Source organism: Notolabrus celidotus, chromosome 12, assembly GCF_009762535.1.
Source record: "Notolabrus celidotus isolate fNotCel1 chromosome 12, fNotCel1.pri, whole genome shotgun sequence".
NCBI classification, from domain to species: domain Eukaryota; kingdom Metazoa; phylum Chordata; class Actinopteri; order Labriformes; family Labridae; genus Notolabrus; species Notolabrus celidotus.
Genome location: NC_048283.1, coordinates 5341482 through 5485660, shown reverse-complemented (window position 1 = coordinate 5485660; position 144179 = coordinate 5341482). Strand labels below are relative to the sequence as shown.

At 41.6% G+C, this 144179-nt stretch overlaps 1 protein-coding gene across 8 annotated transcripts; it reads right to left on the bottom strand.

Annotated features, from left to right (window-relative positions):
- Positions 1 to 43708: 43708 nt before the first annotated feature.
- Positions 43709 to 128605, bottom strand: LOC117823564 (DNA-binding protein SATB1). 8 transcript variants are annotated; one of them, XM_034698793.1, is made up of 15 exons: positions 128475 to 128605; positions 113632 to 114148; positions 110265 to 110364; positions 96462 to 96700; positions 93478 to 93654; positions 91300 to 91426; positions 87183 to 87306; positions 79851 to 79962; positions 78705 to 78782; positions 74077 to 74594; positions 71336 to 71548; positions 68102 to 68173; positions 67408 to 67563; positions 49481 to 49687; positions 43709 to 46398 (listed from the first exon to the last, which is right to left on the bottom strand). In XM_034698793.1, exons 4-15 carry the CDS (start codon positions 96673 to 96675, stop codon positions 45775 to 45777), a joined length of 2622 nt encoding a protein of 873 aa, XP_034554684.1. In that variant the 5' UTR covers positions 96676 to 96700; positions 110265 to 110364; positions 113632 to 114148; positions 128475 to 128605; the 3' UTR covers positions 43709 to 45774. The 8 variants fall into 8 exon arrangements, with proteins under 8 accessions (XP_034554684.1, XP_034554687.1, XP_034554683.1 ...); XM_034698796.1 differs by lacking the exons at positions 113632 to 114148; positions 128475 to 128605 and having other exon boundaries at positions 87258 to 87306; positions 110265 to 110591; XM_034698792.1 differs by lacking the exons at positions 113632 to 114148; positions 128475 to 128605 and having other exon boundaries at positions 67976 to 68173; positions 87258 to 87306; positions 110265 to 110581.
- Between the last annotated feature and the right edge of the window lie 15574 nt (positions 128606 to 144179).

Here is a 144179-nt window from a genome sequence, read left to right as displayed (position 1 = left end):
AACACCTAGTTCATCATGATGCTGGACCGATACTCGGTGTGTTATTTGTGGTCAAATCGTCCTCAGGTGGAAGCAGACACTGAGGGTTGGGGAGAAAGTGGAGTGGAGGTTTGAGAATTTAGTTTCTCAGGTTTGACCCTGTTTCCTAAAATTATTGCCTCTGAGGAAACAAACAAACTAAAAAAACCATTACATTGTTGCTGAGAACTATGCAAACTGTATTCGCACACAAGACCAAGGCACCTTTCCTGAGTGTTGACCAATGTGTCACAGGGCGGCAAATTTTCAAGGGTTTGAGTGTTTCTAAATCCTGAGTGTGTGTGTAAAGGAAGGGTCTTTCACCAGGAAACTTTACAAAGAAAATTTTCTCTGTTTGGTGTTTAAGAAGTGACACATTTTAGGTTTGTATATTAGGAAGGAGTAGAAGTAAAAAACTGAATTTTATTAACACCAGGACTGTCAAAAAAGAAAGCACCACCTGCGGGACACTTCCAAAATCCAGGCTGAAAAGACATCCGAATCCCGCCCACTGTGCTTGATTGACAGGTAAAGTTTTTAAAGTGCAGCAGCGAGTGACACACCAGAGACGAGTGAAAATAAAAACAAGACTCTCACAGATTACCACTTTAATATTTGATAGCGTGTGTGGGCTTCCTACCACTTAGTGTAATTAAATCAGTCGAGACCTCACTTATAAAGACTGAATTTGGACGCCATTTATGTCGTATCAGGTTTCATTCACTCAAACAAGTGGGACGCTGGTTTCACCATGACAGGCAGACAAAAAAGAAATAAAAAAATCATGCCCCGTGTTTGATGCATTTACACAACAGACGCACAGATAATGCAGTTAATGGCCAGACGTCTAGCCAGACAGTGTCCTGTGTGTTGACGGGTAGACAGAAGGCTGCGGAGCTGCACACAGATCAACACATATTGACTCAATCTATTGACAAATGAATTTGGGGGCAAAGTCCTTCTGCGAGTTGTTGATTTAGGTGTCACAGTTCATTCCTGTTAGTGCCAACACTCACAACACATATCTCTGCCTTGATCTGACGGCAAGCTGTGAGTTAAAACATCCTTTTATTAAAGCGTAATATATTTGAGAGTTTTTTGCACAATTACCATAATGCAGCATGTTTCCAAAGCTCTGCTTATTAAGAGACTATGGTAAACTGCAACAGAGACGCCTGCAAATATGAGGCATATCATAGTGAGCCATTAAAAATTCTGAAATAATTCAAAATGGAAATGAAATGAATGCAGCACAAAGTTTGTTTTCCGCAATATTACCGACTACATTAAAAAGCAATTAAAACTAACTATTGCATTACAAGGAGATGAATTAGCTCTCAGCACATTGAAATGCATGTTTTCTCTATAAGCGTGGTGTAAATGAAACTCTTCATTAAGGATTAAGAAATAATAAAGAAAATTAGTCTGTAGTATGAGCCTTTAAAATGTTCATTATTAGCTATATTTGCTTTAATGAGCTGTCTGAAGAGGAAAAATAAGGCTAGAAAAAAATCTGCTGTAGACTTTAATGCCACGATAACTTGATCAAGTTTCCAAGTTCATATTGGGAGGGGGGGAAGTTAATGAAATCTTCAGCAGAGATCAGGCGGTTTCATTTCAGCAAGTTCTCGACTTTGTACAAAGATGCAGCAGGTGTTGGCTCTGGAGGAGAATTTTGGGTAAATATTGATCCTGTAAATATGTGTGCTGTTCACACCCGCCCCTGTTCCTCCCTCCCCTCCCCTCCCCCCTCCTCTCAGAGACACGCACCCTCCCTGCAGCCAACACGGGAGCTAGTTAAGTGAGGTATCATCTTCAGTCCGCAGCTAGCCCGGCGTCTCCCACAAGGCCACTGTAGGTAGGGTACAACTGTTGCGAGTGGGCGGCACATCTGTTCCCTGAGACAGGCGAGGCCCCCCGGGTCATCACACGCCTCGGCTAGCGTTTCACGCGCATCACTAATAACCACTCTGGTATCTGTGCCGAGGTGCAGACAAAGGGCCGTGATGGGTGCCGATCGCCTTCAGATCCGAGCCGCAACATTTTTAATATAAAGAGCAATAAGAGTCGTGTTTACCTTATTCTCAGCCTCCCATCCATCTGGTGCATGAAACACACTTAGCAGGTTAAGTACATTCAAGGTATACATGGAATAAATTTGCAGGCGATGGTGCAGCTCTCGATTGAAGCACCATATGTACGGTTCTGTTTGCTGCATGATATATTTGCCAACTTTCAGAGGCACGCGAGTTCATGAGAAATATGCAAAGACGCCATGAGGACAATTTATGGAATTAGAACTGTATCACTGCCTCAGCTTACCCCACGAACTTTAGCGTACAAATACTCAGAATCAGAACTGTACAGCTTTTGTGAAAGTCAGGAGTACTCCCTCCTACAATAGCCAGGGATATTCACACCCCCGCACCAAACTCTAAAAGTTTAAATCCAACTCAAGCTCTGAAAGAGGGAGCGGACACAGAGAGTGAGATTGTGTGTGCATGTGTACAATCCCTGTGCACGGGGAAAAGAGCCGGAGGGGGGGATGAGGGTGGGACAGAGATGGAGAGAGAGTCAGGTGAGTTTGTGTGTTGGAGGTAGAGGAAGAGTACTTTGTGTGCATGTCCACGGGGCTGGTTCACAGTGATGGCTCTGGTAGGAGAGGGCGAGCAGAGAGCGTGGAGGATGAAAGATGGGGCCTAATCCTCCACATGTGGCGTCTTTCCCCCCCTCGTTTTTTTTTTTTTTTTTTTTTTTTTTTAAAAGGAAAGCCAACTGGAGCCGTTCTTTGGACTTTGGGCCAGGGGCTCCAGGAAAGCATTGCCTCCAGCCAAAGCACATAGTGTGAAATGAGAAGCTAAAGCTTGAATGTGCTTTTGTTTATCAGAAAACTGCACTCTAAGTGGGATTGGCAATGGAGAGGCCCAAACTCCATAAGTCATATAGACTGGCTTGGGCCGAAGTGGGGATGGCACGACCAAGGTTTCAGGCTTGAGCGGCCCAGGAAAGGCAGCGCGTCAGTCAGCCACTTGGCAGCCTCTCTCCTCCCTTCATCGCCCGGCTCCTATAATCTTGGTTCCAACACAAAGGAGGGGATCAAAGAGGTCAATCTAAAGTAGGAAAATATGGTCACAAGTTAAGAAAACAGAGGGGAGGAAACATTTGATATCCACTGGTCTGTTTGGAGCAGCGTTGACAGAACTTTAACGTTGAACCTAAGCTGGAGGAATTGGGGACGGAGATTTCTGGGTGAGAAGGGGCCAGTGGGGAGCCAAAGACCGATCAATTTTAGAGATGGATTGTATGAGGAGATCCATGACCACAAGGCTGTTGGCTGCAAAGCCGAACAAAGATAACTTCAAAGTAGGCAGAAAGTTATGAAGGGGCTCAGGGCTTCGGATGAGACGGGCTGGAGGATTCGGGGGAAATCAGACTTCCACCGTTTAACTCCGGAGTCCATTTGTGTGGGTGAATTCAGTGACACTCTCAGCCATTTGTTGAAAACGTAAAAGAGGATTTCAATAAAAGTTGATGCGTAACATCACCATAAGTGTCCTGAAAGTTCTTTAACAGGAGGGTACCACCAATCAGATGATGATAGAGGACCACAAGCAGCAAAAAGTTCCTTTTGTTGATTTTATTTTTCAACATTTTGAGCTTTTCACAAAGACAATATCTGATTTCAAGATAGTAGAAGCTCTACAGACCGCAACAAATATAATCTAAACTATCCTTTTGGAAGGATTCAGTGTTTAAGATAAATAAGCAGCAGAGCATGCAAACTTTTTTCCTTTAAAATCCCTGTCACAGTGTTTTTGATGTTGGCTGTGAATGTTCTTGTGATCTTAAAGTTACTATTAAGCATCCCAGAGGAGGGGTGGGTTAGTAAGAAAGTAGGCTCATTCAGGTGTGAATCCCTTATACTCTTTTAACCAAGTCGTATTCAATCCCAAGCTGACATACTGAGCGACGACAGCGTGGTATCAAGAGCCGATCAAGTGGAAACGTCCCCCTGGCACCAAAGTCAGGTTACATTTCTGCAGTTATGAAGGATTGCATGAAGAACTGAAAGCTTTGGAGTGTTTTGGCAGAGTAATAGAGCAGCAGAAGGGTCGAGTGTGGAGTTCAGAGGGCAGATGGGTGTTGGTAAACTCTGGTTCCAGTCCCAACTGTAATGAAGTTTGTATGTTTGATGTGACTAAACCTTCTCCTCTATCCCGACGTAGCTGGAAGTTCGAGCTGAAAGTTTTAAAGCAAACAGTTTTTAGATTGGTGGCAGGGTGTTCTTAAATTAATGGTTCCAGGTTATTTGAACATTATGTCGTAGTCTTAACAGAGAGGTGCAAGAAATATAGAGTGCTGTGTTAAATTCACTGTAAGAACATTTTATTGCAAAAAAATAAAGAATCAGAGCTGAGTTCAATTTGTAAGGAAAACGTTGCCTGGAAAAAAGCAGGGCGGCAGTGTGATGACATTCTTCGAGTTACTGTAACTATCACTGTGTGGTAGCCAACTGTGAACTCTGTATATGTTGGCTGCAGAACTTAAAAGGTCAAAGGTCGTTATGGTATGACAGTTTTTGTTTGAAAAAAATCCTTGAATCCCTGAAATTATGCACGAAAAATTCATAAAATGTATGCAAAGGTGCTAGAAGTGCAACCTAACATTTTTGAATCCTCAAAACTTAACTAAATTTTAAGTTAAGATCTGAAACACTCTTAGAATATATCTGTGTCTGAGTTTGGAGAAAACTGCTGAATTACCTTCATTGGAGTTCAAACTTGAGATGCATTCATTTTGGGTTTGTCAAACAATTATTTTCTAAAATTGTGATTAATCTCTGAATTCAAAAGTTAATGTGTAATGTATCACATGTTTTAATCCCATGTTTAAAATGTCATTATTTTGCATTTTAAAAACACTTTCTAAATCCATGTTAACGATCGAAAGCAGTTCTTATCGGTGTCCTGATTTGGGAATCAGATGAAGTCCTGCACAGTGTTGACTGGCTTGTAACCAGTTGCCAAACATTTAGAAGGTGCTGTAGTTACCCTCTTTGATTTAGCAGGTCTGTTGTGATTCACTGCCAGTTTTTGTGATGTGGTTGTCCACTGACATCAGTTTTATTAGCTGCACCTGTATGCTTAGCTCGTAGGTGGTCGCTTAAACTCAAAGAACTTTGTTGATATTTTAATCCTGTTTGACACAAAGTGCAGATTACTTTTGACTTATCAACTGAGCTGTGAGGGAGCTTTTTATTCAGCAGCTCAGTGGTGTTGTAGTTTTCCATCACAGCAGCAGGAAGCAGGAAGACACTGCGTCCGCTTAACTACAGTGTGCCGAAAAGGACAAAACACGGGCAATTGAAAAAATACCCTTGGTAATTTTGGAAATAAATCGCATCACATTTAATGCATTAAAGCTGACAGCCCTAATGAATACTCAAGGTTAAGAGGTCAATTCACACTTTTACTGATGGGTCTGTTGATATTTTTGTCTGTATTGTTTCTAGTAACATCTATGAAAACCACCAAAACAAGAAAAAACAATTAAAGCTACCATGAGTCAAAACAGCTTTAATATACAGTAGCCTATGTTATTCCTCTGTGTATAGAGCTCTATTGATGAAAACTGAAAACATAAGTAACATAAATACATCCAGATACATGTTCCTACATTACAATCATTGATCTCCTGTGGCCATAAGTACTCACTAGAACACTATACTGTGAAAAGGGGAAATAATCCCCTTTAAAACCTGTTTCATTCCTGTTTGAGCATCATTTTCTAACAAAATCATATTGTCCTTTTCTTTTCATAAATGTTTAAATTTTTGACCAATAGAATAAATTATAGGTCGGTAGGAACTAAGAAGCTAAACTAAAGAGGGTCTTTACTTTGGTAATTTTTCTGCTTTCACAGACTTTAATTTCAATAAAAATCACAGCTTATCTCACTGAAAGATATTGCTAGAAAATAACCTGCTTCAAAACAAGATAAAGGAACATATGTTTACAGTGGCACGCCAGGTCTCATATAAAGTTGTTTTATTGTGTAAGGTGGGAGATCTGTAAGGGTTTCCATTGTTGGCTGTCTCTCGTCATACATTCAAAAAATGCAACCATTCAGAATCATTACAGTCTTGTGACTAAAACCGTAAAAAAAAAAACCTTCGGATGTATCTGTTCCTTTTTTTAGACGTGTTATTTGTGCCCACGGGATGTAATCTTTGTTTGATCTTGTTCATCCTTTCATAAAAGCCTGTGTTACTTTTTCAACTAATCGGGGGTTAAATGTGTCATTCAAGCACAATCCACAATATCCACTGTATTAGCTGATTTAGAAATAAGACTTTCTAAGTCAATCCTCGGATTTCAACAGGCAAACATCCAATCTCAACAAATCTGCTGCTGCAGACTGTGCTGTGAAACCCCGCTCATTGATATCCAATACACTTGAGAGGCCGGGATACTTTGCGGCTGGTCCTGTTAAACAACACAAAGCCTGCACATCATCGCCGTGCATTTACTCCACCGCTGCAGCCCCGCGTTGCTCTCTCGTTTAAAAGGCTGTACCACTTTCAGTCACTCGAGGACAGACACAAAGAGCAGGCGCTTTTCAAAGGGCCTATTGTGGAGCCCAGTGAAATTATTCAATTAGTGAATTTAGCACCTGATCTGGTTAGCCAGTAGCCCCGAGGACGCTACAGCTGCACGAGAGAGAGAGGGAGAGAGAGAGAGAGAGAGACATTAAAAAAGAGGAGGGGGGGCTGGACAGAGCAGACGGTGTAATATTCATTACCTCCCACTCCCCCCTGTTTTATGACAGCAAAATTACCCAGTATTCATATCACACACTGTAAAACTCGGCTTCTAATAACACACAAAAATCAGTCTTTACAGTGCATGAATTCATCACAAACTGTACGCACACATGCATTCAGTTGAACAGATTGTTGGGTTTTTTATATCTTCAGGGTCAATCAGTTACACTCAGCCTGATGTCCTTACACTCATCACATGACCCAGGAAGACAAGCAGATGTATGCGGACAGGATCTGAATCACTCCATGGATTTCAGGCAATCATTATTTTCTGTGGGGGGAGCTGGGGGTAAGAGGGTACTCTGCACATGATGCACATTGCAGGAGTGGGCCATCCCTTGTGCAAAAAAACCCCACCAATACATGCCAGGTCATACAGAGAATATTAAGACAACAGATAAACAAAAATAATCATACAACAGTGTCGTGCAAGTGCTACCAGTGTGGAGTGTACAGGCTGTGGTTTGAGAGCTGCTGCAAAAGAACGATCCATTTATTGGAATGAATACACACGTGACAAACTCAACCAGCATTGTAAGGAGTAGAAGTCAATGCACTAGTAGTGCTGGTGTGTATGCATGACTCAGAGTGTGGTGAGGAAAAAGAAACACAGATAAAGTTGTGGAGTGTTGCACTTTGAGAGCAGTCTGGTCTAAGAGAAATAAGTGGTGTAATTTTGGGGGGATTGGAACACTCAGCCCAGATCCCAATCGATGCAAGCCTTACCTAGCGCATCTGGAGCACAAAAAGACAAACAGACTAACAGCCAAAGTGCCAAAAAGACAGAGTCGTCACAGTGCCCCTCAACACATCGATGGCTTCAGAAGGAATAAGCATTGCTCAGATGTTTGGACTGATAGTTATGGGCAGAAAAGATGTCCAATGATGGAGGCTTTTCTATTCTATTATTTGTTTTTAAAAAAAAACTAAAGTAAGGAAATTCAAAAAGAAATCACAAATCAAAACCTTTCAGTGAAATTCTCCGGCAGCTCTTGTAGCTCCTATCTCAGGAAGGAAGTGGTCTCCAATGCCCAAGTCCTCCAGATGATCCTGTGTCTTGTCCAACACACTCTCACTCACAGTTACAGTCAATTTGGACCACATATATTTTATTATGACAGCTTTTACACTGCTTATTATCCTGGAGATTTATTTTCTATTTGGTGATCCTGCAGACCATCATTTACCTCTTATATTCAGTGATAATACAAGAAGTTATGTGCCCTCACTGAGTAGGGGAGTTTATGTGGCACATCTTGTTCAAAAATATGTTTCTTTTTGCTGACGATAGCTATTTTCTTTTTACTAACATTTACCTCTGTCATGCACACATCATGCAAAAGGTGGGAATTTAAGAAATGTTGGAATTGTTTTTTTTAAGTAAAGTTGTTATTGAAAGTTGACGTTTTGCAGAATCATCTCAGATATAGTTGAATTAAAAACACTGTCCTTTTTTACATATAGAATGGAATACAATTTTATTAGTGCAAAAGGTGTGTAAATGAGCAGTATTAAATAATATAAATCACAAAAACAGTAGACAAACATACATTTTGAATAAAAACACACGAAGCGTTCAACATTCAAATTAGTGCACTTGCATTATTTTGTGTTAAGTCCATTTATTGCTTTTAAGGTAAAAACTGTTACCCAAAATTATGCTTGATTCAATGTCGAAGGTCTTTTCCTTGCACAGTTCACCTGACATTAGCAAGCATGGTAGCTAACTTTGCTCAAATGTAAATGGTAATTTACATTTACACTACTTGTCACCTTCACCACATTGATACAGTGAAGGCAGAGGATGCTATAATAGAGGGCCATCAGCATTAACTGATACCGTTCATACACATTTACACACATTCACACATCACAGCGGGAGCAGTTTGGGTTCAGCATCTTGCCCAAGGACACTTCAGCCTCTGGTTGCAGGAGCTGAGATCAAACCTTGAATCTTCTCATTGAGAGGCAAGAGATGATTGACTCTAACACTGAACTTTTTTTAATTTATTTTTTTATAGTTACATTCGTTTTATAATATTTTAATATGTATAGCACATGAGTTTGTTCTGTCTTGTAATTCTGTAAATACCTAAAATCTCACTGGCTGCAAAACAAGTTTACCTACAGGTACAAATAAAGTAACCTGACCTGAGACACAGCCACCCCCTAAAGAAAACTATTCGGGTGTAATAATGATCGCTTTCAGTTTCCATGACAGGACATGTGAGTTTAAGAAAAAAGATAATATTTAAGATTTTCTTTCTAATGCACTAACACTTCAGCATGCATCTCCTATAGATTTTACTTAAACATGATTAAGTCAACACTCACTTGAGTACAAACTAACATATTGAGTTAAAACCTGTTCACTGTGTTCACATCAAGTTTTGGTGCTTGACTTTTGTCTTTTCTCTCAAAGAAAACCCATAGTTTGGATCCTGATCAGTATTATTTTACACAATATGAGTCTGAACCACCCTTGAATCAGGTTATATTCTGCAGTGTATTTTCTAGATGTTGTGAAAGCATGAAGAATTTTAGTTTAGAAAAACAAAATGACTCAGGGAGTTGCTGAAAAAAATAATTTTTCAACTGAATTTGTTTTGCAAATTTGCTTTGCTTCAACCTGGAAATCACCAAATCAACTCTCACTTGAAAAACAAAAAATCAGACATTAAAAAAACAACAACACCACAGACTGATTCCCTGGTTTGAACTTCCTCCATCATAACAACTATTTCATCAGAAACCTTGATGAAACATAATACACAAATACTTTCTTCTCAAAATGAACCGAGCATGCCGGTTCAAAATGTGTGTTCACTTCATTTCTGTGATTCTGAGGTTCACAGAGATACAATTAACTAACTAACTACAATTAAATAACTGAGCATAAATCGCTTCCAGCTCTTTTCTGTAGAAAGAACTGATTTTTTTTTTTAATCTGGTGAGGAGAATAAAGTGTAAAGGTGCTGAACCTGAGCATCACACAGTTTGGCCATGGTGTACGGTCATTATATGCTGTCCACCTCGGGGTTACTAAAACAAACTGTTATCATATTTTCATCAGAAATCACAAGTGTTGCAACCTCAGCAGCCATCTGGATCCTGGACGCTCTGTGTTCAGACTTCAGAACGGACGATTTTGTGAAAAAAAGGAGAGAAGAAGAAGAAGGGGAGAGAAATTTGAGCCTGATGAAGCCAGATGGCTCACAAGGTTAGAGATGTTCAACACAGCCTTTTAAAGAGACGAGCACCGGTGTCTCCATGCATCACAGTAACACAACATGCATGAGCCTCAGAGCACTGTGATCACTCTGTCAAAATGAATCTAATAAACCACCGTGGAGAAAGATGTTTTTTTTTCTCTTTCTGATATGTATGGAAGATTCTTGATCACTATAATTAGGAGAACTCTAATGAGGCAATTATAGACAACTGATGAAAGCTGTTTGATGAGTTGTACACAAAAAAAAGAGGGAATATCTGCGAAAAGGCAGCAATGAATGTAAGTTTGAAATGACCCGAGTGATTAAAGGCCGTGGAAATACTCACTTCCAAATCAGCTACATTAAATATTAATCATGCAGGTGCTGGACGAATGTTTCGCTGAAGTTGTGGGCAAACTTGAGAACAAAAAAAGAGACAAAGAGCAGTGTTTTAAATCACAAATGTAATTTTAGAAAAAGAAAAACAGCTCATTCAGCAGCCAGTTTCTTCACTGTGAGCCTTTTTCTCATCTCAGTCCACACACTCCTCGCTGTGTGCAGAAACAGGAGCTGTAATCCACTCTGAAACGCAGCGACTGAGAGCACGGCTCCGCTAAAACTGTTTAGGCTCAAATACCTGAGTCGCACTTTGAGCTGTGCAGCGAGAGCTCAGGACAGAAAGAGAGAGAGAGAGAGAGAGAGAGAGAGAGAGAGAGAGAGAGAGAGAGAAAGGGAGAGGATGGTTTATGGTTAGAGATCTGACTGAAGGACAGACGAGTTGTGACTGACATGAAACCGCATGAAAAGCTTTCACGGCACAGAATAAACAGGAGTAACACAGATCTCCTCAGAACATACAAAAAAAATCTCATCCTTTATTATCTTGGCTCTAACGAAGCTCTTGACATTTCACTGACCTGTGACCCAAAACATCCTCCGTCTTCATCGCTGTCATTCTTTGACGTTTTCCCTTTATAAAGGTTGCAAGTGTGGTTCTGCATTCATCATCTATCCTGTCGTCTGACTCTGTATCTGTAAGTTTGGATAAAATCACTGGTTTCTTGAAACTCTCTTGAGCTCTGTGAAAGTTTCATAACTGCTGTCTGATTTATCGAAGCTGTTGGTGTTAATGCTTTTATCCCAAAAGCGATTAAGGTCTGAAATTAACACCTTCTTTTAAAATCACAAGCTATTTTGTTCCTTCCAGGACACCATAGATAAGTAAAGGCTGTGTCCTCTTGCTTCCTGCTGCCACTGTGATGAAAAATAACAACTCTGCTGAACTTTTGAACAACATATTTCATTTGAAAAAATACTAGACAAGTAAAAAGTAAGATTCATTTTCTGTCAAACAGAATTATAATATCACTAAGGTAGTTTTAGCTGAGCTAAACATTCAGGTTTCTTTAAAATGTTAAGTTTAAGTTTGTAATGTTTGCTCTTTTCATGGTGTATGGTCACAGATAAATAAAAAATAAAACCAGACTCAGGCCTTATTTTGCTTCTCTTGTGTTCTTGTTTTAATGTAGGGACCCTTAAATCTGTAATTTTTGGGAAAATGTTGATTTGAGCTGAGGAAATGTTAAAATGTGCTGAGCACAGATGCATTTTTCCCCCCTTGTTTTATAAAAATAAGATTTTATTTTAACTTTTTAACAAGCCTTTTTAGCGTATGACTTTATTTCCTGGATTCTTCATAAATCCTCACATCTCTAAATCTGTGTCCCATCAGCTCCCCCAAAGAAACCATCTCTGAACCTGTCTGCATGAAGACCAGATGAAGACGCGGTTCTTCCTCCTCCTCATCTGCCAGATGACCCCGATGACACTGTCACCTGATGCTGCTGACGCCGACCCGCTCCGGACCCACGGCCTCTTCAGACCGGTGTCTGCCTGTCTGTGTGGGCTCGCCGTGCCAGCTCAGCTCAGCAGGAGTGTGGCCGAGGAGAAAGGAGGCGGCCCGGGGGCAGACTCTGTGTCAGCTGATAGTGCAGAGGGTGGGCAGGGCCGGGGGGAGGGTGGCGTGCCTGGGCGCGAGAGGCTCGCCAAGACCCACACTCTTTTGGCATTTTGGCAAGGGCAGGCGGTGAAATAAAATGATCCAATTTAAGCTGGTTTAGGAGTGCCGGAGAATATTCAAATATTTATTTTTGCAGGGCATTCGGGGAGGCTGTGCTTGCTCCGCAGATCAGAGGGAGAACCAAGTTTTTCGTGGGTAAGCCCCGGCGACGGCGGCGCCATCTTGATAGCCAGTTGGCCTCCAGTGGTGGAAAATGGATCTGACGGTGGAGTTGTGCATCCCGCTGCTCTTCCCGTCTCCTCAATCCTCTTTCTGCCCTCTCCTGCTTACCTCGCTTTCAAGATTACACCACCTCCACTTTAATGTGTCGTTTCCAGGCCTTTTATTTCACTCCAGTATCTCTCTTCCTCTTATCAGGACTAAACTCTCTGAGTCAAAATAAAACAAGAGAGAGAACTCATCATGCAGCCGAACATAAAAAATATTTTGTTTTTAATGCAGCTTTTATAGTTGCAGATTACTTTGTCTGATTCATCTGTGTGTGCTATGATAATAAAACATTTGCTAAATTATCTCTCATAAATACCAAAAAATAACGTCCAGCGTCCGACTATATTTTCTCTTTGAGGCTGACATTGACGGCAGGATCTTTCAAATGATTGCTTTTTAATGCCATTATTGTTATTATGGTTATTATTACTGCTAATGAGGGAAATACAGCCCTGCTTTTCCTCAGCATGAATTTCACCATGGAAATAAATGAGTAAAAAAGCCTTTATTGAATTACACTAAAAGCAATCTCAAATAAATGGGCCTTGAATCTGCCTCCATGAGACGATGCTCGCTCTGCTGTAATTTCATTGTGCGGGGGGGACGGGAACAGCGGGGCCAAAGACACAGACAGACCCCTGATACTGAGGCTTCAGCATCGTCTTGGAAAACGTGCACGTGTGTGTGTGCGTGCGTGAGTGTGTGTGTGTGAGCGCGGAGAGAGAAGTAAACATCTTGTTTTTTTCCTCCTTTCGTGTGTCATCCCCCGCTTTGAAAGATGTGAAACAAAGGGGCTCTGCCATCACTGAGGTCCTTCATATTCCGCTTATAAATAGAACAATTAAGCAATTATCAGAGCTGTTACTCTGACCCTTTGCTGCTTTTATGCAGCAACAAATGATTCACGCAGCAGCAGTACACTGAAACAGCCTCTGCAGAGAGCCTACATGTGTCCTGCATCATGCACAGCTGCTTCTATGTTTAACTTCTTTAATAAAATGTAACTTCTTTTTAAATCACTGTGAAAATCTGCATTTTTTTTTCCATGAATCCAAATAGAAAGGGGATTTCCAGGAAAGCTACATCAGCGTTATTTCTCTTCTCTTCACACCAGTTTATCATAAAGTTACATCAGAAGCCACTGTGCGTTGAATGCAAGCAGCTGAAGTCTCATGGGATGTTTATTGTGAGCCCCTCAATAGTCTTTGTTGTTGTTTTAGAGGTCACGGCCTCCGTCACATAAACCCTCTATTGTGTGCATGAACACACAGGTCACTGCAGCTCCAAAATAACATGATTGTCAGTGCAACGTATCGCACTGATAATCATGTTTGCTTAATCGTGTTTTTTAAAGGAGAGTCCCTGCAGCAGAGAATGGAACAGCTGAGTGACTCTGATCCAAAGACAGATCATTCAAATGAAGTCAGATACATGAAATAACATTTGCCTTTTCAATCACTGCACACTGGAAACCTTTTTAGGCTTTTTCTTTTTTTAGACAAAGAGACAAAAAACTAAAAATTGAAGTTCAGTTTCTTCTATTGCAAAGGTTGAGCTGATTTTAAGAGTTGATTTTTCTGAACTCTGTCTTTGTTCTTCTTTCTTGAGGGAAGTCCTTTTAAAGATTTATAATTCTTAATTTCTTTGATTGAACAAACAGCTCTGAGATTGTTGGGAGCGAGAGGTCAAAGTGTTCTCGTCATTAAGTTAGTAACAGTGAAACTTCACTTAAGATCAATTTAAGGTATTAAAATCTCAGTTTTATAAGACTACTTCAACATGACTAGAGGAATTTTGCAAGTTTTAACACACAGTTTGACTACAGTTAGATTGTTACTCCTCAGATTAAAATTCAAGACAAAAAATAGCATGAAATGTGGAATCCATCAGACAATAATCCAGCCATGGTTCCTCTTTAAGAAGTCTGAGCTTGTCACAGTTTCAGCAAAGATATAGACGGTTTCTTTTAAAGAACTGGAGCGACAGAGGTTCAGTCTGTAGGGGCCATAGACTGTATAAATAATGGACGTAGTATCCGTGACGTCACCCATCTGTTTCTGAAGCGCTGTTTTGAAGCCAATCGTCGGTGGGAGCCATATTGGAAATGCTAAACACAAGAGGTGGGCTTTGAGACTCCTCGCCGACAGCTACAGTGTTCCCGCCTGTCAATCAAGGCAGCTGTGCCTCTCATTGGAAGACTCATAATAGTTTTTAAAATTGCTGCTTTATGAAAAACTTCACCCCCGTATAGTGTGTGCCGATTGAGAAATGAGCTATACAGACTACACTCGTTTTTTCTACCAGACTGTAAACATGTTTATTTCTGCTGTAAAGATCGGCTTTTTTGAATGGGTGTGTATGTGGTTTCTGGTACTTCCGGAGCCAGCCTCTAGTGGACACTCGAGGAACTGCAGCTTTTAACACTTCCCCCGCTTGCTTGGCACGGGTACCGAAGAGCCACTTGGGTCAAGTCCTGCTGCAGACCAAGTATGGAAGTTGAGCTCATCACCGTAGAGGTGTCATGTGTTAAAACAACACATTATCTGACAATCTTTAGACGGATGCTACAATACATAAAGTAGCTTAGGCTAGTTTATTCCACATGAGGCGTTTTTCAACCAGAGGAGCTTTACCCTGGAACTAGGCAGTTAACATGGTCGCTGTTTTAACCAAAACACCGGCCAAACTCTCTGCCACAGCTCTTTGAGTTCAAAAGGATTTTAAAGCCGTGTTGAAACGTCTTTGTTACTCGCGCTTATCTCCTCTCACGTGTTGATTCAGTGAATCCATCTGTGATGAAATATAGCACCATCTAAAACAGCACCAGCTGAGTCTCTTCATGCTAACAGGCTAACTGTTGTGTTGCTCATAATGATACCTGCCTGTCCGTCTGCTTCTATGGTGTCATCTGTGATGAATGACCTTCGTCTTTGTTTTACTGCCCTCTACTGGTCTGGTGGTGTAGTGCATTTACTTTTTCCCCCCCTCCATACGTCACTGACCTGATTTGCACAATCTACCTGGGACTTCAGCCCGCGGTCGAAACGCAGACAACAATGAGGGGCACAGGAACCTTTTAGTTCCAGGTAAAGTAGTTCTGGGGGCTAAAAGACCCTGGAACTCTTGGTCGAAATGCATCTATTGGACTTAGCTATCAGGATCATTAACACTCACAGACTGGACCAACTATCTTACTGAAAACCTGCAATGTCAACCTCTCTTTATTTTTTACTGGCATACTGTGAGGAAATATTGTCTAATGGTGTTGGATTAACAGGTTAGTGAACAAAACTGAACAAATGTTGTGATATTGTATGGCCCATGCCAGTCATGGGCCTTCAGGATCTTCCTCACGTATCATCACCCCATGCAGCCCCCCTGGGAATTGGTACTAACACTATGATGGCGTTTTGAATGAAGGGCTTTTACATGTAGTGGAGCGTCTTTAGATCAGATGAACCACTAAAGAGACATCTCTCTTATTTCATTTAGAAATAAATTACACGAATGTCACAGCATCAAGACACTATAAAAGCATACAAGCTTCTTGTTTCAAGCACAGTCTATATGTTCATTAATAGCTATTATTGATGTGTGTAGGTGTGTGTCACAGTGAAAAGTGAATATGTTCAACAATATGACAAGCCAAATTAAAAAAACATCTCGTTCACACTGAATCTTAACTTTGTGCCCTTTCAACACAAAGACATGTGAGCTCTCACTGCACTGTAAACACACATATGCACACACACACACACACACGCACGCCTTCATTGTGTGCATGTTCAGACACTGATGAAGTCATACCGAACCATTAGAGAGTAGTCAAAACTTCATCAGCAGACGAGCAGCCGCAGCAGTAAAGCAGCATCCTCTCCCAACCTGAAGTCAAGGCGATTAATTGAAATTATCTCCAGGAAACAGAGAAACAGACAGAGGTCACAACATCGCATTAAAAATAGTAAAACACGACTGAAAGGCTCCTGATGAGAGGAGAGTTATTTTCTGTTTTGAGCCCATCAGGCACGTAGGCACATCAACCCATTTACTCTCTGCTGACTTTATAAACTCAGAGTGCACACACCCCGCTTATTAATCCAGCACAGCTCAGAGAAATCAAACCAGTGTTATTAATAAGTTAACAAGTGTTGGCATGTCTTATTTAGCTGTGAGATTTAATCATCAACATCGGAGTTAACAGTGTAATCCTGGCACACATGTTAATCTTACTGTCACCTCTGTTATTGTTCTTGTAAAAGCTCCAACATGAGCTTTCTTGTATTTTTCACAGACTTTTCTTTGCAGCCTGTCCAAGCACATTATCAGACATTCTTCTCTCAGTTTCTGTTTATTGTAAGAAAGTTAAAGTTTGGACATCTGTGCATGTTGTGGAAATAATATTTAATGTATTCTAGAGCAGATTATACAAAGTTCAGTGATCTGTGTTTGGTGCTTGTGAACTTAAAGGCATGTTTTCCAGCATGGTGAGAGCTTCCAGCCTCTTCAGGTTTCATGTAAATCCCCCATTAAGAACTTTTGGTTTGTGTTGATTTTGGCGCCCCCTGTGGACAGAGCAGTACACTTCCTCTCTTTGCTTAACTGGAAGGAGCGAAAGCCAGCATGCTTCATGAAGGACTCTTGGCTGGAGGATTACCTTGACTTGCTAAATATGGAGAGAGCTGCGGGTCTCTCAAAAGACTTTGACCGAGGTCTGAGTGGGCTCTGGGACATTGTCAGGAGAGGTCTGGGTTAAGAGCTTTGTACTGTATTTATCTGTGTTCATGGTCCTCTGCAAGGATACTCTTTCATATTGTCGTCTACCTGCTGCTGTTATAACGGCTATTCAGCCTCCTAGATGTTTCGTTATTGTATATTTTCTCAAACATATTACTTAGTGGAAATCTTTGGCATGGAAATTTAAAAAAGAAAACGCCTGTTTAAGTAGCATGTGGTTGATAACTACGACGGACGCCTATCCTCCTGCAAATGATCACAGACCACAATACAAACTACTGTATATAGAAATCGTCAGTCTTTCCACTAATGCTCTAGTTTGCCCTTGTAGCTCATAAAGATGCAGCATTATTCATTTCAATCTGTTTTCTAACCATCTAAAACTCCTCACAGGAGCTTTAAATCCCTGTCACAGGGAAATGTCTGAGCCATGTGATCAGCACCTATGGATGTTAGGTGACCTGTGGGTGCCTTTAAAAGACTAAACTCTGCCATCATGTAGTTTGTTTTTTGATGAATCTTTGGTGATTGGCATGAATTTGATCTTTTATTAACTTTACAAACATTTCTCCTCCAGGCAAAGACAATCAGCTGAGTCCTTCAATTAATCTTATTCATCTGTCTTGTATGGTAGAGGCATCTACTCCTCCCCCAGGCAGAGGAAGCACGATGAAGATGATGATGATTGTGTGTCATGCACACAAAGTGCCCATCCATCGTGGGCTTACATGACACAGAAGTAGAAATGGTCCAACATTCATGACAAAGTCATCTCAGAGTTGCATGTTGTCCTTCATGGCTCCATCTCAAATGTTATATTCTGTACAACTCAAGTTTTTCAAATCATCCAACCAGAAGAAATCAGGATTAATGGTATCAGAAGCATGAATGAACCCAGCTCTTAAATGTGTTTTACTGAGACAAATATCTTACATTTGCATGTTCTAGATCAACTCAAAAACATCCCTAAAATGTCCTACAAAGGCCTCAATAATAATAGTTCTTGAAGATGGAGACAGAGTTTGTTCTAAAGTTTTGTTTTCAGGTATTTTTGACTTAATTGGATAGGAAAGCTGGAGTCGGACAGGAAATGTCGGGAGTAGGGAGTGGGGGAAGACATGCAGAAAATGGTAGAGGCCAATAATCGAACCTGCGAGCTGCTGCGACAAGGACTGTAGCCTCTGTATATGGAACGTGCGCTTAGACCGCCTGGCCAACGGCTCCCCATGGAGACAGAGTTTGACAAAATCTCTCCACATGGTCAGTTACGAGCTCCTCTGAACTTCCTGATTATGTTACCATGATCTAAAAGATGAACTGTAATAATCCCAAAGTGTGGACTTTTAAATGGAGCTTACTCAAAAGTTACTCAAATGTATTATGGTTCAGATTTGTATCCATTTTTTGTTTTGATCACTTGAAGCAGAAGACAGACAGTTCTTGCTCTCTCCTCATTCACTTATTGGCGTGTGCATTGTGTGGTCAGTATGAGAAAATCATGAGTGTTATGTTCTAAATTTCTAAAGTTCATAAAAGACATCACAAGGTAGTGCTGATTTTCACAGCATACACTCATTAAAAAACTGCTTCAGCGTGTCTCACAAACAAAGAACTTCTACACTATCAGTCAAAAGTTTGGACACACTTTCTCATTCAATGGTTTTTATTTATAATACTGAAGACATCAAAACTATGAAATAATCTGGTTTTGCCAGGATAGGACTATCCATTGTGTACTAACACTACCTCTGAACAACACAACTGATGGTCTCAAACACATTAAGAAGGCAAGTCATTCTACAAATGAACTCTTGACAAGGCTCATGTTAATTAGAAACCATTCCAGGAGACCACTTCATGAAGCAGACTGAGAGAATACCAAGAGTGTGCAAAGCTGTCATGAAGGAAAAAGGGGGCTGCTTTACAGAATCTAAAATATAAAACATATTCTGCTTTATTTAACACTTTTTTGTTCATTCAATAATTCCATATATGTTCTTTCATAGTTTCAATGTATTTGGTATTAATCTACAGTGTTTCAAATAATTAAAATAAATACAAACCCTTGAATGAGAAGGTGTTTCCAAACTTTTGACTGGTAGTGTATATGACCGTGCCCCGGTTCTGTGGCCCTTTTGGAGCAAGGACAACATCACTGTCCTTTCCTTTATGACTCTGATTTTCCTCATCTATCCAACACAGTAGAGACTTATGAGTTTGAGTTGATTTCACATTACTCTCCAGTGAAAATACTCAATATTACAATATTCCACATCTGAGAGTGAGTACAACACAGGCTGATTTACACAAGAGAGGAACAACATGAGGAAGTGCCACAAACTGCTCTGAGTACAATCACAGACAGGTGCTGTCATGCAGTGCTGGAGGCGTTCACAGGGAGTGTAGAAGCTTTTTTTTATTTCTTATTTTTTGATTATTATCTATTGTTTAAATCATAATTACCACAGCAACTACGCAACATAGCATCATTATCATGAAACCTCAATATCATCATCTTCGGTGCTATTATCATCAACATCATCTTTGGCATGAAACTACCAGGTACAGAGTTTTTCTCAAAGACATGGGTGATGTATTTTAGGTGCTTTGGTGAACTGCTAAGAGTCTGGAGAGGACAGGAAAGGCCAGCGTTTGCCCAAAATGGTCCAAAAATTGCGTACCAGATGATAGCTGCCTACGAAAAGCACTCACTTTCTAAACTAAAACTCACTAACTAAAAAGGTTGAGACTTAAAGTTGAATGTTGAATCTTTGGGCACAAGAATGAACAAAACAAACTGACTGTAAGGTCTCATTTTAAGTGTCTGGTATAGAGAAACAGAGTGAGATAACCTGATGCTTAGGTGGGCCTGAGGTTGCAACAGGGATGATGCATATGAGTGTTTTGTCTCATGTCGTTGAGTTCACACATAAAAATCAATAAAGCTCACACAAAAAAACTCTGTCCAGCCATCACTTCTGGCCCTTCCACTCTGACTCACCTCCTGTTTTCATCGTCTACGTCTCTATAAAAAGCCTCCCATCAGAACGTGTGATTGGTTGAACCTGCAGACTTGTTGTGCTTAAGTTGCTCCGAGAGCTGCAGCTCTGAATCAAAAACCGCCGCGATCGGAGAGAACGATACCTAACATTCAGATCTAAGGGCTCATAGCGGCAGCTCTCGGTGATAACACTTATTGCCCGAGGGCGAAGCCATGAATGAAACATCAGATTTCTCTTTCAGACAGTCTTTTCTAAACAGCCAGCGAAAAGTGAAAAAACACATCTCCATTAATGGTGCTCTTAGCATCCATTTGCTACCTGCAAATGAGACACACTGAGACACCTGCGTGTTCTAGTGAAACAAGAGGCCTCGGCGCCCTCTTCCCATTTACACTGGCAAAGATAACAGCAAGTAGTGAGTCGTCGGCGAATAGGGGAGGTGAGACCGTTAACTATGAGGGATGATGTCGATTTATCATGATATTACAGCTCTGACAGGGAAACACACCTGTACTTTTTGATGTAATTTATTGACTGGTTTGTGGATGCTGAGCGAGAGAGGGAAAAAATTAGTGCGGCTTTAATTACTGCTGCTGCTGGTTAAAATATTAATGGGGCACAGAGTGTTGCATGCTCATTTCTGTTGATTTTTAATTAGCAGTAATTCATTTCGCACAAAGCATGTTGATGCCTGTGCCGCAGACATTAGCGAAGAAGCTGAATAAAGATGTTTTTCAGGAGGGGGAGAGAGAGAAAAGGAGAGGCAGCGTGCATACTGAGAGGCGCTGGGCACACATCTCAGACGCTCTCCAGGCCAGAGAGACGAGGCAAGGACAGGCGTCTGTGAGGAGAGGAAGAAAAAAAAAAAAACCCTCCATCAAGTCTGACAAATCCAAATCAGCAGCTTCAACTGCTGCTTTGGGGAAGAGAGCCGAGAGAGGAGGGGATGAACTGCACAGAGAAAAGAAATGGATATAAGCTGACTCGGAGCAGTGTTTCTGTGAATGGCTGCCGTTTTATCAGAGCGCGATCATTAGACGGCTTAATACATGTTGTCTTCACATGCAGAACAATCAAATTAAATCACAGTGACCTCAGAGTCCGCACTCCCCCTGCTTTTGTGTAAACAATCTTTTGCATTATTGGATACTTCTGTGTGCAGGTTTTTAGTCTTTGAATGAAGCAATTTGCCTCTAAGTGACAGATGTGTGCAGGTCTATTAGTACACCAGCGATTAGGATCCTTCCGAGGATGCAGAAGAGAGAAAAAAACACCCACATCAGGTGTATTTTAGATTTGCTTTCACATTTGTTGCTTCGCACGCAACTCAAGCTCCCCTCAAACATTTTCTGACAAAGCAACGTTTCACCTCGTGACCCTTTTACAAGGAACAACACATCACAGCCGACATCTCTACGGCAGCCTGCTCTATTACCCAGAGTTCCCTCCTCCTCCTCCTCCTCCCCCCTCCTCCCCCCTCCACCCCTCCCCTCCCTCTGGGTGTGCGTGCCACGCCAGAGTCCGGGCTGGCATCTGGGAGGCTGTGATTGAGAAGTGTAAATAAATAATAATCCCTGGAAAGGAGACCGGCACATCAGCATCTGTCGACTCCCCAGCTAATAGTTTTTATTGTGGTGCCATCAATTTAGCACTCTTTGTTTCCTCCATTCCCCCGCCCGCACCGGAGCAGATAGCTCGCTGTTTTTTAATTGAACTGAACAGATTTTTGTTTAAGGATCTCTTCCTCCTGTTTGTGGTGTTTCTGAGTAAAACCCAGGCGATATACTGTTGATGATTTTTACACAGAAGCTGTTGCAGAGGAAATCATGGGCAGTTTGTTTGTTGTTCTGGCATGAATGCTTGCTTGTGCACGTGCAGAACATCAATGCATGTGTGCAGAGGTGCATGCACTTTAATGTAGAGTGCATGTGTTAGCTTTAGGACGTGATTCAGATTAAATACTAAAGAAAGCACCATTTTTAAGGTTACTTCAATACCGTGCAGAGTGTATTTTAGCAGCAGTCATCTTGCAAAAAGAATGAGGAACTGTGAATCTGTTTCCATCTCGTTAAACTTCAACCAGAGTTGATTACGTCCAAACTGGGAATGTTCACTGATTGTCCCACAATTCCAGACGACAGAAACAGCACGCGCACTGAGAAAAAGGCAGCGCTCTCCCTGTCTTTCAGGGTGTGCTGAGTGTGAGTTTAAAAGGTAGAAATATGCTGGTGTTTTGTGGACATGGGAAGCAGGCTGATGGGTGCATAAATAAGGCATGTTGGAACATCTGGTCTTTGTTGTGCGTTCAGCTTTTTAATGTCTTCAAAGAGCAACTCTGACGCATCGCTGACTACCACTCCTTGCTCCTGCTTCATTTTAGCATGGAATAATAAACCATCTTTGGGGAATTGAGTCCCTCAGTCTCTCTCTCTTCATTTGGATATGCCATTGCAACCCCCCCCCCCTCTTCCTCCTCCACCCCATTTAAGGCAACTTTCTTTTTTACTCAGTTGATTTTAAATTTTTATACCTTGGGGAACGCTGGTGTATGTCACTGCAGTCGCCGGCTGTGTTGCTGCGAGCACAATTAAAATTCACGCACACTTTCCTCGTCCTCGTTCTCCAGCATGCTCAGACGCTTCGTCTTTGGACGGAGATGGAAAAGTTGTAAATTTCTGATTATATGCAGAATAGATTTAGTCTGGAAGGCCCCTCTCAACACAATTAAGCACCCAACGCCCATAAATTAAACACATATAGGACTTCACATCTGAATGATTTTCCTGTTGACCAAGAGAGCCTGTTCAGCTTGTACTTTCATTACAAGCGTAGTCGCACTCTGTGTTCAACCACAGCTCGGCTACTTTGCTTAAATCAACCGGCGACATGACACATTAGGAAATGTTCCTAGCAGCCCAACACAGAAAAAGTTGCTCCAAAGAGACGGAAACATTCTCACAGTGTGTCATGCTGCTATTTTAACTAATCCACTTTAGCTGACGGTAATTGAAAGATGACGGCAGACTGTAGTCCCTGAGAAAATGATAATTCATGGCTGGTTTCAATGGGAGGAAGTGTTGAGGAACAAAAGCCATTTTTTATGACCAGTGCAGTGGTGTTTTGGGATCTGAATGCTGTGAAAACTGACGTGCAGGCAGAGGTCAGGCCTGTTTTAGTACTCGATTGCTCTCAGGGGGGACTCACATCTACCGCAGACTGAATGAAGGAGTCAAAAGAGCTGAAGAGTAAAATCTGAGCTGCTGATTGATTAAAGCTCCTGAGAGGAACTTTAGGGTTGTGTTGGTTCTGGCGCCCCCTGTAGACAAAGCAATGTCTCTTATGACTCAGCTGATCTTCTAGTATACATGCGTAGGTACGATACCCCGACAAAAATATACATCCTGCTTTCTTTGAAGAGTCAAACAGATCAATCACTGAGAGGATTTTCTGTTTTTTCAGCGCACTGTTCATCGTCTAATCTCACATCTTCCTTTTGTCACAAGCATCAAAAATGATACGTGTGTCAGGGACGATGTAAAGGTGCTTATGTGGAATAGAATCCCTACATGAAGCCGACCCTAAACGGATTCTACTTCCCCCTCTGACCTGCTCACCATTCATTATCACGCCTTTAATCAGCTACTAGCCAAAGATACAAACAAGTCCCCACCGAGTGTTGATTTAATGATGATTTCAGTTATTTAAAAGTGATTTATTTATACAGCTAAAACAAAAGGTGACTCAGATTTGACAGATGGTAGCACTTCTATGGCAACAGTACTCTCACCAGTCAACTCACAGGTCAAATAAACAATGAACTGAACATTTTTCTTCATGATAATGTCACAATGTTGGTGATTTTCTATCAGCAATCATAACAGATGCTGAAAATAGCAGCAGCGCCTGTTTAAGAGCCTCTTCCTCATGACTTTTCTGTCAGCACCTTCTTCTCAAACAGTCCTTTAACATTACTAAAGCTCATACTGTGTTGTAGAGTGCTGTTTTTGACCTGTTCATCTGCAAGTGCAAGAAAGACAACAGCTCTGTCCTGCAGTGTGAGCTTTGTTTTATGCATTTTTTTTAATTTAAAATAATGTGTGCCCTATTCGATTATTTGAAGCAATTACAAACTGTTCATGCTTAAAAATGTAAAAAGAAAAACATGGTTTCAAATTCACAGAATCAGCCTTTAAAGTGCTTCCATCCTGAAGACATACAGAATGTTTCTTATGACCTAAAAGCGGGGACATTTGATGGCTTTACTTCTCTATCAAACATTTGGCAGCGTGTACGCAGCCTCAGGCTTTCTTCAAGCTGCTGCGTTGTGTTAAGGTTTTTATTGCTGACCCCTCCCATCAGCCACAGCTGCAGGTCCTCAGTCATCAGGTGATTCAATTAGATGATCAGGAAGATAAGGCCATCCAGTAAAACCTACCAAATCAGACAAGTACTCATGAATGAAGCACAAGTAACAATCTGCTTGTTTATTCTGTGATGTAAGACCATCAAACGAAAATAGAAATTAAATTACAGTTTGACCTATGATGTTGTTTAACCCAAACAGAGAGAGAAGGTTAGCTTGTCTAGTCAAAATTATACAATCAGATCAGAGCCGTCACAATTACAAGATGTTGTTGTGATAAAAAAAACTTTGCAAAATGCTTGAAAGATAATAACAAAGAAATCTTGTGTTTCTAGATTTCACACAAAGGAACCATCACATGTTTCAGAATTTAATCAAGAAAAATAAAATCTAAGAGGTAGGTGTGCTGGGTCCTGTGGCCTTTTATAAGCTCACAAACATTTCATGGATGTCAGCTTTTTTTTTCCCTCCCATGTCAAAGATTTAAGACTCAGTAGTGGATGACTTCTTGCTCTGAAACAAACGGACCGAGATCTAAGACAAGGAAAAAATGTAGAAGGGCTATTCTGAGGTTTCCCCCTTTTTATTGTGTGTATGACTCTTAGTTTAGATGAAAACATACAAATACACACATGTGGCAAACTATTGGCACATGAACCCAGAGTTTAAGATTGCATCAGGGCCACAATCTCTACATTCATTACATTGTGCAATATTCCTGCCACTTTAACACTATTCTGCACTTCTTTATATACTTTATTATTTTATTTTATTTTATTTTATTGTAAATTGTATACTTTCTCGTGCGCACAAGAAAGTTTCAAGTGCTCATGAGAAAGTATCTCGTGCGCACGAGATACCAAGTTAGCACTGGGGATCAATCAGTTTTGATCTAAAAATGACAGTACAGCAGTTAGTTGAGCTTTATTTCAACCTTGGGCTGCCTTCTATCTTGTTACATTTATATACGGACTGTTCAGTCTGCATTTACGAACTGTTTGTAATTTGTGAACCTCACTGCATTTGTGAATGGAATTTTTGAGACTGCAGGGCAATGTCTGTAACCAATCAGATGTCTCACTGCTATGCAGCCAATCATAGTGTAGATTCCAGGGTATGTGGTTGTGAAGCAATCCCTTTAGCCATGCCCAAGACCAGAGCGCACCGAGACCGGACCGCACCGAGACCGAGACTAGTCGATATCATCCCGCATTTAGGCAGTAATTTAATGAGGACTATGTTTGACCCTTTGTGACTAGTCTTGGTCTCGGTGCGCTCTGGGCTCTGGTCTCGGTGCGCTCTGGTCGTCTCGGTGCGCTCTGGTGGTCTCGGTGCGCTCTGGTGGTCTCGGTGCGCTCTGGTCTCGGGCATGGCTAAAGGGATCGCTTCACAACCACATACCCTGGAATCTTCACTATGATTGGCTGCATAGGAGTGAGACATCTGATTGGTTACAGACATTGCCCTGCAGTCTCAAAAATTCCATTCACAAATGCAGTGAGGTTCACAAATTACAAACAGTTCGTAAATGCAGACTGAACAGTCCGTATATAAATGTAACAAGATACAAGGCAGCCCAAGGTTGAAATAAAGCTCAACTAACTGCTGTACTGTCATTTTTAGATCGAAACTGGTTGATCTCCAGTGCTAACTTGGTATCTCGTGCTCACGAGATACTTTCTCATGAGCACGTGAAACTTTCTCATGCGCACGAGAAAGTATCTGGTGCTCACGAAAAAGTATCTTGTGCGCACGAGATACTTTCCAAAAAAAAATTTCTGCACATGTCACTTTAGGGGCTCCGTAGTATCTTATTTTATTCCTTCTTCTATTAATATCTAACTTTCTTACATACTGTTTATAAGAGCTCTATAATGCCCTAATTTCCCTCCCCGGGATAAATAAAGTATTTTATTCTGATTCTTATTCATCATTGATTTACAGCTAAGCTTCCTGGATGCACATTCAGACAGGAAAAGCATAGGCAGGTCATCATTCTGTGTATTTATGTCACTATTATCATTTAAACAGACTGTGAAGTGATGTGATCAAACTTTTTCTCAACTGAACTTTTTACCCTTATGAGTTTTGGCTTTTTGAGATATTGCAATACCCTCAATGGCCACAAGGGGCTCTTATGCAACTACATCTGGGGTCCACAAGAGTTCACAAATCAACAGGAAGACCTCATCTTGTCCAACTTTCTGCAACTCTTCCCCTCACATTGCTGCAATATTTTCTTCTTGTTTATATTTCATCTTCATTTTTAATTTTCATAGGGTGACTCTTTGAAAAAATAATAAATAATACAACATAAGCTTCCCCCCATGAGACAATCTCTTTTCTAAAGCTTTAACATAAACTTGTATTGATAGTAATTCAATTGTATTTGTTAAAAAAAAAAAAAATCATTAAATGACATTTGAACTGTAAGAGCTGGCCTTCAGCACAATTTATATAAGTCCTGCATTAATTAAATAATGAATTCCCTTGTATGTAGGATATTGCATCCATGTCTGCATTGCATTTTATTTTTGGGGCTGATGTGATTCATGGCAGTGGAAGAGCCTAACATGATGTTTACATGGGGGGCCAAAAATCCCCAGCAGCTCAGTTTGCCCCATCCTTTCTCTTTTTTTCAGCTTGAGCTTCATATCTTGGTTTTACATGATAACAGCGCCTCACTTATTAAAAAATTTAGTACGATTAAAAAGTAACTTTCCCCATGTTTTCCTCATTATGTTAAAACATTGCTTAATTTTCTACATTTGCTTGACCAATCCTTTAATTCAAGCCACAATGATGGGAACTTTACAATCTGTCAGATTTAAGGCTGCAGATGTAGATCAAAAGACAAAGACGAAATGCTTCATTCATCTTTCTGAACGCATTCCTCAAAAATCTAATTAAACATATTTAATTTAGATTAAATTATTGGGATCTCCTTAGAATTTAAAATCAAAGGCCTGTGGTTTGACCAATGCTTGGTGCTCTATATTTTTGGGTTCAAACGGTCTTCCTGCAAGAAGATTTCAATCATTCAGCAAAATCCACAACAAGCAGTGTCTTCACAGCTGTGGAGCTCTTTGTAGTATCATGTGTTTCCAATATGTGGAGTTTGCAATCCTGCTAGCTACCAGTACAGTAGATGAGTTCAGCCAATCGTAACTTTCAGACCCTCTGTACAAACCAGTTTACCAAGACTCAGCCCAACCCCTCTTTGGTCATTTGTTGTCTTAAATTGAAGAGTCTTGTCAATCAAACAATGAGATTCATTCACTTAGTATGCCAATATTTTCTTTGAATGCTCAATTATGATCAAATAAAGAATAAAGCTGTTTAGAAATGGTTCAGACAGCGTGTTACACGTTATCATGGACTGTATAATACATAGACCTAGTCACAGTGACATCACCAATTATTTTTTAAAGCAGAGTTTTGAAGCCTATTGTTGGCAGGCACCATATTGGAAATGCTGACTCAACCTATATTTTGGACGATAGCATGAGACGAAAAGGTGGAGTTGAGGCAGGCCTTCAGCCTCCTCGCCAACAGCTATAGTGTGCCCATCTGTCAGTCAAGTCAATCAATCAATCAATCAATCAATCTTTATTTGTATAGCGCCAAATCACAACAAACGTTATCTCGAGACGCTTTTACAAACATAGGAGGTCTAGACCGCTCTATGTCAAATTATGAACAGAGACCCAACTTCAAGACAGGGTAAGACTCAGTCTGACCCCACCTAAATCCATCATGAGCATTGCACATCGCAGTGTTTAGCTAGTTACAGTGGCGAGGAAAAACTTCCTGTTAACAGGCAGAAACCTCAGGCAGAACCAGACTCGTGTTAGACAGCCATCATGCCTCGACCGAGTTGGGTCTGGAAAGCTGGTCCAAGCCTGAGCCAGCTTTAATTATAAGCTTTATCAAAAAGGAAAGTTTTAAGCCTACTCTTAAAAGTGGAGAGGGTGTCTGCCTCCCGGACCCTGACTGGTAGATGATTCCAAAGGAGAGGGGCCTGGTAATTGAAGGTTCTACCTCCCATACTACTTTTAGAGATTTTAGGTACAACTAGCAAGCCTGCATGTTGGGAGCGTAGAGTTCTAGAGGGGTAATAGGGCACTATGAGCTCTGTAAGATAGACTGCCGCCATGTATCTAGTATGCAAAACTTGTAATTTTAATATCTTCAAATCTAATGAGTCATTACAAAATTTGCCCCGAACAGTATATGAAATTTGCTACTCAGACAAAAACGTTTCCTGAACCAGGCTGTAAACAAGTTTGTTTCTGCTTTAAAGATTGGCTTTTTTGAATGGGTGTGTATGTGGTTTCCTCTGCCTCTGCAGCCAGCCTCAAGTGGACACTTGAGGAACTGCAATTTCTGGCACTTCCACATCAGCTTCATTTCTTAAAGGTGACACATCATGCTTTTTTCATCAATATATATTGGTCTAAGAGGTCTCCAAAACATGTCTTTAAAGTTTATGCTCAAAAAAACACTTTGAAATCAGATTTTGGTAAGCCTGAAAAGCCCTCTTCTTCAGTCCTCCTCAGAACACTCTGTTTTCCCTCTGACCACGCCCCCTCAGGAAGTGGATGTGCCTCGGCTGTCCAGCACGTTGATCTAATGTTTACATGTTGGCTGAATATACGCGGCTGCTCGGAGATCACGTTACTTCAACCCTCTGAATCTGATCCTGACGGAGAGGCGCCTGCAGCAGGACCTTTCTGAAGGATTGGTCACAGATTTAGTGTTTCTTGTTGTTTTATTTGCCAGTATGTCGACGTGTGTCTTGGTACACAGCTACAGCTATGAACATGTAGCTATGTGGCTATGCTAATTAGCGCTAGCACTTAAAAATCATCCACTAGATCTTCAAATCTGCAGACGTGGGCAGTAAAACCGACCTCTGCCAGAAAGGCAGCGGGACCTTTTCTGAAGGATTGGTCACAGATTCTGTGTTCCTTGTTGTTTTATTTATCAGTATGTCGACGTGTGTCTTGGTACACAGCTACAGCTACGACATGTAGCTATGCTAACTAGCGCTAGCACATATCCATGATAAATAAAAATCATCCACTAGATCTTCAAATCTGCAGACGTGGGGAGTAAAACCGACCTTTGTGTTTATTAAGACAGCCTACAACTAGCATGCCTCCCTCCTAAGCTCCTTGTTAGCACACATGTGTGCAGGTAATGAAAAACGGAGGAGGGATTCAGTATTAGTTTATACAGTCTATGCGCTGAACAAGCTCCGAGCTCTGACTCCGTGACAGACCGGATATTGTTGTTACGTAACAAAAACACGGAAGTCTGAAACGGCTCGTTTCACACATTTACAGAAAGGTGGAGAAATCAAAACAGGGGCAGAATGGATTTTTTTTCATTCTCGGGGGGTTTGTAGACATGCCAGGGAAACATATTTCAGGTTGAGAACCATTAAAAAGTCCATTTTGCATGATATGTCACCTTTAAGACCAGAGGTTGCCGCTTCCTTACTCTGTGTGCAGAATGCTTTTGTGCAGGCTGCTTTCTTATTTTAGCGCCATATATTGGGTAAAATACTGCTACACAATGAAATACTTCTGCATTTTTTACAGGTACATTTATGTATATGACCCAGCTCTCTTTACAGATGATAAAAATGTATTAAAAGTGCATCTTATACATTGAATGTTATGCTTAGGGATTTATTTGTTTCAATGTGTAAAGAATGAGAATAAGTAAACAATTCTAGTTCAGGATTAATTCTTTTTTTTATTCCAGCACAACAATCCATACAAATAGTAAATATCCACCCAGTGTAAACAACAGAGAAACAGCTACCACCAGCCTCTCTTCACCTTTGCACCTCTATAAATATATATTTTGTATATTTTTCGGTAAAGGCTGCCCCAATAAAACCCCCAAACTTGCAGCTGATTCTATCTGCTCATCCAGCAATAAGTCGAGCTGTAATGCAGAGTCAGAGGTAGAGGCTTATTTCTGCTCTGTAACAGTTCAAATAAAAGGTAAGGTACCAGAGGATTAAACTTCTTTTCCCCTGAAATCAGCCATTAATTAGCAATAAACAATTTCTCCTCACTATCTAATTGGCATCACATTTGTCAAGATACAGTTAAAGAGACTGCTTAATTAATTAAACATGAAATAACACCTTCCCCGAGTGTTTGAGAATACAGATGTAACCCTGGATTTTTTTCCTCCTAAGACACCAACACCTCCACCACCCCACCTCGTAAAAAAACTCCAGCTCAGGATTTGATAAGATTTGTTCTCTTTATCACTTTAATTAGCACCTCCCTCCTGTCCCCCTTTGCAAATGAGGGGTAGGTGTGTGTGTTTGTGAGGAGGGGGTCTCAGGATTTGATGACTTAAAATGCACACGGCTAACGAGTTATTCATACCCCGCACAGCTGTTAAAGCAATTTAACTGCTTCTTCTCCGTTCTCCCTTTTTTCTCTTGATGCTTACTTGTCGAGGTGGCAAGAGGCCTCGAGACTGCTCCATTATCTCTGCAAAGAAGCTCTCTGATTCAAAAAATGGCCACAATTTCCATCATTCACCTGTAACAAAGAAGATTTACAACTATTCATACCTGAAACTTGCATCTTTCCAAGAACTTATGACCATTTTTATGCAACTCTGTCCTGCCAGAGAATAAGTATAGGTGTTTCATAGGCAAGCAAGGTGTCAAAATAATACCCCACACCTGACTGCTTTAAAGCTGTTTCTCTTCTGAGCTATGAGCACATTTCTATGCACGCTGTATACTTGCGCGCTCCACCATTGCCCATCTGTCGCTGTGCAATTATGATCAGAGGAAAGAAGTGCCTGAATGAAATATCCACACCTCAGCTCCCCGTGCAGATTGGCGACCAGGACGTGTCAACTTCTCCTGGATCAGCATCCCCATGATTGGAAGATCACAACTCACATCTACAAACACTGACACAGATGCAAGAGCGCTTTACTTTAAGCCGGAGAATTAAGTTCAATAAGGTTCAAATATTGCAAAGGTTCTACTTGGTTTAAGGACATTTAGGAATATCAAAGACAAAGACTGAATAGGATTTTTCGCCTTCTTGTTTGGGAGTTTTATTGGAAAAGACTCAGCGTGCAAACCTCAGAGGACAGGTTTGTGTGGAAGTCGAAAGCTGCAGAAGTTTGCAAAAAAGGCATACACCTTAAATCCACCAGTTTACCCACTGAGATGCTTTCAGCTCTCTGCTTTTAAAAACAGCATAAAAACTGAATATATTAAACACAATTGAGACTGATAAGTGGTGAAGCACTTTGACGAACCAGCGGCCTGAAAAATGTGTGATGCAACTTTCACTGTTGAGTCTGTTTTGGTCAATGCATAAGTGGAACCATCGTGACAAGTGGCGTCCGCTGAGTGGTGTTGTTCATCGATGAGTTATTGCTTTAAAATGAAAGTGGTAAGACAGGTTTGGAAAAGGAAAATGGGTTCAATTAGTACTTGAAATAACAAGAGGCCACTTCAGCTAAATTCCTCGAAAATGAACAACAGGCCGCAGACTCAATAAATAGAGATGAGTTGATTTTCTCTCTGCCTCTCTCTCTGCTGGCTGAACTGTATGTTTTAGTTCTTACCATGAGACACACAAGGCTACAAAACAAAGCTTCTAATGTTTCAGCTCAGGTTGGACTCATTTTACTTTCTGCAAATACGCAAATCAAAGATTGTATTGAATTAATGTTAAATCCTTTTTTTAAAGTTATGATTTTGGGCGTTTTAGCTTTATTGATTGGATAGCTGAAGAGAGACAGGAAATGTGGGGAGTGGAGAGTGGGGGACGACATGCAGCAAATGGTCGCGCCTGGGAGTGGAACCGGCGACCTCTGCAACCTCTGCGACCTCTGCGACGAGGACTATAGCCCCTGTATGTGGGGCGCTTAGACTGCTAGGCCACCAGTGCCCCTTTAAATTCTTTTTTAAGGTTCATTTATCATTTTGGTGTTGAAATGACCAAAACTTCTTATCACCCCTTTATTTTGTGTTACTCTTAGCGCCCCTGTGGACAAAGCAGTCCCACTATCTTCCTAGCTTGGCCAACTGTACACGCGTTAGCTTTCTGTAATGATAAATCTCTTCCCTCTGTCTTTTAGTAGTGAACTGTGGTGCTCTTTGTGTATCTTTAGTGTGATAAATGTAAGCAACATTCTGTCAAAGGGTGAGTTGTTTTTTCTTAATACCTGGCTTTCTTAAGGAATCAACTGTCTTCAAAATACTTGATTCTGATTGGTCAAAACTCAAAGGCGACGGCAATTAACTCTGAATAGCAAAGTCGACGCTAACCCCCAATTTACACAGGATGTGCAGCGTCTTGTTACAGCTGCGCCAGGCATGTCGCAGCCAATACGTTTCCATTCTAGTCAATGCTCGTGGACACCGGGCGCGGCGTGTCTCAGCTCCGTCTTGGGAGTGTGCCCCCGCGCCCCTCCGCCAGAAATACAAGTCTATTTTCTACGGAGCCAGCGCCCAGCACGCGTCAATCTGCACAGAAAAGAACGACATGGACAGGAAGTCAGGCCCAAGGATTGCATGCAACATCAGCCAATTTCAAAATAAAACACCATATACGGACTCCCGACCGTTTAAAGATCGTTTAGATCAGAAATCATCGATTATGGATGTAAGCTACAAACAACCACAGATCAGTGATCCATGTCGACAACAACAGGACTTTAAGATGATAACTGTGTCAGAAGGTAACAGGACAACAAAGCGTAGCAGGGCGCAAGCCGTCGGACGGAGTAAACAAGCTGCGCAGCCATAACGCAACATGGCGCATCCTGTGTAAATTTGGGGTAAGGATGACCTAATCACTAGTGATGTGTCGGTCGCGAACGATCCGGCTCTAAGAGCCAACTCTTTCAATTGAACAACTGGAGCCGGCTCCTGACTGGGAGGCGTTTTTTGTTTTTTTTCTCGTCTTTTTCTGTTAAAGCCTCACGTGATTGGTCAAGACATGGTGGCGTCTTGACCAATCACGTGTCTACATTGAGCAGAACGGGGAGGGGAGAGGTTACAGACACACACAGCACCGTGAGCACACTAACAGGAGGGAGACGAGAGGGAGAACGTGCGCGACAAACATTGAACGCATTGGAAACAAGCGTGCCGGATATGGCCCTGGTGGTGAGGCTTTCAGCAGTGTGACTGCCCCCTGGTGGCTGGCTGCAGTATAGGTCAAAAAATCCGTCTCATTCAAATGAATGGGGGAGCAGTCAAACTTTAAAAAATAAATACACGTCGTACGAATGTTTCTCACATCCGTATGCTGTGGTTATATGTAGTTAGTATTTGACTGTTTTGTGTCCAAGGCCTCTTTTTTCTGAAAAGTTTCTTTTTCGTTAGTTATTAGAGTTTAAAAAACGGGGTTTTACTTCCTGTTTCCTTTGATTCACAGCCGCCGTAGAACGAAACTTCAAAGGGCACACAGCGTCTTGTGACGTCACGCTGTAGGGCGGAGCTTATTACAAAGGCTTCACAGGCTTTGGCTGCACAATGGCTGCACCCAGGAGAGGGATTTTTTGGCTTCAGAACTGTACAACGGGAAGAGGCGGAGCAACGCTGTCCATTTTTATTTACAGTCTATGGTTGGAAAGGTGAGAAAATGAGTGACTGCAGGAAACAGTAAACTTTAGACACATTGAAACGGCATAGAGTCTTAATAGGCAGAGTTTAGACTGTGCAAGGTGAAAATGTAATCAATCTGGGTCCACAAAAAAACTGAAAAGGCACATTAGAAGTGTCTGTGAAGGATCTCAGTCATCCAGGTCATGGACATTAGAACTGTTTCTCTATCAGTGCAGTTGGAAGAATAAAGACAGTGAAGGGAATCTGCTATTAATGAAGGTGTTTCAAAGTTTATAAATAATATACAGACATCAGAGATTTGACCTTTTGTCTAATTGTGATGAGTCTTTTTTAGAATACTGCTCCGTGTTGAGTATATAAATAAAGCCTTATGAATAATAAACATTTGATATAATGTATGTTTCTTACATTAGTTACTCATTTTACATTATTTTAGGTCATACATTAATTTAAACAAGAAAAAATCAGAGGAGCCACTCAGGAGCCGAAAGAGCTCTTTGTAGTGAGCCGAGCCAAAAGAACCGGCTCTCTAAAATGAGCCGGAATTCCCATCACTACTAATCACACGTCAAACATCAAATAAACATACAGAAAGGAGTTCAACACAAGTGGGATACTTTTTATTCCACCTCTGCCTGTTGACAATGTGGCAAAACATCACTTTTCAATAGCAGCGGTAGACATTACGGAGAAATGCTTTTATATTTCAGTCCCTCCAGGATTTCGCGGGATTTTTTTGTGATTGTTGCGGCCCAAAAAGCCTGAATTTGCGACAGCTTTTGCGGTGAAAGTTGCGATTTTTTTTTGTGCTTTTTTCCCCCCAATAACATCTCAGGGGCAAGTAAATATGCTAAATTACAGATGTGTTTAGAAAACATTCTTGATGTGGCCACTGTGACTGTGTTTTGATTCTCTTGATTCACAGAAAAATGCCATGAAAGGTCTGTATTGCACATTTACGACGGTCCCTGAATGCACCTCGCAGTGACAGAGGCACTTGACAGTCAGTTCACGGCACTCTGAAATGAATCTGCATCTTTGATGACTAGGAGTTGATCAAAACTTACTGAATGTGTCTGATGTTTCACCAAACTGGATTAAATCAAGCTGTAGACGCAGAGCTTTTTACGGTGATGGCGGCAACAACGTCAAACCTCAAATATTAAACAGACGTCCCCCGGTTGTGTCTTTGTCACTAACGCACACCGGGGGTAAAAATCATCAATGAAGATGAGACAGATGCATGGAGGTGAGGAGAGCTGGTTCATGAAGTACACCTGCTGCAGGTAGAGACCAAGCGAACACTGAGCCCCTCAATCTATAAATAACAACGTTGTCATCGTCACTTGTCCTGCCTGCTGTCCTCTCTTTTCACCCGTTCTCTGTGCGTGTTTTGCTGTTGAAAAGTGCCGATCAAGTGAGGACTTCTGTTTATGTTCCTAGGAAGTTAAATTGATGACAAAACTGATGACGTACAGGGGCTGAGATTAAGGCCCAAGGATGTTAAAACACAGATGGAGCTGTGCGAAAGAGACGTCGACCAAATTGAAGAAAACACACACAAATCTAAAACCAAAAAATAGTATGGGCTTTGGCAGAGTTATAGGATTGGCTAAGCTAAAAAATGCCATGTCAACGGAAGAGTTACAGGAAGAAGACCTTATACAGGAGCTGCTGTTTGTTTCTGCATCTGTTAGAAAATCAATGGAAAGACACTAAAGCTTTGACATCATCCTGAACACTCCCATCTTTCCCTTATCTGATATCTAGGAATCAGCATGTCAAAAACACTACACACATAGAATACTTCTCATTCTTTGCACTATAAAACAAAATAATGAAACCTCCTGAACTTTCCATGGATTTGGTTTGATGTTGCCTGCATGTCATTTAAACTCATGAAGTTCCTCAAACACTGTGTTATCTGTAGTTTAAGGTCTATTGTCACACTTCTGTTGTGTCAGGTCGTCTCTTTCCTCAATAACACGTCAAATAAAAGATGACTTTTGATAAGGACATCTATCCCTGTGGCTTCAAGCACACAGCTGACTGTGAATGGACCGGAGGCTTTGGCACAAACTTTGTAGATAACAGAATTCTTGGAGGCTCAGTAGATCCATCTGCCCGTTTCACAACATTATGCTCGAGAAGCTCGAGCCGTAAACAGAGGTGGAAGCTCTGAGCGCTGTGGAGCCATGGCTGAGATGTTGTGTCTGCCTCCAAACTTCAAACAAAAGCTGTTATGTCTAAGAGAGAATAAAAGGGCAGCAAGAGGTGTCGGCCCAAAACATACATACATACAAGCGCTGGAATGTGATACGTAACCATTCACAATGCTTTAAACCAGCCTGAGGCTCCACAAACAAATGGGATGCCTACAAACTTTTGGCAAGACTAGTCCCAGGACTCACATGACTGAAATGTTGGCCATCATACCAGGAGTTAGGACGTGCTAATAATTAGAATAAGACAAGGGCATGTGCCAGTTTTATCAGAAATCAGTATGCATATTCATGTGAGCGAGATGTTGCTGAATTAATGTGATCAGAAGGACGGTTTGGGTCCCCTCTGAGTTGGTTCATGTTTAATCTCGTCTTCTTGAAACCAGAAGGCAAAGAGCAGGCGAGGAGGCTGGAAAGCAACACGCTGATTAATGTTATTAATTTCCACACCTCCAACCTTCTGTTTCCGCTTCCACACATTCAGAGGTCTGGAAATGGTGTTCTCCCTTTTGTAGAAATGTTTGGATTTCAGCGTCTCAGAAGACGAGAGGGTGGGAGGGGCGAGGGAGAAGTTGGATTTACGTTGACGGTGATTCAGCAGAGAATAAAATCATTAGAATAACTTTATTATGCTTTCTGCTGCATTTCCTGTTTGATTTACTGCGCAGTCCCAAGGGCTCATGGGTAGCCACTGAGGACTCCCCTCTACCAGCCACACCTGCCGATGTCTCGTCCCTATTAATCTGGAGCTAAACGAGACAGAAACATAACCAGGGTGCTGTCCGATTAATCTCTTACAGGCCTTAATTGCAGCTTTGTTTCGTGTGCCAGTGTTTGTGCTGACAGAGAACAACCATGAGTTTCCTGATTATGAAGATGATGAAGACGGCCCTGCACCGCCATGTTTGTATGATTCTACCTTCAAAATGCTTTTTGAGTGTTTTAGGATTAAACTGCATTCTCAGGTCTTCAAAGATGAAGCCAATATGAAATTGCAGTTCCAAGAGTGTCCACTTGAGGCTGGCTCAAAAGTCCAGGAATCCCCATTGAGACTATAGACTGTATAAAATATGGACGTAGTATCTGTGACGTCACCCATCTGTTCCTGAGAGCTGTCTTAAAGCCAATCGACGGCGGCAGCCATACTGGAAATGCGGAACACAGCCAGGCAGAGTGTGACGTAGTGTGAGCCTCTTAGCCAACAGCTATGTGTTCCCGACCGGGAGTCACGTCAGTCATGTCCTTATTTGGGCAAAAACTCAAAATCTTAATATCTTCTGAACCGTCATGTTAGAATAAATTCACCCCCCGTACAGTGTGTGCCGATAGAGAGATTAGCTTCGTAGGGCCAAGCTGTTTTTTGAACCAGGCTGTAAAAATGTTTATTAATGCTGCAAAGATAGTCTTTTTCCCATTCATGTCTATGTGGTTTCCAGTGTTTCTGCAGTCAGCCTCAAGCTCGATGTATTGCAGTTTATAACACTTCCGCATGGGCTTCATCGTTTGAGACCGGAGGTTGCCGCTTGATTGAGACCCATGTTAAAATGCGTACTCCATGAGCTAAATCAGTCACATTTGCACGGTGATGCAGAGATGCAAAGCTTCTTTGTTTGTGTGACACTGAAATAGTTCTTTCAATAAATGCTTATAAATAAATGCTAAAGTAATACTAGTGTGTTTCTGATACTGGCCACATGACAAACACACCAACATGTGACTCAGAGGAGAACCGGCACCATGCAGCTGATCTTCTTTTTGTTTTTAAAAAAAGGTCTTGAAAGATTTCTCTTGTATCTTCTTCTAATGTACCATAATATTTGAGTGAATATGTAACAGTTTTGTAAAAGTATTGATTGATTGTAAAAAGTCTTCTCTTCCTGCATTTAAACGTTTTATGAACACCTGGATCTGCTTCCATTCAGTGACAGATGCTTTAGTTTTAATGTGAGGTGGGCTCTCTTTACAAGCCTCGAGGGGTTTCTTTCATCCCACCTGTGCGATTTGTTTGTTGATGTCTATTTCTGTCTTCTTTTGATCTAATTTTTCTTTTGCACAAATAAAGAATAAAGAACAAAGGCCACACCCCAGCAGAGACGATGATTCAATGACTAGATTTAAAAATGCAATCACAGCTTGTTTGGGAGACCGATCTCGATCTGGTCAAAGTTAAAGGGGTTCTTCTTCACTGGTCCGTGCAAGAACTTCTACTAAGCATAGTATTTTATCTCACCCTATCAACAAAGAAACAGATCCAAAAATGTTCCTGATGGTCATATTATCAATTTTAAGCAGACTACAGATCAGGTATGTTTATTTAAATGAGTCACTCACAATTTAAAGTCACTAAAGTCCATCTTGAGCTGTCACTTTAAGACACATCAGTACAAAAATACTTCTACTGGAACGCAAAGCCTTTATGTTTCTGCTGACCACTTTTTAAAACAGTGAGGAACAATCCCCCTCAGACACCAGAATTCAAATCACAACTGTAAAGTTAACTATTCTTTGTGCATCAGGCCGGTGAGTGCTTACACTTGCTCAACAATCAATAACAGAAAACTGAGAGGGTCTGAGCAAAGTTAAGCTCCGCTCCTCTCCTGGTTTACCAAACACAAAGACCGTCTGGCAGAGCTCCGAGTTTCAGACGGTCTTTCTCAGACGCTGTTGACTGATGTACAAAACACGCTGGTATACGGAAAAACACCAAATATGATGCTTTCTTGAAATGTGCATTCATGAAACCCCAACTGCTGTCTCTCCAGGACTCCTCCAAGTCCTCTATGAAATGTTAATGTGTGCTGTTGATTGACATCTTGATGAGGACCCTGGGGCTTTGTGTTCAATGGAGCATGTATACGTTATTTAAATGTGTCCATCCTGCAGATGTGCATCTTTGCAATATGAAATGTGTGTTATTGGAATAACTTAAACCTACTTTAAGTGATAAAAGTTTGACTTGGCTGTGTCATCAGTGTTGTTTTGCTCTCAAAGTGTCATTGTTGCATTGTCTGTTGAGCCTTTTTGGTAGTGATGGAGTAATATCAATATCAATATAAGAATATATAAATGAACTGATGTGCTTTTGAGGGTATTTTCATCATATTCTACAAAATACTCCACAAACTTTTAAATGTCGTAAGTTTGTGTAGTTCCTGTACCTCTGCAGAAGCATACATGCAAGGCCTGAAATGCACCTCCTCAAAACATGAAGTAAGCATTGAAACAACTGAATGCAGACTCTTGTTTCTTACCTCTGCTATAAGTGCAGTATGATCAACTGTTGCTCTGCATTTATCATCTCTAACACCAGCATCATATGCTCAGATTCAACCATGGTTTCCTCTGCACAAACTCCATCAGGACTGGAACCTGGTGATATGACTAGCATAGCAATCTCACTTCCAACTTACGGTTAGGCGAAGTGTAGAGCGATGAGGACACTTAAATGCACAAGTATGTGCTGCTCATGACGGTGTAGGCCTCCATGGTGCAGCTACAGTACAGAGTCGACACAGAAGTATACACCAGGCCTAAGGATGTGAGCAACTCTCAGAGCATCTCCAATTCTGCAGCTCTTGGTGGGATGTACCCAGCATGCAGAGGTCAATGCCAACAGAACATGGTCCAAAAACCAGTGAACCAGAGACAGACTCATGAGTGGTCATGGCTCACTGATGAAGCAAAAACTGTCCCGTCTGGTTCAATCCAGCAGAAGAGTGACTGGAGCTCAAATTGCTAAAAAAGTTGATGATAGTTCTGATAGAGAGAGAGAGAGAGAGAGAGAGAGAGAGAGAGAGAGAGAGAGAGAGGTGTCAGAACACACAGAGAACAACACAGTTTGCTGCAGACTCATGTAATGTTGCATTTTGTGGAACACTGGGTGCAGCATGGTGCTTTATGTTCTGCTGGGAAACTCGGGTCCTGCCATTCATGAGCATTTTACTTTATCATGTACCTTCACCTTCAACAAACACATTGTTACAGACAAAGTACACTCTTTCATGAAAATCATATTTACCAATCACGGTTGCTTCTATCAGCAGGATAAAGTGCCTTGCCACACTACACTGGTTCAGTAGTGGTTTAAGGACAGGACAAGTACAAGGTGTTGACTTGGCCTCCAAACTCCCAAGATCTCGACCCAATCGAGCCTCTGTGCCAGACGACCGACAGTTTAGACATACTATTCGATAGCCTCAGCGTCGTTTGATACTATATGTGCCATTATGTTTAAAGCTCAGTCCTGACAAATCTGAAGTTATCATTGTGTTCATTCTCACTCCCCCGGCTTTATCCACAACAAACCCAGTTCACTAAGCTAAAAATCTGGGAGTGACGTCTGACTCAGATCTTTGTTTTGACACTTTTAAAAGATGCTGTTTAATCCTGCTTTTTTCATATCCAGTAGGTCACTACACTAAGATCATTCCTTTCTCTGTCTGATTTGAAAAGAGTCATTCATGCTTTTATTTGTTCTCCTTTAGATTATTGTGATGTACTTTTAAATGGTGAGTCAGAGCCACCTCCATGGACTTCAGCTGATTCAAAACACCACTGCTTGTATTTCAACAGTAAACACCAACACACCACTCCTGTCAGAGCTGATTTTAAGATTTTATTCAGTACTTTTAAACCTTTATATGGTCTTGCTTCTAAATATTTAAGAGTGCCTGGGCGGTCCCTCAGATCAGTTGATGCAGCTCTGTTGGAGGTTTTAAGATCTCAACTTGTAACCAAAGGTGACCGGGCCTTTGCAGTCTGATGGTTTATTCACTGCAGTCCCTTGGTTGAAACCACATGGGTCAAAGAAGACGAGGTCATGTCCCGGCCATAGCAAAGACTAAGTTAACATCTCTCTTAAATACTGTTTGAAGAGAATAAGGAAACACCTTCAACTTTTAAGATTAAAAATACATTTTTAACTTTATCTTTAAGAGCAAACCTTTAACTTGAAAAGGTCAATTCATTCATAACAGGAGGTGGTCAGTAATACATGTTACATGTTTCTAAACTTAGCTACAGGTCAAAGTCGCTCTCTGGTCTGCTGTGCAAATTTCTTTACCCCAACGTCTAAGTCTACAGCTAGGTCAAATGCCTTTCTTTCTATGTCACAGGCACTTGTTTGCTTCCTGATGAAAATGCATACAGGACTGAAAAGTTAGACGTAGAACATGAAAGTATGTAGAAAGACATAAAATTCACAAGACAGTGAGCATCGTTAGCTTCTTTAAAATTTCCCTAAAACCTTCTTATAAAGACAGCTTTTCTACATCCTTCATAGTTTGATCTGCTTTCTTCATATTGCTGCATTTTGTTGTGAAGAACTTTGTAAACTTTGTTAAGAAAAGTGCAATACAAATAAAGTTTACTGTTATTAACCAAGTCTGATCGTTGGAGGCCTCATCTTATAACTTCCAGGACTTGAAGGATCAACAGCTCACGTCTTGGTGCCAGATACCACAGCACCCCTTCAGAGGTCTATGTGCATCGTCAGGTCATGGCTGTTCTTGGCGGTAGAATGGAGCTCTACACAAAATTAGGCAGGTGGTCATAAAGTAATGGCCGAATACTCTAGTTAAAAAACTATTTTAATGACTACAAATAATGCATGCTGAGTCATTGAATTTGTACAATGAATGAAACAATGCACATGTATATGAAAGCCACAAGGACCTGCTTGGACCTGCTAATCCTGGATGTATTTTGCAACACTAGTTTTGCTCCATTATGCAAGATTTTATTGCATGTTTTTGTTATTTCTTATATGCTTTACCTCAGTAACATTGCAAATGAAATAATAAACCTATGATGAAGTATGTTGCTTGCAGTACTGCTGAACAACACATGTAAGACCTGTAATAATATGCAACATGTCAATATGAAGAGGTCCTTAACCTTAACTTTTTTATGTTTCTTTGCAGAGTTTCCTTATTTTGTTTTTGTATCATCCCAAAACTTTCAAACTGAAACTCTGAATTGTATTCAGTGCAGCTGTGTTTCGTATGTGCTCTTCTGTCTTCTGGCTAGAACAACATGAGAAATGTCAGATGATGTCAGACAGTGAGGAAGTTGGTGAACTTTGTAACGTTTCTTTGTGCATTAGAAATCAGATTATAAACTGTCACTAGACCCTACGAGAATCAAACTTTGAAACACTTTCTTGTCCTTGAGGGTTATTTCTGCCTCTCTTCAGACACTTTTTCGATCAGTGAAAACAACTCTGACTTGTTCGTTTTGACTGACCAACAGAAATGATATGAACATAAATTTGAACAAAATATTAGTTTGCTTATAGCTGACAGCTGAGAACTTTCAGAATAGCGATCTGTGATCTCATTTAGAAGTTAAAATGAGTCTTTATTTGACCGTCTGACCTCAGAAACTTTACCATGTGCAAGCAAGCCATGTGCATCCACTGACTCTTAAATGTGGTGGCTGTTTATTTGCCTAAACTTTCTACAAATATCACAAAAAAGATACTGTATCTGCTTTGGCTCCTTTTCCCACAAGTGGCGCACCACAGCGTGATGTGGCATCATCTATGAATGCTTCCTGGAAAACTCGTCTAATGTAGCCTGCTAATTTTTAAAATAAGCACCAGCATGAGCAGCCCGCGGTAACAGACTCAGTGATTCATCAGTCACCATTCTTGTCGTAATTATGATTTCTATTTTGACATCTGGGGAAAGTCTTTGAAGTGTGTTTGATGCCGTGGAGAGCCAGCCTAACAGCCTAATGGAGACACAGTTTAAAAACTGTTCTGTGCTTGCCAGTCTTCTCCGAGCAATCACCCGTGATACCCACCCGTGGCGAAACTCCAACGTTTCACACAAAATATAGTTCTCTGGTTGAAAAAAGTGGTTGTGTGCTCCTTTTCAGCTCCTGATCCTCTCTTAGAAAGTCACATATCTCTCTAAAACTCTCTACAGCTGTGTGGACAGCTTTTTTTTTTTTGTATTCCTGAAACCTTTCTCAGGATGTTTTACCAAATTACTGAAGTACAAACTTTTCCTTTTCCACTGAAATCATGTCATTAATATTCCTGTGACCACCTCCAAGTTTGAGAACCACTGATCGAGGAAAGTATTAGCCATCTGTGTGGAAAACCTTTTCTAATGCTGGAGTAAATACGGCTGATCCTTATGAAAACAGTGATAATGAGGAGGAGTATTACAGCACAGTTCCTGTTGTTTGTTGGTGCCTTCACCTCAGTTTGTCAGTGAATAAGTCACTTGTAAAGTCAAAATGAGGAAATAATGAAGCTTAATGAAGCCTCTTGACTTTGTCATGTAGTTTTTTTTTCCACCTCCTGACACGTGTCGGTGCACCTTTAAATCCCCCCGCAGAGCATGTGACACTTCTGTATGATCTGTTTTCAGTGATTTTCTTCCCCTCTGAACACACACAACGTTACACTCTGGCTTTTTATTCATGAAAAAAGAGCAGAACATCAAGGGAACACCAGCCAACACAGGCTGGCACATATCTCAGGGTGTTAACAGGTGAGGGTAATTTCCTAAAGGTGCAGACACCTGGCCTCACCTGGGGTTCAAAGTGAGGTCAGGACACCTGTGCTGTTTTTATATCTTCGAGCTCCCTGCAGAGGGCTTTGCTATTACAGGTGTTCACACCTTACATTTATTTATTTCAGATTTCACAGGTGCTTCAGATACACTCAGCAGGAAGAGCTCCGGTACAGTCGCTTTAAGAGGAAGAGGCACGACAGAACGTTGATTTGTACGGTGAGCTCTTGCACAAAGTTCAAATATATTTACAATAATAAACAATCAATGATTCATAAGATGTGATATTTACAGTTATTACAAATAATGTGTTCAGTGGCTGCAGCTGAATGACTCAGGACTGGAGTTGATCTCTCTTAGCAGTAGATTCAGAACAATTCACATTGTTTCATCTTTTTGTTTTGCAGAGGAGGTCGGTCCTCGCTCTGGCTGTCAAAAGATCCGGTCAAGTTAATGCCAAGAAATCTGTGGTACAATACAAACAGTTTAATTGTGTAATTAACAATCAATAACCACTTCTAGTTAGAACACTTTTCTGCAGAAAGGAACCGAGAAACACTTATAAAACAGTCAGTCGTAACAAAATAACTGGTGTTCTCATTGAAATCAACTCATAAAAAAGAAACACTTTTATACAGGATATTTATACAGGAATAGCTTTTTGAATTGGATTGTTAACCAAAGGAAGACACATCGCAGACATCGATTTTCACACAGATTGCATATGTTTTTCTTTCTAAGGTGTTCTATAGGTTAGTCATTTTACCTAAGCTTATTTGCATGATAGTAAAAATTGCATACAACATTAATTGTGAAGCTTGTAGCATGAGTTGGTTGACATACAGCACTTTTTATAGGCAACCTTTAAAGCACATTTCTCCATTTAAAACGTTTAAGACACTTTTTGTTTTTACTGCCCATCGAAATTACATTTATAAATAGAAAACAGAACCGGTGGAATTTTTAAAAAAGCTCTACGGAACATAAACTTTAAAAAAAAAAAAAAAAAGTAATTACATCAGAAACACTGCATGAACTGCAAATAAATAATGTCAGACAACATAAACATGGTGGAAATTCACATTTCTAACTGTGTGGCAAATTCAGAAAGTTACAGTGACAAAGGTTTGCAAAATAATCTAACATCGGCAGTGCCGTATAGTACAAGGCATTTGTTGGCATAGTTTCTTTAAGACTGTATTTTTTTACAGTTACAATATAATGTCTATATATATATATTTATATCTCCTCCCTAACAAATAATATGTAAAGACTGAGCTGTTCTCAGAGATTCACCTGGGCTGGGTGATCGCGTTCCAGAGTTTGGAGTGATCCATAATCACATTATGCGCTTTTTAAAAGAAGAACTAATCCGCCAGCAGGCTCCAGACTCGATACCTCATAATTAAGGCCTTGTCAACCACTTGGTCCTCGATTTCATTTGCTATTTTTTAAAAAATCCAGTTAAACATCACATACGTAAACACCTATCAAAGTCCTGACAAACTCCAGGGGGACTTTTTTTCTTTTTAAATATAATCAGTAGCTCAAAAAAGATAAAGTAAGTCAGTGTAAAACAACAGACATAGAGTGCAGTCAGCAAATATCCACGGCAACATACTTAGAATAATTTTTTGTGCAGATTATTTAAATGGTGCATCAGTCTTTACAGTGAATAATACAAGTTTTACAAAATCCAAAAAGTAGTACTTGAGTCTGAAATGGGCTCTCCAGTGTGTGTGTGAACACTCTTCACATGGCCTGTCAGTCTGTTACAGATATATATAAACACTCCTCCAACAGTCCAGGCGCTGCTCTGATTAAAAACACTACTTTTCTTTATTTGCGGTGTGGTGGTTCTGTGTGGGCCGGAGCGTTACATTTAGCACAGTCACCAGTCTGTGTGTGTGTGCACATGAAACCTCTCAGTACGTGTTAAGACGGAGGAGAGTCCTACTCCTTGGCCTCGTGTTCAATCTCTGCTTGGGCCGCGGCGCCTTGGCTCAGGTGCTCCTCGATCTTGATGGAGAAGATGGTGTTGGTCTGCGTGCTCTCGTCCAGCTCCTTCAGCAGCTCCCCGCTCTCCCTGAAGTCCGTCAGCTCCTCCTCGAAGGCCGAGCTGCTGCTGCTGCTGGTGTTGTTGATGGTGGTCGCTGCAGAGCTGTTGTTGTTGTTGTTGTTATTGGGCTCTTTGAGCGCCTTGGCTGGGTGATTGACATAGAAGCGCTGGTTCTGGAAGAACTTGATGATGGTGAGCTTGGGCAGGTCCAGCTGAGCTGACAGGGTGTGGATGGCCTCCTCGTCCGGGTACAGACCCACGTCCTGGATGAAGCTCTGCAGGATTCCCAGAGCCTCCAGGGAGATCTTCCCTCCTCCAGTGCGGGACTTGATGCTTCCTCCGCGGCTGCCCTCGTCCTCCGTCTCAGCTGGTGAGGCGGTGGAGGGCTGGCGAGGCGGCAATCGAGGGCCCATGGTAGGCTGCTGCTGCTGCAAAGGCTGCTGGGACAAAAGGGGTTGGGAGGGGTGCTGGAGGGACAGGGAGGGCTGGTGCTGCTGCTGAGACTGGGGCGGCTGAGCCTGCAGTGGGAAAAAAAAAAAAACAGGGAAGAGAAAGGAGACGGGGATGTTATCAGATGTTAACACTTATCGGCGCCTTAATAAGGCCTTTCATTAAAATCAATTGAGTTGTGAGGAAAAATGGGCCCACTGTGTATAGAACAGGCACTTGGTTGAAGGAATTTTCCATGTAATATCTCATTGAATGTAATCAGCTCTGCAGATACGACTTTTTTTTTTTGGTAGTGTGAGATTGTGTCTCTCATTGTGGGGGTAGACACGAGTGCAGACACACACTCACACATGAACTGAAGAGACACAATCAGCCCTACACACAGTGGGAAACTGGCCTCTCTATTATAGCCTCTGCTGCTTATCAGGCTCTATTGCCAGGCACTGATAAACAAGCTCCCTGTGCACAATTCTGGTAGCGATGGTCTGGCTGATTTGCCGCAGTGTGAGAATGCTATCGATGGCTTTCACTGGGCCGTCAGAGTCCCGTTAGTGTAAACACATGACACATTACTTGTAAAATGTCTCATTGTGTGGTTAGAGAGGGAGTGAGTGGGCAACTCGTGGTCCCTATTGACCCCACAAAATGGGTGCTCTTTTATTTTCATTTCTGAGTCACACACTGTAGAATAGGTGTTTCATAATGAAGTTTCGCAAAACAGCACTTTGCAGGGACTCTGTTTGCCAGCTGCATAAATGCACCCAAAGAAGTGATTTTACTGTACCAATATACCGAGCTATGATACTTCTGGTTGAGCAAATGTGAGATCATTTGGCTAATGTGTCGTGTTAGTGAAGGAGCAGCACAAAATATTTTAACTCTGGTTTAATATGAACAGTGTAAAGCTGTCCATTAAACCAGACATTATCTCCTTTTATCAATCTACTAGCAGCTCTGTTTGCTCACAGAGTGCTCTGAAAATTTCCCTCATTCCATATCTGCTGCTGGAATTTATTTGTATGAGAAATCCTATTATCTTATTTATATATCCAGTAAATGGTCGTCTTTGTGAATTACTGGATGTAACCAAATAACTAATCAAGCACTCAACTGCGGTTCAGACTCTGAACAGAATTATTATTGTACCTCATTAAGACATTTGGACTTTTAACCCTCTCTCTGAGTCTTCCTGTTTGTCTTCCAACATTTTTTTTATGAAGCATTCTTTTAAGTAAGTTTGGATTAATAACATCTACAAACACAGCTCTCACAGAAAAGTCGGATCATCTAATTAAAAACAATTCACAAAAACCCCGAAGTGTTGTTTACTCAAAATTCCTGTAAAATCAGCCGAGATTAAATTAATGTTTGAGCGTTTTTAAATCAAGTTTTGTTCAGAACTTCATAAAAAGAGGAAGAAATAATAGTTTGTGAGGGAGCAGGGAGTGTTTGTTTCTGTGCCCTAAAACCATTACGATTAAAACAAGTTGCAACAAACAAATGTGTACTTTTAACAATTTATCAACAGATTACAGGCTCATAATATTGTTTGTAAAATCTAAGAAAATCAGTGAAAAAAGGTTGATTAAAATCAGTCCAAAGTCCACATATTGAAGTTTTTACTTGATGAGAAAAAAAAGGATCAAATTCAGATGTAGAGCAGTGATTGATTGTTAAAACTGTTTCAGATTTGCTTTCTTTTGATTCGTTAATCATTTAAGTGCTTCATCTTTTCAGATCTAACAGCAGAACAAAGATTTTGTCTGTCTGTACAGTACTCCATACGTCTACACAATATCTTTTAATTTCTGGTGGAAGTATCAATACATTAATCTTCCTACACTGTAAAAATGTAAGGTCAGATTTACAGTCAGTCCCTTGTTTTATGTCATTACTAAAGACACATTTTACAGGAAAGCTTTTATTGTGTGATTTTATTTAATTTCAGCTCTGATTTTAAGTCTTTTTATAAGTTTGTATGTTTTTAAATTTGTATTTCATTTTATTTTCATTGCTTAATTTTGCTTTGCTTTTTTTTTTTTATTGCCTACTGTGAAGCACATTGTTACCTGTATTGAAAACTGCTATATAAATAAAGCATTATTATTATTATATATGTATTTTTTAATGTTGTTTTGTATGTGTGTGTTTTTTGTATTTTAGTGTTATTGTAAATCAGGTTTACTGTCCTTGTCATCGTCTTTCTTGTTATTTGGAAAATTAAATTCAAATTAAATATTAAAAAAAAATATATATATATGAGACTAAATATAAGCTGTTTTGAGATAGTGTAATCCCAAAATAATGCTTGAATTGTTTGTAAAAAGTTTAAATATCTGCAGATAGTTAAGCAAAATTAACTCATTAACTTTCTCATTTCAAGTGACTTAATAAATAAACTTTACTCACTGCATTTTATCCAGTGATCTGAGATATTTTTGAGCAGAAATAACAGATACATTTTCTGAGATTTGAGTTTTTGCAGTGTATTTATCAACTTGTGGGAAAAGAACAACTTCATTAACATGCATGTTTGTTAGTCTCCAGTTTAACATTTGTTGGTTATGTTTGCATGTTTTTATATGTTTTGTAAGACGTGTTCTTAAGTTATGTTATTAACTTGTCACCAATGTTTGTCAGAAAAAGTGTGCAATCAGAGGCGTGGATTTAGCCTTATGGTTAAGTTGTGTGCTCATATAGCGGGAGGCCAGGGTTCGAGTCCAGGCTGCTGCCCTTTCCTGCATGTCAGTCCCCCACTCTCTCCCAGTTTCCTATTCTATCCACTTTCCTCTCCTCTGTCAATAAAGGTGTAAAAGCCCAAAAATATACCTTTAAAAAAGAAGAAAATCTGTGTAATCTAATAAAACACACACACACACGTGCACTCCTATATCACCTACCAAGAGTGGATCTCTGTTTGTGGCCTTTACAAAAAAAATCTAATCTATAATTTTTGTTTTTGAGAATCTGCACAGAGAGACTCACATCCCTGAGCTGCCTCTACATGTCAAACCCACACATGAGTTAGCTTTGAGTTTGTTAAAACTGTAGAAACATTCACTGATGGTGCAGAGATGTGTGAAGCCTGAGCTAGCTGATGTTGAGTGCCTTGCCCACGGGCACAGTCAGGGCTTGTGGAGTCCTCCTCACCTGTAGCTGGTCAGCAGTGATGTGCATTAAGTGAGACGGCCTCTCGTTGTGGTGCTGCTGCCCGGCGCTGCTCTCCTGCTCGTAAATGGCGTCGCGTTCACACTGGGAGAGGCTCAGGAAGCGGCGGATCATGGAAAGGTTCTCCCAGAGAGTCCGGTTCTCTGGAGAGGGATCCTCCTTCCAACGCAGCAGCTCGCAAAGCCAGCCCTGAGGGGAGGATTAAAGAGGGAGGGAGAGAGAGAGAGAGAGAGAAAGGGAAGGTCAGACATGCAAGGTTTCTGCACTCAAATAAAGCACAGGCCAAAAGTGAGTATCTGGACTTCTGTCTGCGAGGGGTTGTCCTGGTGTTGAGACTTGTTTGAGGCCGAAGAGTAAGGGAACTGTAGACCATGAACAAGCAGATAAATGTGCTCTACAATCAAAGCTAACCACATGATCTGCTCCAGTATGAAAAAGTAAGAGACAAACTTCATCAAAGTCAGAGAGTTTGATGAAGAGGACGGATGTGAAACAGTTTCATATCATTTCAGTCGGATTCATTAAAAAGAAGAAGATGTTCTTCAGAAACATTTTCCACGACTCACTTTAGAAACACACAAACACACTCGATTGTTTTACTGTCGCTGCACCTGCACTGAGTATATTTTTTCTGTCACAGCTGAAGATGAAGATGTGAATTATCCAAGGTCATGGAACACAGCGCGAAGAAACAATTTAACGTGACGAGAAACACACACTCGCATACTGAGCAGCACCCTTGGGAGGAAGCAGGTGACTCTCATGTTTGAGACACTCCAGCAGAGGGCCATGAAAGACAGAGCTGAGGAAGTGTGTGGGACATTAACAATCCCCAAATGTTTTATTCCAGCAATAAAAATAGGCCCGCACTGAGTTTGGCCTCCATGACCAGAAGATTCAACAGGGTGCGTTAATTCATTTGTAATGGACTCGTTTATAGTTTGGCTGCAGAACTGAACGAAATCTGAAATGTGCAGAGTACATGTTGGTGAAGAGAGATCCTTCCAGAGGCTTTGAGTATGTTTTAGACTGAGTGAAATAAACTTTAGAGAATGTGAGAAACAAAGAGAGTTAAGATACAATTAAAAATGTGTTTTGTTTTTTATGTGCAACAAAAAGTGATTATGAAGTTGACTCACTTTGACATAAATAAAACATCTATATTTGCAGCTGGGCTTCTACTTTTTTCTCATTTAAATACATAAATATGATAACATTTTTGCATATATTATACACTACCAGTCAAAAGTTTGGACACACCTTCTCCTGCAATGTTTTTTATTTATTCTAATTATTTTCAACATTGTAGATTATTACTGAAGACATCAAAACTATGAAATAATCTGGTTTTGCCATAATCTTGATTACAATAGAGGTGAAACAGGGCTATCCATTGTGTACTCTGAACAACACAACTGATGGTCTCAAACACATTAAGAAGGCAAGTCATTCTACAAATGAACTCTTGACAAGGCTCATGTTAATTAGAAACCATTCCAGGAGACCACTTCATGAAGCAGACTGAGAGAATACCAAGAGTGTGCAAAGCTGTCATGAAGGAAAAAGGGGGCTACTTTAGAGAATGTAAAATATCAAACATATTCTGCTTTGTTTAACACTTTTTTGTTAATCAAAAAATTCCATATATGTTCTTTCATAGTTTTGATGTCTTCAGTATTAATCTACAGTGTTTCAAATAATTAAAATAAATAAAAAACATTGCATGAGAAGGTGTTTCCAAACTTTTGACCGTTAATGTATATTATATATGGTATTATAATACAAATAATTCAGTTAAAAGAGTCAGTGGACCTCCAAATAATTTTGACCAGATCCAGTTTTTGATCACTTGCTTAAAAAATAAAAGCAAAAATCTGAACTGTATCTATTTTAAGCTTCTAATGTTTAAGGATGTCCTGCTGGTAGTGGCCAAAGGATTGGGGAACAATGATTAGTAATCAATTTTGGAGAGAAAACACTTCTAGGAATGAACCAAAAAGCTGAATTATACATTTAAAAATAATAATAATTGTGTTTTAAAAGTAAACTCAAGGATGATTTCTCATTTCAGCTTTTCTCAGGACTGAATCAACTACTTAAAGATCTCACTTTAGGCTCTTTGAAACAGTTGTTTATTTTTTAACAATTTGTTGTACTTTATAAAGTAAATAATAATTCATCGATCAATAAAAAAGAACAATTGGTTCGAATTGGCCTTGTTTTTATTATTTCTTAATCTGAAGTGAATATTAAAAGTGTAGTTTAGTTGCTTGAGGTCAAGATCAGAGCATCAGGTAAATATTTCAGCCAAAGTTTCTGAAACATCTGAGCAGAGAATAAGGAGAGGAGTTAAATGTGTTGGAGTTTACAGAAACGGGAACTCCTCACAGCGGCTGTGACTCAAATGTGTGTTTGTGTTTGCTCATCGAGCTGAGTGACAAACTGAGGACTGCACAGACAGAAGGGCTCTGCAGGGGTTGAGTGACGTGGTCTCCCGGGCTCAGAGATGATGACCTATTCCTCAGCAGGCCTGTGTGTGTGCGTGTGTGTGTTAATGTGTGAGAGTGTGTGAGTAAGGGAGAAAGGGACAGAACACAGTGTAGTGCTGTGTGGGTGAAAGAGTGAAGAGAGAGGAGGGGGAGAGCTGAGGCTGGAGCTGTGGTGAATCTACAGGAGAGTTGTAAAGGGACAAGAGTGGATGAAGAAGGAAGGACGGCCTGAGAGTGAAACCAGCGAGGAGGAAACACAGCGAGGTGTGAGTGTGTGTGTGAGTGAGTGTGTGTGTGTGTTACGGAGGGCTACTCTTTCAGCCGGGTAGTCTGTCCTGGCAGCGTGACAGAGCAGCGCTGTAATCTCCCGGCCAGTGCGCGGCAGCACCTTTCATTTCCACAGGATTACACCGCGCTGCTGGTCCGCACACAGACACACACACATGCACACACACGGAGGGCAGAGCCACGCCGCCACACTGCATGCAAGAGATAACTCAGCAGTTTGGTTGTCCCCTGTTCCAACTCCTCCCATAAGCCACATCAAACCCAGGAGGGGTTTTGGAGGAAGCCGAGAGGGGGGGAGAAAAAGAGAGAGAGAGAGACATAAAGAGAGAGAAAGAGAGAGAGAGGGAGAGGGAGGCCATAAAGCCTGCGTGCCCACCTTGTTCCTTTGCCACGTTTATTGTTGCGTTTTTAATTTGCATGCAGAGGGATTTGGACGGCGCTCCAGTTGGGCTGTCTGTGGTTTCAGCTGATTCGGTGGTGAGGGAGAACACACACACACACACACACACACACGCACACACACACACACACCACAAAACAAAAACACACAAACAGACGCACACAAACCACCACACACCATCTTGTCAAAGCCAGAGAAACAGTACCCCGGCCCAACGATGGAGTAATCCAACTCAAACACTCCCCAAACCAGCAGGATTAAACCCAAAGTAGCAGAGCCAATCAAACAAAAGCACGACGTGAACTCCATTTCAATGCCAGGAAGTCCATTTGATGAAATAAAGTACAGAGAGTTTATTAGTTCACAAGTGGGAATGTTCGTTTGTGTGGCTGTTTCACTTTGCCGCCTTCGTTTGGACAGTTTTGAGCCGACAATGAGCTTTCAGAGAAGAAGTACGGAGGAAGAAACGAACATTCGCTAAAGGGGTTTTTGTGTGTGTGTGTGTGTGTGTGAGTGTGTGTGTGTGCGTGTGTGTGTGATGCACGTCAAACAGTCAGCATTTTCCGTGGCAGTTTCAAGAGCTCTGTTTGTGTTTGTCTAATTGCATTGCTTCCACAGGCCAGGCAGAGGCAGCGGGGATAAAGGGAGGAGAGGGGGGGAAGAGATGGAGACAAATAGAGAGAGAGAGTGAGATAAGTTAGCTATTTGACTCCTTAGTAAACTTTAGTTGGGGGGGGCGTAAAGAATGAGCAATTTAAAGCAGCATGGAATTAATTTAATGTAAAACTTACTTATCTATCAATATCCTTTAGTAGGAATTACTTAATCAACGAGGTAATATGTTCAACCTTCCCGTTCAACATTACCATACTGCTGCAAATCTGTTTTTCCCCCCCTTTATTGTTTAATGTAATTTGTTGAGCCTCTCCACCGCAGCTGACAAGCACCAACTGCTCTTGATTGGATCATGGAACTTGCTGCCCCTGCCGCTAAAGTGCTCCAACACGGTGCAGAAAACAAAAATCTAGGGCTCTTCAATGCAGTGTACTCTGTGTTGTGTTGAAGATCATTAAGGGCTCTCTATAAATAAATAGAACAGGTAGTGCAGTGCAGTGCAGGCCTGGTGACAGGCCAAACACAGAATACAGTGTACACGGCGCCGTGTTTCACAACTGCTTGTGTTCTTGCAAGAAAAGACTGGTTCGCTCTCAGAGGCATATTCTGGAAAGATAGGATGAAGCCTGAGTGGATTGGTGTCTCACTCTCCCAAAAAAAAAAAATCACGTTCAAGGTATATTTGGTGCTTTAGAAAGAAAAAAATCAGATAATTTACTGTCTCAAGCTTCTTTCTTGGTTTAACACGACTGTAAATTCAGTGCTTTTGATTTGAACATGTTTCTTTAAGATTAAGGAAGCTCTGATCATCCTTTTGTGTGCTTTTTATCTATAAAAATATCATCATGTAGTCATGAAGATAAGAAGCAGATGAACTGCAAATGAACATGACTGTGGAGTTTTTTTTTTTTTTTACACAACACACTTAACAGATATATTTAAAAAAAAATAACCACCAGATTAAGTGATGATGACTTTATTTGCAGCCCAGATTAAGATTATTTAGGAGAAAAGCTTCTTTAAAATATTTTCACAGGGCGCAGACTTGGCCTCATGGTTAAGATAAGATAAAATAAGATAAACTTTATTGTCCCCGGGGGGAAATTTGTTGTGGACATAAGTGCAGTGCTGCTCACAAACAATACATTCATTCAACATACCAACATACAATAACATGCCCACTGTCAAGATAAGAAACCATGATACAATAAATAACAATAAGATACCAATGCGGCAGTAAAAAAGCAATATCATATGAACATTAGTGCAGAGTAAGTGAACCCTCATACTCGTACAAGAGCGTTATGTTGTGCGCCCATGTGGCGGGTGGCCCGGGTTCGAGTCCAGCCTGCGGCCTCTTTACTGCATGTCATTCCCACACTCTCTCCCAGTTTCCTACACTATCCAGTGTCCTCTCCTCTATAAAATAAAGGTGTAAAAGCCCCAAAAATATAACTTTAAAAAATATATATATTGTCAAAACTCACAGCTAAGAAAAGTGAATTATGATCAAATATGAACACTTTAAAACGACAGCCTTTTAAGGGTCAGGAAAAGTGCCACCACTACCTGGTGAAAATACCTCAATGACACCAGAGCTCACAGATCACGTGTGTTTTTAAAAAACCAGAGTGTGTCACAGATATCACATTCCCTGCGCATTTCAGGATATTCAAACCGAAGACTGATAACCTTTATAACTGAACCACTGAGTTAAATTCGATGCATTTTCCCAGCCTACCTTAAAAACACATCTTTTGTGCTAAATTCGATATCTCTCAGTTAAGCTCACAGATGCTGCAAACAGGTTCATCGAAGCAATAAATACGACAGGCATAGGATTATCTTGCTGTGTTGGCACACACCTGCGACAATATTGCACAATAATCCGCTGCCTCCAGGTCATCATTTCTTAATTATTAATTAGTTTCAGACAACAGGGCTGGCAATCAAGAACCAACAGCCTTTTCTTGTTTTACAACAGGCGCAGATCTGACCAGAGGCTCATGGGGCTCTGGGGTCATAAGGTGCCAAATTAAAAGGGTAATAAACTCTTCAGCAGGCTATTGTATAACCTTGGTATAAATAGCAACTGGGTGTTGTGATAAAAATATTTTCCTCCCCGACACAATAGTTGAATTCATGCGCGAGATTCATCCAGCTATGCAGTGTGGTATACTGTGTATGTGAGTGCTGCAGTCACAAGCTGCCAATAAGAGCATAGGCCTGCTCTGTCAGAGAACAGCATGGTATTCACTGCCCAAAACACCCAGCTGTTCACCCTTACACCACCAAACTACCACTGCAAACACCCCCAACATGGAGGCTCAGAGGTACATAAATCAACAACTGGCTCTGCCCTGAGACAGACTAAAAAACAGACAGACAGACAGACAGAGGTCTGTCCCACGGCCTGGCCAACACCTTCCCTCTAATCTCATTTGCTTGTTATCAGCCCCATCAGGCTGACCTCGGCCACTGCAAAAATAAATTAATAAAATAAGCCAACAGATGTCCATCAATTTGCCATCCCTGTTTTTTTTCCTCATCCCTTCCTCGGATTACTGTCTGAACAAAAAAGGCCTCAGTTTCAACCACAGAGGCAGAATATGCAAGTATACTGAGAACCGTTTGGATTAGGACCATTTGGACACAAAAGGCCAAGATGACACATCAAAAAAATGAGAGAGAGAGAAAAAAAAATCTCAGATGGAGAAATGATTGTGGCCATTGTTGTGGCTGGCTGTTTCGGAGGCAGCCAGACAAACCTCTTCTGTGTCTGAACAAGGGAGAGAGCGAAAAGTGAAGGAAGACAATGCATTATTGTCTTCCCTCCTCCTTGAACCTGGCGGAGGCCCAGCGCTGGCAGACAACACTATGCAGATAAATGCAGCCGATAACGTGTTCCTCCCCTCCCGAGCACGCCAAACTGGCGGCTGCACGTGCGCGTTCACTCCCGCGTGGTAACGTGTGCTGTGTTGTAAAAACATTAGCCGTGGTAGACGCCCATCTGCTGACGACAGAGGAGTGTTGAAACCGTCCGGATGCTCGGGCATATGCAAACCTCCCGCAACAATAAGCAATAATTGAGTGCACAATTCAAGGCAAGGTTTTTTGATTTTTTTTGGAAAGGGGGGTGTAAGTCTTTCAAGAGGAACAGAACTGCTCTGAGTGACTGTTCAAATAATGTTTGGTGAGGAAGATAGACGGATGGAAATGGGGTCAGTGGCCTTATTTGAACTGTAATGACATGTTGGAAACACAGCAATGATGTGCCAAAACTGTAGTGAAAAACACACTGAATCCTCATGGCCAACTCTATTACCACAAAGTCCTGTCTGTTTCTCTTTTAGTGTCTTCATTCAATTTCTTTCTTAACATCCACAGTCAGTGGAAGTCATTTAATCATCATGCTGGGCTGCTTACTTTACACACTGTATTTTACTGGGATAAAACAAGCACCGGTGTGAACTAAGAACAAAGTAAAGAGATTATTTTGGTGCCATTCGTCTCATCAGATATAATATTTAATGAAGGAACACGTGTTAATCCAAATGTATGCTCCTCTGTGGAGGTGTTCTGCTGGTTTCATCTTAAATGCTTAAAGCAAAGGAAATAATTTATGTTTCATGGTTGGATTTTAACCCTTTGATTATCTTAGCCCCACTGCAACTTAGCATGAATAAAGGTGGTGGTGTTGTGTTTTCATTATATACCAAGAGTAATCATGTTTTTATTCCTTTATTGACTCTTTGATAGGGAAACGATCACAGTGAGGGCAGGGTTTACACACAAAAAAATGACTGCTAGCAAGATCTTAACATACTAATGTGTCTTGCAACAGGAGAGGCAAAGATTACTGACGTGTGCATTCATTATGTCGCCTAAGTAATCGTGTTTGCGTTCTTTTATTCACTCAGAGCGCAGTGAGGGGAAGGTTTCTGCTGGAAATGGCTTAGCTAGGAAATACTAATTTATCTAGCATCGCTGAAAAGACGAATACGGTGCCTTTTTCTGAAATGTTGGATTCACAATGTGGCCTGGGGCGAAAAAACCCTCTTGACAGGGGCTCGTTTTAACATTTACACCTACATCAACTTTAAACTTTAGACTTTCTTTCCTTAAAATGGATAGATCCAACAACCTATGTCAAGAAACCTGACATAGAAACAAGCTAAGCTCCTAAAAACAAGCTGAGCTGATGTTAGCTGCAGCTCAGGTCGTGGCCCCGATTGCAGCCACTCATTTCCAGTACAGAGTCATGTCTGTTTTTAATGCAGCGCTGCCTGAGGGCCTGAAGGTCCAACCATCCAGTATTGGTTTTCAGACTTGTCCCTCTTGTACAGAGATTTCTCGGTAGAGATATGATGTACTGCAGACGATGAAATCACCAAATTATTTGCGATTTTTGCATTAAGGAACATTATTCTGACATTGTTGAACTATTCGCTCACGCAGTCTCTCACTGAGTGGTAAACCTCTTCCCACCTTTACTTAACCCTCCTGTTATGTTTGTTTCTCAGGAACAGCAATAATGTTCCTGGGTCAACTTGACCCAGGGGGCATATTTAATTGTCCAAAAGTGTCAGAAACCAAAAAATCCCATAACATTTTTTAAAATCTTATTATAAACTCCATTACTAACTATGTAAATCAATATTTAGTGCAATGGTGTTCTTTAATTCTCACAGATCATGGTTCAATGAGGATAACTCACTAGTTTTTCCTGTGTGTGTTCGTGATTGGGGTGGAATATGTCACAGTTGCAAAGAAACAATTAGTATTTGACACTTCTGACCCCTTTAGCCTCCACTTTGACTACCGGGTCAAGTTTTATATGTTGATTACACTAATTAAGCCAAGCAGAAGAAGTTTCATTCCAAAAAAATACTTTTAACAATATATGTATATTTTTTAAAACTTTGAAATGGGTCAATCTGACCCGGAACATAATAAGAGGGTTAAGAGGGACTTATTAATGTTACTGACCTGTAGCAAGTTAACCAAACCAGATGGGAGACGATCCTCCAAGTGAAACATAACATTTCAGTGTTCTGTTTTCCCAACTTTTTTGGAATGAGTTGCTGTCATCACATTTAAAATGAGCCTACATTTGATATTTGATATGTTGTCTTTGCATTATTTTCAATTAAATAAAGAGTTTAAATGATTTGCAAGCCATTAAAATATTTTTTGGAATTGGGGTTGTTGACTTCCTGTGATTTATTTTTCTATACTTTGGATGCCCTGATGTATCGTTAGTCCCTGAGGAGTATTATTTAAATGCAACAGCTGACTGCAGAAGCTGTGCTCACTTAAAAAAAATCCTCACATTTCTTAGCATGTCACACAGCAGCACAGAGAGTATGGGACGATTATGTATTTCATGTGATGGTAAGGGGAAAAATGATTAGTTACAGATGGAGTATATTAAAATCTTTCTAAAAATAGACTACTTAATTCGTAGTGTATGGTGTGCCTGCTCACCATACGTTGATCAAAGAGCATTGTTAAGACACTAAGACACTTTTTTTTTATATACCTCTGCATCTTTTTTTTCCAACCTTTCTTTCTGATTCCAATTCACACGCTGGTCCTGAGCAATCACAAGTATTCCTTCTACAAAACAGATGGATCAAACGGACTTCTCTTTGAAATGACAGATAGGCCCTGAGGATGCCTGGATTTACGACCATAGTAATGGATGATGAAATTTCCACTTCTCATATGTACCAATTGTGAAGCTGCTTCTCTCTTAAGGAAGGCTTTTGAAGATTAAAAACTGAGTCATCTAAATCATTTGAAACTTGCCTCTAAAAAAGAAATCTTTTTTCGTTATTAAATCAGGTTGATAAGACTCTGATGTCTTGTCAAAGTGGATGCTTTCCAGATTGCGGTTGCCAGATTGTGTCACTATTCCTCTTTTGTGAGGATGTCAGTGGCTGAGCTTTAGGAGAGAAATTTGCCAGTCTGAATCATACATGCCAAACAACTCATTTTCTATTGGAGCTGGGACATGCAGAAGTCTTCGCCAAACAGGGAACGTTTTCTGAAGAGGGGTCGCGACCTCTCCAGATACAATAAGCGAGTCGACAACAATAACAGACTGACAGCTAACACGACACACATTGTGGACGCAAGGCATGACTATGCAGGAAATGGCCCTCTCTCTGTGTCAGCACTTGCTCCCAGAAACAATACCGACCAGTTCTGTGTGACAGTTTACGTCATGGTTCCCAAACCAATAAAGTGTGCTGGGAATTTTCGAACAACCAAATAGAGGCAGATGGAGCATAAAGAATAGCCAAAGGCAAATGACCAGTCCATCTAAAATGGAGCACATTAAACATCTGTGTGGATACAGTGTTATTTTTTACTGCACGTTTTGTTCTTTTTCAGGAAAGTTCTTCATAACACACAAGTTCACATAGCTTACTAACAATTACAGAACCTGGAGTTCCCACACGCAGCCGTACTAAAGGATAAGTGCCTTGCTCAAAACCAGCAGTAGAGACAAATAGACCATATCTTATTTCAACTGTCTACAAACCAGACAGCAAGGACTTTTTAAAATTGCACACAGCACAAACACAGCCAGGGATGTAGCTAGGGAGAAATACTTTATCCATCTATCTAACGATTATTTTTCACAACAGATCAATAAATGATGAAAACCTCTAATGTCAAAATAATAATAATAAAACAGTAAAATTGTGGAAAAATCCTCATTGCAGTTTCCCTCCGTCTCCTGTGACATTTTCAAATTGCTTCTTTGTCCAACTGTCAGTCTCAAACTCAGAGCCTCTTTGTTTACTTTCAAATGACAAATAAAAAAAATCTTTCTACATTTTAGAATCCGGGGGAAAAAAAGCAAATCTTCAAATAAATGATCAGAATATTTGCCACTAATTTTCCTTTGATAGATTAAACGCTGCAGCTCTGAACAAAACATTTCTATTTGATCTTATAGGAAGACGAAATTTCACCTCAAATATCATGCACATCACACTTTGGAGACATGATGTTCTCTTTCTGCACTAAAGCACTTCAGATTGTTTATGTGTACAAAATGGCTGAAAATCGAGTCACTGATGCTGCTCCAGAACATGTGCCTCTTTGTATCAAATATTAGTATTGTCTAAATTGCACCATAATCTAGTTTAGCCTGGTGGTGGGCTGATATTTGGGTACTAGCGCTGTCTGCACAGCACACTGAATGTTCAAACACTGTTCTCCCACCACAAATTTACCTCTTGTTTATAATCTTTTTTCTGTTCGATACCGCCGAGGCAGATGGAGGATGAATGCACAGAAGACAACAAACACGGTGAAGATGAACTGGAGATAAACAACGACGGCAGCAACATTACAAACACACAAAGTACCTACATGGAGTCTGATTCCATCAATTATAAGAGCTTGATTGATATTTAATTCAAAGCTGAGATTTAATTGCTAATATCAAAGCGTAATTAGGCTGATAAATCATGACTGATCTTATTGAATTAGAGATTGAAATAGCAGAGAACCTGCAAATTGTCTGTGTCAGTTAAATAACTGTTCTTAATAGGTCTACAAGTTTGCTTTCGACAGTAATGAAACTGAACAAATGCATTCCCAAAAAGTCTTCTGAAACAGAAGTCTTCATGTGCAGTTGTTTGTTCAGTGCTATGGCTGCGTGTCTAGCTAAACTTAGAAATTAATCATGAACTTAAAAATGGAATATTTATACAAGTGGCAGCATAGTAAACAGGACATCTTTAAAAAGGCTCTCTGCAAGTGCTCTAAAGAGGGGGCTTATATATGTCCTCTTTAGGCTCTATATGCAGCACATTGTATGAACAGTGGCTAAAGAATACGGTGTGGACAGAGTGATGAGTGTGGAAAGTCAGCCCCCCTTAGAAAGAGAGATAAGGACAGAGAGGAGATTGTGAAAGATGGAGAGAGAGAAATAATGCACACAAGCACCAGCATGAGCACTTGGATAGTCCTAATATCTCCCCATGCAATTCCCCCCTCGCTCAGCACCACACACACTCCTGTGTGCACACAGACACACACTCTCTCAGACTGCATCTGCCGGAGCTAGTGGCTGTAGTTAAATTGAAATATTTCCCGGCGTGTGTCAGAAGCATGCAGAATGATAATTATGACAGATCTGATTAGGCGGGCCGAGTCGGGCGGCTCCGGGCTGCAGGTGCGACCTTGTGCATTCCTGAGTGTGTAAATAAAATTAATTACAAGCGTAGGGGGCGCGCGGCGCGTGACATCAGCGCGCACAGGGGGGACTCCCACGGGGGGCACCCTAATGGAATATTTTCCCCGAGTCTAATAATACAGTTGGTATTGACTTGAGGTAATTAGGGGGATCATTAAAGCGCTTTTCCCGGCGTATTTGCCTGCCTGATCAGATTAGCGAGAATGGGCCTCAGAACAAGCCCTGTGTGGTCTGTCAGGAGAAGTGGAGACAGTGGGAGAGGGTTAGCTAGCGAACATTTGTAGCAGAGAAAGAGCTAGCAAAATACTGTGGCTGTCACTGGGGCAAGGGCAGCATCTGCTAACAAGCGGGCAAAAGGGTAAAGATAAAGAAGGTGAGGCATGAAGTTAACAGGTAGAGCACTAATAAAGCCATGAAAACTTGTCACTGGATGATCTAATTTACTACAAGCCGCTTTGCTAGTTACCTGACCTAGCACTTCTCTAACACCTGCTCCACAGGAAGAAGCATTAGTCATATAATAATCCATTAGAGGTGATGACGAAGACACAATTTGGACTCCTGACAGTCAGTGCAGTTTCCTAGTTTGGACTGCTGGGAGGGAGGCGGGTGAGGAGGAGGGAGTGGGTTGTGCAATTGGAGACAGATGGGGTGAGAGGTGGCATGTAAGGCGTAAGTGAGAGAGATGGCAGGAGAGACACAAAGTGCTCTGGGCATGCTCAGTGAGACCCCAGGGTTCCTGCTTGGAGGAGGAGGGTTCGACGAAATGGGAAGTGGAGAGAGAGGAAAACAGGCTGGTGGGAATTCCACTGTCCATTAAACAATAAGAGAAAGGCTCATTTCAGAGGGCGGGGAAGACTTACCGTTTGCAAGATAATTCATTCACTAAATTAATTATTCAGACAGCTGGGTCTCCAGTTCAAGAAATTGTGTCTTTAATAATAGAGAGGATCTGGCCTAGCCTGTTTCCCATAGCAACCTAATAACCAAGAAGGCACTGGAGATAAATAAATAAATCAATTAATAAACAGTCAAGGCCTTTCAAGAGCCCAAGGGGCTCTGATAAACTTGCTCTGATCTGCCTAATTTGAGGGAGAGGGATTTGAGAGTGCAAAAAAAAAGAAAAGAAAGGAAGACATCTCGACGCCTGTCTCAAAGTGAAACTTGTAAAAGAGGAGCAAAGTTTACTCCAACAAACAAACAGCCCAAAGAATTCACTGGAAAGTATCAGATATGTGTCGAGGATGTTATTTAATATTGTTGGTACACAGCTCCTCATGCAAAACATGACTTCTAACACACTGACCCCAAGTGGCATCTCAGTAACAGACAAACCTCTGAACAGTCACAATCTAGAAACAGACACCCGAAAGGTCAGCCATCTGCCCCTCTTGTTCGGCAGCCATTGGATGGTGCAGAATGATACAAGCGGTGTGCGTGTGTGTGTGTTTGTTTGTGTGTTTGGAGTCTGGTTGGGTTGGTCGTTTGCCAAATATCTGGGATTAAAGCTCAAATTTAAAAAAACCACATTCAGATCACCGTAAAAAACCTGAACCACCACCGAGCAGATCCCACCCCGGACAGGAAATCAGTCATTTACTAAACATGAAGGAAGCAGCTATTCCAGTTATTCTCTCACCCTCCCTTCCGACTCCTATCAGTGTCCCCACCCACCCCCACCTATCTCCACCCACTCCCCCACCTCTCCAGACCAACAAGGCTCTCACCCCCCCTCCCCTCACCCTCCACTCCAGGGACTGCCGTGCCAGGCGGGTGCAGGGTGACAGATGGCATACACCAACCTCCCCCCCAACTCTCGCTCTCCCCTCTCCCCCCTACTGCACCAGCCCCCCCTCTGCCCGGCCCCCCGGTGGCGCAGCGGCGGACCAGATCAGTGCCATTCTGTCTCATTAGAGCCTGGCTAATTAGCGTAGCCTCTTCCAGGGGAGAGTGAGCGAGCGAGAGAGAGATGGAGAGATGGGGAGAGAGGGCGGTGTTTGGTGGCAGTGCTGGAGTTCTGTACTCTTCTGGTCATTGAGGAGTCGGAGGGCTTTGAGCCCTGCGGTGCGCACGGCTCCCGGGGTGCTTGTTTTATGACAGCAGGGACTCTGATTCTACCCTGTCGCGCAATTCCTCTCAGGAAGCGTCGGGGATGTTCGGACATAAAAGTCGTGTCAAAGGAATGCCCCCAACCCTCTCCTACCCCACCCCTCGGCTAACCTCCCATCGCTCAGCTGAACATGAGCCGCCCTCTCTGCCAGGCTAGCCAACACAGCAAGCCTCCCCTGTTAGCGTGAATGAAAACAAAGCACAGTAGATTGCTAGAGAGCGCTCAAGCCATACTGAGCCAGTTAATAATGTTGACATCAACTCAGGGCTATCCATATCATAGCTCCCACCTCTGCAGGCTAAAATAAAATGGGCTGTTCGCTGGATATTGCTGCTTCTGGCAGTGTCATTGTTGGATTTGAACCAGTAGTGCGCAGATGTTTCCTCCGAGCCTGACTTCTCCTGAAGCTAAACGTAGATGGAGCGGTCTCAGAGTGATCAGTTTGAGATATTAAAGGATGGATAGTAAATAATGTCTCTGATAGAATGAAGAGTAAACTGTCCTTATAAGGTGTATTAGTATTAATGATCACAGGAGAGAATACAAATGTGAACTCCAAGTGAACAGAGACCTTTAATCTGATAAATCTGATAATCTGTTACTGCTCTGGCTATGTGGCAGTAAAAGAGTGATTGAAATGCTACATTGAATATTGAGAGAGAGAGAGGGAGGGGGGGCAGTTACGGGGTGGCAGAGGCCTGCTGTGGTTACGAGCCCTAAGAGAGGACAGGATGGCTGCGTTCCAGAAACCCCCAAACACACACATTCAGATGTGCCCGTGCAGAAACCCATATTGATGCACAGAAAAGCTAACACACATCTATATACAGTATATGCACACGCTCAGTGGAGCATGCACCAATCACTAAACTCCTGTTTACTGCTTCCTCACCCAGAGGACAAACACTGCCATTGACCTCCTTTAACTTCACATCTCTTTTTTTTCCTCCCCTCAAGTCTGTGTGGCTAACCGCCCTCCCCTCCTAACTTTATCTGTGTGTGAATGAGGCGGACACACGGTACACAAAGCTAAATATATAAGAAACACTACATTGTACGTATATGTACCAACCGGTAACCTGACCCTGTGCTTGCGTAAGCATGCTGGGAAATCCAGAGCTAAAGAGGCAGAAGTTGAACAGCACACGGAGCCGACAGGACCGTGCCAGCCTCTGGTGATGAGGCCTCTCCTCCACCCTCCCCCCACGATTATTTCCCTGGACCCCATATGGGCATCCTGCCAGTCCTGCCCATCCTCCATCCTCTTCACCATCCACATCCACACTGCTCTCCCAACCTCCGTACCAGCAGTCTCTGCTGGCATGGTTCTCTACCCGAGGCTTAGATAGTGGTTATTTTCTCCCTGTAAGGCTGCAAACCTCTCCGGTGTTCAGCTGTCGTTTACAGCACCATGTTTAAATATACATTTCGCTTCTTCTTCATGACTGACTGATTCATCCAATAGAGCTTTAACAATTAACCATAATGTACTCAACATCCAGTATCCATAAAATTCTCTGCTCATATGCAGTAAATATTTCTTCATTTCCAGAGGGGGAAACCGTTCAGAATCAGTAGAAATGAGAAGCTCGACTGGGCAGGAATTTAATATTTTACTATTTTAACTGTGTATTTGTTTCAAGTGATGTCTTAGACTAGATATATAAAAACCAGCACCGCTTCACCTGCCTGAGACAAATACAGCTTGTGTAATGTTTCAATCAGCTGGCTTTCAGTGAACAGTTTTATCGATGCATATACTTTTTAATTCCATGAGTTTTATTTTACATATTTCTTCTGTTTTTTAAATGACTTTCATTATGTCTGATGTAATTTCAGACTATGTTTTAGTGATGTATTGCATGAAGTGAAAGCAGAGGTATGCACTGTTACCCAGGGGGAATTTTTCCTTTCTTGGATTTTAGTTACTCTCAATCCTAATATATGATTTATGACTTAAAATGATACAAAATATTATCAAGAGTGCTTTCAAATAATTTTCTGTAGCTCTAATAACTGATTATTTCACTGGGGATTGTTGTAGTTTTTGATTCTGCAGTATGACAAAGGAGCAGACAGGGGGAAAAAAACTAGATTTCCACCCATGTTGTTGGCCGGATGTGAATTCTGAGGGGAAAACTCAGAAACTTGGACTTCAGTTTTGTTTGTTCGGAGCAGAAACCGAAGGTAAAACTACAAACTTGTCCCACTTACATAAAGGAATAAAGCAAATGCTGTATTTGCAAAGAGATGCTGATCTTTGGGGTTCAGGGGTTCTGGTGGGGAGGAGCGGGCCCGGCCTGGCGGTGCTGGTAGCTGTGGTGATGCCGGCTGGGTAGCAAGGGGGGAGACCAGCTGCCCGGGGAGCGCCCATTACGAGATGGAGCCAGAGATAAGTGCTCTCCCAGGCCCCCTTTCACAGGCATAATTAGCACACTTCTTATCTGCTGCTCAATTCACATTCACACCCGCCTGCCATGAATGGAACGTGAAAGAGAGGCAGAAATCGGGGAGAAATGGAAGAGGTAGAGGGGGCAAGGCAGAAAGATGGGAGTAAGGTGGAAAAGGCATCGGTGGAACCCTGTTCCCAGACAAACCTTCATTTGAGAAGAAAAAGACGTGCTCTCCCCCCTTTCTCTTTCTCCATCCTTTCAAGGAGTCTTTGAACTCCTTAACAAAAACAGTGGTTTGTGCATCAAACTGCAATTTGGTAAAACAAAGCTATCTGGGGGTATAATCATCCTAATCAGCAAGAAAAAAATAAAGCCTTTGCAGATATTTCTAGATTATTCCGCCCTTGGTGATCTATTTTCCCCCCATCTTCTTCATCAAGCACAATTGTGGAAATCTTTCCAACTCTGCCTCCGACAGACGCATGAAAACCTTTAATAATAACTCCTTAGTGCTCCATTTTTAAATTACTTTTAATAAAGAGTTAAACTGGCGCTGTTTCCACCACACACAGGCTTGTATTGTGTGCGCACCCTGCTCTCTGGGAGAAGATAACAGGGGCCCCATCGTCTTACCGAGTGGAGCTAATATAAACAGGTTTGTTTGGTGTCGAAACAGTGTCGACTGCTAAACTCCAAACCCACAATAAAGAGGACGTGTCATTATGGCCATAAATCATCTCAGTGATGCTCTGAGGCAAGTTTTGAGAAAGGGTGGGGAGGTTTCTACATCATTGTCTTTAACTATAGTATGATGTCATGTGCACAAAGAATACTTTCTCTCTTCTTCTTAATGTTCTTTGTGCAGACTCCTTGTGTGTGTTTTTATATGTCTATAAAAATACAATCATGATGCTTTCCAGGTCAAGTTTTCTCATTTGGACATGAACAAGACTCTTAAAGGAACTCTCACTCTCTGCCGTCAGTGTGTCGCCGTTTGGATAATCTGAATGAGAACAGTTGCATGTTTCAAATTTCAGTTTTGAGTTTACGGCACATGAAAGCTGCAATTGGAGCAACTTTGGAGGATAAATCCAGCAAAATGATTCACGACATTTGAATATATACATTACAAGATCCTGTTTTTAATTCTGATGGCTCTTACTTGTTTGTATACTCGTGTTGTTCTCCTGTAGCACTTTGAGATTTGCTTTAAATGCCACGCTCGTTAGAAATGAAATGTCTTACTTGTTTTTTAGCTGGCTGCATTTTGAGCAGTAGAAGTATAAAAGAGTAAAGTCCTTCTTTGTTCAAACACTATATTTTGGATATTGAAAAAGAGAGAAAAGACCTCCTTTGTTTTTAATCCGGTTCAGTGTTTTGTGTGAGTTTTTCGTACCTGGCTCTTGGAGGCAGCCACTTTTGCAAACAGGGCCTGAGAGACTTTGGCCCTCTTCATCTCCTGCTGGATCTCATCGTAGATGGTGGAGTTGATGTTGAGGATACAGCTCTCAGTTTTGCCGTTCCACTCGTTGGGCAGAGGCGATTGTTTCACCTTGATTGAGGAAGACAAAAAAGGAAGAAGACATTTAAAATAAAATCCTACACAAAGCTGCACAGATTTTTCAATTAAAACTCAAAAACTTAAACTTTGATTTTACAGATTATTTTTGTGACTTCCACTTTTTTTTTTTTTTTAAGTCATGGTTGGGTAAAGTCAGTCCTGTCTATATCTGTATTTGTCCTGGAAGTGGTTAAAATCTTCTTTAAGTATGACTGTAACACAAACTTAAAAACTGCTTTTTTGCCCCTGATCTTGTTTACAATTACATAAAATTAATATTTGGGGCTTTCTAAACATGTAAAATACAGTGGTTGTAATATTCAACAAACTTCTTTGACAACAATTTGAATACAACTCATTTAAAAATACAAGTACAAGCCTTAACCTGGAAAGATACACTTACATAAGCCTCTGCTTCTTTCCACAAATGCATTGAAAAACTTGGTTTGCCGTGTTGGTTGATGCTAACTTCTGGTGTCTGTATTGTCTCTGTGAATGTGGTCAGGTGAGGGTGTAGTTGTTTGCTCACAGGGGAAATGCCCACGGGGATCCGGGGATTCCAGTCCTCGGGCCTCACACTGTTGCAGTCTTCCCTCCGAGGCTGCAGAGTCGGGAACAAAACACACTTGCTCAGGCGCACATTCAGGAAAAAAAAAATAAAGAAAGTAATCTGGCAAAACACTCAGGCAGTCACCCATCTCTCTCATGTTGCTCTGCTCAAAAACACTTAGATGTGTTGTATGAAATGTTATTATTCTTACGTCAAGCTGGTGATTAAAAAATAAATGCAAGTCGAGTGAAATCAAATCATCTTCATTCAGCGGCTTGTTGCATCTTGACAAAAATCTTTTGACAAAGTAACAAGTATCCTAATAAAAGCATAACCAAAGAACCATTAGCATATGAATCATCCATACAAGCCCTTTCAAAGGAGAGGGTTGGGTATGACTACAAGTACACAGCATTCAAATAAACCATAATAACCCCAACAGCCACTAACTGAAGATACAACCTGTGCTTAAAAAAATATATAGATCCAAGTAGTGGTCTAGACGCTTAATACGAGCTCTCTGATGTGTTAAAAACAATCTCATGATCCTTAAACTTGCGGTGAAACTGGAATGTCGGAACAGTTCTGCGCCTTTCATCCTGCTTTTTTTCACCACAGCTCGACATGGGCTCGTCAGTCTGAGCGGTAGGTTACCATGTAGGGCTAATTGTTAAGGCCGGGACGTGCACTAACTGGCTTCAGGGGAGTTGAGCGGACCCATCAGACACACGTGTGAGAAACATACCTCTGCATCTGTTTTTACGAGGCCAATAAAAAGCCTCCTCTGTCTCGGGCTCAATTGCCACCCTGGCTGATTTATGTGCTTAAATTCACACCGCATTGCTCCATAGGAGAGGCTGGCAGATGGCCAGGTGTATGAGTGTGCGAATGAGTGTGTGTGTGTGTGTGTGTTTGTGGGTGAGTGAATTGCCTTGTGTAAGAACAGGTCTATATGATAAATGTCAATGTGTTTAAGTCATACAGGTGAAGTGTATTAGGCAGCTATATATTCTATTGATGTGCCAACAGTAGTTTTGAGCAATATGCAAATAAAAATCACCAACATGAGGCTTTCAGTCTCTGGTCATGTTTGAGATCTTTACAGTTTGTATGCAGTGCAGAAGTCATTGTGTTTATTGTTCAGCTTGCAAATGTATTCCTGCTGTGTTATCAATCTGCACAGCTCTGTTGAGGTAGTCTCTGATACTCTAAACAGCCCTCTGTGAGTACATCAGTGATCTGTCATTCACCTGGTGTAATTATTGAGCTTTTCAACACTCGGACTTCTGATTCCCTACCTCTGCTTCTCAGGGAATTTAAATAAAAACATTAAGTCATAAGGCCAAATATGTTTTCTAATTAATTCTCAATCAAAAGTCCACCTTCTACTTCTGACTCTCCATCCTGTACTGACACAGACTCGCATTGTAACGATGAGCTGTCAACTGCAAAGTGGCCCTGCTTAAGTTCAGCACGGCTGCTTCAGAAAGCGACTCTTTCTTTCACTTTTTGAAAGGACAACGACCGCCGTCCTGCTGAGTAATCCCAGGAGGAGGCTTCATTTTGGAGATGGGTGGGCCTGTTTCTTTCTGTCTTTCCTCTTCACCTACCTAAAAGCCAAATCGTCACAGAGGACAGGACAGAGGGCGCTTTGTCCGCCACCTCTCACCTCCCAGATGCAGCTGACCGCACTTCAAATGGGCTTAAGTGGTAGAAAGTTGCCACATACCTTTCAGATGAGGGACACTGATTTGCTGTGAGGGTGGAAAGTTGTGCTTTGGTGCAAAAAAAAAAAGATTTTGAAAGGGGGACAGTCTAAAAGATGTTTGATCTTTCTCAGAGCGTGTCATCACTGGGTGAGCTTTATTTTTTAAAAAGGTAGAGCTTTTAATGCTGCTGAATGCACAGTAAAAGGTCAAAATTAGCACAAAAATTTACCCGTCATTTGTGCAGCATTTCCACCTGTGTGGTGAGGCCGGGGATGATGCAGAGCTGATTTACATGCAGGCAGAATGTAAACTATTTCTTCTATCGGGCATGTTGACCGAACAAATGAGCCTTTATTTGTTCCTCATGTTTCCCAACAGGTCTTAGCCTGAGTCAGAGGAGGGGAATGTGAGGTGTGAATCTTAACAATGTGCCAGAGTGGTGAATGTGAGCATGCTTGCTTTCGTCACATGTAAACACAATGTGCTAGTGAGTGCATTACATCGGTTTGCGTGTGTTTTGAAAAGCTGTGCAACAATAAACCCACAAAATTAAATGTTTACAGGCTGAACGGATGCATAAAGTACAAAACAGAATTCAGTTAAGGTGCATGGAGCGCTCTTGAAGCTCGCCTGACGTCACTGTGTTTGTTACACATGTCTTTGGACTCGGTCCATGACACCACCGCAGACGCAGACAGACAAAATTCCAGCGTCTTCAAAACACTCTAACCTGCTCCCACGCCTGCATACCTGCTCTAAACTGTAAACAATTCACAAAATACATCATCTATGAATGGAACAATACGAGTTGAAAGGACTAGATCGACTGATACACCTTTCTCAGTATGAATGAATGAAGCCTTCATGACACTGCTTGTTTGTCGCATGCTTTTTTGAAGTGTCACCGCATTTTTCTCTTTGTCACCTGACTCGACCCGACTTGCTGCAAAAAGTATTTTCGTTTCTGCATTTCAATCTGTAAATCACACTGAAAGACAAGTTTTATCTGATCAACACTCTCAGGGTGGAGTGAACAAAAGCATTTGTTCTAGCACTGACTGGTTAGGTTGCTGGTAAACTGGGATGGTAATGTGTTGAATCATGTAAACATCAAGGTTGAGTGTGTCTGGATTTGTTGCTTAAGTTATCCAGGCTTGTACCCTGACTTTCTTCCACTCCCACAGACTAAGATTGGCTTCCCTTATATGATTCCACCACAGCTTAAGTGCATCTCAACATCTTAACCACACATGGAGACAATGAGACCGATTGGTCTCACTGATTGGTGGTCTGGAGCTGCTCTGTGTTTTGCAGGGATTTCAAGAAACTGATGAGAATACCTGTGCATTGAGTTATTCCAAGTCTATACGTTGTCTATATAGCAGCTCTGTCTCTATTTAATGTCTTTAAAGCTCCAGTCAACCCATCAAGTGACATGTTATCTGCATAGTAAACACAGGGTTATGACAGCATGGCATGCTCAGAGGAATTAAATCTCAAGTACCTGTACAGGTCGGTTGGGTGGAGTGCTGATGAGAGGAGCTGCGCCCATCGCTGAGGCTGCTGTCAGGCTGCGCTCCCTCTCTTCTTGATAGATACGATCGCGTTCAACCTCTGGCAGCTGCAGGAAGTTCTGCATGGCGCGCAAATTGACCAGCAGCGACTGAGAGGCTGTTTTAGGGTCTTCCTCCTTGCGAAGGATCTCAGACAGCAAGCCCTGCGTCAGGGGAAAGAGGGATGGAGAGAGGAGAGGAGAGAAGATGAAGTATGGGAAAGGGGTCAAAACGAAAAGCACAGTCCAGTGTTGGTTGTCAAAGACACTGAAACGTTAGTGTGGCCTATCAATTGGTATCACTTCTGTAATTCTGCAGGTTTTTGGACATTTTCTCAGAGTCTTATGCTGCTTTGGATAAAAAGCTGCAGCCACTCGCCTGAAATATGAAATCTTCCGCGGCGGGCAATCAGTGTATCCTCTGTTTACTTTCAATAGCGCTCAATTCCATCATTATGAGGCGGCGATGACTCCATTATCAGAGACGTGTGATTGGGCCTTTTCATCAGCTCTTGGCCACACACTGTGCAAACCATCTCTTCGCTTCTCTCCCCATCAATAGGTGTGATTTGGTAATAAAACTAGGTGATGGGGAAAACATGCTTGTGCTATTACTTTTACGTTTTGTTTTTCAGAACATGCCGCTCTTGAGCGACGAGCAGAGCAGCAGATATGTTCCCAACGTTGACTGCTCGACTATTAAAATCTACACAGCTATATGTGTCATGTTTAAAAAGGTATGTTTGTGGTTTCCAGGCAAGTGGGAACAAGTGAAATCTAACTCGGAGTGAGGGTTTTATGACGAGAAGTGACTGCGTGCTTAATACACACAAGTATTCAGAGGATAGATTAGTGGCATTTATGTTTTCACTGTCTGCCTGTTGGTGTCTGCATTCTTCAACAAATGCATCATTCTTTGCCATCAGACCTTTTCTGTCTATTTCTCAGGTCAATCAGTTTCCTCTCCAGAAGGACAAAAAGCCTCCTGAACTGACGCAGGAACCCTTGTGTCACTACTCAACACCCCCTTCTCTCTCTCTCCCCTCTGCTCTCTTTTTATTAACGCAGACTCGAGGAGGAACCGCACGTCTAATAAATAATCCTCCAAAGGCAAACTCTCCAACGGCACATTGAGCTAATTCCTCATATCAGCTTCAGATAAGACTCTGTTTGTGTGGGAGTTCAGCAATCCACACAAAAACACTACTGTCTGACTCTAACACACACACACAAACACACACACACACACACACACATATTTATTTGGTCGGGGGTTGCTGTATGTTCTAATTCTAATAGATCCATATCAGTGTCTGTTTTTTTTCCCCTCTTTCATACACGACGACTTCAAAGCAAATGGAGTCGTAATGAGGTTTTGTGTCACCTCCTTCCACCCCTCTTTAATACAGACGGTTCATCTTAAAACATTATCACTGCCTTCTGTGTGTGTGTGTGTGTGTGTGTGTGTGTGTGTGTGTGTGTGTGTGTGTGTGTGTGTGTGTGTGTGTGTAAGGCCTCTGACTATGAAGTGAAACCACATATTTTGGCAGGGAGAGAGAACGCACGCGATGACCGAGCCCGGGTCTCTCGCATGGCAGGCTGCCAGCTGTCTTGAAGTACAGTAGAGGTGCTGCGTTACTGGAGTGAGAATTATGAATGAGGAATAATCTGTGGATAAAAAAAAAACTCCAGGCCTCTCTCTCTCTCTCTCTCTCTCTCTCTCTCTGTGGATCTTCGGTTATCAAAGAAGTTGCATGAAATTGTTTTATTGCTTCCTTAAAGTCACATTTATCTCTCTCTTTTTTTTTTTTCAAACAGGATGTTAGTGTCTAGCGTCACACAGAAACAAAGTCATGCACTTTATGTTTTCTTTTCAAGCAAGGAATGATATTTTGATATATGTTTTTTTATCAAGCTAACTTTCGTACTGCTGCAATGTGCCAATCTCAAAGATACACAGTGTTCGAGGAACTTGCAGAGCTCTTTTTTATGTGAGTTTTTGAGAGTTATTGTTTGTGCTCCAAAAGTTTTATTACGTTGTGAATATGAGTCAGACTGGGTTGTAAAGTTGAGGATAAAAAGTGATATTAAACTCAAATTAAACAAAAAAAAATAAACAATGTTTAATCAACCTTGGATGATGAAGCAAATACTGGATGTTTTCCAAATCATTTTAATTTCAATGACCCTTCTGGTCTCAAAGAAGATGTTTTCCTTCTCAGATATCTCTGATGCAGATGTGCTGAAAATGTTACTGCAGTCTTAAAGGAAAAAAAGCAAAGTCTTACACAAAGCATAACCCACTCAGCGTCAGAATTTATTGATACTATTATTTTCTGTCCCTCTGGACCTGTTTTTAAGAAGGTCTTGTTATGAGAAAGGTCCAGAGGTACCGCATACAAGTAGGATTAAGAGGTTGTGATGCTGAGAAGGTTATGCAGTGTGCAAACTTATCTTCTGTTTTCAGTTTTTATCAAAGTTATTCTTACATTTTTTTTAAAGCTGGTCAAAAAGTTTGATATTAACTCCACTGTCCTCGATAATGACTGAATGTGAGAGCAGTCAGTCCAACCCAGCGATCAATCCAATGAGTATGACTGAGGTATAAATCTGATACCTGCCAATCAAAAGAATTCTAATTGTGCTGAGTAAGAAAAGAGCCTGATGTTCTCGCCCTGTGTCGTTCCTCTCACCTGGGTTCTGTTGAAGGCCACACGAGCAAAGACTGCCTGTGAGATTCCGGCTCGCTTCAGCTCGTCCCTCACCCACTGGTAGATCTCTGATGACACTTCAGTGTTGGACGCCACCTGTGGCTCCATGGGCTTGTTGTGGGAGTTGCGGCTGACAGGTGGGTGGTTGAGGTACTGCTGTGACAGGGACTGCTGTGCCAGCAGCCGGTTCACCGCGTACTGCTGGTTGAGGATCTGTGCCATCACGAGCTGCTGGTTGACCAGCTGGGGGCTGATGGGCGTGGACACGAGGCCCGGGTGGTGCAGACCGGGAATCTGGGGCTGTCGGCCGCCGGTCTGGCCTCCGTGTGGTGGAGGAGCGTGAGACAGCGGGGGCACCGGCGAGGAAGGGGTCTGCTCTGCCGTGCTGCCGGGTATGGGCTGCTGCTGCTGGGAGAAGCCCAGGTGGTTGTGGTTGTGGTTGTGGTTGTGGTTATGGTTCGAGCCGGGTGGAGAGAGGTCGGACAAGCCATCCATCTCTGCTGCAGGGGGGGGGGGGGGACAAAGACAAAGCAAGGTAGGATCAGTTATGGGTTCAAAAAACAATAAAAAAACAGGAAAAAAAGTGAAAGTTAGACCTCAGTCGTAAAATCATGAATCATGAACATCAGTTCAATGTCAGCATAGCTACGATGTCTTATCAGAGGAAATGAAACAGAGCCTCTCTGCATGAGATCAAACTTTAGCCTCAAGTGAAATTTTAGCTGTCGGCTAACATTCTCATTTATGATGGTGACATATGTTAGGGAACATGTCTGTGAAGGCTCTCAGTCATCCAGGTCGTGGTAATTCAAAGCCTGATCCCAATTTCAGTTGCCTTTTCGGATCAAGCTCTAAATAAAGACGGAGAGGAAGTTTTTGCAGACGGCCCCAAACCACAAATAACAGACTAATACAGAAGTTCAGTGTTTTTCCCCTTACAGGCCTCTTCCTCCCTGATTGGATATGAAACAGCTGATCAGCCAACGACCGGTTAAAAAAAGAAAAAGATGGAAACGCAGATAAAAGAGCTTCATTGTGTTTGACCTGTGTCTTCCACAACCCATGCCTTCAAAATTAAGTTCAGAACGTCTGTGGCCTCATCATGTGAAAAATAAATCCCTAAGAGACAGAAGAGTGTGTGTGAGTGTGTGTCTGTGTGTGTGTAGGTATAGTATCAGTGTGTGTGAGTGTGTGTATCCACAAAAGCAGGAGCGATGTTAAGAAATCTGATTCTCTCTTTACATCCTTAATTCTGAAATAAGGAACACAAGCTAGCCATTATGACAATTTTAGGTGAGGAAGGTCTAAATTTAAATGTAGGGAGCAGCGAACGGTGACAGAAGGAGTAAATTTGAAGATATATTTTGTAACTTGAGGAACGCCCTTGTAAAGTTGTACTAAACCGACCTGATCTGTCTGTGAGAGATAAAAAAAAATATGTCTTTGTAGCTTCATTTTGTGGCATCTCCAGCTTTGGGAATCTTTAAGTCCATAATGGTTGCTAGGGAATATTTTTAAGGCAGGTTTAAATTATGTGCTTAGAGGGTGAAAACAATGATTTACCATTCAAAGTGCTACCCACAGCGAAGTGAGCAAGCGTTCAGAGCAGCTGAATGTTTCAGGTTTCCGCCTCACTTTAAGGAATATTGCATATGCTGAGGCTTTTTTACGTGCGAGATCCCAAGCAAGTGAGTGAGGGGGCAGCGTTTAAGAATTCATACGGATGGCAACATTAACACCTCAGAAGTGTGCTGCGGCCTGCACATCCCACAGAAAGAGATTGTGAAAAGAGTAAATTGCTGTTATGGGGAAGGAGGAGGGGGGTGAGGGTCTTCAACAAGCTGAATTTTTCAGCAGATGAAAGATTAAGTGCATGGATGTTTTCCAAAAATACACACAATAATCGTGTGTTTGAGCTGCCTGTTTCTTAACTGTCAGCAAGCACAAAACACCCGGCCAAGACGGGTCCATTGAGCGTATATCGAAAACAAATGATGTGGGGGGAAAAAACAAAACAAAAAAATCTTGGTAATAATCACATCTCTTCCTATAATCCCTGGCATTCCCTGGCTCTGATGGTATGGCGTGTCTATTCACTCATATGTGAATGTGAATGCGTGTGTATGTGTGCATATGCTTGCTCGCACAGACTGCTGGGGGGCATGCTCACAACACACAAACACACAGGCACACAGAGGCATTTCCATGCAAATTGAAAAGAGAAGGGGTGACAGAAGAGCATGGCAGGCCCTGGGAGAAAAAGGCTGCCACAGAAGCGGGAGTCCTCGTGTGGAATCCTGCCACAAAAGAGCCCCGGATTAAACACACAATGGGAATGGGATGTGGGCTGAGGGAGGGAGGGAGTGTGTATGTGTGTGTGTGTGTGTGACTGTGAGTGAGAGAGCGAGAGAGAGACATACAAAGTGACCCAACTCTCTCTCCTGTGTTGGCTTCCCTGCTCTAACGCAGCCACGTCAAAAAGAGGAGACGCCACATTCGCCGGCGGCTGCTAACACCACTTCAGCTGGCAGAGCGGTGACTGAGGTAGCTTGCCAGTACCTGTGACCAGGTACTTATTCCCCTTGACTTGAGGCTCAAATGCAGTGTGACAAAGTAAATGCAGAGTCACACTTGACACCACTGCCAAAGCACAAAGGGATGACCGTGCCACTCTTTCTTCCAGCCTTGAAACTTTTGTGTCCAAGAAGCAGACAGCAGACCGTCATGAATATTGAGGCTGGGGGGGGGGGGTTTCTGCGGGTGTGTGGTGGGCACCTGAGGCCCATGTGAGGCCAGGGTTTATGTATCTGAGGTTTGCTTTACTTGACATATCTAAGCTAGAGTTTGCGTGTCAGCAGAACATTAGATGTTATCACCGCTGCTATGGATATACATTAGCGGTTTTGGTCTTATCAGGGTTTGCTGTCCCCAGAGAGAAATGATAAACCCATCAGAGTGAACAGATTGGCTGCTGACAGTTTTTAAAGCAAACAAGTATTTTAATGGACACTAACAGTCAAAGTTTGGACACACCTTCTCATTCAATGGTTTTTATTTATTCTAATTATTTCCAACATTGTAGATTAATACTGAAGACATTAAAACTAGGAAATAATCTGGTTTTGCCATAATCTGGATTACAACAGTCGTCAAATAGGGCTATCCATTGTGTACTAACCCTACCTCTGAACAACACACCTGATGGTCTCAAACACATTAAGAAGGAGAGTAACTCCACAAATGAACTTTTGACAAGGCTCATGTTAATTAGAAACCATTCCAGGAGACCACTTCATGAAGCAGACTGAGAGAATACCAAGAGTGTGCATGAAGGAAAAAGGGGGCTACTTTACAGAATCTAAAATATGAAACATATTCTGCTTTGTTTAACACTTTTTTGTTCATTAAATAATTCCATATATGTTCTTTCATAGTTTTGATGTCTTCAGTATTAATCTACAGTTTTGAAAATAACTGAAATAAATAAAAACCATTGAATGAGACGGTTTGTCCAAGCTTTTGACTGGTAGTGTTCTCTAACTGAAATTACATTAAGGTTGGCACCATGCTGACATCTTAACAGTCGGTTGAGATGGTAATAAAAGAACATCATGCTGGACTTTAAAGTGCTTTTGGATTCTGGATTAAGATTACATTTTGAGAGAGATTCAATTCAGGCAAGACAAGCATTTAATATTAAGGTTAAACATCACAGCTCCCCAAAACTCAGATTAAGAGTGTGTGTGTTTATGTAGTCTTGCCCCGAAGCCACCAGTCTCTGTTCACACAGCAGAGTTTTCAGTTAAAGTTTGTGTTTTTCATCAATGTTCAGTTTAAGGTAGAATAACAATCTAGATAAGTGCAGGGAGGTCATGGTTAAAGGTACACTACGTCAACTTTTCCTTGCTACAATGTCTAAATGTTCCACAACAACAGCAAAACACCGATCTTGCATGGGTTGTAACAGGCAGGTACACACCTATTTAAGTATTTGTAATGATTGTAATTATTGCAACTGCATTTTATTACAGAGAAAACAAAGTACAGACTAGAGAGGAGTCTGTGTTTGTTTTAGTAGCGTGACTTTGAGGATTGTTTATTCTTGTGTATTGTTATTTTTAGTAATATTAATGTGCAGTCAGCTAAATGTACATCTGAGTCCACCCTTTTTTTTTTTTTTTTAAGTTATGTTTTTGGCCTTTTCGCCTTTATTAGATAGGACAGCTGAAGAGAGACAGGAAATGTGGGGAGTAAGGAGCAGGGGAAGACATGCAGGAAATGGTCGACCGGGCGGGAATCGAACCGGCGACCCCTGCGACGAGGACTGTAGCCTCTGTATGTAAGACGCTTAGACCGCTAGGCCACCAGCGCCTCTGAGACAATAAAGTGTCTCGTATCATATCAACTAAATGTTCCATGAGCAAAATGGTACTAATCTTATTCATTTCTTTGTGCATCACCTCAGAAATGACACAGTGCCGTGCTTGAGGTGATGGCTAGTCTCAAAACAGTTCATTCATCAATGTAATATTCCTCAGAGTGAAAAGAAATCAAAGGTGTGTTTGTGTGCATGTGTGTGTGATTGTGTGTGTGCCCATGTTGAAACGTACCTAGTGCATTGGCACGCGGGCTCTCACGGAGGACACATGTCCCCAGGTAGCCCTCCAGCTGGGAGGGTTGGCGCATGCCTGCACAGTTGGATGACAGGACACGCACATGCACACACACAGACACACACACAGACAAACACACACAGACAGTTGTGAAGAAAGAAACACAGGGTTAAAGCTTTCTACATTCCTCCTCTCCCACTGCAGCTAAGCAGAAATATGACATTTAAAGCACCAGCATCACTGAGGCCGCACTGGCAGCTGCAGCAGCCCCATTTCAGAGGAAAATAAAGCCAGATCGAAAACAATTATGACAGAGAATGTGTAGGAGTATGCAGGATAATACACAAGTACAGCAGGTCTGGAGTAAGTAATGTTCCCAGCGTATGTTAGCAGACACTTTAACACTTAAACAGAAGAAGAAAAAAACATCAGATAAGATATGATCACAACACACTATTTGCATGGAGGCTGTGAAAACATTTTGATATAATATCTCATCTGTCATCACTGCGAGCAGCGGCGCACTGGCAAAGAGAAAAGATTGTTCAACAGATTGTTAAAGCTAATATCTCAACATTACACTGCCTTATGAGCCCTGCAACAGAGTGGAGTTCTGCTTAATCAAAAGACATAAAAATATAGAGGAATTCTTGCTCCAGCTGGGGTGCTACTAGTATCATATAACCTCATTTCCTGGTGGGTCAAAAGGGGATTTTTTAGAGATAATATAAAGCATGCGTTGTTAGAGGGTTGATAAGAAAATCTAATTGAATTTCAGACTAGGCGGTGGCTGGTTGAAGTCATCGCTGCCTTTTGTTCCGTGGGAAACTAAACCTCACAAACAAAAATAAAAACAATCAGAGCCCTCTGTTTGGCTCTGGCATTAGTTTTAGTTTAAGCAATAATAGATAAATCAAAGATAACGCTGTGTTTCTGCAGAACAGAGTGGAGTAATCCTGAGTTATTAGATAACAAGATAAAAATGTATTTCTGCCTCATGCAGCGGCAGGAAGACAAAGAGACGGTTGGCTAGAGAACATATTGTGATGGCGACTGGTGTGTGTGTGTGCGAGTGTGTGCATGTGTGTGTGGACAGAGACAAAAGTGTGAGCGCCATACTTTGCGCCCCTCCGTTTTGCTTACCCATCATATCTTTTGTCTTCTTGAAATGTTTATACCAGCGCCCAAATTCCTGACACTTCGCCGCCGACACATTTGCATAGTAAGTGCTGTTCACAATGGAGGAAATCATACTCTGAAAGAGAGAGATTGATTGAGAGGGAGAGAGGACGAGAGAGAGACTTTAGCTTCTCATTGTGGAAAATATACAGACATAATATTAAAGCTTGTGAAACATGCAGTAACACTGTAGCTTGTCAAAACAAATAAAAGATAGGGACAAGGTAAAACCCAGCACTAAAAATGGCAAGTGAAAAGTATCAGACATGCAGATATTTTTGGATCTTCTCTTCTAAAAGGTGAACAAATTAAATCAAACAAGGCTTTGTCTGTTCCTTTTTATCAAATGCCTCTGAGTTTGTCTGAACCTTTTTTTGATTTCAGAGTGGGTAAATTACAAAGTCAACTTGGTGCTAAGTCTGTTGACATAAAACGCAGGCGGCGGGGAGGATATTTACCTTCAAAAAGAAAGAAGACAGCGCCTTATTGAATATCAGCATCTGGGGAGTTGTGCGATGTAAACAGATAAACCTCTTTTATTTTCCGTCTCTTTATTTATACAATCTGTTAAAGACAACAACTTCAAGCAGATCGAGGGCCGCACCGAGCGTGTCGTTCTCCGTCTTCCCCCCTTTTTACAGTCGACTCTCTACCCTCTCTGCATTCACTTCAACCTCCCTCCGTCGCCGCAGAAAAACAAAAAGGCGATATTTTTCTCCTTCTAGTTTCATTAAAATGAATGTTTTAACACCTTGCCGGCCTCGGGGCGAATAGGGAGGCTGGTGCAGGAGAAATTGTTTTTGATTGTTATAAATATTCAAAAGAACCAAACCATCTGTTTTCAAATTACAGGTATGCCATCTTTATCATTTTTTATAATATATGCGCTCGGAGGATGGTAGGGGGAACCTTCTGGCAGAGCAGTATGGTGGGGTGAGCACAATGAACTGGTTCAGGATGATTCTGGTTCTTTGGCTGCAGCTTTGCTGTAGTGAAAACGAGTGACAGCTTTTATTTTTGAGCACCAAGTTCCTACATTTGGTTGCTTCAGTGCATATTTTTAAGGCACACATGTAAGCATACTGCAAAGCAACTGAATCAACTTCAAAACCTCAAGTTTCTTGATGTTCATACTTTATGTTTCCTCACTCCCTTAGCTCATTTTTACTCTCCTGTCATTGTCATTGTCCAAGTTCAAAGTGAGGGTCAGTGTCAGCTGTAGGCTGGCTGTGGCACTAGCAAAAGCTCATTAATGCCACAGTTCGTAGCATGAAATATACTGACTTTAGTTGCCCCAATGCAACAGACAAAGTGTCTTCAGCGCCAATGGTTGCCGCTTGCACAGCTCAAGCTTCTTCGTTGCTGTCGCAGTTCAAAAGCTGGAAGCTATTACAAATGTTAGTGCAGCTGCCTGATATCAGGTAGAAATGAAAACTTTTTACTCTCAGTTTCCATCAGAAATCATTCAGAGGTACTTCAACATCGGTGTAAATCAGGTTCACAGTGTAGTAGACAACTGGCCCTTAGGAAAAGGGGGTGTCATGACAAAACTTTATGGCCTCAAAATATAACATATTGAGCCAAGGCCTGGACCGTGCAGATCTATTAAAGCTTTAGGCAACTTTTCCAATGGCACCAATTCAAAGTGAGACACGTGTTTAGACAGTACTCACCAAAAAACCTGAGTTCAAGGCAGGACACAAAGGAGCAAAATGGAGACAAGTTTGCTCTTAAGACTGGCGGCAAGGCAGGAAGTGCTTTTTTAAATATATGGACACCAAGATGTCTTAGTTACAGGACAAAACATTTCTGAAGTTCTCAAAGACATTGACCGAGCTAGAAGCCAAGTCTTCAAAAAAACTTGAGTCAAATATCAGCAAGTGAGTCAAGAGTCACGTTGGAGGCTTCAGATTGGTGTAAAACTGCACCAACCGCAGTGTGGAGCACCGTGTCATGATGAAAAACAGCAAGGGGGGGTGAAGATGTCTGCATTGGGACTTGCAGAGTTTAACAAAGCAGGCTTTTATAGATATAGTGAAAAGCCTTCATTTAATGAAAACCCTAATAGAGTTCAGGTTAGGGTTAGGAAGTCAGAATTTCCTTTCTAATGGGTCATACATTTATGCATGAAGCAGCTCATTCTTTTAGATTTATGTGGTTTTGCCTTTCAGAAACAGTAACTGCTGTTCAATCCTCTATGGTTGTAAAATGATAATGTCCTGTTTGCTCCACAAGATTTAGAAAACAGACTGAGTCAAAATGAAAAGATTTGTCCTTCAGTCATTGGGAAAGTGGATTAGGGAAAAAACTTGTACAGCTGTAAATCACAAACTCAAGTTTCACCTGGCTCCTGGAGCAAACACCCAAATACCCAAACACCCAAACACTCAAACACCAAAACCAAAGATCCGTCTGAAAACCATAAATATGAAGTGAGAACAATTCTCCTGTAAGTCTGTGGGATAATGAACTCCTCTCTTCCAGCCTGCCATCTTTTATTTACAGTATATCTGGGCTAAGGCGGCTCCAGGCAACAAACAAGAGGCCTGCAGAAGACAGTGCATTCTCTCTCTCTCTCTATCCTTCCCTCTATCTCTCACTCCCTCTTTCTCCGCCATCTTTGACACAGATGTTCTAATAAACGCTCCTCATTAATCAGCCCTCTCCCTCAATACATCACTCTACCTCTCACAGGGGGCCCCACGTGTATGTGTGAAGAAAACAACACACACACACTCACACACACACACACACACACCTATTCTTCGTCTCACTCTCTCCCACTGCTCTGTCACGCACACACGCATACGCACTAAGTGAAATCAAGCAGATAACCAGAGCCTCTGCTGCCACTGCGGAGCCAGCAGGAGGGCTGTGCTAGGGCTTGTCAACAGGTAGCATGGCTGAGTGTGTGTGTTTTGGTGTGTGTGTGTGTGTCTGTGTGTGTGTGTGTGCAGAAGCATGTGTGTGTGGACCCTTTAAGTGATAGCCATCTGCAGCACAGAGAGCTTATCAGCAAGACCAGGAAGTGGCACTGGGCTACTATCGGTCCCCAACATCTACTCCACTCCCCATCACGGGAGACAGGAAGAGACTGAGAGAAGAGAGAGAGAGAGAGAGAGAGAGAGAGAGAGAGAGAGAGAGAGAGAGAGAGAGAGAGAGAGAGAGTGTGTTCATATTTGTGAGTGTGTGTGTGTGTGTGTAGGAGAGTAACAGTGCAGCAGGCAGGTAGTGTAGGCGCCCAGCTGCCAGCATTAGAGTGTGGTGCACACACTGGCAATGAAAACACACACAAACTGCAACCCCTGCAGACAAACACACATGGTGCAGATACACAAACGCACACACGCAGATTTACACACACACACACACACACACACACACACACACACACACACATGCACAATTAAATCTGCACACACACATTCCAACTTAGCCTGATGTCTTGAATCAGCTGGGGGAAAGGCGCATCCCATTTGCGACACTGTGCCTAGTCTCTCGCCAACATCTAACACAGCTCAATTATGGCAGATACCCACCTAAACTGGGTGACCCCCTACCCCTCCCTTTCATCTAACACACACACACGCACACAAGAACATATAAAACACACACGCAGACACACAAACTGGCAGCCACGTTGGGCCTATGGCAGCAGAGGTGGTGAAGACCTGCAAAGATGGCATTTTGATGACTATTTGCTGCTACGCAACACAGCAGCTGGTGCATCAGGGGCCGCCCAGTGAGAGGGAGCGGGGGGCGGGTAAGAAGAGGTGGTGGCAATGAGAGAGACTGGGGTGATAGGGGGGCTCGTTTGTTGCCATAGTTTCTGTGAATAATGGCAAGGGGGTTGGTAAGCTTGGTAGCAACCTCAGGAAAAAAAATTAATAAACCTGATCGCCTGATGGTGACAGAACCAGGGGAAGTTTTATTTTGCCCGTGCATCTCCAAGCTGTGAGTGTTGAAGCTAGCTCCACATACGCGCAGCTCTGAATCAGCTCCCCCGGCAGAGTGACAATGGGCATGAGTGAATTCATTTTCCCTCTTTGAGTTTCCTCGTGCCATTTGTAGGCCAAACACACAAAGCATGACTCCCTGCTACAAAAGAATGAAACTAAATGTTTGACAAGGTCCCGTACAAAAGCTGCGTTTCACAAAATAACCCCCTGCCGCCCTCCCCTCCCCGCTCCACTGACCCCTCCTCCCTGTCTCTCTTCAGAGCTCTGTTCCGAGGTGAGCTAATTCTCTTTCACTCCCTCACTGCGATTCTCTCATCTGTTAACCTCTCTTTGCGGTCCGGGATTACGCAGCAGAAATTCGAGAAAACACTAATCCTGAAAAGGTGCCAATCTCCTTCTGACTCCTGCAACGCCCCTTCCCCTCCCACTCGCTCCACTTTTTTTGGTCAACTCAGAAAGCCGAGAGGGGTTGGCAATATGCTTCTTGGCGTTTCACCTTCTTATCATACCACACAAGCAGTGACATCACCATTCACAGGGCAGGGAGTCCGCGTATCGAGGCAACGTGGGAACAGCCCTCAAACGTCACAACCAGTCTGCTACACCAATTGGGTCTTTGAGGAACAAACTGTCTCTCGACGGGTGTAGCAGGCCACATTAAACCCCGCGGAGTAACAGATGTCAAACACCATCATGGCAGCCATGTTTGAAGAAGGAGTAGATAATCAGGGGCCGGCTTCACAAAGATAGACTTTCCATGGATGGGCTTTGATAAAGACAAATAGCTGTGAGCCGTCTAAATGATCCATGAAGCACTTTGGTTCATGAGTTTTTAGAAGCAAGACTACAGTGGAAGGAATTCTGGGAAACTTGAGGCTTTTTATAGAGTAAGAAATGAAGACCTGCCTGTAATTGCTCTGCAATGATGCAACTAATAGTGGTCAAAGTACCAGGGCTCTCGCAGCAACAGGGCCCAATGAAAACCAATGGAAAACATGGAAAACATGAAGTCCAGAATATTGTGCATCGGGAGGAAAAATCCTACCGCTAGCTAGCTCGCCGATGATTCAGTGATACAGGATATAAAGTGATATCTGCAAGTTCCACATAAAACAACTTTACAAGAGGGTCTTCAGATGTTTGTGGGATTAGATCGGTTTTAGGCTTGAGTTAGCATGAAGTGTAAGATTTTTAAATGGTTTGTCTATGTCACGTCTGACTAACTTAAGAGCGAATTTAAAAATTGCCTGAAAATATAAAGAATCATTTTGTGAAACAAGTCCAAGGCTATGCAGTGAAAACACCTTGAAGCAGCCAGTCTGTCTCTGAGCTACAGGATTTTGGAGGTTGCTGCCTTAAAAAAATAGACAGCAATTAAATTAGTAAACATAATAATGTCTACACTACCAGACAGACGTTTGGACACACCTTCTCATTTAATGGATTTTATTTATTTGTATTATTTTCAACATTGTAGATTAATACTGAAGACATCCAAACAATGGTTTTGCCATAATCTGGATTACAACAGTAGTCAAATAGGGCTTTCTATTGTGTACTAACCCTACCTCTGAACAACACAACTGATGGTCTCAAACACATTAAGAAGGCAAGTCATTCTACAAATGAACTCTTGACAAGGCTACTGTTAATTAGAAACCATTCCAGGAGACCACTTCATGAAGCAGACTGAGAGAATACCAAGAGTGTGCAAAGCTGTCATGAAGGCCAAAGGGGGCTACTTTACAGAATCTAAAATATAAAACATGTTCTGGTTTGTTTAACACTTGTCTGTGAATTAAATAATTCCATATGTGTTCTTTTATAGTTTTGATGTCTTTGGTATTAATCTAGTGTTTCAAATAATTGAAATAAATACAAACCATTGAATGAGAAGGTGTGTCCAAACTTGTAAATGTAAAATAACCTTTTCAAAATCAATGCTTAGAATTGGTTTAAAATTATACAGTCTTTATGATTACCCATACACTACCTAACTAATAACAAGGCAGTGAGAAGAGACGCATTTTTCTAACACTCACTGCATTGGAGGAAAATATTTTGCACTGATTAAAGAAACCAAGAATCTACAAGACTTCCTACATGATTGATTGATTTAGGATTGGCACTGATAATGAAATGTGTTCACGAAAGAAAGACACAGCTTCGGTTCAAGATATTTTCAGAACCTGCTTTCGTTCTCACTGGAAAGCTAAAACAATCTTCAGTTTAATTTGAGACTAGTGTGTGTATGTGAAAATAGCAAATCTGTGTCTGAGTAAGAGTGTGTGTCTGCGTGCGAGTGTGTGTGCTAGATCCTCTGAGCTCGTGTGTGCTCTCCTCTGAGCCGTCTTCACATATGGACCGTAAACAGGGTGATTACCAGACCGGGCTGGGCTCCGCCTGAACGCCACCCAGGGACTCTTTACATCATCAGCGCACTGCTCATGCCCGGCTAAACACACAAACACACACTGTGAGAGTAGCAGCTCGCACACACACGAACACACAGCAGAACGCAAATGAGGGTCTCCAGGTGACCATACGGTGGCCTAGGAGGAGTGCTGGCTTCACACTGAAGGAACCTACGCACACTTTTGGATTTAAACACACACAACGCATGCAAAACACAAATAAAGCTTTCACATATATTCATGTGCGTTGATATACATTTCAGAAATGTACTCATGCGAATACACACACACACGTATTTCCTCACACTCACACATTATTGGCCCCTGTGAGAGATATACTGCCGTTTCATTCCATTCACTCTAGAGCTGCCTCCATGATATACTGACTACACCGCCTGTTAATACAATATCTGCACTGGCGCTTTCGTTTCCAAACCTCCCAGCCGACAAAGGAAAAAAACACAGAATGTAACACCTAACATGTTTGGCTCCCCGGTCCTGATGCTATGAAATGTTGAGAATTAACTGAATGAGAAAAAAGAACAAAAACAATCCAGATCTTTCTGGGTTTCGGCCAATGTTTATCTAACAATAACCATACGTTCAACAACACCTCTGCTTTTTGGCTGCTATTGCACGCAGTGTGTGCGTGAGCATGTGTGTGTGTGTGTGTGTGTGTGTGTTGGGGGCTGAAAAAGAAACCAAAAATTCATGCAGCAAACAAATGACAATAGCTATTGATTTGGATTTTCTATGCGGATTCTCTTTCCCACTTGTTCAAACTCAGGGCATTTGATAAGTACAGGATAAAAGCGAGGGTGATGGGTATTTGTTTGGTAGCAAGAGGGGAAAAGGGGTTGGGCGCTAATCGTTTTAATTTCTTTAATTTAAGTTTTTGGAATAAGGAGACTGGGCTTCAGCACCTGTGATAAGGGACATTCTTTAGCCAGAGAGCTCTGATTCATGTCTTTGAGTAACTCCTTGAGGGCGTTTCTTACTGTAGAGTGGCTCCATTGCTCGGGCGGCAGGTCCTCCAGCTTAGGACAACTGTGGAGAGAGAAAAGAGAGGAGACATATGGGAGGTATGGGGGTGGAGAGGGGGGGGGGACAAAAAGGAAAGATAAGATAGGGATAGAAAGGAGGGAGAGAGGGGGGGGGGAGATAGGGATGTAGAAGGAGAGAGGAGGAGAGCATGAGAAACAATTCAGATGGAGAAGAGGCAGAAGTAGAAAGGAAAGCCAGCAGCCCTGATGGTATCTTCAATGAAATGATAAAATACACAAGCTACAAATTCAGTAACACAATATCAGCATTATTTAATCTTGGTGTAAGGGTCGGACAGTTCGCTGATATATGGAGCAAAGGAGTAATAACACCAATCTTTCTATCTGGTAATACATTTCACCCAAACGGCTACTGAGGAGACACAGGGAAGTTCTCCTGCAGCATCCTCTACACCTGACTGTGACACGTCTGTATCCCTCATCCTTTATTTGGACCCTTAACATAATAACCTGATCCTTTAATTGATTGAAAATGTTAAATGACGAACCATGTTTGGACTTTTGTACAAAAAAGAGTCAGAGTAATGGATCTGTCAGCCATTATTATCAGGCAGAAATCGACCAATCAGGGATAGGGTGAATATTATTAGTTATATTGGAGCAGGGGTTCCCAAAGTGTGGGTTGGGACCTCCTGGGAGGTCGTGGGATATAATGGAGGAGTCCTGAGATGTCATCCAGAATGTTATTGTTTTTTTAAGTAATCTAAAATTACATATTTTACCAATTATTGTAAAAATATCTACAAAAATAGTCGTTAAATTTGCAAATACAATATTTATTTTGTTACCAAATGACTCCTAAAGTTTGGGTTATTTAACAGTTAATCTACAGAAGCATCAGTAGCAGCAGGTAGCACAGGAAACATAGCCACATGAGAATTAAGGTACTTTTCTGCAGACCAGCTAAATTAAGTATGAAGCAACATTTAATCACTTTGAGGGAGAGTGGGGGTCGCAAGTCTTTGGCGCCTTTATTTTGGGGATCAAGGGCTGAAAAGTTTGGGGACCCCTGTATTAGAGTATATAATGCACAAAACAGTGCATGAGATGGTTTAGGAACGGTTTCATCGTACCATCATTGAAATACTCTCAACACTGTCTGCAGCATGTGCAGCAGAAATGGTTGACATTGTAAATATTGTCCATTTTGTTGTTCTGATATTATTTGGAATGGGTGAACTCTCCATGTAAAATCAGTATTGGCATCAAAAATGTCCTATCAGTCAGGCTCCAATCAAGACTACTTGCATTATCAGCTGTATGATTGATAAACAGCTTGATCTTCACATTATCACAGACAACACATGACTACACTTGTGTCTAGTAACTGCTTGTTTTCTGACCAACAGGCCAGACCCAGAAGATATTTAATAAAAGGTGAAATTCAATGAAAAGCAGCAGAATCTCCACATATGAGGAAAAGATAAACAGATTTTGGAAACGTAATTTGTCCATCGCTTATTGTTTTAGCACTGCTCGGGCGTTCTCTTAAAAAACTGGGAACAAATTACTTTGCCCACATCACAGATTGTAGCATTAGTCCAAGCCTGTTTAAAATATGTATTGATGAATTGGCCGAATCACTGGAACAATCAGATAGACAGAGTGGTGGAGACAGAGCGAGCAACCAGAGAGAAAGAGAGCTGAACACACACGGGCTCGTGTTCTTTTTTCCCTGCTGCAAGCGCCCCTCCAAGACAGACAGATTTCATTTGGCGCATCAAGCAGATGCATCTGGAGATTGCTCTGTCTCTCTCTCTCTCTCTCTCTCCCTCTCTCTCCGCCTCCCTCCCTCTCTCTCTCTCTCTTTCATATTCTCCCTCTCTCTCTCTCTCTCTCTCCTGATTGTTCTGATTAGTTAATTACTTTATACAACACATCTGCTGGATTGATGCATGAATTATACATCAGCTGCATGTGGCGACTATTATTTCGTGTTACTTCTACCTTCCTGGCTCGTTGTGCTCGGCGAAACAATTTAAGGTGTTACTGGCTAGATTTCTGCAGTAGTCAGGGTGAAGGGGGGGGGGGCGAGGGGGAGGTGGGGGGGGGGGCATGAAGGGATGGAGAGAGAAAAAGAGGAAAAACAAATACAAAACAATAACAATACTGACAACAATGTGCAGCAAATCCAAACAGATTTATATATCAAATAAACTGTCTTTGGCGTTAGCTGGTGCTAGAGTCGTGTGCCGCGGGGATTCAGCTCTACCTGAGGAACATTTCTGGGTTCTAAAAATGAGAAACACATCTACGTGGAGGGTGGGAGTGAGGAGTAAGTAGAGCACCCAGTTGGCTCTGGATGAACACTTCATGTGTGTGAAACATATGTTTGTGAGGTTAGTATTTTACAAATCACTGAATTACTTTTCCTTAAACCTGCTGTGACACTTGACAAGTGAGAGAAATGAGAGATTGAGCAAATGGTGATGGGTGTATAAGAGCATGAGACAATGTGTGTGTGTGTGTGTGTGTGTGTGTGTGTGTGTGTGTGTGTGTGTGTGTGTGTGTGTGTGTGTGTGTGTGTGTGTGTGTGTGTGTGTGTGTGTGTGTCCATAAATCTGTCAGTCTCTGTGTTGGAAATGTTACGAGCAAGGAGATAACAGGAGAGAGGAGTAGAAAAAGGATGCGTGCAATGGTCGAGGCTAACATCTGCTTGTAAGAAAACACACTCACACGCAAACAATGGATTTTCCAGAACACCTTAAACTGCTCCAGCAGCCAGAGAGCCTCTGGGGAGACGGAAGTGAACAAGAGGATGGAAGGAGGGGAGAGAGAGAGACGGGAAGGGGGTAGTGGAGAAAGACAGCTATCTGTGCATTCAGGGGCTAGCATGCCGGAAATAAACACAACCTTCTGTATGGCTGGTGAAGGTGGGTGGCGGTGGTGATGGTGGTGGGGGGGCACAGAAGGAGAGAGAGAGAGAGAGAGAGAGAGAGAGAGAGAGAGAAAGAGAGAGGAAGAGTAGGAACAGCAGCTGTCACAAGCCTCCACACCAGCTCCACTCGACTGTGTGTGTGTGAGTGTGTGTGAGTGTGTGTGTGTGTCTATGAGCACATATGAGCCTGTTGGCGTCCATGTCTATAAATGTTCGTATGTATAAATACAACGAAGCCTCACACCTACAGAGTAGCATTTAGCATACAATATGGTGAGTGATGGCACAAGACGGCTAGCAGCACTCAGTACTAGATGGGTTTGTTTTATTATATGTGATGTAGATCCAGAGGAAATATATTGCACTTAAAATAGCCGGTGCAGCCAGGTTTATTTATGGAACTATTTCAGGTGAACAACCTTGCATTCATCTGCTGCAGAGTCATTTTTAGCTGTGAGCAGTCTCCAGTTGCCCACCTCGTCCCCTTTTTTAAAGGAGAGTTTAAATCGGTTACTTATTATCATATTACATTTGATCAATCTCTAATATCAGTGTGCAAAAATATTAGTATTATATCTGCATCAGCAAGAATCCCCTAGCAATTAAATAAAGAGCTGCTACAAGGATTAAACCTACAGTGTGTTAGCTAAACTGTGGGCATCACTGATTGGTTAACTGAAATTGACAAATAAACCAATAACAGAAGGAAGTTATCTGTATTTGGTTGGCTTTTTCCTCGTTCCTCTAAGGTCAGTCTGTTATATGTGCATGTAAGTTTGTGTGTGTGTGTGTGTGTGTTTGTGAGTAATGGTATTCTCAGTATCAAAATGCAAGGGGCATCTTCAGATTGGCACCTGCCTCTGGGCATACAATACGTGCTGTGTGTGTAAGTGTTGAAGTACAGTCTACTGGGTGAACTCTAGTTCTGTAGGTATAGAAGTTTTCCAGCACTTATGTGTTGGTTTGAGGTTTTACTTTGCGTTTTCTGTGAGAGCTAGGTAGGTGAGAATAAAGCTAAAGACATATCGGATTGGTACGCATGAGTATGCACAAGGGATACATGACATTTGTGTGTGCGTGTGTGTGTGTGCTTCTTACCTGTGCAGCTGGATCTTAAGCGTGACCACATGGTAGACGTCCTGCAGCATGTCAGCCACCGTAGCATCCGGTGCGTCTGTCACATACGACAGCGGGACGGGGTTCCACTTCCCCACCTGAATCATGCCTGAAAGATGCAACATGGACAGCATGGGTCAACATGGATGAGCACTGGAATATTAACTTATATGACCATGTGACCAAATTTTAAAAAAGACAGAGAAGGTTCATTTTAGAGCATTAGGCATAGACTGTATAAATAATGGACGTAGTATCCATGATGTCACCCATCTGTTCCTGAGTGCTGTTTTTAAGCCGATCGTCGGCGGGAGCCATATTGGAAATGCTGAACTCAACCAAAAGAGTGTGAGGTAAAGAGGCGGGGTTTGAGCCTCCTAGCCAACAGCTGTGTGTTCCCGCCTGTCAATCAAGTCAGTCATGTCCTTATCTGGGCAAAAACTCATAATCTTAATATCTTCTGAACCGTCGTGTCAGAAAAAATTCAACCCCCGTACAGTGTGCCGATAGAGACATTAGTGACGTAGACCCAAGCTGCAACCTCCAGTCTAAAATATGAGTCCAATGCGGAAGTGCTAAAAACTGCAGTTCATGGAGGATCCACTTGAAGCTGGCTCTGAAAGTACCAGAGACCACATACACACCAATTCAAAAAAGCCGATATTTACAGCAGAAATTAACATGTTTACAGCCTGGTACAAAAGACGAGTGTAGTCTGGATAGCTCATTTCTCGATCGGCACAGCTGACTTGATTGACAGGCAGGAACACTGTAGCTGTTGGCTATGAGGCTCAAAGCCCGCCTCTTTATGTCGCAATCGCTCAATAGCAGCAATATGGCTCCCGCCGACGATTGGCCTCAAAACAGCGCTTCAGAAACAGATGGGTGACATCACGGATACTACGTCCATATTTTATACAGTCTATGCATAGACCGAAGCCGTTTTTTTAACCAGGCTGTAAACATGTTTATTAATGCTGCAAAAATAGTCTTTTTTTGGAATTGGTGTGTATGTGGTTTCCGGTGTTTCTGCATCCAGCCTCAAGGAAGTTCTCAATGAATTGCAGTTTATAATGCTTCCGCATGGGCTTCATATTTTGAGACCGGAGGTTGCCGCTTGGTATTAGCCTGATAGTTGTTAAAGTTGGATCTCCATTTGTAATTATCACAGAAGCTCAAACATTCAACACCATTGCAGCTATTTTCTGCAGTTTTTGGAAATGACTTGCTTCCATTAGAAAAAAGAAAATCTCTCCAACTTTTAATTAAAAAATCAATATAGTGTTTCTTAAAAATGCTAAAGTGCATTAAAAGATAACGGGATACTTAAGCGTTTGTCTTATACCCCAGCACAGAAAAGGTTTGTTTAAACCCAATAAGACATGAATATCATGAATAAAGCCACATGCAGACTCCCCAAACGCCTCTTGGTGCCATAAACACCCTTCACAAACTTCATTTGTTACTAAAATCCCAACAACCGTGCAAAAATTCCTCCTGAGACTGCCTTAAAAAAGATGCAGCCCACACAGCAGGAAGTAAGATTATACAAGAGGAGGACTAGGGTGTGTGTGTGTGTGTATGTGTGTGTGTGTGTGTGATGGACAGGCTATAATAAAAGAGCACACTAAGAGGCACCTTGAAACAGCCACCCTCGGCCTGCGTGCGCTCAAGTGCAATTAGTAGACCCTTTCCTCCACCTGCCCCTCCCACCCACTGACTCACTGAGGGTAAGTGTGTATAAATATATACATTATGAGAGTGTATGTGTGTATTTTGTGTGTGTTACTTGTGTATATGCCCAGCAATGTGTACGTGCATATAAACATTTTTTGGTGTGCAAGTCTGTGCATTTAGCCTCTGTGTGGGAACGCGCGAGAGTGTGTGTGACCTCTGAGAGACTTGAGCATCTCCTGTCTGGGATCAGTGTCAGGATGTGTTACTGTGGCTTCAGATCTGCTGGCGGTCGGCTATTATGGTCGCAGTGTGTGTGTTGGTGTGTGTGTGTGTGTGTGTGTGCATATAGGGGGTATTTGAGTGTGTGCAGCTTGTCAGAAAACGCTGTAGAGCAGACGTTAATGAGCATTAGAGAGATAAAAACAAGAGGGCAGAGAAGGAAGAGACGATGATGGGAGTCAATGGGTGACATCAGCGGTTTACCTTTGGCCTGAGCAGCCGAGCTGTGGGAGTAGCCCAGCGACAGCAGGGCCATCTCGATGAGCTGGTTGAAGAGCATGTCCTTGCGCACCAGGACGAACTCTGCGTGCTCCTCCTTGCTGTCAAAATCCATGGGATTCTCGTAGTGCTCCACCACGCAGAACACAGGCAGCATGTTGCCTGAGGACACAGGAGGCACGAGTGAGAATGGAAGGGTTCACATTTCCTCACATGAAAACTTTGACCTTCAAGTATTCTGTATTTGCAGAGGGGAGGATTAATATTTAGCGCTGATGATTAGGTTACACTGAGATTGAGTGTCAAGGGATTATGAGTGAGTGATTAGATTGCTACTGAGTGGTAGTCCTGGAGAGAAATTAAGTGTTGAGTCTTGACCACACAACAGCATTTTTCATCTTTAATGGGGCCATTTCTATCTGAACCTTCACTCCTTTGACTCAACGCCAAACTGTCACACCACTGTGGGGATTCAAACACTCTTTATTTGCAGAACGAGCTGCACATTTTCAGAAACAAGATGCTTTTTCTTGCTCCCTTGTTTTTACTTTACATGTTCTTTTATTTGTCATGTACTGTCCATGATATTTCTACTGGTGTTCCCATTTGAAATCCCAGTTTAAGAACATTTTTAATTACTTTCTAAGCCTTTAATGCATTCCCAGGTCTTTCAGGTGATGAAATATATAGTAAAGAATCATCATCTACAGCTCTGCGTGAAAAAAACAATCGTTCAATCCTCACTTTCAAGGTTTGTGTCATCACACAGGCCTTCACACTGCCTATCCACCAGATTTCTTCTTCCCATGATGCAACGCTTCAGATTTCACCTCTGCACCCTGGCGTTTCAAAGTCTTTGTCAACAGCAGCCCAGCTTTTTTTTAGGTGGAATGAGCAATCCTTGTCCAAAGACCACTGAATGTTCAAGAGACCCACTGTGCAAATATCACCCAATAAGGCTGTCTTTCTCAAATAACACGCTCAAAGTTTAAGAAAGTTTTACAGCGTGGGGACGCCTCGTTCTTTAGTCAGTCTGGGTAAAGTATCTGAAAAAATCTGAATATTGTAAAGCTTGTTGAAGGAGGTATGAACAGTATAATTTACAGTATCTATATGGCGCCCTGTTGCCTTCCCTCCTCAGTATGTCTCCACTCTTCTGTCACCTGAACAAATTTCTCTACATTTATTGTCTTTGCCGATTAACACAATTCCCATTCTTATATTTTTTTCAATCCCAGGCATTCCAGAAGATGCACAAAGCTCTGGCAAAACAATCAATAAGCCGACAGATGCCAGGGAATGTGCTGAAAGAGCTGCTTTTCTCCTGCCCTGATTTTAATAGATAAAGATCTAACAATAAAGACTGCTGTGTAGGTTCATTTGGGGGATCAATACTGGCTTTGTTTCCAGGGCGCCCAGAGAGGGCTGCGGTAAATATTGTTTCGGGCTCGGACACAATGCCCACTGTGGGCCCTCTCTGCGAAGCCTCCGCGGCGGACCGCCCGCCTCCATTCGGCTGCTTCACCCTTTTACCCAGGAAGAAACTAAAGGGAAAGAAACCAAGGGGAGACGAGGAAGGGGAGGAGGAGGCTTGGAGGAGCAAACATCGTAGGAGGCCAAGAGAAGCAGAGATGATGAAGGTGAAAAATTAGGCTTTCTCAGCTGGAGCACGACACGTAGATTAAAGGAGCAAATAAGAGAAACGGCCCTTCTGAGGACACTCACACAGCCACATTCCAAGAGTTCCTGAGTCCCTGATGCCCAAAGAAGACCGAACCAGCCAAACAAACAAACAGACGAATCTTAGCTGGCACGCACAAATACAACTCCAAACCTGCAGTTTTCATTTCAAAACCACTAAAAAAAACACATACTCATAAAAAGATACATATTTTGGATAGCTTTGCCTGCCGTGTTTTTCACCCAATGACACCAGTTATATTAAAAAGCTATGTCATAATCTGAAAGTAAAGGCTCCCTTTGAACAGGAATGGCTCTTAAAGGACAGAAAGTTTCTCTTAATAAACAAACGTCGGAGCAGGAGGGCTGCGGCTGGAGCGAGGAGCGGTGACACAGCCCCGTGCAGAATAACTCTCACTGTGCTCTTCTATTAGCTATTGTCTCTGCAAATAAGTGGGAGTGTGTGCATTGTGTATGTGTGCAGAGATGACTAAAGATGCATTGTAAAAAGGTTTAAGAGTTTTGGAGAGCAGGCAGGGGGTTGTGATGGTGGGTGGAAGGTGGTGGTGTTTAAGTGTGTGGGTGGGGGGCTTTTTCAACTGCATTCAAATAGCTCTTCTCTATTTACATGGTTTATTTTTTTATTCTTTCTTTTTGTGACTGGTGCAGAATATGTCAGCAAAGTTAGTTTTGCTATATTTGTTTCCTGTTTCCTGCAGACTGGGACTGCAGATGACAGAACATGTCTTTGTTGGTTTTTTAGGCAACATTTGATGTATTTATTACATTTAGTCTGCTAGGTGACAGAATAGGGTGCTGCAACTAATTATTGTAATTTCAATTTTCTAGATTCATTGATAAATAGCTGAAAATAAGCCAGAAAATTGTGAAAGATCTACATAATAATATCTTATAGCCTTAGGCAACGGCTTATTTAGTCCTACTGAAAGTTCAAATCCAGATACACTCAGTTCTCTGTCACATGAGACAAAGAAAAACAGCTAATTCTTATATTTAAAAAAGCAAATGTTGGATTTTTTGGCTCGAAAATGATGCATTAGTCTGTGATCCATACTCTTTGAACAAGCAAATCAATTAATCCTCAATTTTTTTGTGAAAAACCTGAATAATAGAAGTTTCTCATCACAGAGGAAATCATAAACCCTCATTTATAAAATGCAAAAAGCAGAAAATGTTTGGCTTTTTGTTTGTAAATGACAAAAACAAAACTTGTTCTTTTTTGATCAACCAATAAATCCTGACACCTCCACACACACTGTCTCTCTTACCTCTCTTGTGGCAGGTCTTCAGCAGGTGGCCCGTGGGCTTGTAAGGAACCCCGGCTAGTTTGGCCCCGGTGCTGCCCAGCCTGGCCCGGCCCAGGGGGCTGCCGTTCTGCTCCAGCCGGGGCAGCTTGGCCGGCGGGGCCTTAGCCTCTGCCATGCTGTTGACCAGCTCAGAGTTCTCCTTGCCCAAACACGCCTCGCTGAGATGTTCCATCATTCTCAGCACCTCTGCTCACTATCACCTGGGGAGACACACATGCAAAGAACCGGCTGTCAGAGGAGGATATGTGTGCATGGTGTAAAAGAAGCGCAAAAATTGAGAAGGAGGAATGAAAGGTGATACGAGGGGAGCAGAGACACCAAATATTTTTGTGTTGATATCACTGACATGTGAAGACGTGAAGGGACATTTTTAAAGTGCAAAAAAAAAAAAAGTGCTTTAAGTAATTGAAACCTCTGAGAACAAACCCATTACAGCAGCAACTGTCAATTCGCTTCAGTTATGTCGACGCAGAACATGGTGACGTTTCCGTGCTGCTGTAATGTTCCCATTTTTCAACACATGTATTATGTATGGGTGTCCCGCTAGAGATTCCCATGCGAGAGGGGGCAAACAAGCTCCGGTTTTAGTGCAAACACATTAATTTGCTGGGAGATTCCACTTGAATGAATACAGTGCAGTTCAAGGAACAAGGTTTCTGCTGCTGCTGCTGCGGCGCACGCAGAGAGGGGAAACTAACGTAATTCGGTTTCTGAGTCACTTGGTTCGGCTTCACATTCATGACGCAGCTCAGGAGGGGGGAGGTAGGTGAGAGGCGACAATGTCAATTGTCTGTGAGCAACAGACACAATCAGTTACATTAATTTACAGGTGTGAAGTTCTCTTTCTAGTTCTGCATATGCACAGGAAACTAATGTCAAGCAATGAGTTCACAACTTAACAGTGATGGAAAAAAGCAACGTTGTAAAACTTCAAATGACAAGTTGCTGACTCATGAAGACTGCTAGAAAAAGTTAAAGAAAGGAAACTGAGAAAAAGGAAGGAAAGATGGAGTCTGTACCAGTTTAACCACAGGTGCTTTAGTGATTGACTTATCATGTATGCATCATCTTAGTAAACTTTAATCCATGGTGGATATAATGTATTTAAAATCTGCAAAGGGAAAAAGTTATCACGGGTGACTCTGCATGCAGGTTGTGCGGATGAACATGAACAGGAATGCCATTTGTCAAAGAGTGAAAAGGGGCAAAATCATCCACCCCCACGCAAAAGATCATGAACTCCCCTATTCATAACATGCAATGAGGCAACTAATTCCTCACAAATAGGGGAAGGAAAGAAGCGAGGGATGGGAGGGGGTGGTTAAGGGAATCCAGACCCGGATCCAGGTCAGGATTTTTGAATGACCCTTCAAAAAACAGAAGATACAGGAGCAGCAATAGTTCAAATGTACATATTAAAGGTCTTAACAAGGGGGAGGACAAGTTGACAGAGAGAGAAAACAAACCTTGAACGCAGCACTTGAGCAGTGGGGAGCATATAACACCGGCTGGAATACGCGTCTTCTTCAAGTTTAAGAAAAAAAAAAGAAACCCCAAACAACTCCTGCTTCTCTCTTCTTATCTCTCACCCCTTCTTCTTCTACGTATGCATGACAGCAAATTAAAAAAAAAGAAATAGCCCCAAAAATCAGTCTTTAAAAAGACGCTTCCTCCTGCAGGCGGTGCGAATAAACAACAACCCGGGTCTGTGGGAGAGACGACGAGGTCGAGATGGACCGTGATAGGCGAACATTGGTAATCGGTGTGTGTGTGAGTGTGTGTGTTTGCATGTGTGTGTGTGTGTGTGTGTGTGTGTTAGCTAATTCCGTCCAACTGGAGGAAAAAAGAAGCAGTAAGCGGTGGAACCTGCGACATTTAGCCGCGTCCGACGCGTACAAGTGAACGCGACTTCAGCTTGAGTTCGCTCCACAACATCCACACACAGAAGAGAGAGGAGAGGCGGCTGCAGGGAGCTGTTCCCCCGGCGTGGAAGCGCAGCACCTCGGACACAGTTGGAATGATAACACCCCAAATAAAAAAAGCCCCCTTCCTTCCTTCGTTGTGTGTGTGTTCACGGAGAGAGAGAGAGGGGAGACGCACAGGAAAAATAGCTCAACGTCGGACTACCGGTGGAGACAGAGACAGAGAGAGAGGCTGCAAGATAATAATAACACCCGAGTGTGTGAGGCTTGCTGTCGCGGTGGAGGCGATGCGCACAGTCGGAATAAAACAAGCAGGAGGAAGGGGGTCAAAAAGTGCCGTTTACTTTCCCACGTCGCGGATAGAATAAGGCTTGCTGCTGTGGATGCATAAGAGAGCTGCCTGCGATAGTAATAGTAGGAGGTGTCCTGTTGGTTGGGGTTGGGGATAGGCGTCCGGACGGAGCTCCTCTTTCTTTCTTTCTATCTCCCTCTCTGTCTCTCCCCCTCCGTCTCTCCCTCTCTGTCCCCATTAAATTATTAGTTGTATTGACTCATCACTCCCCCCCCCCCTCTGCTCTCTCTCTCTCTCTCTCCTCGCTGCTTCTGCTTCTGCTGCTGCTGCTGCCACTGCCTGCTGCCTGCTGCCTTCCCATTCTCCTCTTCATTTCAGATGGCGTGGTGAAAGAGGGGGGAATGAATAAAAAAAAAATAGAAAAAATAGTACATTGATAGGGGGGGTTGGATATGTGTGTGAGTGAGGGGTGAGGAGGAGAGATATAATCCCTCTTTGGGAAATAAGATGATTCCTCCGCCGTGTCAGGGCCGGGGAAAAGTCCTGACAGGAGAGGGATAAAGTGGAGAAAGTGTGCAAGGGAGAGAAAGCACACACACACACACATAAACACACATGCATGCACACACATAGTGAATGCACACACAACAAGGGAAGGACGGTGGTGCGATTTCCGGCTGTGCGCGCAGGAATTTTTAATCAGCTTGATTAGAGTGAGGCGGTCCTGCATTTATTACCGGGTACACACAGATGTTCACGACACACACGCACATACTAAAACACCTTCAGGTATGGTGAGATTTTTTTTAATTTTTTTTAATTTTTTAAATATTTTTTTCCCCCCCAATACATAGTTTTACCCTCAAAACAGTTCACTGTAAGCAATTAAGTAAAAAAAAAAAAAAATATCAGTTGAACTCCATGACCTCTAGTTTTTATTGCAAATTAAACTTACAAATAATTTTTAAATATGCCCCCTTGTACTAAAAACACAATTCAAGTATTGCATGCTTAAATTTTTGGTTAATTTTGCATAAAAAGTGAAACATAAGCATCTTCTCATCACCTCAAGTATCATATCTTCCAGCATTTTTTTTAATATTAATGTTTTAATTGACATCATTAATCAAGAGTAGTAGCTAAGTAGTTAAATGATAAAGTGCATGATTTGATGCAGTCTTTATAGACACAAAATATGAAAAAAATTATAATTATACATTAAACAAGTATTGTTTCAACATCTTCAACCCTTGTCAATCATGTACTTTATTTTGATATAGCTGCACATAAATATTTGAGATATGAAAAGTAAGGGCCATCTATTGTCTCTATTGTTCTGCATGTGGAGGAAGGTGGTGAGTTACATCCCTGTTTTTCAGTGAGTGGTTTGCGAGTAGCAAACAATAGATGACTGGTAAGATTTTTCAGTGCTGTATTTGTCCAACACATTGCAAATAAAATCAATATTATGTGCTTGTATGTATTCCCCTTTCAAAGAAAGAAGAATCATATATTCAGTAATTATATTCAGTTAAGTAAAAAGGCATAAAAAGTAGTATAAATACTATATATTTGAATAAAAAAGTGAGTTTTGATCAGATTTTTTATTACATTATGCAGACTTTGTTCAACGCAAAGTAGCAGGAAGTAGGAAACATTCCCTCTTTCAACATAGCTTTGTTTTATCTTCTATTATCTCAAAATTTTTACCTCCGCAGCAGATCACACTGTATAATGTCAAACTGGATTAAACCAAAATATTAGACAAGCTAATCTCTGTTGATACTGTCAACAAAACCCTGAACTGTCACAGCGGAGGAAGAGCTGAGAGGAGGCAAGAAAAGAAACTGAGGAATGTTTGGAGGCTGGAGAGCGACACACAATCTCTGCAAACAAAGGCAAGCTGGGAGGTTTTCTCAAGTTGATGTGTGAGCTATTGTTATTATTTAGTAATTATTTCATGAACCTTCCCTCTGCTGGAGGAGAGCTTAGTCGCTCCAGAGCAAACTGTGAAAATATCAGACAAGCTAATCTCTGTTGATATTGTCAATAAAGGTCTGATATGGTGTTTGTACCTAACCTTAAGGTGGCCTAATAATAACTGCTTCACTTTGACTTTATGAGCAAGGGTTGAACTAATATCCTGTGGAAACACACACACACACACGCACACATACAGGTGACTGTGCTATCTGCTGGTGTGAGCTGTGCATGTATTTGGGTCTCCATCTTTAGGTTCTATTGTGGGCAATGAGGTGAGAATGTGAGGTAAAGTTCACTGTCAAGACCACAGGGGTTTTCACACATAATTGAAATATAGTGATATCATAGAAATATCATATAACCATGCTGTTTTTATGATAATCTAACTTTAAAGAAGGAGATAAACAAATTGCCTTAAAAAACTAAACATAAGGTTGCTGTTTGACCTTTTTGATTTGGTTATGTGTGTTGCAATAACTTAGGCCTGTCAAGTAAACTTCCCCTAATTAAAGTAGCAAAGAACCATGTGTTTGCACCCTTGATGTAACTTTAGATATACTCTTGACCTCTTTTGTAGGTTTTACTGAACATATTCAAACTGCAGTAATTTGAAGATAAGAGAGGGAAAGAAGCGTTCATGTATTTATCATCATTCTGCCACAGACTGAACATTAACCTTTCTTTTTTTTTTTAAAGCAGCAACAAGTTGCCTTGATATTCACCAGATCAATATTCACATCAAACAGAAATGGAACAATAGAATCGGTCCAGGTTATACAAATACAAAAACAGGAAACACACAAACAGGAAGTGAGTACACCCACCTCGACGACAACGATGAGAGGCCACAGGTTGAGGCCCAGCACGGAGGTCAGGTGCGTGTGAAATGCTACATAACACTACATGCTTTCTAATAAATCTTTGCAGGGCTCATAAACTCCCTCTGTGTGCGACCGTAAATACAATACACTAACGGTAAAATGGCCTCACACAAAGCTGTTGTTTCATAAACAATGCAACACCGCAGACGTGAGCCTCTCAGCTTAACAACAGGAACCACAGTCAGGTGACGAAGACGGTCACGGAACAACTGTGGAGAAAATCACACAGGTTTACGGAAGGTGTTTACACCTTAGGTTTAGGGGAAAAATACTGGAGTCCTTTTAGAAGAAGCTAGAGAGGATCACAGACGAAAGAAGCGATGATGTGTACAGAAACAGTGCAGCTTAACCTCTCATTCAGTCTCTGCTTGTGAAACCAATTCATTGTTCCACCCACAAATGTGAGGTCAGAAGTTCTCTCATCTCTAAAAAACCTTCGTGTCCGAAGGCTGCGTACACCGCAGGAGGCCGGCGGAGAGGCTTTTAACGGAAAAATGCACCCTGAAACTCACCTCTCGGACCTGAGATGGAACAGGTTCTTGCCGTATTGACACCTTGTAAATACGAGATGCAAGTATTGAGGGGGCGGCTGTTTTTTTTAAAAGGGTCTCATGTCTGTGGTTTTAACAGGAAATGTAAGAGTTGTTGAAATGTCTTGTATAAGACGATCGGTGTTTGAAATGATGAGCAGAAAGCTGTATGACAAATCCAGTGAACAATTCTTATCTTTACCTTTCTCTGAGTCTCACTGAGCTGCCAACACTGTGTACTAAACACAGCTGTGGTGAGCGGTGTGGTTTAATGACGCTGCTATGTGTCTGGAGAAAGGACCCCAAACTGGGAATATTTTCAGATTCACTCCAGTTTGAAATATTGTGCCACAAAGTCACTGAGGACACAGAAATAAAACACAGAATTAAATTGTATTTAAATGAATTTTGAGCCGTACACATTATGGTACATGAAATATGATGATATGAGGCTTTTTAAAAACAATAAATAATGAATGCTAGGTCCAAATTTGTCCATCAAATAGTTGTTCAGTATGATAAGGAGTGTATGATTTTTCCAAAATGTGTTAATTGTTCACGTTCGACGTTACCATGCAGTAACATGCATCGAACAGAAAATCTGCAGCCCCCCCCCCCACACTCAATCCTTCCCCTCACTAGATCACCGTGCATCACCTCTACCTGCACAGCATCGCTGCACAACATCCTCCATGTTGACATGTTTTCCACGTAAACATGTTTAACACAATGTTCCTGATTCTCTCTGTTTTTTCTCTCTTTTCCTTGGCTTAGCTTAGCAGCATTCCCAAAAAAAAAAACAGGAGCGACGGTGAAAGCAAGCCATTGTCGGCAAATGTTCTTTTCTATCTGGCATGACGCAAGCAGCCGCAGTCATTTCCACTGTGATTGTCGGGCACCATCAGAGAGCATCGATAACCCCTGCCAGGCCTTGGCACCGCCAACAGGTGCCGGCACTGCCAGCGAGGTTGGCACCGATGTGGCTGTGAAAACCCTCTGACATCCAGAAGGGCACAGATTTGCACTGAATGCACCACTGAATCAACACTGCTGATTATCAATTAACATATACCGTTTTGTATCGCACAGAATAGAGGAGGAAAAATGGGTTTTGAAACACAGAAAGCCTGTTTAAAAATACTAGCCATGTGCTGTTATAATCATGTGCTGAATGCAGATTTAGCCCTGTTCAAGGTGGGTTTTTACAAGCCTGTGCGGCTTTGTGTCGGGGAGATACAGTACGCGGTGAGCTGTGCACGCACACAAGTGGAATTGTTCAGGGAAGATTTTGTGCCTGTTGGCTGCATTTGTAAAGAAAACATGAAAAATGACATGAGAAACATGACGGACTGGATGTTAAATCACAACAAAGGACACCTCATATTTAAAATGTCAGGAGTCATAGCATTACACCGCAGATTCATGTCACCTTTTTGTGTGCATCACCACAGGTACTGTATGTTTCCCCCATAACACACTGATCAAAACCATTGCATCTGGCCTGCTGACTTCTACACCGCATGTTTACGTCTCAGGAGGATTAAATATTGTGTCTTTTCTCTAAAATGGCACTAATAATCAACGCACAATGACGGCAAACATTTAAAAGAAAATGTATAATTGTCGGCTCAACATCAGGAAGCCGCTTTATTTACTGTGTCAGGCGAATCCGGCACCATCACTCACTTTACGTAGGTGTTGTGATGTCTTCATGCTCGCCACTTGTGATGCTTCTAATAAGCATTAATACGATTATTTGGATTACTAATACAAATTAGTCTGCGCATCCAGTCTGGAGGGAAAAATCACAAACAGCACGGGGATAAGAGCTGTCACTGCGTTGACTTTGAGCTCTTTCTGCAAGTGTCTGCCTCAATAAATGCACACACATAAACATAATGGTATTATTAGAGGCTGCAAAGGATTTAATAATCTGTCGGGGAACGCGTCACAACATGTGTGGGTGCACGGAGGAAACCAGAAGAGACAAGATGTCATGTAGAGTGGAAAAAAATGGAAAATGAAGGTAGTGTACAGTAGGTGCCGTGCAAAACAAACAAGCAGTTAAATGACTAGTAAAAAGGACAGAAGCAGTGAAAGCACGCACATATATATAGTCATTGATGTATTAACAATTACTGTTTTAATTTTTTGTTTTGAGTGAATTCACAGAAAAGAGAGGCGTTCGACTTAGGAACAAAGAAGGTGTTTAAGCGGTCGACTATGTGGGTTGAAACAGCTTTACAATCACAAGACTAAACCAACACATGTTAATAAAATATAACATTTAATAGAAAGAGAAATGTGAAGAAGAAATCTGTCTCACTTGTGATTCCTTCAAGCAGAGTGTGTCAATGTCTCGTCAGCTAAGGTGTCACTTTTCTAAAAAAGTGCTATCTTTTCTTTGTTAGAGATGTTTTTCCTCTCAAAGCGTTGATCCTCCTGCACAGCTGCTGCACAAAAATCACAGCCCCGCTTCATCTCAGCTGTTTTTTTATCAGTGTACCCTCATAAGTCATCTAAGGACCATGGAAAATAGCTTAATCACTTGTTACGAGGTAAGCACAGATACACTAAATATTCCATAATGAACATATCCACCAAATCAAATTAGTTTTGTGTTTTCCATTAGCCTCTCATACAGCCAGCGTGGCTTCCAATTACTCGCGGAATAAGGTGTTTTCTACATTTTCATACGTCCGTTGCAACGGTGTGGGAGGAGGGAGGAAAAAGAGAGAAAGAAAGAATAAGACGGGGGGATGTAATGAACTGAGAGTCGACTCCTCTAAGTGCTTAATTGTTTTATAATCTCATGAAGTCGACAGAAATAGAAGCGGGGCGAGTGGTCTCAGACTCAGGTCTGCTGACAGGAAGGCCCGAACGCCAGTCTCTGTTTTGATCGCTCTGCTTCCGCCGCCGTGAGAGGAGAGGAAGGCAAACATCAGAATTTTTTTTCTCCCCCCCTCTTCAGTAGACGATGAAAGACAAACACCCTCTGCTTGCATTGTAACCTTCCACTCTCGACACCCACCCCTCACGATTTGTGGTGTTTCACTGTACTATAACAACTCCCATGCAGATGCACTGCTCACACGACGGCGGTGAGCGTGCTTCCGTGTTGACAAGGCCTTTGAGGCCTCAAGTCTGAGACCCTGACACTACAGTCGGCTCCAGAGTCAACAAGTTCACATCGGCTGAAATTACAACCAAGCCAGGTCATCTCAGGCCAGCATCAGTCCGTCTCATTAGGATCTGTATTAAAGATTCAAAGCAGCATCACCCCCTCCTTCTTTTCTCATCGTCTTTATCAAATCATAAAACCAATCAGTCAAACAACAACCAGCATGCACCCCAAACTGGACTCCTGTCATCACATGACCAAATAACTACTCCTTAATTCACCCTCAACAAATACACAGTTAATAGAGACAGAGAGACGGGGGTGTTTGTGTGTGAGAGAGACAGAGGAGATACTGAAGACGGAAATGAGTAGGGACAGACTGGATGGGTGAGAAAGGTCGACACATCCTGCTGGGTTTTCCCTGATTTTGTGGAGAAGCAGTGAAGGGCGCAGCAGCCGGGGCCTTGTGGGGAGTTCTCGGGAGTGTTAAAGAAATGAAGGCAGGTGATGGGAGGGTGTTACTCGCCTCAGTGTGCGAGAAAGTGGGCGCTCCGCTGAGATGAAAGGAGAGATGGGATGTGAGCATGTGGGGAGAACGGCTCTTAATATGGAGGCTTAGGCAGAAGTATTGAAGAAGAGGTGCAGACTTAAGGATGCCGTTTCTTTATCTACATATTTTTCTTTGCATATTTAATCCCTTGTCAAAGGATGCATCATCCAGCCACTGACGAACAAAACAGTTGATAAGGCAAGGGTGTGTGTGTGTGTGTGTGTGTGTGTGTGAGAGAGAGAGAGAGAGAGGGAGAATCAGTATCTGTTGAAATTGTTTCATTGGAGTATGTGGGTGGGTATTAACAACCTGATCTTAGCGGATGCGCTTTCCTCTAAATCGCTCCTTTTTTTCTCTTGGAACAAAGGATTCAGAAAAACCTACACAGATTGGATAAAGACAAGCATCGGAATAAAACACAATGAGGTTTATTCCTGTGAAGAAATTTAAAAAAATTTAAACATATGTTGAGACCTGTAATAATGTGATTTGGATTGTGAAAACTTAGATGTATATGCTCCCTTAAATGATATTTGCCATGGTAGCATGAAGCGCGCTAAATAACAAGAGCAACAACAGAGAATCGAACATAGGAGGGATGTCATTTTGTAAAAGCGTGACAAAACCGACATGACGGACTTTAGGTTTTTTATTTTTCTCCCGGCGAGGACACGCCAACCCATCCGGCAAACGGGGCTGATTGTCAGGACCCAAAAACAATGTGACGCTTTTATCGCTAAGCCAAGGAATCTGGATCAACAGTATGCAAAGCATATGCCAGAATAAATGCAGTCCAACATGCTGGGACAGCATAACCCCCCTCCTCTCTTTCTCTCTCTTTTTTTTTTTAAAGAACTTTCCAGATAATGACAAAATGAGCTGTAACTCCCGAATCACACACTAAGCATTCACCCAGGGTGGTATGTCTGAAACTGTCTGTGAGGGGGGGTTCTTACATTTTTGAGCCCAGGAATGCAGCCGTCCCTGTTAACACACCGAGCTTTTCTTTTTTCCAAACTAGTTGCAACATGTTATTAAGAAAAAACGCTGGGAATCATTGTTATCTTTCTCCTCTATTAGCAATCATAACAGAGCTATTTCATACAGAGCAAGGGATGGGGAGTGTGTGTGGTGGTGTGTGTGGAATCCCCAAAGAGCCACACATTAAAAAACGAGACAGGCCTCTTATTTACTGGCGACAGTCTAATAAATACATTTGCTGGCAGCTAAACAGGTATTTACTCTGCTCCCTACCACAGGTATAATTTCACTGTTTGCTGAGCTGTTATTTTGCTACAGCGATAATTATCGAGGTGGTAAAGGGAAGACGATTAATGGTTTTAGCCGAGATATCAGTCTCAGCAAAGTGAAGCACAGATCTTGACTCTGAAATACCTGCAAAAGCTCAAGAGCAGAACTATTTAAAAATGCACTACAATGTAAAATACAGGCTTTTTAATTTAGCACAGGTTCTAGATTTGTTCCCTCTGGTTTATTTTGGTAGGGAAAGTTGCATTTTGCATTGTTTGGTGATTTTACAAGAAGTTAGAGTTCATATAATGTGCATTTTTAATTTGATTTTTAAAGTTCAAAGCTCAGTTCCAACAGAAAGTCATGACAGTGAAGCTTTTGCAAAGATATGCAGGTTTCTGTTCTCACTGTAGCGACAAATCTTTCACCTGACATGTTCATTTTACTTAGTTGAATAAAACTGATCATCTGGAAAACAAATCCAACTGAACACAAACTGAAGGAGCATTCTTTATATTATTTAAAAGCAGTAAAGTGCAGCAACTACAAACACTCTCAACCTGTGCAAATCTGATCATGTGGAGTAAAGTACGTGTTATATGTTGCAGTAATGAAGCGTTCTCATGTCCTTTCAAAGCACTGCAGCAAAAAAAAAGGAAATAACAACAACAAAAAAACTCCAACCTGTGCTCTCTGGTGTGCAGACTAATTGGTCTCTCTGGGTCACGGGACAAACTTTGTCTTAGCTCTCACTCCTGTCTGACAACCTGAGACTGAGTGAGAGCGTCACGCGCCGACCTGCGGCTGCTGTGCTGTGCTTAAATAATCTGGTTAACACTGCAGGGGTCTAACTGGTTTCACACATTTTTGTGTTCACAACCTGAAGTGACGATCGAAAGAGTTGCAATGCAAACATGCGGCGGAAATTTTTAAAGGAAAGGCTATACGATTTATCTTAATTTTTTGTGAACCTTACAAGCCGATTTCCTGCCATACACGCCTACTGTACAGTAAATGCAGCGTGGACTAGTTTCGATTAGTTGTAATGAAAACAAAAGTGAACTCAAAGTGGGGGGAAAAAGTGTGTAACAAGGTTAAACCTGAAGAAAGGTAGAAAGGTGGAAATACTGAGGTGTTTTCCCAGATTGTCTCCTAATGTAAATCACAGTAGGGTTATTGTAAGAGCTGTGAACACCACACAACACATTGAAAGGAATTCATTACACACTAATAAGCTGTGACAGATGTTTAGGCTTTACTGCTGGATGTGTGTGACCTGGCAGTCATACTCCTCCGCCGCCGCCGCCGCCGTCCTCACACTCTGATTCTTATCATTCCTGCCAAACAAGTTTAAGGGGAGAAATTTTTGCCAATGAGATCAACACGCGCGCTCTGAAAGTGTGTGTTTTCTGTGCCTCTTTCACAGCCGCACACTAATTAAAAAAGAGGTTGTAACAGAGGCAAAGAGGTGAGGAGTAAAACCGAGAAGTTCTGCTGTAACGTTCTCAAGCTTTCATCTTGTTTGAGGAACTTTTACAAGAAGTGACACATGGCAGCCTGAGACAGGAAAAGAGCTGTGTGTCACTGCTGTCAGAGGCACTGACCAGATTAGCCACAGCATCTTGAGCTGCCACTGATCTGCAGAAGATAAAAGGAGAGAAACTCACCGGCTGCTGTACCATAACCTCTTTCTTTTTTTTTTTTCCATGCAAAGGTGCCAGGCTTGACCTCGTAATTGCATGTGAGAGAAAAGCGAACAACCTAACAACAACAGCAAGGTGATAAACAACAAGCGGTGACGCTGACGGCTGCAGATTACATCCGGATAATCTTGTAGCTATTTAATTATCTGATCCAGTTTCTGCTTTTAATTCAAACAACACCTGATTTTATTGCCATTTTTCTGCCTTTCAATGCCCTGTGATTCATTTTCACAAATAATGTCTTTAAATTAGATACATTTCAGTGTCTGCTCTGTTCTTGTGTGAGTGTGTCTGTGCTTATTTCTATATTTAAATAATCTCAAATATCAGAGTGTGGCCGTGCCTGCGTGTGAAATGTCATCTCTTTTGAAAAGAGCAGAGAGTGAAACCATTAAAAACCTGTAAACCACAGAACATCAGTGCCCACACAGTTTTAAGATGGCAATACATCTCCTCATAACTGCTCTCTATCCCCCTCACAGTCACACACACACACACACTTCTAGTTGTACCTGAGATTACTTTATCAGCACTGTGACAAAAGCCACAATGCAGACCGAACAGCATTACTACAACCTTTCTGTATCATCTCATCCATCTGAATGCCTCACACCAAGTCAGGCAGAAAGAAAGCAATAAATTCTTCACCTGTTTGTTTCTGTCTCACCTGATTTAAAAAAAAAAAACATCTTGCTGTGCTCACAGTGGTTTTTTTTAAGAGTTGCACATCATGCTACAGCCATAAAAGTGCAGAAGCAAGTTGACACGTAATTAAATATTAAGTATGGGGAGAGAATAAATGAAGTGGCTCTAATGGCCTAATAAAAAGTAGTAAAAGTAGATGGGCAGTTGGGCTGCAGCATTTCTAATAGACATGTCAGCGCTTTGAGAACAACACACTTTATTACAAGGAGGGAAATTAAAGCACAGGCCTGATTTAAATTAAACTATGAGATGCAGAAATATACCTTTAAGGTGTTTAATTTGGGTGGGTAAAAATGGAGAACTTTATCCTCCACAATAGTTCCTGAATTGATGAGCAGCGGTGGCAGCATCACTTCTTGCCCCTCTGCTGCGCGCACTGAATAAGTTGTTAAATGAATTAGAGGAGATGGATGTACTTAACCCCGCCAATATCACGAGTGCTTTGCTTATTCGTGCAGAAATGACACAGGCCTCTTTCTGCACATTAAAAATTAGACTCTAAAAAAAAAAAGTTCTGAATGCGTGCATTTATATTTACCATTAAGCCATGGCATTCATCCTGCTTTTTTTTTTTAAACTTTATGAAATATTAAATTGAGCAGCCACTCTTGGTGTGTGGGTTTTAAGTGATTTAGGAGATAGTTCTGCAAACTGTGCGTTTAATTCGTGTAGAACAGACTACTTCATTCTTCTATATCATCTAAGAGCACTTTCCTTTTATGAGTCATGCAGTAAAATAAAAGTGATTTAAACATATGCAGAGAAAGTAAAAAAAAAGAAGAAGATAGAATGACAGCAGAGAGAGATTGACACGATGGGAGCGTACCTTTAAAGTCAGCAGTCGCCCGACCTCTTGTTTTCCATCAAAAGTTGAGCAACCTCTTGTCACTGCTCCACCACGAGAGATCCAAAAATAGGCGACTGCTCTGTGGGAGGAAAAAGTGCTTTTAAAAAAAGTCAAAAGTCCTGTGCTTGAGAAGTAGGAGGAGGAGGAGGGGGGTGAGGGGGAAGTCGTCTTGTAGAAACCGCACAGGCGGAGGTTGAAGTTGCAGAAGCGCACACGCGGTGGATGGAGCGCAAGAGAAAAATGTGAGCAACCGTGCGCTGCGGGCAGCGGGGGTGAAGTAGAGGAGAGAGGAGAGTAGCGGCATGTGAGGAAGGGCTGCTTTGAGAGGGTGGCAGGTAAACGAACCGCCCCTCCCCGTTTCTGATGCTCAAATCGATGATTTGCCAGCTGTGGCGCAGCTTGTCTCATTGCCCCACTTTGGTTTTTACAGCCGCTCCTCTCCGACGCGCTGCTCTCCGGGGACACGGAGAGAGAGAGAGAAAGAGAGAGAGAGAGAGAGAGAGAGAGAGAGAAGGAGGGGGGGGAGTCAGTGCCAGGAGAGCTCTCACACTCATTCATTTTCATATTTACACGCCACATGTTTGTGTGTCAAGAGAAGAAGAAGAAGAGGGTAAAAAGTCTGCTAAATAGTCGATTGGGCGCTGCGTGTTGCTTTTTGCGCCGTATAGAGTCAAAGCGTGTTGTTCTAACAGGAGGGCAACCTGCCAGCTCCTCTCCCTGCTGTACACCTGAGCTGAATATGAAACCATAAAGCCCTGCTATACTCTGCCATACATCAGGTGCGCTTACACACGCGCGGAGGTGTTCATTAAAAACGCTTTGATTAGTTGGAGTGCGCAAAAACAACCCAAATAAAGGTTTTAAGAATTAGAAAGTGAGTAAACAACAGTCTGTTCTCAGGAACTTTTCTTCTTTATAATTTCCTCCATCTAAACCTTTAAGTGTGGATTTTTTTGTATCATGACCGTTCCTCCAGTGGACATTTTTAATGCGTTATTATTGAACCAAACTCACTTTTATTCTAGAGCAAGCTGTTGCGTTTCCTCATGTTGAAACTAAGTTGAACTCCGGCCATCTCTCTTTCTCACACACACACACACACACACACTCACACACACACATATTCAGCCTCTCCATCACATTTCAGAATCCACCGCCGGGCCTATCCAAAAAATTAAAAATAAAAATCGACGCTTTAGGAATGCAAATTTGTTAAAATTTACGTGGAGAGCAGAATAATTTGATTTTTTCTCTTTTCTTGGACATCTTTGAGAACACAGCCCGGAGCTAAAATCAGCCGAGGCACACAGGACAGCGACAGATAACGGAGGAAAAAAAAAGCTTTTATTTGCGCCCTCACACTGTCGAAATGTATTTGTGCTAATTGAATTGATTTTCAGCTGTAACTCTGCTGACATGCGGAGGGGAAAGTAAAGAATATATGTCTCTTTTTCTTCTCTGCCAGAGTCTGAAATTAGACGGTGAAGAAATATCAAGTTTCAAGAGAAATTAGATTAAAAATCCTTTAAAAAGAAAGTATGTTACAGACAGGATCCTGTTTTTACACCTCTGTATGATTTTATATTAATTGTATTTTTATAATTTATTTTAAAATCTGAAAAAATCCTCAAGAAGAATTCTACCTGAGTGTGTTCATCCTGTCTTTGAGTATATGTGTGTGTGTTTGTGGTTTATGCACATGTGGTAAGAATATATGTAACCCTGTAATGTAAGTGTGTGTCTTTGTGTGTCTTTGTGTGTGTGTGTGTGTGTGTGTGTGTGTGTGTGTGTGTGTGTGTGTGTGTGCATTACTTATTGTGGTTTGAATGCACATATATATTTGTGTCATGTGTCTGTTTTTAGATTTCCGTGCACCCTTGCACACATTTACACTCATTTTTGTTGTGTGTGTGTATGCCTTTCCTTTTCTGTGTGTGTGTGCTTGGGTGCAAAATGATTGACAGTTTGCATCTGCACACAGGCTAACTGCTCTGCACTAGCAGGTGTGCAGGAGCCCACAGGTAATGCAGCTGTTTACTTACAATATGAATGTGTTTCTCTTGCAGGGGTTTAGCATAAATAACACACTGATCCATTTACATTTACACTTAATTTACACGTCCCTTTGAAAATAGAATCAGTGTGGAGGAGAAAAAAAAGGAGCTAAAAGCAGCCAACGCAAGAGAAACAAATGAAGGCGAGAAAGAGAGAGAGAGAGAGAGAGAGCAGGAAGAAAGGTCTGAAAAATCCTGAAATTAACCTGATTGTCCGCAGTGAGTGTGATTTGTCAGAGAGCATATACAGGAGGACTGGAGCTCTTATTGTAAGCCGCTGTGTACAAATACTTCTCCGAAAAGTTCATTTGTTGTGGTTTCGGGTCTCCACAAAAGTTTCATTATGAAGCAACTGAGATCTGCATTTAAAAAAGAAAGACTGTGAAAAAATCACACTCACACACACACACACACAATCTCTGCATATGATTCACGCCCGCTCTCTCTCCTGGGAGGTTGAATGGGAATTGAAAAGTTCCAGTAAAGAGATTCAGATTTGCTTTCTGCATAATTATAAATTCATGCTAAGTTAGGGATGTTTTCATCATTACAGACAACAGCTGGTGATTTCAATGCAGCCTGTGTTTTACCCAACAATTCATGTTGCTGCCTTCCGAAAGCCCCACATGTGTTGTAGCTCTTGCATTGGCCACAAGGGGGACCGCTGAGTCTCATTTCAAGTGGAGTGCAGAGTGAGAGAGAAAAGAAGAGGAGGGCAACAAACGCTGACCTCTCTCTGGAAGACACTTCCTTGTGCCAAAATTTCTGATTCTCTACATTCAAAAGCGGCGCTCCCTGACCTCTGCAGTCAAACGCAGAGGAGATTATCGGTGCAGCGGCGTCGTGTGAGTGCTGTGGATGAGTTCCAAAACGTTAATGCAAATTGATAATGTGCATCCATGTTGCTGAAGCATAAAGAGGGCACAAAAAAAAGAGAACCAGAATGTGTGTGAAGTGTAAACAAATCAAAGCAGACCTTGAGCTGAGAATCGTCTGCACTTTTTTCCTTCTGAAAACAATAAAAAGCACTTGGAAAATTACAAGGGTTATACACCCCAGAATTAATCTTTCCAACCCATAACTAAATAAAGAGACACTGCTGCCTCTCCATCAAGTGGGTATATTTTAATTACAGGCTATTGACTAGTGAAAGTAATTTGTCTCAGAAAGATGCCCACGAGCTAAAAGACAGACGTCTCGTCTAAATCTGGAATGCTTAGCCACTTTGTGCTGCTCTGGTTCTGTGGTTAGCCTTTGCAACTTTCCTCTGTAGCTCTTTTATAATTGCTCACCTTTTAAAGATTAACAAGGATTCCAGAGGAGACGAACACTTGTCTGCTTTATCCGGGGTAAGTACTGGATTTCCAGACTTTTGTTCCTCTGATCACTTGGCAGAAACTGAAACTGCAGAGTGGATTTGGTGCCTTTTTCCTCTTCTCCTTTCTCTTTGAGTTTTGAAACAAGAAGTACTTTCGACGCTCACCTCTCAAATGAAACACTATTAATCCTCATTTGCACGCTGCCAAGGAGGACAGAGGAGATGAGAGCCAATCAGAACAATAAAAGCTGACCCGCAGCGGCGCCTCCAAAGCGCACACGCCTCCAGATGTTAATGAGATGTCAGTCAGCTGGGCGAAAGAAAACAGCCCACTGGAGTAATTACTGAGTGGTGTGAACTCTCCCATCAGCTGTGGCAGCTCGGTGTCACTCAGTGCATCACTGCGTGCGGAGAGCGGAGAGCGTCAGCTGCCCAGATGTTAGAGGACTCAGAGAGGAGTGTTCCTGGATTCATTCCACAGGTAGGTGTTTCTGAAACACATTCAACACATACACCTGTCAATCAAACTGTGAGAGCCGTATACTGGGATTTGTTTTCCTGTAAGTTCTTGTTAATTACATCACAACAAATCATATCAAACACTGGATACATGTTTACATCAGGATTACAAAACCATCCTGTGATCAGGGGGATCAATAAAGATTAGCTCAGACTTTTGATCTTGTGAAACCTGCTGATTCATTTGTCTTATTTCACTGAGCCCTACGAGGTCGACTGAAGGTCATAACATTTCAGTTTAATGTGTCAGGGGTCTGTACAGTGGAGAAACTAACCACACTCTTTCACAACTTTCAGGTCTAGAGCTGCTGCTAACACTACGACAGGATTACTTCTTTTTAAAGTTATATTTTTGGGCATTTTTACCTTTAATGGACAGGATGGCTGAAGAGAGAGACAGGAAATGTGGGGAGTGACTTTTTCCGTTGCTTAGCGCCGTTTGAGTGGCTGCTTGTTGCAGCAGCTCTCTCTTTGTTGTTCTTTTTTCGACTCTTTTCTTCATATCTGTTTAGTTCTCTTTGTATTTGGAGCCTGTCATGACTTTTAATGACTCATTTGTTGGCCATAGACACCAAACTGGCTACGTTTGCAGTGGTGTTTTTGCTATTTTTGTTCCTGTGTGTGTCCGGAGATCCTGCGTGTATCCATGGTAACATTATTTACATACGAGATCAGCTGTTCGCAGCCCGTAGCATGTCGATGCTAAAACGATGCTAGGCCTGATGTTCCCTACCAGCTGAGGAGAAGGAGGCAAGGATGACGTGCTGGTACTGAGGTGCAAGCTAAGAAATGACGACATCGACCTGTCCTTCCACCCACCGTTATGGAGAATGTAAGATCTACCTTCAATAAGGTGGACGAGCTAACCCAGCACCAGAGGGAATACTGGCAGAGTAGCATCATGCTAACAGAGCTAACACCGGACACCAACGCCACATTGGAAGGATTTCACCTGCTGTGGGCGGACAGGATACAGGAGAGCAAGACTGAACACACTGGTGAAGAAGGCCAGCTCAGTCCTGGACCCCGTGGAGGTGGTGGCTGACAGGAGAATTATGGCCAAGCTGTCGTCTTTGATGAACTTTTTTTTTCTATATATATTCTTGTTCAAATTCTTGTTCTGTACACCTTTTTGTTTGCTGCAGTAACTCCGTGAATTTCCCCGTTGTGGGACGAATACAGGAGTATCTTATCTTATCTTATAGAGTGGGGGAGGAGATGCAAAGAACCTGCGACCTCTGCAACAAGGGTTAAAGCCTTTGTATGTGGGGCGCGTGCTCAGACTGCTAGGCCAATGGCGCCCCACGAAAGGATTTCTATCAATTATTTCTACATTTTATTTTTAAAATGCTGCTGAATGAAATCAAACTTGAAGCATATAGAGCATTTTAAAACGGGCTTAATGGTCACTGAAGCGGCTAAGATTGAAAAGTGCCGCAGAGACTAAGTGGGCTCGTGTTTGTGACGCGTCTTGCCATAAATCAAAATCAAAGTCCATGGAAAGTTTTCTATTTATTAACAAAACACTCAAAATAATTAAATACCAAAAAAGATCTAAATAAACGATGATAATGACGATGTCGATGGCAGTCAACAAAAAATATTCAAACCCACTCTCCCTCTTTGTATGCATCCCACCACACAACTGAACAGGTAGATAAAAAGGTAACCCACACCCATGAACCCAAAACTGGAAATGAAGTCAACCCTATAAAAAGGAAATAATCATGATTAACAAATAAGCCAGAGGAAGCCAGACGGCCTAGAACAACTTTTGTAACTTAGCGTTAGTAAAGGTCTGTGAGAAGCGCTCTGAAACTGGTAATGTGCACGGTGGACACAGGCCCTGATCTCAATCCGCCTTCTGAGTTTCAAATAAAGTCTGTCACCAGTGCATGCTGAGGTTGGGGAATGATTGCGGTGAGTTTTAGGGAACTAGCACTGAACACATTTACAATTAGTGCCATGCAGCCACCACACTGCTGTCATCACAGTTAACACATTATAAGGACACTAAAGAACGGCTGCTATCTCGTAAAATACAATGTCAAACTCAAAACTGCTCTTAAAGTATCACTCTGAACTTTGTATGTGGGTTGTTGAGCTAAGAGAAATCACTTTGCCAATCTGAAAAACATCCTTGAGTGTGTGAGCGTACATCAAACACTTGAGTCTCTTTGTGTGCGTCATTATTGACCACAGATAGGATGAGGGATAAGAAAGAGGATGTTTGCAGAGGAGCTTAAAACAGTGAGTGCACCTCTGGGAGCTTTTGTCACAGTTTTCCTACAGGGTCTCTGAAACTGGTGAAAGTGCTCAGCCTTCTTCATTCACAGACGCTTGAATAAAGCTTGGCAACATCTTGAGCTGTGTGTGTAAACTCTCAAAGTCTAAATCCCTCTCATGGAGGGACGGTGTGGAAGATGACCGTCTCATTTGGTGTTAAAACATTCTGTTAACACCAAATGACACGATCAGCCAGTGAAATTTTAAAAATCATTCAATTTTTGAACATGTTTCATATTTAAAAGTTGGTTTGGCCCTATAGGCTCTACAGTCCATGAGCTTGTCATGATTTACAATAGACTCAGATCAACACTCATTTCTTTTGGACAAATCAAGACAATAATCTCACCTCAGTGTCCAATTGATATAACTAAATATTCTCCTTATTGTTTATTTTTATCATCCTTTTTCTACAAATCTTTATTGTAAATAAAGAAAACCTCAATGATTTCTGATGCGTCAGTAATGATTTGAAATGAAACCGAGGGTTTTCCCCCAACGTTGTTTGAGAAAGACTTCTGACGCCGTATTTCTCCATACTCCTCTCTCTCACGTTCAATATGTTGATTCACTGAGGTTGAAACTAGGGGTGATATGTCTTCAACGTAAATACAAATTATTCTGTATGTTGTTAAGTTTTAGCTTATTTCAGCCAACTTTTAGCCCTGCTGTGGGATTTATGTAACAACTTTCCACCTCAGCAACATTCAAAGCTCCTGGAGGGAACTTTAAACTCACATGGATTTTGGCGCCCCCTGTGGACATAACTGAAACTGTTGTTAACTATTAGCTTATTATAGCCAACTTTTAGCCCTGCTGTGGTATTTATGTAACTAATCTCCACCTCAGAAACATTAAAACCTCCTGGAGGGAACTTTCAACTTGTGTCGATTTTGGCGCCCCCTGTGGACGGAGCTGAAACTGACACGTCTTTACTGATCTTGTGTAACCCCGAATGTCCACAGGACGCGTGTGCGACGCATACCGGCTGTGACACGGCTTTGCTCTGGCTTGTGCCCTGGTCCACAGGACCTGTATTGGGAGCATAGCGCCAGCTCAGAGCAGGCAGGATCAGCTGGGTCCAGCATAGAGAGAACCACATACAAACAACAGGTTACAGAGCCTCTCTGTGGTTGAATTTCTGCACATTTGGATAGTATTCCATTACATTTGTGCTTTAATCATCACTGAGTATGCTGCATAACTGTAAAGTTTAGTTTTTGCAGGTTTAGATGAGTCTCTACTTTGTTGTCCTGTTACCTTCTGACACAGTTATCATCTTAAAGTCCTGTTGCAGTCGACCTGGATCACAGATATGTGGCTGTTTGTAGCTTACATCCATAATCGATGAGTATTTCTGATCGAAACCATCTTTAAACGGTCGGGAGTCCGTATATGGTGTTTTATTTTGAAATTTGCTGATGTTGCATGCGATCCTCGTGCGTGACTTCCTGTCCACGAAACACAATACCTCCTGTGGACCTTGGGCTTAAGTATTGTTTTCTAAGAAAAAACATGCATCCTGTTGTCAATCAGATGCATCGTCTGTGAAAATGTGCAGTGGAAAAAGTAAGAAGTGTTATAAACTGTCTCATGTGACACCTGCCCCCTCACTGTGGTTACACGCAATAAACATGACAGTATAGAAATGTTGGTCTTGTTTGCTTTTGAAGGTCATAAAGAAACATCACTGTTCATTTCAGACAATTTCCTAACCAGTCAAAAACTTCTCACAGAGGTTTTAAATATTACAATGTAAAATATGTTTTCTGTTTAAAAGAAGGAATCCATGGTGACTGCAAAAACACCTTGAGTGACTAAACATATGTAAACTGCAATGTGTTAGAGTGGACACAGAGAGTCCAATGACATATGATGGACCAAAGTAGTAGTAATAATAATAATAATAATAATAATAATAATTTATTTTATTTATAGGGGCCTTTCTGGACACCCAAGGTCACCTTACAACATAGCAATAATAAAAGCAAACTGTCAACAAGAAATAAATACATACATTAGAATAAAGAATACAATACTAGAAAAATTAAAGAGGAGGGGAAGTCATTCCAGTCCCAAAGAGATGGATAAGAGTGCGTATGCTTGGTGGAAAAGGTGAGTTTTTAGGCGGGATATGAAGGTGGTGGGTGAGGTGGAAGTTTGTATGTCCAGGGGGAGAGAGTTCCAGAGGCGGCTGAAGGCTCTCGAAGGATACTGCAGAGGATAAAGTTGTCTGAGTTTAAGTTAAGTTACTTTTATTTTATGTGTTTGCTTTTTTGGCCATTTTCACCTTTATTGACCCGACAGCTGAGGACATGTTGGGAGTAGATGGTGAGAGAAGACATGCAGCAAATGGTCAAGGCTGGGAGTCAAACCAGCGACCTCTGTGACGAGGACTGTAGCTTCTGTATATGGGGCACGCTTAGACCGCAAGGCCACCAGTGCCGAAAAGCTGACTTTTTTTGTGGTGCATTTGCAGCTAATTCCAGTAAACTGCTTTGATGCTGAATGAAACATGAAATGTAAAGTATGCGGGGAAGAAACCACACGTTTCTTTTCTGGAAGTTTCACACTGAAGATATCTGAATGCGAAGGACATCCAACTCTCAATTTCTGTCATGGCAATGTCAGGAGAAAAGAGCAAGTTTAAGATGTTACAAAGTCAAGAGCTGCAGCACAAAGAAAAGTTCTTGTTAAGCATATACCGCATCCATCCATCCATCTATCTCTCTGTAACCTTCATCATTTAACCTCCAGCTTGTTTGTGTCAGGCTTGCAAACATGGTTGGATGTCGGTCACGTCAAACAGCACAGCCGTGGGAGCCGCGGTGATATCAGGCCTCTGTGTTTGACATGCATCTCAACGCAGCGCTGCCGTCACAGTGAGACACCCTATCTCCTGGAGAGTCTATTAGCTGTGCTTAATTAAACAAATGTGATTAGACTGATCCAAACTCACACAACTGAATCCCCGGTAAGGAGTCAGCCATGAGAGGCGGCTGCAGAGAGAAAGAGGAGTCACGCATGGTTTGTCTTTATTAATAGCGTCTATTACACAGTAACACACACCTCTGCGAGCCGTAGAGTTAACATGAGAGAAATGTGTGCAGGCGGAGACGTTTCTGAAGTTTGTCAATTAACGTTCAAGCTGACTGTCAGAGGAAGACGACGCTGGGAGTGTCGGGATAAAGGTGATAACTAATAACAGAGTGATTACTGGTTATTTAGCGCAAGGTATGTGGGTGGGATTTAGACACGGCTGTCATCTGTAACCAGGTGGAAAGCAGCGGGGAAATTCTCACTAACTTGTAAAAGATGAATCACTGACAGAGATGCAGAAACATGAGAGAGAAACTAAAGTAACTCCATGTGCTAATATTTCAGGGGGATTTTAACTGTGAGTCATTTCAATTCACCTTCGAGTGCAAACTCTTACTGTCAAAAAAATATACCTTGCTTCTCAGAAGTACTTAGTCGAGGAAACAAGTTGCAGAAAGACGCAGAAACTCAGTTACAGTTTGAACTTCCTCTGCCCTCTGCGTCTGCTCAATTTGATTGTGCACTCGTTACTCAATCACAGACAACGTGGACATCCAGTGCAGGGCTATTTTAAAAACAATGTCCGTCTATGTCTGAGAGAACCGAGGGGTCCAGATGAGCTGCTGCAGGTAATATGGCTCTGATATGTCATTGGGTCAGAGCCAAATCAAACTAATGAGGTCTTTAATAGCTGGAGAGTTCAGGTAACAGTTCAGAGAGTTTGGTTCATTTAGAGATCTCTTCAAACTTCCCCTTTTAAAATATCTGAGTCCTGTGATAACTCTTTTTATCAAAAGGGTTTTTGGTGGCTTCTCATTTATCCATTTAAGTCTTTTACATCAACTCTTTTCTTAAATATCTTACAGAATACAGACTCTATCTCCCAATGATGCTGTAGCCTCTGGGAGCAACACACAGACCTGGAGGGACTCTGGTGTATTCAATGGTTGGTGGTGAATGGACTATGACTTCTTGTTTTGTGCACTGCCATTGCTTTAAGTCTGTTTTACAGCAACTTGAGGAGTGGATGTAGAGTTAACAGATACCATGAAAGAGCAGATTTCTAGCAGTTCTTCTTTACATATATGTGTTTATAGGGATCTCTGCATTGACATGAATAAAAGACGTGTTTTTCCCCTCAAAGTACATCTGAAAAATGCATTAGTAATTAAATCTTAATAATCATAAAACCGTTAACGCCACTTATCTATGAATCGAGTGTACCACTCATGACTCAGACCAGCCATGACTCATTGCCTGAAAGCTGAAGAACACGGTGAACAAAGCTGCACAAAAGTAGGACAAGTTAACCAACAACTGAGGTGGAGTTATGATTCTTTCTAAAGAAAACGGTTATCAGTGCCACGAAACCTTAAAGGAAACGTATTTTACTAATTTTCAACTTTCATTATGGCGGACTGAGACACCTTGAGAGTAGCAGCTCAAAAAACTCTTTATTTATTTTACACTGGCATCCAGGAAAAGCACCAGTTTGGCATATTTCAGCTGCTGCCTGCAGCGTTTCAGTTTGGCTGCCTTTCCATTCATATAAAGTTAGACAATGTGACGATTCAATTTTAAAGAAATTCTGTGTTTCATCATGGTGCTGTTAAATTGTTTTCTTTATAAAAGCAAGATTTGGTCTTTAAAAGTATTTTTCTTTCTCTCTCTTCCAAGAATACGTCTTGAAAAAGGGGCGTAGTTTTGTAACCCGGGTCATCCTATATTCAGGCCATTACAGCCAAAGAAGCCGTAATCAGATTACAGCTGATGGGATTGAGAGATTCATTAAGGACTGATTTTGTTCTCCATGTGTAATGTTTACCTGTGTTGGAGCTATTAACATTGTTTCATATATTTGTATATTTTTTACTTTACTGTTATTCAATGTATTGTTGTTTTATTTAAGGGAATTCTATGATTAACTTTGATGCCTTAACGCTGGTGGCCTAGTGGTCAAAGCGCCCCACATACAGAGGCTACAGGCCTTGTCACAGGGGTCGCCAGTTCGATTCCCGGCTGCGACCATTTCCTGCATGTCTTTCCCCGCTCTCTACTCCCCACATTTCATGTCTCTCTTCGGCTGTCCTATGGAATAAAGGCAACCCCCCCCCCCCCAAAAAAAAAACAAACTTTGATGCCTTAGGTGTTATTAATATATTTCATTACTCACTTTTATAGGCTGATAGTTTTGCACCAGGTGATGTCTATATATAGATGGGCAGGTAAGATAGAAGGGGCACACCCATAGACTGTATAAAATATGAACATAGTATCCGTGACGTCACCCATCTGTTCCTGAGAGCTGTTTTGAAGCAAATCGACGGCAGCAGCCATATTGGTAATGCGGAACTCAACTAGGCAGAGTGTGACGTAGTGTGAGTCTCTTAGCCAATGGCTGTGTTTTCCCGACCGGGAGTCATGTCAGTCATGTCCTTATTTGGGCAAAACTCGTAATCTTAATATCTTCTTAACAATCACGTTAGAAAAAAATTCACCCCTGTACAGTGTGTGCCATTAGAGAGATTAGCGTTGTAGGGCCAAGCCGTTTTTTGAACCAGGCTGTAAACATGTTTATTAATGCTGCAAAGATCGTCTTTTTCCCATTCATATCTATGTGGTTTCCGGTGTTTCTGCAGCCAGCCTCAAGCGGATTTTCGATGTACTGCAGTTTATATCACTTCCGCATTGGCTTCATCGTTTGAGACCGGAGTTTGCCGCTTGGGCACACCCCGAGGAAGGTGAACAGTTTTTTAGTTTGTAGTGGCTATTTGACTTTGTCAACGTCACAAAAACAAAACTCAAATCAAAACCTGCCACAAGCCACGGGAGATTTGAAAGCACAAAGACCCTGCCTGTTGTTTGAAAGAAGCCCTTTTATGTTGTTCAATAAAACACCAAAGAAACTGCATACTTGGCTTGACTTTGGCATCGTTGGACCCTGTGTACGATCCACTTGTTCGTGCCCTGTGGCTGGTTTTGATTTGATTTGAGTTTTCTTTTTGTAAAATTGAAAAAGTCAAATAGCCACTACGGGGTCATCCCTATGTTCCCACATTTCTAGGACATTTTCAAAATTAGGTCTTGCGAAGGCTTAGAAGTTCTCAACTACTTAACATGGATGGTTACTATGAAGGGGAGAGTTTTCTCAAAATGTTCCAACATTTCTAAGATTTGTTTTCTCTATGTGCACATAATTATTGTGTTTTATCAAATGGCTGCTATTCATGGAAGCTTGGTCCCTTGAAACCATGGAGGAAAGGTTTTAGTTGTTCTGAACTTCCTTTTATGGTTGCAATAAGCAAAGAGATGGGCGCGCCAGATGTAGCTAAAAGCTACATTCCATCTGTAGTCCATTGCTACTTAAAGCTAGGGTTGGTAGTCACGGAAAAATAGCATGAATTTGAATGTAGCATTTCCTCAGGACTCCATCTAACCCCTCCCCCCCTCCCCTCGGAGCTCCTCCAAAATGATCTAAATCTGACTACCAACCCCAGCTTTAATAATAATAGGTTGGGTGTCATTGGCTACCAAATTGGGAGAAAGGGGGATCAAATCCATTACAAATTTATGAAAAAGGAAATGTGGGAACATAGGACCACATTTTGGAAAAAAAATCTTACAAATGTGGGAACTGTGGGAACATTGGGCTTAATTATAAAAAAAATATCTTAAAAATGTGGGAACATTAGGCTGTGGGAACGTAGGCACACTCCTGCCACTACAACCTGTATACAGCCAAAACATGTGAAACCTTTGTGGATGATGCTCCTTGGACTACAGAGGAAAAACAGAGCCCGTCAGATCCAAATATGGTGTCACCTGACAGTAATCTCTTTCCAATACAAATAACAGTCTGTATTAGAAGTCCTAATTGAACACAGACACTAAAACTCACGATGAATTCTTTTCAGTGATGAACATAGTTTACTTTGTAAGTCATGAAGAGAGATCAGTATAAAAGTCGGACTATTTCAAACTCAACTTAAAAACTCCTCACTGTGTCTTTAAGTTGATTTAATTAACATGCCGTGGATGAAGTAGTGTGTTAATATTTTCATGATGTCTGGTAAAAATATCAATAAATACTTGAGGAGTAAATCTTTAAATCAATCTGTTTGTTTCTTGGCAGAATAATTAAATCAGACTTTGATGTCTGCTAATAAAGACACAGGAAGCAGGAGGAAGGACGAGATATTTACACTTCTTTGTTTTGTTTACCATGACATGGTATCTAATATAATAATGTAAGGCAGGAAGGCATGATGTAACCATAGAAACGTCTGTCTGTTGGCACAGTGGCGCACCTGTCTTGGAGAGAAAATAAAAGTCTGTGTGTGTTTGTGCAGTGTGTGTGTGTGAGGTCTGAAGTGCTTTACAAACATGGTTGAAGTTGAAGCTTCGTAGGAGATGTCAAAACACTGAAGCTCAGCTCTGAGACTCTAATTCAATTAACTTCAGCCCGTGTAAGAGATACGTTATCGGCACAATGATGTTAAAAAGCTTTGGGAGGAAACTCAAACATGCAGACGTTGTATGGTGTGCAGTATTCTGGCCACTAACTTCTAGTGTGTGTTGACTTTGGATGTTCCAGAGAGACTCATTTCTTAGTTGTTCAAACAGAAATTTGAATTCTGACTTGCAGACTAATCTAAAGGTGCTAAAATACTCAGAATACATTTAAGTCTGGCACAATTTATCTAACATGGCTAAACTTGGGAACACAGAGTCTGTGCATTTACTAAATCAAATTGTTTTGCAGAGTGTGGCTAGCACTAGCAGAACTAGCACCACCAGCATTCAGTCCTCCTTGCAGGTTAGTGTCCACATGCCTGTGCTGGTTACATAAATGCTTCTATACCATGTTACGCTACAACATGCCATCTTTCATCTGTGCTGGTTTTCATCCAGGTAGTAAAGCATTATATCTTTATTGCAGTAGCCAATAACAAGAGCAACAGCCCCGGCTAGTGGCGGGTGGCTGCGCTACAGCTTAGACACAACATGTGACCAAGCGGCAACCTCCTGTCTCAATATATGAAGCCCATGCTGAAGCGTTATAAACTGCAGTTCATCGAGCGTCCGCTTGAGGCTGGCTGCAGAAACAACGGAAACCACATACACACCCATTCAAAAAAGACGACCTTTGCAGCAATAACAAAAATGTTTACAGCCTGGTTCAAAAAACAGCTTGGGTCTTCGTAGCGGATTCCTCTATCGGCACACTGTACGGGGGGTGATTTTTTTTTCTAACGCAATGGTTCAGAAGATATTAAGTTTATGAGTTTTTGCCCAAATAAGGACATGACTGACTTGTTTGACAGGTGGGAACACATAGCTATTGACTAGGAGGCTCAAACCTCCTCTTTACGTCCAGTAAGTTTGGTTGAGTTCAGCATTTCCAATATGGCTGCCACCGACAATTGGCTTTGAAACAGCGCCCAGGAACAGATGGGTAACGTCACGGATACTACGTACATTATTTATACAGTCTATGCATGTGACTGACATTTCGCAACAACAATAATAAAAATATTCAATAATATAATATATATCGTTTAATGGTTTTGTCGACACTATGCATCATCATGGACAGAAGAATTCACATACAGCTTCTATGTAACATTGATCCAAATAAGTCTGCATGGATGTGAACGAAAAAAGAAAATTATTTCAGTAATGTATTTGTGTTGGACATAGTTTAAAATAAACATATAATTGTCCTTCTATAACCCCAAATCATTGGATAAATATTGCTCCTTACATTACATCCTGAATAGACAGTCTGAGCCGCCTCGCTTCACATTAACAGGAATTAACTGAGTGAAACTCTCTCTCCAGATGTTTGCATCAACCTGGAACATAGAGTGTTTCTATCTTTGCACAGGACCATATCTCCACTGAACCATTTATCCATCCCTGCAAGGACGTTTTGTAGTGGTGCATCCATCACATCACCATTAAGAATTGAAATGCCTTTAAGCCTCTTATGTACATTTCCCTTACAGCCACCATGACTTTATTGATACCGCTGGAACCAGAAAATTCTCTAATTCTGCATAATTTTTTAAGCAAAGCCTGGCCATCCTAATTGTGTTAAAAGGTTTGTTTCAGTTCAAGGAAATCTAGCAGGGCGAGGTGAGTTTGAAGATGCATGGTAATTCATTTTTGGGTGAGTAAGGTATTGTGACACCTCTACCTGACCTGAGAGTTCAGATTAAAGCAAACTGTTGCACCTGTTTTAATTTAGTTATGTTTTAAGCTATGAGCAAAGCAAGCTGGAAGAATGAAATGTGGGAAGAAGACATGGAACAGCTCGAATCTAACTGCTTGACAAATTACCAGATTAAACCAACCAAGTCAGTCTGTGCGTAAGAGTGTTAGCGTATTACATCGTGTCTGACCAGGAATCAATTAGGGAATCACCAAAAAGTATAAATATCAGGTTGTTTTAATCCATGAAGAGAACCCACAACTTCATAGTACAGCTTTAAATCAAACTACCTTCATTTTTATTAATAAATAGGATCCTTTTCAATGGTGGAGACAAGCAAACCTTTGCATCTGTAACATATCCAAGTAGTTTTTCCATCACTTGCATACCTGACTCCTTGATTCCACTGCAGGCGTGTGCACCACGTTCACCACCGGTACTAAGGTTCTTATGGGGGGTTCACACCAAACAAGAATAAAATCATTCACGCAAATGAACTACATGTAAAGTCAATGTAGAGACGCGAATAGACGCGAGTAGAGGTCTGGCGGCACGAATGGTGCGATTTGCGCGAATGACGCAAATTATTCGCAAGAGTTGAAATATCTGAACTCCAGCGAATCTATTGGGCCGCAATAGCAAATCAGCGTGCAGATCACCCAGTGGCGTATGGACCGGCAGAGATTCATTCATGTGGAATACATAGGACACTTTGATTCTATCTCTGTGCAGCTTCCCCAAACTCTGTGACTCTACCTGTTTTTATGGGATCAGGCATAAACAGGAGCTCACTGTGAGAACAGAGAGTGAGGAGGATTATGTGGTGAGTTGTGAAAAACTTTCTGTCACTTGAATCCAGCTAAAGGTTGTATAAGGAAGTTAGCTCTGCCCCCTTTAGCACAACCGGCTTCCCCATTCAATGTCCCCATTTGGTCGACACTATTCATCATCATGGACGGAAGATTTGACATACAGCTTCTATGCAACATAATCCAAGTAAGTCTGCATGGATGTGAACGCAAACAGCTCAACCTTGTTTGATAGCAACAGACTGCTGTGGCGTAAGGCACTCATGTACACGCAATTTTGACGTGCAAATTGAGTGAGTCATTCGCGCGAATAGAGCGAGTAAACACGAAACATTCTTGCGTTTGTATTCGTGCAAATATCAGGATCGTTAGTGTCTGGTGTGAACACGACATTAGTCTGATGGAGCACGTCAAACTCCTCTGTTTTTGAAGCATTGTGCAGCGTACTGCAGCTCAAAGCATTTGGATATTCCTTGATTTTCTACCATTGGTAAGTACACAATGTTATCAAAGGGTTTCTTTTTATCTTGAGTTTAAAGGTGACATATCACGCTTTTTTCATCAATATATATTGGTCTAAGAGGTCCCCAAAACATGTCTTTAAAGTTTATGCTCAAAAAAACACTTTGAAATCAGATTTTGGTCTGCCTGAAAAGCCCTCTTCTTCAGTCCTCTTCAGAACACTCTGTTTTCTCTCTGACCACGCCCCCTCAGGAAGTGGATGTGCCTCGGCTGTCCAGCACGTTGATCTAATGTTTACATGTTGGCTGAATATACACGGCTGCTGTTACTTCAACCCTCTGAGTCTGATCCAGAATCTGATCCTGACGGAGAGGCGCCTGTAGCAGGACCTTTCTGAAGGATTGGTCACAGATTTAGTGTTTCTTGTTGTTTTATTTATCAGTATGTCGACGTGTGTCTTGGTACACAGCTACGAACATGTAGCTATGTGGCTATGCTAACTAGTGCTAGAACTTATCTATGATAAATAAAAATCATCCACTAGATCTTCAAATCTGCAGACGTGGGGAGTAAAACCGACCTCTACCAGAAAGGCAGCAGGACCTTTCTGAAGGATTGGTCACAGATTCTGTGTTACTTGTTGTTTTATTTGTCAGTATGTAGACGTGTGTCTTGGTACACAGCTACAGCTACGACATGTAGCTATGTAGCTATGCTAACTAGCGCTAGCACTTATCCATGATAAATAAACTAGATCTTCAACTCTGCAGACGTGGGGAGTAAAACCAACCTTTGTGTTTATTAAGACAGCCTACAACTAGCATGCCTCCCTCCTGAGCTCCTTGTTAGCACACATTTGTGCAGGTAATGAAAAACGGAGGAGGGGATTCAGTATTATTTTATACAGTCTATGGGCTGAACAAGCTCCGAGCTCTGACTCCGTTACAGACTGGATATTGTTGTTACGTAACAAAAACACGGAAGTCTGAAACGGCTCGTTTCACACACATTTACAGAAAGGTGGAGAAATCAGAACAGGGGCAGAATGGATTCTTTTCATTCTTGGGGGGTTTGTAGACATGCCAGGGAAACATATTTCAGGTAGAGAACCATTAAAAAGTCCAGTTTGCATGATATGTCACCTTTAAGTGTGTTCAACGTTCACAAAGATGTTCTATGTTATGCAGAGTAGGACTTTCACAATATACAAGGACCAACGATAACTATCTTTAAAAAAAATGAAAAATTCATGTTGTGCTTAAATGAGCATAGAGCAACATTATGTAAGTAATTGGTTCATAGCCAGGAGCACACTCATGACAAAATGTAATGAAGTCGAATAAGAAAAAGCAGCAGACGAAGAAGACTCAATAACAAGCTAGCTAGATTTTACTGCGGTGTGTTTTGGATACTGCAGCGCAAATTATGTGGGAGAGATGACAGATGGAAGCGGGGAACTCTACCTACGCCAAAAAGATGTTTACTCACCAGTTTGAGATTTCAGTAGATGAGGTGTGGACAACGATGTTAAGAAGACGTTAAGTTTTGGCTTGCTTAGAAGTTTCTGTCACGGCGCTGCGGACCTGGATAAAACACAACTTTGAACATCATTCCATAGAAATGGATAACAACATGTAAGTAAGTCAGCTGTGTTTGTTAAGTTTATGGCACAACTTATCACTCCACCCTTGTCTTGTATGTCCTTAAATTGACTGATACACATTGTTGGATTTTCAAAATGTTCCGTGAGCATCATGGTAATATTGTAATTGTGATTTTTTTTGGCCATGATAATCAGGTGGTTAAAGGCTGATATTGTGACAGCCCTACTTGAAAACAGTTAACAGTTCTGTTGTGGGTGATCTGCTCTGATAGTGATGGTGACTCAGGCCCCATCAAAAACTGACTGGCTGTTTGGAACCTGGTCCACACACTTGCTAGAATCAAGCAGCTACTGTACACAGCTTCTGTATCAAAGTTTTATGAATAGTATGGTAAGTACTAACTTAACATAAAGTACTCATTTAAAGCAAAACCTATAAACCTTACCAGGTAGTTTTGGTGCTAAAACATAACTAAACTGTGGTTGTTACACACTCTAAATGCTTGTTTAAAAAAAAGTCTTTAATCCTCTCCTAAATGCACTTTGTATAAGTCATTTTCAAACTCCTGAGGACATAAGCAAATAAAACCATAACTATCTGAGTACCACCAGTCAAAGGGACTCTCCATAAAAGGTCAACATTGATCAAAAGGCCATGACATCTGATTTAAGTCTTGAGTTAGGTTCTAGAGACACTTTTAAGAGTATTTCTGACACACAAATATTCCTGTATCACCTATGTAATACTTTCCATTATGAGTTAGTGTTATTCATTCGTAGAAGTTGTGCAGCTTTGTCTAATGTTTCTTTGGTTGCGGTCGAACTGACCCTTTAATAGATCCTCAAAAGACTTAGTTTGAAAAAGTTGCCGCCCATCGAAAAAAAAAAAAAGAACAGTCATGGATTTCTTTACAACACATGGAAACACTACTCCATTTCCAGTGTGCATGGAAGTGTCTCAGGATCATCCGTCAATCCGGAGACATCTCCATGCGCTGTGATGCATCACTTCATTTCTAACAATCACTCATACAGTGAACCTCTAATCCAGCGTGCACTCTCGAGTTGCCTTTGACAGCAGCTTAGCCACCCTGCCATCCAGTGTAACACAGCGGGTGTGGAGGGGCCCTCAGGGGTGAGATATCCTCCACCCTCCCACCACCTCCTCCACGATTGCCCCCGGTGACAGTGACAGAAGTCTGTAATTGCCACCTCGTCAGACAGCTTCATTAAGACGAGCATTGTCTGCGCAGCTGAACGACGGTGGATGGGGAAGAGAGGAGCGCGAGCCGAGGAGAGGAGAGAGCCCGCAATGCAATTACTGCATTGCTGTGACAGGTGGGGCCTCCAATCCTCTGCGTCTACGGGGCCCTGATGCATGTTGGGGAGCCATGGTGGGCTCGCATCATTTTTCAACCCCCCCTGTCATTAGCTGGTAATGATTGGATTATTTTGCAGATGAATCGTAGAGTATGTCTTACTCACAAACATTTCATGGACGTATTAATCAAACGCATCAAGGCAGAGCAGTCAGAGCGAATTAGAAAAACAACACATCTAGATTAAAAATTACTGCAATCCTTCATCAGTGTGCCTTAAACCCTTTGGTTGAGGAGCTGTGGTGTTTTTCATCTTCTAGAAATGTTCTTTGACATTATGACAGTCAGTGCAAACGATAACAGCAAGCTTTTTTCATTATTTAAAGACAAATATTAAGTAAAATGTTGGATGTCAATAGTAAATGCAGGCAAAGCTTCACATATCAAGGTGAATGTGGCTGTTTCCGAAACGGCCTGCTACATACTACTTACTAATGTAGTAGGCAGTAGGTATTGCCTACTACATACTGCGTTTGAATTTAGTATGTAGTATGACTGTTCTGTCCGATCTGTCATGCAGCATGCTGAGCCAGACTTCGCTGGATTTCCGGTTTCGGAAAGCGGAAGTAAACAACGGCAAAGCCGACAAATAAAAAGCTTATTTAGCATCCATTTATGATTTAAAAAGTTAGGAAGTGGTTTATATGTAATTTGATAACTTTCACAGCACCCAAAAACAGATTTCCTCCCGTCAAAAAATGAGGAAAAAGAAAAAGCAGAACGAGCGCTGTGCATTATGGGAAACAGTACGCGAGGCAGACTGGTCCGATGCATACTGAGATATTTTCCCGTATCAGTAGACATCCGGGGAGTTTTGGCTTACTGCAGATTTTGCTCTTGTTCACATACTACTTACTACTTACTGAATTTTGGACATATCAGTACGTCCTGCTAGTATAGTAGGCGATTTCGGAAACAGCCTCTGTGTTTGAGTAATACCTGAATGAGATGGTAGGCTGCTCTGAACGGCTTGTTCCAGAAGTCAAGCAAGAATCAAACAAGATCAACACAGGATTTGCTCAAATCATGACATCACCAGTTGTTGAATCTCCTTCTAAGGGCAGATTTGTCATTTTAAATAGGAGAAGCACAATTTTGTGGTATGGCAACAATGGTGGAGGCTTCTAGAACGCTTGGTTCTGGAGTACTTAAAGAGACAGTACCTTAAATTAAGCATTTCAGACAGAAGCTAAAGAAAGGAGTTTCAAAGAAATCATCATGAGATAAGTTATGAATTGTTTTAGCTTTAAGTCATGCAAAGCTATAAGACGGACAATATAAAGCCTGGAAATGTGCACATTACCGCCTCTTTAATGAGCTGAAACACTCATACAATCAAGCCAAAAACAAAGGGTTTCATTCTAATGGTATGTAACATTTCATTGAATGATTCACTAACACAATATTTGATATGCAGTAGTGATAGGAAGTAGTGCACACTCACTGGTGCTGGTTCAGACCCTGATAGTGACCGTCTACGTTGCTGCATCTGTTTTAAAAGATTTCATGAGGTAAATATAAAAACAGCTGACAGACTTCATGTTGAAGCATCAGCAGCAGCGCAATAACTGAAAATTGCACCCTTAAAACACCATTGTGGTTATTTCCTCCTAGGTTAATCATATTTGTTGGAACAGAAGTCCAGCCTCCTCATGATTCTGATTAGTAGCTGATTGAGATGTGACATTGATGAGCATGACTGTGTTCAGATGGTTGAATTATTTTCAACAGAGTGCATTAAAGCTGGGAGTATTTTTGAGCTTGGGATGCTGAGGAGTGAAAAGGTTGGACTGCATTGTTTTTGTCAGCAGAAGGTAGAGACTGTCAGTTCAAAAAACGCTGCTAGTGGACACAGGCCCTTAATAATAATAATAATAATAATAATAATAATTTTATTTGTAGAGCACCTTTCAAAACCAGGTTACAAAGTGCTTTACATGGGTAGCAAATAAAACAGGCAGATCATAAAAACACACAAGTCAAGATAAAGAAATGAAACATATTTTAAAAGACATAAAATTCCCTTAAAAGAACTCTAAAGGAATACAATTCTTTCAAAATATATTTCTTAAGACGGTTAAAATAAAATAAAGTCAAATAAAATTCAGATAAAATCCGGGAAGAAGAGATTTAAAAGAGCTCACTGAGTCAGCAGAGACAGCTCAGCTATTATATGAAGAGGGGTAATGGCCAGCTTTCCAGGGACAAAAAAGTAGCCGGCTGTACATTACAAGACTTAGTTTTCTGTGTGTCTCCTTTATTTACAGTCTCACTACCAACTTGAGAAGTAGATGGAGTTGGAGTCGAGAGATGACGTCCAGGAGTGGACTGTTGACTTCATACTCGACTCCACGCTCCATTTTCAACCTCAGAAGAAATACTGCGGTCGAGTGTGACAGCTATTGGATCACTGGTTGTGCAAAAAACAGACAGAGACAGAGATTCTTACCCGTTTTTTGGGGGGGATTCGCCGATCAGAGCTGCTGCACGTCTTCTGATGTGCAACAGATGATAGATCAAAAATTTCAACACTCATGGCTGGTGTTTGAGCAAAGTCTGGAACAAGGAGAAAAATGTCTGTTGTCTTTGTTGTAAAAAAAAACAAAACAAGGTATGTCCCTTCAAGTAACTGTGCAATACTTAAATATACTAAAGTCAACTTTTGTGGATATTATAGGAACAAATATTAAAATGGTAACAAACATACTGAGGGTTTTGCTGAATCAACATCAGTTAATCAATATAGTCTGGCATGTTGTTTAAGCTACATTACAGCAGTGACACCTTAGTCTTAGATATTTTTCTCCAGGTTGTCTTTAATATTTTTAGATAATTAATGGTGCCATTGAACACATTATTTGGTTTTCTGAGGAACTGCTCTCTAATAGCTGACCTGAATGATCCAGAGGAAAGAAAACACTGAGGAGAAGATTCAATTAAAATGTGTTGATTAAATATTTTAGTTTCTGAAACCATACAAACAATACGTATTCATTTTACCAAAGTAACAGCAAATATTAAGAATTGTTAAAATATCTGAAGGTCAAGGTAAATGAAAACAAACACTGGGTATAACGGACAGAGCATTCATGATGTATTGTAAACCGGGTGAGTAGCCTTGGATGCATTCATAGTGGGTAATTTATTTCAAATTCTAACGTTTTAGCTCTGAATTCGCTCTCATATAAACAAAGGTACCTTCTTATTTCTGTTGTGTGACGGGGTAATGTGTGAAAGCAGCAGCCTGACTTGCTATCATTCAGTCCACCCCCGGCGAAAAACACATTCCTTTCATCCATCGAAATTCCACATGATTGAAATTGCCCTCGGTGGAAACATATCATAGCCATCCATGGCTCTTGGACGGCTCCCATTGGGCGGTTCGGTCCATGCCAAGCATCTGGGTTGGCCGAGGGCCTCCAGGGAGGCCGGGGCTTATGTCTCCATGGGCCAGTAAGCCTAGAGGCCCCGTAGCCCTGGGAAATGTAGCAAATCAGGGGAGCACCTTGGCAGTGGTGCCCCACCCCTCCTCCCCCATCTCCCCTTAGCCTTAGGACTGTCAATGCTAAAAGAAGGCTAATGATGGCCAACTGTGCAGCGAGTGGGTCTGGGGTGTTGGGGAAGCGTGTCTGTAGGTTCATCTGGATTGGCGTCGATAAGGATGTGCGCTCTTCGTCCTCTGCCTATCACTGCCATGCACAGGGTGGGAACCGAGTGTGACGCGTTTATGTTTCTGTGTGTTTGTGTGTGTGAGGAAATGGCACAATGATGAGGGACTGGCAGGCCATCTCCAGAATGCCAGCAGTGACTGATGCCACACCAGACATTCCTTTCAGAGAAAACGGCAGCGTGGTCAGCAGCATGCCAGCTTCCACAGGCCCTCAGGACACCCCCTCCTCACCCCCCCCACCCCCCCCACCCCCCCACCCCCTCCTTTAAGCAAAGACCACGGCAGTGATGGCACGAGCTTCCAGCCGATGTGTGGAACTGTGCAGACGGGGAAAACAAACAAAGTGGGAAGATGTGTTTGGTCTCAACTTTTCAGTTTTTTTCTGTATAATTTGAACTGTGCTGTACTTTTGTTTTTCATTTGACTTTGATAAAAAAATGTCCTGTTTCATATGCAGACTACAGATTTCTAGTAACACTTACAGGCTTAAAGAACACCTCCATTTATAGACATTCATTCAATTTCCACTGAGTATTATCAATCTGTTGTGTTCAACGTATTTCCAAGTACAATTAACTTCTTCAAGTGTTCGTTCCCCTTCTATTCAAATGAAGGGATGGACACACATTGCAATCACATGCATAATTTGAACACAGAGCTACCGCAGTGGCACCAATCATACAAGGGTTTCTTTCCTGATATGTTATTATCTCAGTCCAGAAATGTGTGTAAAGAACCAATCAAAGTGACTTGTGTCTTGTGTTTGATGCCTTGACAAAAGCATACAGCTTGGTCATGTTAAGACACATAAAGTACGTGCTAATGTTTTGAATTTGGTCAGAACTTTGGCTAAAAATTGACGTCTTGCAGCAGATGATACAGAGAGAGAGCTATATGACACTATAACCTAAAGAGCAGCTGGAACCACATTTCTGTAGTCACATTGTTTCCTTCAAAAAACACACCATTAAATTACATCACAAAATAAGACACGACCTTACACGTGAATTTATACATCTTCTTTTTGTGAATATTGTATTTCCTGCTGCAAGACTTGGACAAAGTCACATTCAAGGCACTGTCTATGATCTTTCCACGCATGCGGTTCAGTGCAACCAGTGCAACTTCTTAGTTTATCATGATGTTATTTTTTGTGACTGTTAAAAACATAAATTTTTTTGCATTTGGTGGGAGATGAATTGTTTTAAGTAAGATATGTTGTCTTCTGTACATTTGATCATCTTCTGCACAATCAAAATACTTGAACACTTATTTAAAAAAGTCAAAAGGAGGTTGCAATATAAAGACGATGTGATAAAATATGATATGTTGATATTTGTGACTGCATGACATGATACAATAGGTTACAACTTTACGACACAAAATAATGAGGTATGATACAATACCAGAAGATAAGAAAGAACTAGTTAGGATATGATTCGATACGATATAATACGATACAGTACAATAAGATACGATGTGATATGGTACGAAAAAAAAACAATAAGATACGGTACGGTCCGATATGATGCGATATGGTACCATACCAATGCATACAATATGATACGATACGGTACAATAAGATAAAGTATGATAAACAGTCCCTCCAGGATTTGCAGGATTTTTTTGTGATTGTTGCGGCCCAAAAAGCCTGAATTTGCGACAGCTTTTTGAAAAAATTGCGGTGAAAGTTGCGATTGTTTTTTTTTGCTTTTTTCCCCCAATAACATCTCAGGGGCAAGTAAATACGCTAAATTACAGTTGTTTTTAGAAAACATTCTTGATGTGGCCACTGACTGTATTTTGATTCTCTTGATTCACAGAAAAATGCCATGAAAGGACCGTATTGCACATTTACGACGGTCCCTGAATGCACCTCGCAGCGACTGATGCACAGTCAGTTCACGGCACTCTGAAATGAATCTGCATCTTTGATGACAAGGAGTTGATCAAAACTTACTGAATGTGTCTGATGTTTCACCAAACTGGATTAAATCAAGCTGTAAATGCAGAGCTTTTTACGGTAACCACGGCAACAACGTCAAACATCAAATAGTAAACAGACGTCCCCCGGTTGTGTCTTTGTCACTAACGCACACCGGGAGTAAAAATCATCAATGAAGATGCGACAGATGCATGGAGGTGAGGAGAGTTGGTTCATAAAGCACACCTGCTGCAGGTAGGTGACCAAGCTAACACTGAGCCCCTCAATCTATAAATAACAACGTTGTCATCGTCACTTGTCCTGCCTGCCGTCCCCTCCTTTCACCCGTTCTCTGTGCGTGTTTTGTTGTTGAAAAGTGCCGATCAAGTGAGGACTTACGTTCCAAGGAAGTCAAATTGATGACAAAACTGATGACGTACAGGGGCTGAGGTTAATGTAATTGGTCAAATTTGCAGGAAAGTTGCGGTGATTGTAAAAAATTGCAAGGCCGCGAAAAAATCGTGCTGATTGGTTGAATTTGCATTGATAGCAACTTCCTGGAGGGACTGGATATAGTACGAAACGATACAGTAAGATAAGATACAATATGATAGGGTAATACATTAAGGTACCATACCAATTCATACGATATGAGACAATAGGATAAGATAGGAGACGATGGGATTCGATACTATATAGTACGGTACAGTACGATAAGATCCGGTACGATACCATACCAATAAATAAGATACAGTACGACAGGATACAATATGATACGGTATGATACGATATGTTACAATAAGAGACCATACCGTACTACAGCATACTATTCGAGACGATAAGATACAATACGATATGATGCACTTTTTTTGTCCCCTTGGTAAAATTTGTCTTATATTGAAGTGCTGCACATGCTGTACTGCCTCCCTAGAACTGATAAATAAAAACACTTGAAAAAAACGAATCTACATCCAAACATAGATACCCACACAAAAGGAAACCATAAACAACAAATATTTCACATTACCCATAATGCACAGCATCTGTACAAAACAGCATAAACAAGAGAAGACGAGAACAACATGATGATATTTCACAACCCACACAGACTCAAGAAACATTATTAAGACTTTTGATTGAGCTGGAGACAGAGGACTTTTTGAAGTGGTTCAGTTTACATGTTGGCGACTCTGTATCATCTGTCCTATCAGATAAAGAAATGGCAATTGGCTGCCATGTAAGTAAATATCTGGATGGAACACTTTGATCTGCGTATAGTGCATCATCCACAGTGTTAAGACAGCCAGACCAGCAATTAGGTCTAAAAGATGCGTCCTGTTCCTTGAAATATTCAATTAAATAGAAACATTGCCTGAAAAAAAAAAAAAAGGAAAACTTAAAATCCACACAGCAGAAGATATCATAAGACATCCAGTACTCTTCCTGTCAAGCCTCTCGCATCTCAAATGATTTCAGAGGTTAGGGGGTATTCAATCGCCACAGCCCCTCATGCTCCAGCAGGGCTTAAGTGATGACACAGAATGATTATAGCACAGTTAAATACCTGTTCTAATGAGCCAATTAGCCCTATTGACATCCATGGCAGTCTCCGAGGTGGAGCGAGCACCACGTACATGCTCCTTAATCAGAACCGATAACACCATTTAGCCTTCAAACACTAATCCTGACTCCCGGGCTCTTTCTGGAATCCACTGTGATTTCTCTGTACTCACGCTGAGAAACTTCACGCCTGATTCATTTTCAATTCCACTCTTCCACAGTTGTGACTTCACTGTGGTTTTACAATCATTATGACTGGTAAGTTTAGACTTCTTTTTTTTCCTCATTTCAATTTTTTCCTTTGCTCAATACTCTTAAAAACATCTCTGCAGAGAAGATCACTTTGCAACTTTTGCTCTAATGGTGTTTGCACTGATGTTTTAAGCTGCAGGATTTTGAAAAAGGGAGTTGAAGAAGTTGTGCAAGCAGACAGTGGAAAACCTTCAACTCTTATTTGGTTTCCGTTTGATGGTTTTCAAAAACGAAACTGAAAAAGTGATGAAAAGCACTTCAGGTAAATTTGGGGCATTTCTTTAAAAACATGTGCCACAACAAAGAGACTGAGAGTCAGACTTATTACCCGGGGCAGCTTTTTGAGTCACAATAGTGTGAGTGTTTTGGTATTAATCAAGTTACTGTAAGAAAAAATCAACATCCTCATCCTCTCAGCATCGTGAGAATTTCTCCACATGTGCATATGAAACTGATTATTCTCTCTCAGTATTGCGTTGTTACTCAGACTTTTCTTTTCACACTTTTTAAAATAAAACGTTTTGACTTGAAGAGAAAAAAAAACCTGCACTGCATTTACGCTCTCTTACAAGGGTTTACCTAAAAAGATTTAAATGTCATGTTCTGGGAAATGTGCAGGTTTTTACATCAAGCTGAGACAGGATGCACAGACTGAGGTCATGTTTGATAGGGAATAAATGTAACTTCTTTGTCTCTGTGGTTTAAAGGAAGCAAGATAAGTACAACTGTTGTATGATTCTGCTGCCTATCTCCTCATCCTCACTTCTTAGTAACACAAATCCAGGTCAGTTACCCAAACCATGTCCCAGCTCACACGGGCACACTCAAACAGGAGTGAAAAACACACAGCAGACACTTTGGCATTTTTATTTGCCACGTGTGCACACAGTGGAGCACTAAGCTGACAGGTGCACATTAGTGTTTTAGTCAAGATCATCTAAACGGAGGAAAAGTTCTAACCAAGACTGGAATATTAAGACAGAGATGAAGCCAAGACTTTAATGGGTTAAGACTAAGGCATGGCAGGGCCAAGTGGCAGCCTCTTGTGCTGAAGAATAGAGCCAATGCAAACGTCAAAAAACAGCAAGCCCCTTGAGTGTCCACTTGAGACTGCAGCTCCAGAAGCCAGGGACGCCTTGATAGAGCCCTTTTTAAAATGCCCCCTATTACAACAGGATGTCACATGCTTACAGCCTGGTACAAAGGAAAGTAGTTTCAGTCTCAGTATTTCATTTCTTTATCTGTGATTGTTGTGCAACTACACATCTTTGACCGTTTCAAGATAAGCAGAGGTTAGGTGGAGTCAGTATTTCCAATATGGGGACCTCCATCTTTCGGCTTTAACACCTCTTCAGAAACCAGTGAATGGCGTCACTGAGACTACGTCCATGTTTTACACACTCTATGGGTAAGACCCAGGCGGCAACCTCCGGTCTCTAAATATGAAGCCCATGCAGAAGTGTTATAAACTGCAATTCATCGAGAATCCGCTTGAGGCTGGCTGCAGAAACACCAGAAACCACATACACACCCATTCAAAAAAGCCGATCTTTACAGCGATAATAAACATGTTTACAGCCTGGCTCAAGAAACGGCTTCGGTCTACATAGCTAATTTCTCTATCAGCACACACTGTTCGAGGGTGTGTGATTTTTTTTCTAACGCGACATTCAGAAGATATTAAGATTACGAGTTTTCGCCCCAAATAAGGACATGACTGACTTCACTGACAGGCGGTAACACATAGCTGTTGGCTAGGAGGCTCAAACCCCGCCTCTTTATGTCACACTAGCTTGACAGATGTTAGGTTGAGTTCAGCATTTCCAATATGGCACCCACCAACGATTGGCTTCAAAACAGCGCTCAGGAACAGATGGGTGACGTCACGGATACTATGTCCATGTTTTATACAGTCTATGGATAGTCTAAGACCGGGCCAAGACCAGATTAAAGGGAGTCCTACACTGTGAGACTCACTTACAATAAAAGTGGAACATGTTACCTGAGAGAACTCCTGCAATTAGTCAGCAAAATTTAAATGCCCAGCAAGTTTTCTCCCTGAAGCTCGTTAAGCTCAGTTGTGGTTTAAGCCGAGTAAATATGTGATTAGCTGTGAATCAAGAAGAGATCTTCAAAAGTCAACCTGAGAACAGTCTTTCAGGACCTCATACCAAAGCGACTTCAGCTCTATGACTTTCGCTACATCTCCTGCAGGTTCTCCTCACTTTCAAAAAAATATCCAATCTTGCCATCAGTTTCTGAACTCATCAATTTCATCCCCTCTTTAAAATAAAATAAAAAATATCTTCACTTTGCAATTAAGCGCTTACTTTTCAAGAGTTATCTCCTTCTGCAAAACGAACTCTCGAAGTCTAAAGCTATATTCCTCACAAGGACAGAAGTACAAGAACACACACACACACACACACACACACACACACACACACACACACACACACACGCCAGTCTGCACATACAGAGGTGTTATCATCTTAAAATCGAGTCAAGTCTCTCTGGTCTCTGTTAGTAAATCTGGTGTCCAGATGGTGGAGGAGGAATACGTCAGACAGTCGTCCCTAAAGAAGCAGAACCACAGAGCCACGTACTGAATCTCTTATTCACTGCCGTCCCTGTGGACCGGCAGAAGTGTCTACCGGGCCACGTCTGCCTGCATCCCCAAGTGGCCACTGGGGACGGCCAATTAGCAGTTCCCATGGAGAGACGGTGTGGCCCTAATAAGAGACGGAGGGAGAAGGAGAATCAATTAAACCTGAGCTGACCCCCTGAAACAACACGGGACGATCTGTCTCCACAGATCCCGTAAAATGAGACAGCAGTGAGGCTGGATTTTTACTCATGTCCCACTGAATTCACAAGTGTGAAAAAGCTTGGAAGGAAAGGAGAAGGAGTAATTGTGTGATGAGACAAACTGAATGACGCTGTGAAAAGTTAGGATGTGAAATGTAACTTCTAGCTAATGTGAAATAAAAGAGTTAAAAAGGAGAAGAAGAAGTGACCTCACATCCACTACTAATTTCATGTAGAAGTACAAAAGTTCAACTCCAGGGGCGTGTGAGGTCACATTTCAGTCAGGCTTAACCTTCAGTGTTTTTTTTAAGTTGATAAAGTTTTTAATTAACCATCAAAGGAAGCTAATGATGGGAGCATCCAAACAAATGAAGGCCAAATGACGTTACTTGCAGAAATGTCCTCAAAGTGTCGTCACTTTTCAAAAATGAACTCATTCCAAGAAATGTCCTTTTTTTTTTTTCCACAAGCTTCCCAAGAATCTCTTAAATCTCCAAGAATCTCTTCAACATAGTAGTTCCTCTCACTTTTTGAAAATGCCCCCACTTTCCTAAAATTGAGCGCTCTTCCAAGGAATGTCCTTTGTGTCTCCAAATTTTCTCAGTTACAGAGAAATGTCCTCGACTCACAAAAACAACTCTGCTTTCCAAGAATCTCTGTTCTTTCAAAATGATTGCCACACTTTTAAAAAAAAATGTCATTTTTGGAACGATGTCCTTACTTTCCAACTTTGCTTCACTTTCAAAAAGTGTCCTCACCTTAGAAAAATGTCACCACTCCTCATGTTTTCTCAACAGTTTCCATTTTGTTGCAATTTTTCAAGATTGTTTTTTTTTTACCAAAATGCTCTATCTTTACAAGACCCTACTGTCCTCACTAAGCAAAGTGTCCTCACTGTACTTCAGTGTACTAACTGTGGCTCAGTGGTAGAGTTGGTCGCCTCTCAATTGGAAGGCCTGGGATTCTATCTCAGGTCTGTCCACACCATAGACTGTATAATAAATGGACGTAGTATCCGTGATGTCACCCATCTGTTTCTGAGGCGCTGTTTTGAAGCCTATCACCGGCGGGTGCCATATTGGAAATGCTGAACTCAACCTAACTTCTGTCAAGCTAGTGTGAGGTAAAGAGGCGGGCTTTGAGCCTCCTAGCCAACAGGGTTCCCGCCTGTCAATCAAGTCAGCTGTGGCTCTCAATTTGGAAAACTCCTAATCTTAATATCTTTGAATCTGCTGCTTTATGAAAAAATTCACCCCCCGTACAGTGTGTGCTGGTTGAGAAATTAACTATCCAGACTACACTCATTTTTGTACCAGGCTGTAGACATGTTTATTTCTGCTGTAAAGATCTGCTTTTTTGAATTGGTGTGTATGTGGTTCTGGTACTTATGGAGCCAGCCTTAAGTGGACACTCTGGGAACTGCAGTTTTTAACCCTTCTGCATTGGCTTCAATTCTCATGGCTGGAGGTTGCCGCTTGGTCTACATGCCAAAGTCTCCTTGGGCAAGACACTTAACCCCAAACTGCCCCCGGTGATGTGCCATCGGTGTCTGAATGGGGTTTATTAATACTTTTGGGCTCTTTACAAAGCAGCCTGGGCCACAGCGTATGAATATTGTGTAAATGGGTGAAAGTAACATGTAATATGAAGACTCAGAAGACTAGAGAAAGTGCTATATAAAAACAGTCAATGTACCATTTACTAACCAGACCTACATTTTCAAAAAAAAGGTCCTCACTTTCAGAAATATCTGTTTCAAAAAGTTTTCGTAATTTTTCTGGAATTCCCCTCATTATCTATGAACTCGCCAAACTGTCCCCACTTTCACAAAGGTCCTCACGTTTTACAAAAATGTCCTCAAGTTTGAAGAATGTTCTCACTTCCCAAACATCCACACAATACCATAAGAAAATCTCATAAAGGAAAGGAAGTTATTGATAAAAATTTGCAGTTTATATTTGAAAATTTTCTCCAGACTTTGTAACGCTATCTGGGAATAACCTCATATCAGAGAACACTCTGTTGGGAACAAGAAGTTTGAGGCATATGAGTTTCTCATGTCGGTCCTCGATATATCTGCAGGGTTTAAATATCACGTTGATAGCGACACTTGAGACAGTTATCTGCTCCAGACAGAGCTCTGAGAGAGAGTTTCATTTGTTCAGTACAAAAATGTTTGACAGGAGGAAGTTGATGTATGAAAGAAAACTTGCAGATATGCAATGCATTGTGGGTAGCTTCCTCTCATTTATGCTTTGGGAGTCGTCAACAAAGAACCAGCAGAGGCACCTCAGGAGGGAGAGAGGATAATGAAAAGTTTGATTATCTGAGTTGCACTCTGTTTTCGACAATAATTCATACCAGAAATTAAATTCTGCATACAGTTCTCTTAATTTGACTTTAATTAAACAATACTCTATAAATGGTACTTTCAATGACCAAATGTTCCCACGTAGCCTCGCAGTGGGTCCCCAGCCATTAAGACTGATGTACAGTCGGTCTCTTGGGGCCGACCTGGAGTCTGATTTGCAGGAATGACAGCTGATGACTTCAAAAAGTTAATTAACTTTTCAATTAGGACTGCATCTGACACTGCAGCGGTTTCTGCTTTAGAACAACGAGGCTGCTGCACGGGGAGAAAAAGACTTGTGTAATAGATTGATGCACTTCAGAGGTTTTGAGTACTTAAATAATGGTTTGTAATGTGAGCATATGGTATTAAAAAATCGTTCTTTACATTTCTTTTTCTTTAATACTCTTGAGGATGGTTTGTGTGGCTTCAACTTGGATCACACTTGGATGTATTTTGGTCCACAAATAAACTGTCTGTAGGGTTCTTTCCAAAGATTGATTTGTATTCTTATTTGCTTTCTAATCATTAATATTTTCATAGTTATTTGCCTAATTAATGATTTGGAAATATTCATCTTACTTCCATTAAAGCCCCTGTGAGGAACTCTTTGTTATGTTGATTTTGGCGTCCAAAGTGGGACTTAATTCTGTCCTCGACATGACCAGGTGTTTTTTTCTGAATAAGTTTCATCCATCTGTGTCTCGACAGTCAAATGTATTTCTCAATGTGAAAGTAAAAAAGCCTTTTTTTTTTTTTTAGCTGTGAATGGTCTTTTCTGACATTTACCCCCTTGCAGTGGTTAAAAGCATCAAAAATTGTTATACAGCAACATGGATTCTTGTGGCTGATGGTGCTGTTTGTGTATATAGGTTATAAAGAAGCATCAATATTAAAATCAGTCTGTTTCATTACTAACTAAAACTCCTCACAGTGGCTTTAGACCAGGGGTGTCAAAAGTACGGCCCGGGGGCCAATCACGGCCCAAGGTCCATTTATTTATGGCCCCAAGCTTCCATCTTAAAATGTGTTATTTATAGCAAAGAAATTAATCACCTTCTGAATCATCTGTACATTTGCAGTTTCTTTCAAGCGCACAAACAAACTAAAGTCAATCCAGAAACGTCTCAAAAGGCTTCATGGACTACTCGTATAAAGCCAAGGCACTGGGAATTCTGCAAGACAGCAATAAAGAAGAAACACAAGAACTCTTAAAGCTGACAGGTTTTCAAATTAATGTTTTTATCACGATGTGAGAATGTCAATAAAAGTTCAGAAGACACAAAAGAGGACACAAGACAAGATCAAAATTCTGAAATTGTACAGAAAAGGCTAAATTGGTCCATAAAAATTGTTTAGAACTCAGGAAAAGAATGATTGTGTTCTTAATATGTTGTCTGCTGGTCAGAAAAGTCTTAAAAACAACATGAAAAAGAAGTGTGATGAAATCCAGATCGTGATCCTGCCATAGGAAAATAATGATACAATATTTTTTCCCACATTGCCCGACTCTAATGAAAAACATTTTCCCCCACAAGAAGATAAAGTTAGCTAATGTTTATGTGGCTTGTGGAGAACTGAGGACTACCTAGTTACTGATTTATTGAGAAAAAAAGTAAAATAATTGTTATTAAATAGAGATTTCAT

Excerpts from the sequence above, each read along its gene's own strand:
- LOC117823564 (XM_034698791.1), bottom strand. The coding sequence starts at position 96,675 with ATGATGGAACATCTCAGCGAGGCGTGTTTGGGCAAGGAGAACTCTGAG. Across the intron at positions 87,307-91,299 it reads CTTAAGATCCAGCTGCACAG|TTGTCCTAAGCTGGAGGACC; the intron begins GTAAGAAGCACA and ends CTCTCTCCACAG. Across the intron at positions 78,783-79,850 it reads GAAGACAAAAGATATGATGG|GCATGCGCCAACCCTCCCAG; the intron begins GTAAGCAAAACG and ends CCAACTGTGCAG.